We start from the raw sequence: 144,179 nt of genomic DNA on the forward strand, positions 1-144,179 counted from the left end.
TAGTGTACTGTATGCAGTGTATATAAGGCAGCCAGTTTGGGCCAGCTCAGTCTACTCTCCACAAAAGGTTTTCATCACTGACTAACTTGAGAGCTGGTGACCAGGACTGCGCAGCGATCATTCTCCAGTGTGTAAGTGTTTCTCTGTAACCAACTTATTCTCTGTTTATATTCGCCATACTCTCTCTCTCTCTCTCTGTTATTGTTATGCTGTTGTATATTGTATATGTGAAGTTATTATGTTTAGATATTGATGTTATCCTGTAGTGTATAAGATGTTAACTGTATTTTCCCTTTTTACATAACTAAATCTCGTTAGTAAAGGTTTTGGAACCTTAGCAAGGTATTGTGTGTTTATTACATTGCTGAGAGTATTCGGAGTGTCTCAATCGCTCAAGCGGCTTTTACATAATAGAGGTTAATTAGCATTACATTGTGTTCACATTACAAAACCAAGGTTTTCAGTATAGGCTCAGCCTTTCATTGTGTAGCATACAAGGTTTACTGTGTGTCATCCTGTGAGCGTCTGCGCCGCTCATGTTCCTCTTGTGGGCACGGCGTCCGCTACGCTAGTAGCGTAGCATTACGGTATTCGGACCGCCTATAGCGTGCTCGATACCCAGCGTAAGCCGTGAGCGAACGTGCCGCTCGTGCGTCTCGACCACGGCCTAGCGTCTGCTACACTAAGTGCGTACCCTTACGGTACCCCGTATGCCCATTGCGTACAGAGTCTCTTACCAGTATATAGTGAATGTTATAAGATAAATATTTAGCTTTATCACCACAGTCCTGAGGACTCCTGGCCATACCCCTTTGTCCTCCAGACTGCCTCTTCCTGTAGGGAACACAATTTTTTTTGTATCTTAATTTAACTATCGTGAAAAAGAAAAAGAAAAAAGAAACATCTCTAGAGGAGAGAAAGAAGAAGAAAATGAAAAAGAAAATGTCAGGTTTGCCATTCACCAACAGGCATATCAGTGTCTATACAAAATTTCCCTTCACCAGTATTCCCATTCTCCACCCTTTGTGCATGACAAGGCACACTGCAGTAATACTGGTGTCATCGTGCTGTTGAGATATACTGGGTTTGGGCAGAACTCTGGAGGACCTAGGCATGTGTAGTTTGAACTGTACTTGGGTCCATGTATTGTACCACCCTGTGTGAACGCAAAAGATGAAGAGGAAACTGTAGAGAAACAGAATAGAGGTTGGTGACAGAGGAGTTTGTAGAGGTAAAGAAGATTTTATAAAAATTTGACAACTGGATTGGGCACTAAGGGGAAGTGATTCTCTACTTGGTCTACTCCCCTAAAAAAAAAAAATCTGTGTGTCTTATCTCTACTGGGACTATCCCAGCCATCAATCCAGTGTCCTGTCCATCCTAAGTTCAGAGGGAACCCGGTATCTGTGAGATAATTTCCTCTACCTGTGATGGACATGCATCTAGAACAGTAGAATGTGACATTAGTAAGTTGCATTTATTCTGTTCTTCCCATTAACCGAATCTCATCTGTGTTTTCTATATGGCTTATGATTCCTTACTATATGTCCCTTGGTCCCGTCTATGTGTTTAATAATGTGGCTTGTGTTTTCTGTCTAGGGGATCTATATTTACTATGTGTCCTACTACTACAATCTCTGGCAAAATGCCCTTCCTTCCTACAAGTGTAACATATTATTGACCATTAGGGATCTGGGGTTTGGACTGTTTGTGCCAGTATACTTACCGTCCTCAACCTCTCCACCTGTTGTTCTCTGCGCCTAGCACTATTCTTGTGATGTTCAATAGCACACTATCTAAGATACTGTGACTCCTTTCCAATTTTACAAAGAAGTCTGCACCCTGACACTCAATGCCTTATTGAGCCCGTCCATTTGCACAGAGACAGCCACCTCCCATTTGCCGAATTAGTGTTTACCAGTGGTCTTATCCAGATGGAGAGTTTTCTATTACTGCAAAAGAAAATTTTTTTTTAACAAGCTTCTAGGTCATTCGAAGTATTTCATTCAATCCTTCTCATCCCGTATTAAGGGTCTGTACATGGTCCAACAAACATTTCCGAGATCATCTTGACTAGGGGCATTACTAGGAATGAATATTTCTTATATGGTAACTGAAAGAAATACCCTGGGGTTACCTTGTCTCTGTCCGCTTTCCTACTGGCAAATACTAATGTGCGGACAGGTTTTTCTCCATTTCTGACGTTACTTTCTTGATTTTTGTTTGTTTTATTTTTGGGCTTTACACTATATATGTACACGAATGATACCATACTTACCTGTTCCACTGGTCTCAGCCACTTCCCCCACAGGCTACTGCTCTTCTTTTACCGGTTGGATACTTCTCTGGGTACATGAGAAATGGCTGAAAACAATCAGGTCACCTTCTCCTCCTAAATAAAACTTCAACATTCATTAGTACATATATAGGTTACAGTCATATTTTTCATATTTTTATTATTTTCTATAGTTTGTATGCTGGCCGTAACTGCTTCCACATCTACATATGGCGGTGTACTTGCATTCTCTTTTTTTTCTTCCTACTTGTTTATTGTTGCTACAAGTTCAAACAGTTCTTATATTTCCATTCTTGTCTTATATGACTTTGGTTAAACATACCACCTGCAATACCTTAGGATCAAACTCACCAACCCCTCTTGCTGTCACAGGTTTAAACAATTTGTATGCGCTGGATGTCAGGAATATAGATATACTGATATATTCCTGACATCCAGCGCAGCCGTTTGTCTTTTTCCTTCTGTTACTATCTCAATACTACACATAGTATTCCGGCAAGCGCAGCATCTCAGGAATTGTCATTTTCAGACGTGTTATAACATTAGTCTACTCTATATAACTTGATAATCAGGCGCTTGTTTTGCAGTCTTTTGTTTTGTTTTTCTTAAACAATTTGTATGTCTGACCCTTTGTTTTTGGGATTTTATCAGACATATCCTTATCCTTAAGTTCTGCAATACCTCTGGTTCAAAGCTGCTCACCTTAGGGAATGGTACCCTATCTTTGTCAGTCATACGTTCCCATTCAGACAAAAAGTCTTCAGCGTGTGGACCATATTTCCCACACATAATACTTTTTCCTTTAAACTTCGCTGACCCCTTGGGCCGCGGCTCTTCAACCTGAACCCTGGTTAAACGTCCCTTACTTGAGCAACTGGCTCCCATAATTGTGGACCTTTTCCCACAAACACCAAAATACTCAATATAAGGTGACAGTGAAAGTTCTCCGAGCACTCTTCACCCGCTCACCGCCCACGTTGGCCAGTACTACCATACACTGTCGATAGCGAAGGCAATGTACCCAACTTAGGGCTCCTATCAGACCTTACAACACCGTAATTTCTTTCAGTGAAAGTTCTGTTTGGAATATTTTCCTGAGAGAGGCAGCAAAAAATTCCTTTTCGGTATCTTTCAACTGGAATTGTTTGTAGGGTGAAAAACAGAGAAATTAGATAACTATCCTTCACCCTTTCCAGTGAAGCCCACCAGGGAGATTTCCCGATGTTGTCAAAGAAAAACACCTTTTGTCTATGCAATCACATCTGCGTATGCTCTCCCACAGCGCATATGACACAATGGTATCACGTTGTGCTGTGCAGTACACACGGACATGCAATGCAATAGCACAGCCTATAGATACTAGTTATCTATATGCCCTACGATTGCCGTAGACCACCTAGCCTAGACCACTCCAGACCACTTCAGTGAATGGGATCACTAAGACCACTGCAGACCACATCAGTTCTAATCACGCAAGGTTGCGAACCCTACGCCGCCGGGCCTCTACTAATCCGGTGTTACCACTTTATACCACTTCAGACCACTTCAGACCACTTCAGTTTCTGGGTTCAGTTCCACTCTGTCCGCTTTCACTCACACAAATACACTTTGGTTTTTCTGTACAGAAAATTTCAATTCATTCAGATAGGCAGCTTTACCCCAGAGGCAATACAGTTTTTAAACTAAATTTAGAGTAACCTGCTTTTGAAATCTGATAGTTATGTGCTATTGTATGAAATGTCTACTATCCCACCTTTGAACTAAACAACACTATTGTGTAATTTGTACTTAGTGCCCGCATTCTTACGCACTTTGCGTAAACATGCGACCATGCGTGTCCCTTACGCTGCGTGCGCAGTCCTTTACTTTGTCCGAGACACGTGTACAAAACCCTGCGTCCGCAATAAAACAAACCACACAGCTTCTATAAATGTGAGCAATACTAACTACTATTGTCCACTAGACACAACTTGTTCTGTATAAACTTTTATGCAAACCTGCGTTTGTATCTTTACGCTTACTTCCTTAAAATACTGTTATTTCAGTTTTAACTATATAGCAACAAATGTATCCTATTTCACACAGATCTTTAATGACTCTAGCAATAATCAATAATTTAAATGATATGATTCAGATTGGATAGCTATCCTGCAGAACATACACTGATATAAATATACACATAATTATAATAATATTATATATATGTACCATTCACTGGTCTCCTATGAGACTCATTTACCCATTCAGTGTCTTCTAATTTGCATATCAAAGCTATGTGCTTTTGCCTGCCTGTAAAAGTGGTTTTCACTGCTAAGAAAAAGCAGTTACACAGGTTAATTAACATTTCAATGGCTATCCTAAACTAGCAAGCAGATTTAACTAAATCCTGGAGGAAAAAGAAAAAAACTTTGTTTATATCTGTGTGTAATTCTTACATCAAGTATTCATCTATTAACTCTCACTAGGCCCAGCTGAAACTATTTGTAATTGACTATGGCATGGGTTAAATAAATGCATTGGTAACTCATAAATGGTGTTTGATGTGACCAAGGAAAGCTGATTATTCTGAGCAGAGTGAAAATCAGCTATATTGAAAATGACCTCCCCAAAATGGCCGCTGCTCCTCCCCCTTCCACATCCATGAGGGTTACACAAAATGGTGGACAGGCCATGTGGTTAGTCCAAAATGGATGACAGACCATGCGGCTACCTTTGTCACAAAGAAATCACACATCATACAAGCACCAGAAGTTATTTTAGGCCTGAGTTAAAAAAAAAACTATATCAAGGCTATGCAGCAACTTTTAAATATACTTTTAAACCTACTTAAACAGATAAACAATCCAATCTGAATCAAACACAATATGACTTATTTGAACCTTGTTTTGCAACAATAAAAATACATTTTAGCATCTTAAATATTATGAGAAACGCATTGTCCCTTGAAATTTCATATCATTGGCTTACTGATAACACAACAATACATTAACGTGGATGTTATTTTCATCAGCTTCTCGATGCGTCCATCGGAGACGGTCAATTACAGCCGCGTTTGTAATGTACAGTGCATCATTAAGACCCTGATATCCCATAAGAGCCCTCATCTATGAATGTCAAATTGATTTCTCACAAATAGTTAAAATGCATGCTCTAATATATATTGTAAATGCCTGCACCTCTTATTACCATATCCCATGAATGTGCGCTATACATCGCAAAACACTGCATCCCATAAGAGAAAACAATACACCCACACATTATCTGAGTTCCAAAGCTCATTGATGTATATATTTGTTATTAAAAGGATATGGATTCAATATATATTACAAAGTACAGTATACCTATAGTTACATGGTTACACTCACACAGTAAGCAGTTAAAACATACAGCTACATACAGTTACAGGCCAGCGATACAATACCATTCCCTCAATGCTTATGTCTCTCTCTTTCTTTAAAATCATGCCGGGACTCCATTTTACGCTGAGACCAAAACAGGAACTGAGCTGGCAATAACGCCATCATCGTCTCCGACCTTTCAGCAACTCTGAGACCAAAAACAGGAACTACCTTCCTGTGTGATCAGCAATGTGTTATCTAGTTTGGGGGAGGGGACTCTCTCTCATTCATGATGAGTCACTAGTTTCTTTGTATATGCTGAACAGGTTCAGCCTTGGGGACGTCCAAAGGGCTGGCCTGAGTTTCCTGTCCACTACCTGTTTGGTCTATGTATTGTTCTAATAAAAGTGATTTTAGCTTTTATACATGTAATCATAATTATCCGCTGCAATGTCCCACAACTTCACAACAAGCATCAAATGAATCTACACATCAATCTGGTTTCTTCAATAGTAAACATGACCGGTCTATCTGGTTTCGTTCAAATAATACACATACATGACATAACTTCATTATAAATAATTTTAAATCATCATGATGTCTGGCGCTTGATATTATTATAGTTATGTACTATATGAAATAAGTGTTGAATCCATCTCTGTGGCATGTCCGTGTAAATGCGTGTGTTACCATATATTGCTGTGCTCGCTGCGCGTATTTGCAAGTATAGCGACTTATATGTGTGTAGTTTGTATGTTCTATTTATGTAATATTTTTGACTTCGACAACCCTTAAGTGCGCGGTGTCATTTTAAGGACAATAGGCGCTTGGCGCCACTGTTAAATGTACTTACGGCGCCAGGTGCGGACTGTTTAAAAATATGTTTAATGATGTGTTTTAACATGTCATATGTAGTGCTCTGTGCACAATTGTAGGATTGAATGTTTACATGTATTTATATTTAAGATGTGGTCACCTGTATTTTAAAAGGGAAAAATGCACTTACTGTATATGACTGAATTAAGGGTCACCCATCTTCTGTGACTAGGAAATGTGATGCTAATTGCCCTCTCCTAGCAGATCGGGTGAATGACAAAACTTTTTTGATATTGGACAGTGCCCAGCTGGGAGTGTGAGTTCCTTAGACAAAGGCTTTAGGGGGTCATTCCGAGTTGATCGCTAGCTTCCGCTTTTCGCTGCACAGCAATCAGTGTAAATAAATGGCTAAACTGCGCATGCGTAGGCACCGCAATGCGCACGCGCATCGTACGGACATAAAGTCCATTGTGGTTTTGCACTGGTTCTAGCGACGATTCCAATCGCACAGATGGCCGCAAGGTGATTGACAGAAAGAGGGCATTTCTGGGTGTCAACTGACCGTTTTCAGGTAGTGCTTAGAAAAATGCAGGTGTGTTGGGGAAAAGGCAGGTGTGGCTGGCCATTCGCTGGGCAGGTGTGTGACGTCAAAAGCCGTCCCTCCGTCATTAGAATCAACGTACAGGATAAGTAACCACAGGGCTGGTCTTGTTTTGCACAAAATGTGTTTGCAGGCGCTCTGCCGCACAGGCGTTCACACTCCTGCAAAGTGAAAATACACTCCTCCGTGGGCGGCGACAATGCATTTGCACGGCTGCTAAAAACTGCTAGCGAGCGATCAACTTGGAATGATCCCCTTAGTTCCTTAGTCCATATGTAAAGTGGTATGGATTGGTCTGGGTTTGGAACCTGTATTTTTTATGTAGCTGGTTTGATTGATATGTGAATCCTGAATGGTATATGCAGGAAAAGGATGAGGAACATTTGTTTGCAAAATCAAATACAAACCATATTTTGAAGCTAAGGGTGTGGTTGTAGATTCCAATTATTAGTTTCGTCTCCTGTAGGCTGTGCATTTATTCTCGAAGTGTGTATTTGTATCAAAGTGTGATAAAATTGACACATAACAGCAGCGTTCCGTCAGCGTTCAATCGTAGTGAATAAATAGGATTTTAATACCTACCGGTAAATCCTTTTCTCCTAGTCCGTAGAGGATGCTGGGGACTCCAAAAGGACCGTGGGGTATAGACGGGATCCGCAGGAGACATGGGCACACTATAAGACTTTGAATAGGTGTGAACTGGCTCCTCCCTCTATGCCCCTCCTCCAGACCTCAGTTATAGGAACTGTGTCCAGGGAGACGGACATTTCGAGGAAAGGATTTTTGTTACACTAAGGGTGAGACACATACCAGCTCACACCACACACACCGTACAACTGGATTACCAGGAATACCAGAGAACAGCATGAACGAAAAACAGCAACAAGCTGAAAATAACCGATGCACAACCTTTGTGTAACCGAAAACATCAACTAACAATACACTGCAAGCAAGTCTTGAAATACGCATGGCCCCTGCAGTAACAGATCCTCTCTGAGAGGAAGCGGTCAAGGATCTTCTATGAGCAATTCCTGAAGATCCGGATACCAGGCCCTCCGTGGCCAATCTGGAATGACAAGTACCGCCTGAACCCTTGTTCGTCTTACGATCCTCAACACTTTTGGAATGAGAGGAAGTGGAGGAAACACATACGGAGTTACAAGGGCGTCCACTGCACTGGCTTGGGCGTCCCTCACCCTGGAACAATACCTCGGAAGCTTCTTGCTGAGGCCAGATGCCATCATGTCTATTTGAGGAATTCCCCAACGCCTTGCCACTTCTGCAAATACCTCTTGATGAAGGGCCCACTCTCCTGGATGGAGATCGTGTCTGCTGAGGAAGTCTGCTTCCCAGTTGTCCATGCCCGGAAGGAAGACTGCTGACAGAGCGCTCACCTGTTTTTTTGCCCAGCGGAGAACTTTTGTGGCCTCCGCCATCGCCACTCTGCTCTTTGTTCCGCCCTGGCGGTTTACGGACACCACCGCTGTTACGTTGCCCGACTGAATCAGGACAGGTAGACCTCGAAGCAGGTGTTCCGCTTGCAGAAGGCCGTTGTAAATGGCTCTTAACTCCAGAACGTTTATGTGGAGACAAGTTTCCTGGCTTGACCATTTTCCCTGGAAACTTTTTCCTTGAGTGACTGCACCCCAGCCTCGGAAACTTGCATCCGTGGTGAGCAGAACCCAATCCTGGATCCCGCACCTGCGTCCCTCTAGAAGGTGAGAACTTTGCAGCCACCACAGAAGAGAAATTCTGGTCCTGGAAGATAGACTTATTTTCCGGTGCATGTGCAGGTGAGACCCGGACCATTTGTCCAGCAAGTCCCACTGAAACACCCGGGCATGAAACCTGCCAAATGGAATGGCTTCGTAGGCCGCAACCATCTTCCCTAGCACTCGAGTGTATTGATGAATCGACACTCTTGCCGGTTTCAGAATCTCCTTGACCATTGTCTGTATTTCCAGATCTTTTTCCGCCGGTAGAAACACTCTCTGTAGTTCCGTGTCTAGGATCATGCCCAAGAAGGGCAGCCGAGTTGTTGGGATCAACTGAGACTTTGGCAAATTTAGAATCCAACCGTGATGTCGCAGAACCGTCAGGGAGAGTTCCACATTTCTTAGCAGCTGCTCCTCCGATCTCGCCTTTATCAGGAGATCGTCCAAGTATGGGATAATTGTGACACCCTGCTTGCGTAGGAGTACCATCATTTCCGCCATCACTTTGGTGAAGACCCTCGGGGCTGTGGAAAGCCCAAACGGCAACGTCTGAAATCGGTAATGACAATCCTGCACCGCAAATCTCAGGAAGGCCTGATGTGGAGGATATATCGGGACGTGTAAGTAGGCATCTTTTATGTCGACTGACACCATAAAATCCCCCCCTTCTAGGCTGGAGATCACTGCTCGAAGAGAATCCATCTTGAACTTGAAAGTTTTTAAATACAGATTGAGGGATTTTATGTTCAGGATCGGTCTGACCGAGCCGTCCGGCTTTGGCACGACAAAGAGGCTCGAATAAAACCCTTCTCCCCGTTGGGACGGGGGTACCGGAACAACGACACTCTGGAGACACAGCTTTTGTATTGCAGCACTCACTACTTCCCTTTCTGGGATCGAAACTGGCAAGTCTGATTTGAAAAATCGGTGGGGGGGCACCTCCTGAAACTCCAGTTTGTACCCTTGGAACACTATGTCTAACACCCAAGGATCTAGGCCCGAGTGAAACTAGACTGAAGAGTCGGAGATGCGCCCCCACCGGCCCAGACTCCCGCAGGGGAGCCCCAGCGTCATGCGGTGGACTTTGTAGAGGCCGGGGAGGACTTTTGGTCCTGGGAGCCTGACACAGCAGGCAACCTTTTTTCCCTTCCTCTGCCTTTCGACGCAAGGAAGGACGAGCCCCTTCCTTTTTTGTCCGAAAGGACTGCATCTGATAATGGGGTGCCTTTTTCTGTTGTGATGGAACATAAGGAAGAAAAGATGACTTACCCGCTGTAGCGGTATACACCAGGTCAGCGAGGCCGTCACCAAACAAGACACTACCTTTATAAGGGAGAGCTTCCATAGCTTTCTTGGAGTCGGCATCAGCATTCCATTGATGAATCCACAGCGCTCTCCTGGCCGAGACTGCCATGGCATTGGCCCTTGATCCCAAGAGGCCAATATCCCGCGCCACATCCTTTAGGTAAGCTGCAGCGTCCCTGATATAACCGAGAGTCAAAAGAATTGTATCCCTCTCCAGGGTATCCATGTCAGATGCCAAATTATCAGCCCACTTAGCAATAGCACACCTCACCCATGCCGAGGCCACGGCCGGTCTGAGCAGTGCACCCGTAGTGACATAAATGGATTTTAAGGTTGTTTCCTGCTTACGATCCGCAGGATCCTTGAGGGCAGCAGTGTCAGGCGACGAAAGCGCCACCTTCTTGGACAGCCGGGACAGAACCTTGTCCACATTGGGAGATGACTCTTTTCCAGTCGTCAGAGGGGAAAGGATATGCCATAAAAATTCTCTTGGGAATCTGCCACCTTTTATCAGGTGATTCCCAAGCTTTTACACAAAGAACGTTCAGTCCATAAGAGGGGGAAACTTCACCTCAGGCTTTTTTCTCTTATACAAACAAACCCTCGTATCTGGAACAGCAGGTTCCTCAGATATATGTAAAACATCTTTAATAGCCACAATCATGTACTGAATACTCTTAACCGATTTTGGATACAAACTGGCCTCACTAAAGTCGACACTGGAGTCAGAGTCTGTGTCGGTATCCGTATCAGCTATTTGGGTAAATGAACACTTTTGTGACCCTGAGGGGGCCTGTACCTGGGACAAGGCGTCCTCCATGGATTTTCTCCACGTTTGTGTCTGAGAATCAGATTTATCCAGCCTCTTAGACAATAACGCCACATTTGCATTCAATGTACTCAACATATTCACCCAATCAGCAGTCGGCGGTGCCGACAGAGTCACTCCCAAATCCTTCTCTGCACCCCCAGGAACTTCCTCCGGGGAGGAGCACTCAGCCTCAGACATGTCGACACACCGTACCGACACACACACTCTCACACTGGCAATAGGGGACAGACCCACAGGGAAGACTGTTAGAGAGAACACAGAGGGAGTATTCCAGCTCACACCCCAGCACCCATATACTACTGACAAAATAATATATGATCACTGCGCTGTTAAAATTGCACCAATTTACTGTGCCCCCTCCCCGCTTTTTGCTCCCTGTACTTGATAAGGAGAGTGGAGGTCCGGGCCAGCGTCTCTGCAGCAGCTGTGAAGAGAGAAAATGGCGCTGGTAAGCTGTGAGGGCCAAGCCACACCCCCTTCCGGCGCGCTGTAGTCCCGCTCAATTTCTAAATAATTATACTGGCGGGAGTCTAATATTTAGGGCCTAGGCACTTAAAATATGTGCTTTGCCAGTGCTAAAAGACCTCAGTAACTGCTGCCCAGGGCGCCCCCCTGTGCTCTGCACCCTACGAGTGCCGTTGGTGTATGTGTAGGAGCATGGAGCGCAGCGCGACCGCCACGCTGTACCTCCGTTACCGAAGTCTTCTGCCGTCACTGAAGTCTTCTTTCTTCTGGCTTCTGTGAGGGGGGTGACGGTGCGGCTCCAGGAACAAGCAGCTAGGCGCACCAAGTGATCGAACCCTAATGGTGTCCAGTAGCCTAAGAAGTAGAGCCTTTGAACTAAGAAGAAGTAGGTCTGACTTCTCTCCCCTCAGTCCCTCGATGCAGGGAGCCTGTAGCCAGCAGGTCTCCCTGAAAATAATAAACCTAACATAAAGTCTTTCTAGAGAAACTCAGTAGAGCTCCCCTGTGTGTGACCAGTCTCCTCTGGGCACAGAATCTAACTGAGGTCTGGAGGAGGGGCATAGAGGGAGGAGCCAGTTCACACCCATTCAAAGTCTAATAGTGTGCCCATGTCTCCCGCGGATCCCGTCTATACCCCATGGTCCTTTTGGAGTCCCCAGCATCCTCTAGGACGTAAGAGAAAAAAGGAAAACAGAAGGACACCCATCTAATAAAACATAGAAAACTGAAGAACTAATAACAAATGTGAGTCACTTACTCTTCATATCACTCACCTCCTGATTGTAACATCTGAATAAATAGCACGGAACTACCTTACTTGGACATTTCAGAAACCCTCCATTTCACCAATAAATGCTTGTATCTGTATTCCTGTTATCTGTTATTTATGTACAGCCGCCCCAATGTAATGTTACCCACACACTTACAGGATTACCATTACTTTCTAACCCTCTCACAATCCTCTCATGTCTTACAGTCCAAATACATTCCTGCACCCACCTTATCTACACTTCTGATTCACTTCATACTAAATCTGCCCCCATTGCTCTTACACGGCTTATCTCACCTGTATCTCTGCAATTCTCCTGCTCTGATTCCCTTACAGCCTCCTCTCCTACTTCCAGTTTCCCTCACCCTATTTACCTACATAACACTATGGGGGTCATTCCGAGTTGTTCGCTCGTTGCCGATTTTCCCAACGGAGCGATTAAGGCAAAAATGCGCATGCGCTAAGTATTTTAGCACATAACTTAGTAGATTTACTCACGTCCGAACGAAGAATTTTCCTTGTTGAAGTGATCGGAGTGTGATTGACAGGAAGTGAGTGTTTCTGGGCGGAAACTGATCGTTTTCTGCGAGTGTGCGGAAAAACGCAGGCGTGTCAGGGAAAAACGAGGGAGTGTCTGGAGAAACGGGGGAGTGGCTGGCCGAACGCAGGGCGTGTGTGGGACGTCATACCAGGAACGAAACAGCCTGAGCTGATCGCAATCTGTGAGTAGGTCTGGAGCTAGTCAGAAACTGCTAAGAAATTTCTATTCGCAATTCTGCTAATCTTTCGTTCGCTATTCTGCTAAGCTATGGTACACTCCCAGAGGGCGGCGGCTTAGCGTGTGCAATGCTGCTAAAAGCAGCTAGCGAGCGAACAACTCGGAATCACCCCCAATGTCCAGGTTTTCTTCTACTCCCCACATCACTCAGTGTCTACCTAATCATGTATCTTTATCCCCCCCTAGTCTCCTACACCTCCTCCTCTCTCCCCTCCTCTGTCTCCCCTCCATATCTCTGTTTCCTTCCCCCCTAGTCTCCTACACCTCCTCTGTCTCCCCTCCATCCCTCTGTATCCTAACCCCCTAGTCTCCTACACCTCCTCCTCTCTCCCCTCCTCTGTCTCCCCTCCACCCCTCTGTATCCTTCCCCCCAAGTCTCCTACACCTCCTCCTCTCTCCCCTCCATCCCTATTTCCTTCCCCCCTAGTCTCCTACACCTCCTCCTCTCTCCCCTCCTCTGTCTCCCCTCCATCCCTCTGTTTCTTCCCCCCTTGTCTCCTACACCTCCTCCTCTCTTCCCTCCTCTGTCTCCCCTCCATCCCTCTGTCTCCTTCCCCCCTAGTCTCCTACTCCTCCTCCTCCCTCCCCTCCTGTCTCCCCTCCATCCCTCTGTTTCCTTCCCCCCTAGTCTCCTACACCTCCTCCTCTCTCCCCTCCTCTGTCTCCCCTCCATCCCTCTGTCTCCTTCCCCCCTAGTCTCCTACTCCTCCTCCTCCCTCCCCTCCTGTCTCCCCTCCATCCCTCTGTTTCCTTCCCCCCTAGTCTCCTACACCTCCTCCTCTCTTCCCTCCTCTGTCTCCCCTCCATATCTCTGTTTCCTTCCCCCCTAGTCTCCTACACCTCCTCCTCTCTTCCCTCCTCTGTCTCCCCTCCATCCCTCTGTTTCCTTCCACCCTAGTCTCCTACACCTCCTCCTCTCTCCCCTCCTCTGTCTCCCCTCCATCCCTCTGTATCCTAATCCCCTAGTCTCCTACACCTCCTCCTCTCTCCCCTCCTGTTTCCCCTCCATCCCTGTTTCCTTCCCCCCTAGTCTCCTACACCTCCTCCTCTCTCCCCTCCATCCCTCTTTATCCTTCCCCCAAGTCTCCTACACCTCCTCCTCTCTCCCCTCCTCTGTCTCCCCTCCATCTCTCTGTTTCCTTCCCCCCTAGCCTCCTACACCTCCTCTCTCCCCTCCTGTCTCCCCTCCATCCCTCTGTTTCCTTCCCCCCTAGTCTCCTACACCTCCTCCTCTCTCCCCTCCTCTGTCTCCCCTCCATCCCTCTGTTTCTTTCCCCCCTACTCTCCTACACATCCTCCTCTCTCCCCTCCTCTGTCTCCCCTCAATCCCTCTGTTTCCTCCCCCCCTAGTCTCCTACACCTCCTCCTCTCTCCCCTCCTATGTCTCCCCTCCATCCCTCTTTATCCTTCCCCCTAGTCTCCTACACCTCCTCCTCTCTCCCCTCCTCTGTCTCCCCTCTATCCCTCTGTTTCCTTCCCCCCTAGTCTCCCACACCTCCTCCTCTCTCCCCTCCTCTGTCTCCCCTCCATCCCTCTGTATCCTAACCCCCTAGTCTCCTACACCTCCTCCTCTCTCCCCTCCTCTGTCTCCCTTCCATCCCTCTGTTTCCTTCCCCCCTAGTCTCCTTCACCTCCTCCTCTCTCCCCTCCTATGTCTCCCCTCCATCTCTCTGTTTCCTTCCCCCCTAGTCTCCTACACCTCCTCCTCTCTCCCCTTCCCTGTCTCCCCTCCATCACTGTTTCCTTTCCCCTAATCTCCTACACCTCCTCCTCTCTCCCCTCCTCTGTCTCCCCTCCATCCCTCTGTATCCTAACCCCCTAGTCTCCAACACCTCCTCCTCTCTCCCCTCCTCTGTCTCCCCTCCATCCCTCTGTTTCCTTCCCCCTAGTCTCCTACACCTCCTCCTCTCTCCCCTCCTCTGTCTCCCCTCCATCCCATCTGTTTTCTTTCTCCCTAGTCTCCTACAACTTCACCTCTCTCCCCTCCTCTGTCTCCCCTCCATCCCTCTGTATCCTTATCCCCTAGTCTCCTACACCTCTTCCTCTCTCCCCTCCTCTGTCTCCCCTCCATCCCTCTGTTTCCTTCCCCTAGTCTCCTACACCTCTTCCTCTCAACCCTCCTCGGCCTCCCCTCCATCTCTGTTTCCTTCCCCCAATTCTCATACACCTCTTCCTCTCTCCCCTCCTCTGTCTCCCCTCCATCCCTGTTTCCTTCCCCCAATTCTCCTACACCTACTCCTCTCTCCCCTCCTCTATCTCCGCTCCATCCCTCTGTTTCCTTCCCTCCTAGTCTCCTACACCTCCTCATCTCTCCCCTCCTCTGTCTCCCCTCCATCTCTCTGCTTCCTTCCCCTTAGTCTCCTACACCTCCTCCTCTCTCCCCTCCTCTGTCTCCCCTCCATCTCTATTTCCTTCCCCCCTAGTCTCCTACACCTCCTCCTCTCTCCCCTCCTCTGTCTCCCCTCCATCTCTCTGTATCCTTCCCCCCTAGTCTCCTACACCTCCTCCTCTCTCCCCTCCATCCCTCTGTTTCCTTCCCCCTAGTCTCCTACACCTTCTCCACTCTCCCCTCCTCTATCTCCCCTCCATCCCTCTGTTTCCTTCCCCCTAGTCTCCTACACCTCCTCCTCTCTCCCCTCCATCCCTCTGTTTCCTTCCCCCTAGTCTCCTACACCTCCTCCTCTCTCCCCTCCTCTATCTCCCCTCTATTCCTCTGTTTCCTTCCCCCTAGTCTCCTACACCTCCTCCTCTCTCCCCTCCTCTGTCTCCCCTACATCCCTCTGTATCCTTCCCCCCTAGTCTCCTACACATCTTCCTCTCTCCCCTCCTCTGTCTCCCCTCCATCCCTCTGTTTCCTTCCCCCTAGTCTCCTACACTTCCTACTCTCTCCCCTCCATCTCTCTGTTTCCTTCCCCCATGTCTCCTACACCTCCTCCTCTCTCCCCTCCTCTATCTCCCCTCCATCCCTCTGTTTCCTTCCCCCTAGTCTCCTACACCTCCTCCTCTCTCCCCTTCTCTATCTCCCCAACATACCTCTGTTTCCTTCCCCCCTAGTCTCCTACACCTCTTCCTCTCAACCCTCCTCTGCCTCCCCTCCATCTCTGTTTCCTTCCCCCAATTCTCCTACACCTCTTCCTCTCTCCCCTCCTCTGTCTCCCCTCCATCTCTGTTTCCTTTCCCCCCTAGTCTCCTACACCTCCTCCTCTCTCCCCTCCTCAATCTCCGCTCCATCCCTCTGTTTCCTTCCCTCCTAGTCTCCTACACCTCCTCATCTCTCCCCTCCTCTGTCTCCCCTCCATCTCTCTGTTTTCTTTCTCCCTAGTCTCCTACACCTTCACCTCTCTCCCCTCCTCTGTCTCCCCTCCATCCCTCTGTATCCTAATCCCCTAGTCTCCTACACCTCTTCCTCTCTCCCCTCTTCTGTCTCCCCTCCATCGCTCTGTTTCCTTCCCCCTAGTCTCCTACACCTCTTCCTCTCAACCCTCCTCTGCCTCCCCTCCATCTCTGTTTCCTTCCCCCAATTCTCCTACACCTCTTCCTCTCTCCCCTCCTCTGTCTCCCCTCCATCCCTCTGTTTCCTTCCCCCTAGTCTCCTACACCTCTTCCTCTCAACCCTCCTCTGCCTCCCCTCCATCTCTGTTTCCTTCCCCCAATTCTCCTACACCTCTTCCTCTCTCCCCTCCTTTGTCTCCCCTCCATCCCTGTTTCCTTCCCCCAATTCTCCTACACCTCCTCCTCTCTCCCCTCCTCTGTCTCCCCTCCATCTCTGTTTCCTTTCCCCCCTAGTCTCCTACACCTCCTCCTCTCTCCCCTACTCTATCTCCGCTCCATCCCTCTGTTTCCTTCCCTCCTAGTCTCCTACACCTCCTCCTCTCTCTCCTCCTCTGTCTCCCCTCCATCTCTCTGTATCCTTCCCCCCTAGTCTCCTACACCTCCTCCTCTCTCCCCTTCATCTCTCTGTTTCCTTCCCCCTAGTCTCCTACACCTCCTCCTCTCTCCCCTCCTCTATCTCCCCTCCATCCCTCTGTTTCCTTCCCCCCTAGTCTCCTACACCTCCTCCTCTCTCCCCTCCTATGTATCCCCTCCATCCCTCTGTATCCTTCCCCCTAGTCTCCTACACCTCCTCCTCTCTCCCCTCCTCTGTCTCCCCTCCATCTCTCTGTTTCCTTCCCCCCTAGTCTCCTACACCTCTTCCTCTCTCCCCTCTGTCTCCCCTCCATCCCTCTGTTTCCTTCCCCCCTAGTCTCCTACACCTCCTCCTCTCTCCCCTCCTATGTCTCCCCTCCATCTCTCTGTTTCCTTCCCCCCTAGTCTCCTACACCTCCTCCTCTCTCCCCTTCTGTCTCCCGTACATCCCTATTTCCTTTCCCCTAATCTCCTACACCTCCTCCTCTCTCCCCTCCTCTGTCTCCCCTCCATCTCTCTGTATTCTTCCCCCCTAGTCTCCTACACCTCTTCCTCTCTCCCCTCCTCTGTCTCCCCTCCATCCCTGTTTCCTTCCCCCTAGTCTCCTACACCTCCTCCTCTCTCCCCTCCTCTATCTCCCCTCCATCCCTCTGTTTCCTTCCCCCTAGTCTCCTACACCTCTTCCTCTCTCCCCTCCTCTGTCTCCCCTCCGTCCCTCTGTTTCCTTCCCCCCTAGTCTCCTACACCTCCTCCTCTCTCCCCTCCTCTGTCTCCCCTCCATCCCTCTGTTTCCTTCCCCCCTAGTCTCCTACACCTCCTCCTCTCCCCTCCTCTGTCTCCACTCCATCCCTGTTTCCTTCCCCCCTAGTCTCCTACAACTCCTCCTCTCTCCCCTCCTCTGTCTCCCCTCCATCCCTCTGTTTCCTTCCCCCCTAGTCTCCTACACCTCCTCTTCTCTCCCCTCCTCTGTCTCCCCTCCATCCCTCTTTATCCTTCCCCCTAGTCTCTTACACCTCCTCCTCTCTCCCCTCCTCTGTCTCCCCTCCATCCCTCGGTTTCCTTCCCCCTAGTCTCCTACACCTCTTCCTCTCTCCCCTCCTCTGTCTCCCCTCCGTCCCTCTGTTTCCTTCCCCCTAGTCTCCTACACCTCCTCGTCTCTCCCCTCCTCTGTCTCCCCTCCATCCCTCGGTTTCCTTCCCCCTAGTCTCCTACACCTCCTCCTTTCTCCCCTCCTCTGTCTCCCCTCCATCCCTCTGTTTCCTAACCCCCTAGTCTCCTACACCTCCTCCTCTCACCCCTCCTCTGTCTCCCCTCCATCCCTCTGTATCCTAACCTCCTAGTCTACTACACCTCCTCCTCTCTCCCCTCCTCTCTCCCCTCCATCCCTCTGTTCCCTCTCCCCCCCAGTCTCCTACACCTCCTCCTCTCTCCCCTCCTCTGTCTCCCCTCCATCCCTGTTTCCTCCCCACCTCCCTAGTCTCCTACACCTCCTCCTCTCTCCCCTCCTCTGTCTCCCCTCCATCCCTCTGTATCCTTCCCCCTAGTCTCCTCCACCTCCTCCTCTCTCCCCTCCTCTGTCTCTCCTCCATCCCTCTGTTTCCTTCCCCCTAGTCTCCTACACCTCCTCCTCTCTCCCCTCCTCTATCTCTCCTCCATCCCTCTGTTTCCTTCCCCCTAGTCTCCTACACCTCCTCCTCTCTCCCCTCCTCTATCTCCCCTCCATCCCTCTGTTTCCTTCCCCCCTAGTCTCCTACACCTCCTCCTCTCTCCCCTCCATCTCTCTGTTTCCTTCCCCCCTAGTCTCCTACACCTCCTCCTCTCTCCCCTTCTGTCTCCCGTCCATCCCTGTTTCCTTTCCCCTAATCTCCTACACCTCCTCCTCTCTCCCCTCCTCTGTCTCCCCTCCATCTCTCTGTATCCTTCCCCCCTAGTCTCCTACACCTCTTCCTCTCTCCCCTCCTCTGTCTCCCCTCCATCCCTCTGTTTCCTTCCCCCTAGTCTCCTACACCTCCTCCTCTCTCCCCTCCTCTATCTCCGCTCCATCCCTGTTTCCTTCCCCCTAGTCTCCTACACCTCTTCCTCTCTCCCCTCCATCCCTCTGTTTCCTTCCCCCCTAGTCTCCTACACCTCCTCCTCTCTCCCCTCCATCCCTCTGTTTCCTTCCCCCTAGTTTCCTACACCTCCTCCTCTCCCCTCCTCTGTCTCCCCTCCATCCCTGTTTCCTTCCTCCCTAGTCTCCTACACCTCCTCCTCTCTCCCCTCCTCTGTCTCCCCTCCATCCCTCTTTATCCTTCCCCCTAGTCTCTTACACCTCCTCCTCTCTCCTCTCCTCTGTCTCCCCTCCATCCCTCGGTTTCCTTCCCCCTAGTCTCCTACACCTCTTCCTCTCTCCCCTCCTCTGTCTCCCCTCCATCCCTCTATTTCCTTCCCCCTAGTCTCCTACACCTCCTCCTCTCTCCCCTCCTCTATCTCCCCTCCATCCCTCTGTTTCCTTCCCCCTAGTCTCCTACACCTCTTCCTCTCTCCCCTCCTCTGTCTCCCCTCCATCCCTCTGTTTCCTTCCCCCTAGTCTCCTACACCTCCTCCTCTCTCCCCTCCTCTGTCTCCCCTCCATCTCTCTGTTTTCTTTCTCCCTAGTCTCCTACACCTCCTCCTCTCTCCCCTCTTGTCTCCACTCCATCTGTTTCCTTCCCCCCTAGTCTCCTACACCTCCTCCTCTCTCCCCTCCTCTGTCTCCCCTCCATCCCTCTGTTTCCTTCCCCCTAGTCTCCTACACCTCCTCCTCTCTCCCCTCCTGTGTTTCCCCTCCTTCCCTCTGTTTCCTTCTCCCTAGTCTCCTACACCTCCTCCTCTCCCCTCCTCTGTCTCCCCTCCATCCCTCTGTTTCCTTTCCCCTCCTTTCCTGTTACCCCACTTTCATTCACCTCTTCCCCATGATCCTGCTACCCCACAACTCAGCCTTGCTCCCTCCCCTGTCACCTCCCCACACCTCCATCCACATCACACTGACCCCCCCCCCCCCCCACCAGCCCACCTCCTGTAGTCTCCCCTCCTAGCTCAGGCACCTGCACAATCACTACTCTCTCATCATCCTTGCCCTCAAAGCTAATCTCATCTCATCGCTACAGCAACCCTGTTAATCTCATTCACATCTCTCCCACAAACTCATATCCCCTATCCTGTGCCCTCTGTAATGCCAGATCTGTTTGTACCCAACTTGTCCCCACTCATGACCTTTTCATTTCCAACTCCAACTTACTGACACCTGGATTAAACCCTCTGACACCGCTTCTCCAGCTGCTCTTTCTGCTAGGGGCCTCACATTCACACACACACACACACACACACACACACACACATACCCTGACCTGGGGGTCAACATGGGGGTGGTGTTGGGGTCCTTTTAACTTCTAGTTACTCCTACCAACTCATACCACCAGAACCGTCCCTTACATTCTCTACATTTGAGGTCCATGCTATACAACTCTTCAAACCAGTCCATCTTAGAGTAGCTGTCATTTACCACCCCCCTGGCATTGCCTCTAAATTCCTCTGCTTCCTGGCTTCCTCACTTCCTCTCTTCTGACATTTCCTCCTTTATCCTAGGTAATTTCAACATCCCAATCGATATCCCCACACAAACCCCTGCCTCTAAACTCCTTAACCTTACCTCTTCACCCTCCCATGTGAATGGGAACTCACTGGATCTGGTCTTCACTCACCGTTGTGATACTTCTGATTTTTCCAACTCCTCATTTCCCCTTTCTGGCCACCACCTACTCTCTCTGCTTCCCCATCTCTATCTCCTTAGGCTACCATCACTAAGCGTAACATTGAGGCTATTGACACATTCCTTTCCTCCCTGTTTGACTCACTTCTCTCTCCTATTCTCTCTCTCATGCCCTGAATTACAATGCATCCCTTACTTCTGCTCTTGACTCTCTTGATCCACCAACCACTATTCATTCTCGCAAATTAACACCTGGCACACCAAATATCTGCAAAAATGCTCACGTACTTCTGCGCGACGCTGGAGGAAATCACGCTCTAAGGCAGACTTCCTCCATTTCAAACTTATGCTCTCATCCTTCAGTGCTGCCCTTTCCCTTGCTAAACAGTAATTCTTCAAGAACCTCATCTCCTCCCAGTATTCCAACCCCCGGCGCCTCTTTGCCACTCTCAACTCACTCCTCTGCCCACCTCCACCTCGTCTCCCTTCCTCACTCTCTGCTCTTGACTTTGCCACTTACTTCACATCCAAAATTTACTCCATACATCAGGAAATCGCATCACACCAGACCATCAGTAACCAGCCTTCTCATATACTGTACCTTACCCCTCCCCTTCCCTCACCAACTCTGACATATTTCTCCCATGCATCTGGTGAGGATGTCATGGCCCTGATTCGTTCCTGTCCCCTCACCACCTCCCCACTTGACCCTATCGTCTCCCGCCTCCTCCGCTACATCTCCTGCCTGTTCCCATCTTTCCCACCTTCTCAAACTCTCCCTCTCATCATGCACTGTCCCTTCTGCCTTCAAGCATGCACTCATCTTTCCTATTCTTAAAAAACCTGCCCTTGATCCAAACACTCTCTCCAACTACCGACCCATCTCTCTCCTCCCTTTTGCCTCCAAACTCCTTGAGCATATTGTCTACAACCGCCTTACTTTCTTTCTTTCCTCACACTCACTGCTTGACCCATTCCAGCCTGGCTTCCGTCCTCTCCACTGAAACTGCCCTTACAAAAGTCTGCAATGACCTCCATGCTGCTAAATCTAAGGGCCACTACTCTCTACTTATTCTTCTTGATATCTCTGCTGCTTTTGACACTGTGGACCACCCTCTCCTCCTGCAAATCCTTCTCTCCATTGGTCCGCGTGATACTGCCCTCTCTTGGCTGTCGTCCTACCTCTCTGACCGTTCATTCTGTCTCCTCTCATGACTCCACCTCCCCCTCACTTCCACTAACTGTAGGTGTCCCCCAAGTTTCTATCCTTGGTTCTCTTCTTTTCTCTCTATACATCCTCACTAGGTAAGCTTATTAGTTCTTTTGGCTTCCAATATAATCTCTATGCTGATGACACTCAAATCTATCTTTCCTCTCCAGACCTCTCCCTTGCTCTCCTCACTCGTAACTCCAACTGTCTCTCTGCTATCTGTTTGGATGTCCCAGCACTTTCTTAAACTTAACATGTCTAAGACCGTGCTGATCATCTTCCCTCCCTCCTGCAAAACCTCACCTCCTACAATCTCATTATCTTTTGATGGCACTGCTATCTCCTCTAGCCCCCAAGCATGCTCTCTTGGAGTAATCCTTGACTCCTTCCTCTCCTTCAAACCACACATTCAGCACCTCTCGCAAACCTGCCATTTTCATCTAAAAAATATTTCCAGGATCAGACCCTTTCTGACCCAGGATGCTACTAAGACTCTTATCCACTCACTGGTTATCTCCAGACTGGACTACTGTAATCTCCTCCTGACTGGCATTCCTGACAGATACCTCTCTCCACTCCAATCTATCCTCAATGAAGCTGCCCGGCTCATATTCTCACCAAATGCACTATGTCCACCTCTACTCTTTTACTAGACCTTCACTGGCCTCCCTTCCCTTTCAGAATCCATTTCAAGCTTCTCACACTCACTTACAAAGCCCTCACCCACTCCTCTCCCATCTACATCTCTGACCTTATCTCCCATTACACTCCCACCCGTCCTCTTCGCTCTGCTAATGCACGCCGACTCTCCTGTCTCCTGATTACTTCCTCCCACTCCTACCTCAAGATTTCTCTGGAATTCCCTACCTCTCCCCCTCAGACTCTCCACATCTCCACAAAACTTCAAATGGCTCTCAAGACCCACTTCTTAACCAAACCCAGCCAAATCTCATCTTAACCCTCTGTTCCACGCTCTGTATGTACCCCGTCTGTGTCACCCCATCTGTCTACCCCTCCTCTTTTGAATGTAAGCTCTCATGAGTAGAGTCCTCTTCCCTCATGTGCTTATCCTTTTCTTACTTTAATAATCCTCAACTGCACCAAATCCAGCAGTCTTCTGCCACATGACACTTATTTCAGTGTCATCTGCTGATGTAGCCATGTCTATATACCCTGTACTTGTCCTATATTGTCATCAACTGTAAGTTGCTGTTTTCCTATTTTTGATTATTCGTTTATTTACTCTGTAATTGGGCGCTGCGGAACCCTTGTTGCGCCATATAAATAAAGGATAATGATAACAATAATAATAATAATAATAATAATAATAATAATAATAATGTGATAAATGTATCAAAAGCGAAGTGTAAACTACCAGGTGCTAAAGCAGTTTAAATGACACAAACTTTGTGTGTGACAGAAAGGAGGAGATTGCTTCATGAACTTATATCCTTTTAAAATGTAATTTATTTATATTTTGTAAGATATCCTGATTGGATGGAAAGGACTCAGGGGGGACTACCCCCTGAGATGCATTGTGGTTTTACTGTATAAAAGAGGAGGCCTGTGAGCCTACAGGTGTATTATACCTACTACTTTCTGCTGTAAACATCTGCTGTATTGCTGAGTTCTTTTCAGAACTATATTTTGGGCAAATAAACATCTGCCTCAAGACGACCGCTTCATCTTGTGACCTGCAGGGCTATGCGAAACCTAGCTCCATTTCCGGCTTTCCCTGCTGTCTCCAAACTCTCCTTCCAGCCAGCTACCGGTTAAAGGCCTAGTCAAACGACTAGTGGTGATTCGTCAACACCACACAGGTGTGGTAAGACAGTGGGTCGACACATACAGAGCAGAACTGTGGTTCCAGACACCATGGCGGGGTAAGAGTCTGGTGGTGGCAGTGTAGTACCCGCCCACGGTGCAGTGGGTGGAGTCAGTAACAGGCGGTTACTGACGGTAAGCGGGAATCCCCTAATTGACCAGGTCCTGTGTGACCTAAAACTCCATTCTGTGATTGGGGAGAGGACGCGAAGCGGTGAAGGCTCTCGTATTTGACCGTCTGGTCACAACAGGTATAAGTGGGTTGGAAGCTGATGATTACATAACACACAGAACTGAACACAGGTATAACTGGGTACAGAAACAGAAAACTAGACAAAGATTTCCACGACTGGAACCAGGACCTAGAGACAAAGGCTTCCACAGCAACCAGGATCTATGACCAGTAGGGAGTAATGGGCAGACTGGGAATATAAAGGGAGCACCAACAAATGACAAAGGTAAGTGCAGCCAAGCATGTAGAAGAACTGTGATAGACCTGGCTCATGGTTACATAACTGCAGGTCACTTAGGGGTAGAAAAAAACACTGAGAGAATTCTACAAAGGTTTTTCTGGCCCAGGGTCTATGAGAGGTATCTGAATATTGTGCATCCTGCCCTGAATGTAGCTTCAAGGACACATTTTAAAGGTCTGCCTGTCCCTTTACCAATTATTGAGGCTCTGCTTGAGAGAATAGCTATGGATTTGGTTTGGCCTCTAATAAAATCCCCCCGGGGCTATCATGGTGATAATGGATTATGCTGCCAGATACCTGGAAGCAATACCATTGCATAATACGGCAACTTATTTATGTCAGAAATCATGAAAGAATTATGCTGCCTCTTTAAAATGACTCGGTAAAGGACCTCCATGTATCACCCCCAGACTGATGGGTTTGTGGAGAGGTTTAACTAAACTTAAAAAAAACATGCTAAAACAAGTGCTGGATAATGATGGAAGAGATTGGGATTATTTACCATTTTATGTATTGCTGGCCATAACAGAGGTTCCCCAATCTTCCACTGGGTTTTCACCTTTTGATTTGATGCACATTGCCAGAGACATGGGAGGGGCATCCCAGTGCATATAACCCTGTTATTGAGCATGATTCTCAGATGCAGGAAAGGTTTGCTGCAGTGGTGCTGATAGTGAGAAAGCATTTGGGAACAGGCACAACAGCGGGTGTACAACCACCATGTCCTGTATCCGTGTCATTGCTCCTGGTGACAGAGTGCTTGTTCTGGTTCCCACAGTAGAAAATAAACGTTTGCCTAAGTGGCAAGTACTCTATGAGATCCTAGAAAAATGGGTGAGGTTAATTATAAAGTGTACCAGCCTGGGAAAAGCCAGAACATATCTACCAAGTAAATCTTAAAAACCCTTGGAAGGAAAGAGAGGCTGTCAGCCACCCCAGTCCCTCCAGTAACCCAGTGCCTTTGGTTCCCAAAGTCACTATAGCTAAAATCCTTTCAACTGTTCAACTTCAGGAGGCTAAATAATTTCTCATAAGAAACAGTTTTGTTTTCAGACATACCGGATAAAACAGTTATTAAACATAACATAATCACTGACCCAGAAGTTAAGGTTAACTTTAAGCCCTATACCAGAAGTCCAGAAGGAATCAGTGTCTAAAGAAATTAAAGAAATGTTGGAGTTGGATGTAATTGAAGTGTCATTTAATGAGTGGTTAATTCCCATTGTGCTTATTCCAAAGCCAGACGATACTTTGCGCTTCTACAATGATTTCTGTAAATGGAATAATGTGTTGAAGTTAGATGCCTCCCCAATGCCTTGGGTGCATGAATTTACTGAAAGATTAGGTAAAGCAAGGTACTTCACCACTCTAGACTTGAGTAAAGGGTATTGGCCCCTTATTCCGAGTTGATTGCTCGCTAGCTGCTTTTAGCAGCAGTGCAAACACTAGGCCGCCGCCCTCTGGGAGTGTATCTTAGCTTAGTGCGAACGAAAGGTTAGCAGAACTGCTCGTAAAAATATTCATGCAGTTTCTGAGCAGCTCCAAACCTACTCCTAGCTTGCGATCACCTCAGTCAGTTTAGTTCCTGCTTTGACGTCACAAACACGCCCTGCGTTCGGCCAGCCACTCCCCCGTTTCCCCAGACACACCTGCGTTTTTATCTGACACGCCTTGCGTTTTTTAGCACACTCCCGGAAAACGGCCAGTTACCACCCAGAAACACCCACTTCCTGTCAATCACTCACCGACCAGCAGTGCGACTGAAAAGCGTTGCTCGACCTTGTGAAAGTACTACGCTCGTGCGTACTGCGGCCCATATGCATGCGCAGAAACTGCGCTGTGGGCATGTTCTCGCTGCCACCACCAAACTCCTAACCTGCCATGGCGTTTGGAACCACGATTCTGCTCTGTATGTGCCGACGCACTGCCTTACCACACCTGTGTGGTGTTGACGAATCCCCACTAGCCACTTGCTAGGCCTCTACCGGTAGCTGGCGGAAGGCGGAACTTGGAGACGTTAGGTGCTTCCCTGGACAGCCGGAGAACGGAGCTAGGTTTGACCTAACCCTGTTGGTCACAAGATGAAGCAGTCTTCTTGAGGCAATGATGTTTATTGCTCAATAACCTTTAAAAAGGCTCCTCCCTATTGCTAGGGGCAACAGCATACAATCAGATGTTTTCAGCAGAATAAGATGTTACAATAACTACAACTCTGGAGGCACGCAGGTCTCCTTTTTATGTCAGTTTTCCACACAGTACCACAGGGGGGTAAGCCCTCCCTGTCTTCTCCAACCAATCAGGTTATTTTACAAAATACCAATAAATTACATTGTACAAGGATATAAGTGCAATAAAACAATATCCTCCTTCCTGTCACACAGACAACGTTTGGTATCAGATTAACATTCACTATTGATAAATTTATCACATGTCTTCAAAATTCAGATGTTTCTGGTCATTCACATCTCCAGGCAATCCCAGTCTTTGAGATTACAACAGGAATGGCTACAATACAAACAAACAGTCTTCCTTCCTGTATCTGCCATTCAGGGATCGTATATTAAATCACCTACATGAAACAAGTTCCAAGCCCATAGACCCAGTGATTAGCATCTCTCTCTAAGGAACTTACACATCAAAAGGTATTGTCCTTCACACCTCTCTGCTGCGACAGGTCCCTTAGCATGCCACTTCCTATTTCCAGAGGATAAGAGATGCTTATTCAGACAGCTATAGTAACTGCATTTTTCCTTTAAATACATTTCCTTTAAACACGTGTTTCCCTTTAAATATACACTGAGCCTGTCTTGAATATAAAATAGATACATTTAAACATGTCTTCCTGCAATGGTGCACAGAGCACTACATACGACATGTTAAAACACATCATTCAACAAACTTTTAAACAGTCCGCAACATGGCGCCGGGCACGAGGGTTAACCCCTTCAGTGCCGCAGACGCCATTACACGTGTGGCTGGCTAGTCTCTCCGGCCACAGATATCTTCAGTGATACTTTGTACCACCTAGTTACCAGTACACTTGCTGGTTGTTCCACATAAGATCTAGATCAGAGGTCCTCAAACTCGGTCCTCGGGGGCCCACACAGTGCATGTTTTGCAGGTAACCCAGCAGGTGCACAGGTGTATTAATTACTCACTGACACATTTTAAAAGGTCCACAGGTGGAGCTAATTATTTCACTTGCGATTCTGTGAGGAGACCTGCAAAACATGCACTGTGTGCCCCCGAGGACCGAGTTTGAGGACCTCTGATCTAGATCATGCACTTCAAAAGATGTAAACAATTTGCACTCAGCTCTGTTAATTTCTGTAGCACAGGGGCATTCAGTACATCTGATAATTGCTCCACAGAACGTGGTGTTAGTAGAAAATCATGCACTTTCACACGCTGTTAAATGTCTATTATCTTATGTAGCTTTGTGCCTTTAGCACCGCACCTGGTATAAAGCAAACTGATCATGCATAACTATGCAGCCTTAGGGTAAAAAGTCCATATCTGCCACATGCAGTTTAATTACCAAGGTGTAGTTTTGGACCATTCAACATGCCTGTCAAATCACGGATATGGTAATGTCCCTCCCGGCTGGAGCTCTCCCCGGCAGCCTTATCTGGAGTCCATGTAAGGTCACTTCTCACCACTTGCACTTCTCTCAGACCGCAAAGTGAACTGTGGGATACCGGCAAATATGTGATCTGTAACTGCGTCCCGTGAGCTGGGAGATCGTACAGATGCGTTTCCCCGCCTTCAAAAGATCAGCGGCTTCCTCAGTGTAACATTCTCTCCCACGCCGCTCCTCAAGTGACTGGTCACTGTGATTATTATTACCATAGTACTGTGTATGGTGCGGGTGACTGGGCCCTGCCATGCTATTGCCATAGTACTGTGTAGGATGCAGGTGACTTGGCACTGCCATGTTACTACCATAGTACTGCATAGGGTGCTGGTGACTGGGCACTGCTGTGTTACTACCATAGTACCGTGTAGAATGCAGGTGACTGGCACTGCCATGTTACTACCATAGTACTATGTAGGATGCAGGCGACTGGGCACTGCCATGCTAATGCCATAGTACTGTGTAGGATGCAGGTGACTGGGCACAGCCATGTTACAACCATAGCACTGTGTAGGGTACTGCTGACTGGGCACTGCCATATTACTATCATAGTACTGTGTAGGATGCTGGTGACTGGCTGTGCCATGTTACTACCATTGTAATGTGTAGAATGCAGGTGACTGGCACTGCCATGTTACTATCATATTACTGTGTAGGATGCAGGTGACTGGCACTGCCATGTTACTACAATAGTACTGTCTAAGATGCAGGTGACTGGGCACTGCCATGCTACCACAGTACTGTGTAGGATGCAGGTGAGTGGGCACTGCCATGTTAGTACCAAAGTACTGTGTAGGATGCAGGTAACTGGGCACTGCCATGTTACTACCATACAGTAGTACTGTGTATGATGCAGGTAATTGGGCACTGCCTTGTTACTACCATATTACTGTGTAGAATGCAGGTAACTGTGCACTGCCATGTTACTACCATAGTACTGTGTAGGGTGCTGGTGACTGGACACTGCCATGTTACTACCATAGTACTATTAGGATGCAGGTGACTGGCACTGCTGTGTTACTACCATAGTAATGTGTAGGATGCAGGTGACTGGGCACTGCCATGCTACCATAGTACTGTGTAGGATGGAGGTGACTGGGCACTGTCAAGCTGCTACCATAGTACTAAGTAGGGTGCAGGTACCTGGGCATTGCCAAGTTACTACCATAGTAATGTGTAGGGGGCAGGTGACTGGCACTGTCATGTTACTACTATAGTAATGTGTAGGGAAAGGGGTGACTGGGCACTGCCATGTTACTACCATAGAACTGTGTACAATGCAGGTGACTGGGCACTGCAATGTTACTACCATAGTACTATGTAAGATGCAGGTGACTGGGCACTGCCATGTTGCTACCATAGTACTACTAGGATGCAGGTGACTGGCAATGCCATGTTACTACCATAGTACTCTGTAGGGTGCGGGTGACTGGGCACTGCCATGTTACTACCATAGTACTGTGTAGGGTAAGGGGTGACTGGGCACTGCCATGTTTCTACCATAGTACTGTGTAGGGTGCAGGAGACTTGTCACTGACATGCTAGTAGCATAGTACTGTGTAGGGTGCAGGTGACTGGGCACTGCCATATTACTACCACAGTACTGTGTAGGATGCAGGAGACTGGCACTGCGATGTTACTACCAGAGTACTCTGTAGGATGCAGGTGACTGGGTGCTGCCATGCTACTACCATAGTAATGTGCATGATGCAGATTACTAGCAATGCCATGTCACTACCATACAGTAGTACTGTGTAGGATGCAAATGACTGGGCACAGCCACATTACTACCATAGTACTAAGTAGGGTGCAGGTGACTGGCCACTGCCATGTTACTACCATAGTACTATATAGGGTGCGGGTGACTGGGTACTGCCATGTTACTACTATACTACTGTGTAGGGTGCGGGTTACTGGTCAGTGCTGTGTTACTACCATAGTACTGTGTATGGTGCTAGTGACTGGGCACTGCCATATTACTACCATAGTACTGTGTAGGATGCAGGTGGCTGGCACTGGGATGTTACTACCATAGTACTGTGTAGGCTGCTGATGACTGGGCATTGCCATGTTACTACCAAAGTACTGTGTAGGGTATGGGGTGACTGAGCACTGCCATGTTACTACCATAGTACTGTGTAGAGTGCGGGAGACTGGGACATGCCATGCTACTACCAAAGTACTATTTAGGGTTCAGGTGACTGGGCACTGCCATGTTACTACCATAGTACTGTGTAGGATACAGGTGACTGGCACTGCCATGGTACTGAGAAGGGTGCAGGTACTGGGCACTGCCATGCTACCATAGTACTGTGTGGGATGCTGGTAACTGGGCACTGCCATGTTACTACCATAGTACTGTGTAGGGTGCTGGTGACTGGGCACTGCCATGTTCCTACCATAATACTGTGTAAGGTGTAGGTGACTGGCACTGCCATAGTACTGAGTTGGGTGCATGCGACTGGGCACTGCCATGTTGCTACCATAGTATAATGTAGGATGCAGGTGACTGTGCATTGCCATGTTGCTACCATAGTACTATGTAGGATGCAGGTGAATGGCAATGCCATGTTGCTACCATAGTACAGTGTAGGGTGCTGGTGACTGGGCACTGCCATGTTGCTACCACAGTACTGTGTAGGGTAAGGGATGACTGTGCACTGCCATGTTACTACCATAGTACTGTGTAGGGTGCAGGAGACTTGTCACTGACATGCTAGTAGCATAGTACTGTGTAGGGTGCAGGTGACTGGGCACTGCCATATTACTACCATAGTACTGTGTAGGATGCAGGTTACTGGCACTGCAATGTTACTACCAGAGTACTCTGTAGAATGCAGGTGACTGGGTGCTGCCATGCTACTACCATAGTAATGTGCATGATGCAGATTACTAGCAATGCTATGACCATAGTAATGTGCATGATGCAGATTACTAGCAATGCCATGTCACTACCATACAGTAGTACTGTGTAGGATGCAAGAGACTGGGCACAGACATATTACTACCATAGTAATAAGTAGGGTGCAGGTGACTGGGCACTGCCATGTTACTACCATAGTACTATATAGGGTGCGGGTGACTGGGCACTGCTATTTTACTACCATACTACTGTGTAGGGTGCGGGTTACTGGGCAGTGCTTTGTTACTACCATAGTACTGTGTAGGGTGATGGTGACTGGGCACTGCCATGTTGCTACCATAATACTGTGTAAGGTGCAGGTGAGTGGCATTGCCATAGTACTGAGTGGGGTGCAGGTGACTGGGCACTGCCATGTTGCTACCATAGTATAATGTAGGATGCAGGTGACTGTGCACTGCCATGTTGCTACCATAGTACAATGTAGGATGCAGGTCAATGGCACTGCCATGTTACTACCATAGTACTGTGTAGGGTGCAGGTGACTGGGCACTGCCATGCTACCATAGTACTGTATAGGGTAAGGGGTGACTGAGCACTTCCATGTTACAACCATACTACTGTGTAGGGTGCAGGTGACTGGGCACTGCCATGTTACTGCCATAGTACTGTGTAGAATGCAGGTGACTGGCACTGGCATGTTACTGCCATAGTAGTGAGTGGGGTGCATGTTACTGGGCACTGCCATGTTACTACCATAGTACTGTGTAGGGTGCAGGTGACTGTGCATTGCCATGTTACTAACATAGCACTTTGTAGGGTCCAGATGACTGGCACTGCCATGTTACTACCATAGTACTGTGTAAGGTATAGGTGACTGGCAATGTCATCTGTACCATAGTACTGTGTAGGGTTCAGGTGACTGGGCAATGCCATGTTACTACCATAGTACTGTGTAGGGTACAGGAGACTGTCACTGCCATGTTACTACCATAGTACTGTGTAGAGTACAGGAGACTGTCACTGCCATGTTACTACCATAGTACTGTGTAAGGTGCTGTTGACTAGGCACTGCCATGTTACTACCATAGAACTGTGTTGGATGCAGGTGACTGGGCACTGCCATGTTACTACTATAGCACTGTGTAGGGTCCAGGTGACTGGCACTGCCATGTTACCACCATAGTATTGTGTAAAGTGCAGTTGACTGGGTACTGCCTTGTTACTATCATAATACTGTGTAGGATGCAGGTAACTTGACACTGCCATGTTACTACCATAGTACTACGTAGGGTCCAGGTGACTGGCACTGCCATGGTACTATCGTAGTACCATGTAGGATGCAGGAGACTGGAACTGCCATGTTACTACCATAGTACTGAGTAGGATACCGGTGACTGGGCACTGCCTTGTTACTACCATAGTACTGTGTTGGGTGCAGGTGAATGGACACTGCCATGCTACAATTGTACTGTGTAGGGTGTGGGTGACTGGGCACTGCCATGTTACTAAAATAGTACTGTGTGGGTTACAGGGGACTGGCACTGCCATGGTAGTACAATAGTACTCTGTAGGATGCATGTGACTGGGCACTGCCATGGCACTGCCATAGTACTGTATGGCGTACAGGTGATTGGAACTGCCATGTTACTACCATAGTACTGTGTAGGATGCTGGTGACTGGGCACTGCCATGTTACCATAGTTCTGTGTGGGGTGCAGGTGACTGGGCACTGCCATTGCACTGCCATAGTACTTTGTAGGGAGCAGGTGACTGGGCAATGCCATGTTACTACCATGGAACTGTGTAGGATGCAGGTGACTGGGCACTGCCATGTTACTACCATAGTATTTTGTAGGATGCTGGTGACTGGGAACTGCAATGTTACTACCATAGTACTGTGTAGGATTCAGATAACTGACACTGCCATGTTACTACCACAGTACTGTGTAGGATGCAGGTGACTGGCACTGCCATGTTACTAACATAGTATTGTGTGGTGTGCAGCTTACTGGGCACTGCCATGTTTCCACCATAGTACCATGTAGGGTGTGGGTGACTGGGCACTGCCGTGTTACTACCATAGTACTGTGTAGGGTGCATGTGACTGTGCACTGCCATGTTACTACCATAGTACTGTGTATGATGCTGGTGACTGGGCACTGCCATGTTACTAAAATAGTAATGTGTGGGATGCAGGTGACTGGCACTGCCATGTTACTACCATAGTACTGAGTGGGGTGCAGGTTACTGGGCACTGCCATGTTACTACCATAGTACTATGTAGGGTGCGGGTAACTGAGCACTGCCATGTTACTACCATAGTACTGTGTAGGGTGCGGGTGACTGGGCACTGACATGTTACTAGCATCGTACTGTGTGGGATGCAGGTGACTGGGCACTGCCATGTTACTACCATAGTACTGTGTGGGTGGAGATAACATAGTTTTTGAGGTTGAAAAAAGACAAATTGTCCATCTAGTTCAACCTGTTACTCGTAAAAATATTACAGTAGCTAATTTAAACTTTGGTGAATGTTTAACCATTATGTCGATTTCTCTTATTTATTTTTTATTATTATTTTATTTATTACTATAGTGCGTGATTTACCCACCATAACCCTGTATATCCTAATCCATTAGGAATTTATCTAGCCCATTTTTACATGTAATGACCGAGTCCGCCATTACTACTGTCTCAGGCAGGGAATTAAAAATACATATTGTCCTTGCTGTGAAGAAACCTTTCCGTCTCTGTGTGCGAAATCTCTTCTCCGCTAACCTAATCGGGTGTCCACTTATCCTTTGTGGTGATCTTATCAAAAACAAATCCCCCGCTAGCTCTGTGTATTGTACCCTTACATATTTGTTAATGTTAATCATGTCCCCTCTTTATCTCCTTTTCTCCAGTGTAAACATGCCTAGTCTATCAATTTTTTCCTCATATTCTAGCATCTCAATCCCCTCAATCAATTTTGTCGCCCGTATTTGAACCTTTTCTAGTTTCAGGATATCCTTTTTCTAGTAAGGTTCCCATAGTTGTGCACAGTATTTGAGATGTGGCCTCAGCAGTGATTTATATAATGGGAGTATAACACTCTCATCCCTTACATCAATTCTCCGCTTTATTCATGCTAATACCAGTGTAGCCGGAGACCCCCCAGCCACACGGATAATGGCAGCCGCAGAGGATAATGGCAGCCGCAGAGCTGAAGGGGTTAACCCTCAGTTGCCAGGTGCCATTTTAAATGGACAATGGGCACTAGGTGCCATTTTAAAGAGGAACACTTGGCTCTAGGCACAATGCACTATACATGACTAAATGTATGTTTAATAATGTCTTAATATGTTATATCGCTGCGCTGTGCGTAGTTGGAGAATTATGGACTGCGCGGTTATAGAACTGCATGGACAGAGCACTTATGAGAAAAGTACAATATGAGTTATTTTGATTCTAAAGTGCTTTGACGACTGTTCTTCAGCCCCTTGTACATAGCCAGTCATATGGTAATTGTCCTAGCTCCGGACTTGCTATGTACAGTAAGGGGGAAATTTACTAAGCTCCCGATTTTGACCGAGATGCCGTTTTTTCATCAAAGTGTCATCTCGGTAATTTACTAAACACTAATCACGGCAGAGATGAGGGCATTCGTAATTTTTTGCAAGTCAAAGTAAAAAATTACGAATGAATACACCATCGGTCAAAACGCGGCTGTTTAAGTATGAATCTCGGTCATTTACTAAGAAGTGCAAAGCAAAAAAAAAAAAAACACTGCCGTGAAAAATTACAACTCGTAAAAAAGTGCTAAAAAAAAACAGACCTTTTTTTTTTCCCCGTGATTAGATAGGCATGCACGGATCCATGAGATCCGTGCATGTATATCAGTGGGAAGGGGTGGGAAAGTGCTTATTTTTTCCCAAAAAATTGCGTGGGGTCCCCCCTCCTAAGCATAACCAGCCTCGGGCTCTTTGAGCCGATCCTGGTTGCAAAAATATGGGGGGAAAAATGACAGGGGTTCCCCCATATTTAAGCAACCAGCATCGGGCTCTGCGCCTGGTCCTGGTCCCAAAAATACGGGGGACAAAAAGAGTAGGGGTCCCCCGTATTTTTAAAACCAGCACCGGGCTCCACTAGCTGGACAGATAATGCCACAGCCGGGGGTCACTTTTATATAGTGCCCTGCGGCCGTGGCATCAAAAATCCAACTAGTCACCCCTGGCCGGGGTACCCTGGGGGAGTGGGGACCCCTTCAATCAAGGGGTCCCCCCCCCAGCCACCCAAGGGCCAGGGGTGAAGCCCAAGGCTGTCCCCCCCCCATCCAATGGGCTGCGGATGGGGGGGCTGATAGCCTTTGTTGTAAAAGAAAAGATATTGTTTTTTGTAGCAGTACTACAAGTCCCAGCAAGCCTCCCCCGCATGCTGGTACTTGGAGAACCACAAGTACCAGCATGCGGCGGAAAAACTGGCCCGCTGGTACCTGTAGTACTACTACTAAAAAAATACCCAAAAAAAGACAAGACACACACACCGTGAAAGTATAATTTTATTACATACATACACACATACATACATACTTACCTTAAGTTCCCACGCAGGTCGGTCCTCTTCTCCAGTAGAATCCAAGGGGTACCTGTTGAAGAAATTATACTCACGAGATCCAGGGGTCCAGGCTCCTCGGGAAATCCAGGGGTAATCCACGTACTTGAAAAAAATAACAAAACGGTGTCCCGACCACGAACTGAAAGGGGACCCATGTTTGCACATGGGTCACCTTTCCACGAATGCCAGAAACCCACTCTGACTGATGTCTAAGTGGGTTTCTTCAGCCAATCAGGGAGCGCCACGTTGTAGCACTCTCCTGATCAGCTGTGTGCTCCTGTCCTCACTGACAGGCAGCACACGGCAGTGTTACAATGTTGCGCCTATGCGCTACATTGTAACCAATGATGGGAACTTTCTGCTCAGCGGTGACGTCACTTTAGGTCAACCGCAGGGCAGAAAGTTCCCAGCATTGGTTACAATGTAGCGCATAGGCGCTACATTGTAACACTGCCGTGTGCTGCCTGTCAGTGAGGACAGCAGCACACAGCTGATCAGGAGAGTGCTACAACGTGGCACTCCCTGATTGGCTGAAGAAACCCACTTAGACAGAAGTCAGAGTGGGTTTCTGGCATTCGTGGAAAGGTGACCCATGTGAAAACATGGGTCCCCTTTCAGTTCGTGGTCGGGACACCGTTTTGTTATTTTTTTCAAGTACGTGGATTACACCTGGATTCCCCGAGGACCCTGGACCCCTGGATCTCGTGAGTATAATTTCTTCAACAGGTACCCCTTGGATTCTACTGGAGAAGAGGACAGACCTGCGTGGGAACTTAAGGTAAGTATGTATGTATGTGTGTATGTATGTAATAAAATTATACTTTCACGGTGTGTGTGTCTTGTCTTTTTTTGGGTATTTTTTTAGTAGTAGTACTACAGGTACCAGCGGGCCAGTTTTTCCGCCGCATGCTGGTACTTGTGGTTCTCCAAGTACCAGCATGCGGGGGAGGCTTGCTGGGACTTGTAGTACTGCTACTAAAAACAATATCTTTTCTTTTACAACAAAGGCTATCAGCCCCCCCATCCGCAGCCCATTGGATGGGGGGAGACAGCCTCGGGCTTCACCCCTGGCCCTTGGGTGGCTGGGGGGGGGGGGACCCCTTGATTGAAGGGGTCCCCACTCCCCCAGGGTACCCCGGCCAGGGGTGACTAGTTGGATTTTTGATGCCACGGCCGCAGGGCACTATATAAAAGTGACCCCCGGCTGTGGCATTATCTGTCCAGCTAGTGGAGCCTGGTGCTGGTTTTAAAAATACGGGGGACCCCTACTCTTTTTGTCCCCCGTATTTTTGGGACCAGGACCAGGCGCAGAGCCCGATGCTGGTTGCTTAAATATGGGGGAACCCCTGTCATTTTTTCCCCCATATTTTTGCAACCAGGATCGGCTCAAAGAGCCCGAGGCTGGTTATGCTTAGGAGGGGGGACCCCACGCAATTTTTTTTATTATTTTACAGTGTTTAATTAAACAAAAACAAAAAATAAACCCCAGCACGGATCACACAGATCCGGCCGAGATTGATTGTAAAAAAAGTCGGCAGTGTTTTGCTAATCACTGCCGTAAAAATAGAAAAAAACCCACGAATGACATCGACATCGGAACAAAAGAAAAACCCGAATACGACAGCTTAGTAAATTAGTCGTAATCAATTCAAAAAGTTGCAGTTTTACACTTTCGATGTCATTCGTGATTGAACTTTGACCTGAATCTGGAAAATACGAATCTTAGTAAATTTACCCCTAAGTGTCAATTAGCCAGCCTTTTGTTGCCCCCGCGCCGCACAGGTACAAAAGCATTGCACGGCCGTGATGCTTTTGTACCTGTAAAGTAGCTCCCTACCAGTGCAGCTCCTGCGCCGCATTGGCTGCATGTGATGTCGCACAGCCGCCGCCCCCCACACGGTCCGGGAATGCCTGCTTTGCCTGGACCGTGCCCTCAAAACACTGGCCCACCGCCGCCAGACCGCCCAGTGAACAACTATGCCTGTCAATCAGGCAAAGGCGATCGCTGGGCTGGGATACTCATAGCATCTTTGGCATGCGCCGTCGCACTGTGGTGCCGGAGCATGCGCAGTTCAGACCTGATCGCCCGCTGTGCAAAAACACACAGCAGCGATCCGTTCTGAATTAGCCCCGTGGTTTGCCCATTAGCTAACAAATTTGCTGCTGCAATCAGGTCTTAATTAAGTTCTTAGTTGGGGCTACTGTGTATATAGGGCTACTTTTGAAAACTGATATTGAATGTGACCATATTGTGGTCGCTGTTTCCCATTGGTTCCCATACTATAATATTTGATATCAAATCCCCATTGTTAGTTAATACCAGGTCTAAGATTGCATTGTACCTAGTTGGTTCCTCGATTAGTTGGAGTAAGTAGTGATCATTTAGTGTGACTGGGCACTGCCATGTTACTACCATAGTAGTGTAGGGTGCGGGTGACTGGGCACTGCCATGTTACTACCATAGTAGGGTAGGGTGCGGGTGACTGGGCACTGCCATGTTACTACCATAGTAGTGTAGGGTGCGGGTGACTGGGCACTGCCATGTTACTACCATAGTACTGTGTAGGGTGTGGATGACTGGGCACTGCCATATTACTACCATAGTAGGGTGCGGGTGACTGGGCACTGCCATGTTACTACCATAGTAGTGTAGGGTGCGGGTGACTGGACACTGCCATGTTACTACCATTGTACTGTGTAGGGTGTGGATGACTGGGCACTGCCATATTACTACCATAGTAGTGTAGGGTACGAGTGACTGGGCACTGCCATGTTACTACCATAGTAGTGTAGGGTGCGGGTGACTGGGCACTGCCATGTTACTACTATAGTACTGTGTAGGATGTGGATGACTGGGCACTTCCATGTTACTACCATAGTACTGTGTAGGGTGTGGATGACTGGGCACTGCCATGTTGCTACCATAATACTGTGTACGGTGTGGATGACTGGGCACTGCCATGTTACTACCATAGTACTGTGTAGGGTGCGGGTGACGGCACTGCCATGTTACTACCATAGTACTATGTAAGATGCGGGTGAGTGGGCACTGCCATGTTACCACTATAGTACTGTGTGGGGTGCAGGTGACGGCACTGCCATGTTACTACCATAGTACTATGTAAGATGCGGGTGAGTGGGCACTGCCATGTTACTACCATAGTACTGTGTAGGGTGCGGGTGACTGGGCACTGCCATGTTACTTGAATTCCCCCCATAGTGGTGAGGCGCAGCGTTAACCTTTTATAATATACAGTAGGGTGCTGACTAAGGGATCTGTGTTTGTCCAACGTCACAGTAAGATGTGAGGCTAGAATGGGGGGGGTTTCCTGTGTAGTTACTATGACAGAGGGGCGTTTATCCTGGTATTGTCATTGTCCTATTTACTGGAAATATATCGGCCATAAAAGGCTCTGACACAATGATAGTGATTCGGGGATGGATGAAAGTACCACAACGTCGGGGAAAGATTGGCTGTAAGTGTGCACTCCACTTCAGCTGCTGTACTCACAACAGTACTCAGGACTAAGTTGCAAAACTTTATTAACAAGACACTACAGACAATGCAAGTAAGTGTAAACATCGGCGTTCCTCAGACACTGCTTCATCACAGCGTTCCGTCATAATCTCTCTCTGCCGCCTGGCGCTGGTTAGAGGGGGCACAGTGCCACGCGTGGCAGTACCTCATTTCCATGGATTGCCCCTGTGCTTCTCCAGCAGCTCAGGAAGATTTGCTCTATATGTCCACAGATTCCAGACACGAGACGGACTCATGGAAAGTGATGATCACAATAGAGAATGGCAGTCATTGGTCAGAGATTGGGATTACAGGTAGTAGTATGTGGGGGAATGTTATCTAGATACTGTACTTGCGCCTGTCACTGTGGAACCTGTTATTTGGAACATATAATAAAATGCAGCAGTGCGGACAAGCTTGTGTCAGGGATAGAATAATATATGGGAAATAGACCAGTTTCTGGAATAAGATTAAAACAGGATTTGGAAACATAATGTCATCCAGAATGTCCTGTGACTGCATTATCCATAACATCTACAGAGGAGGGCCTGGGTCTTACAGTGACTGGGACACCATAGAGTAGGAGCAGTAGAGAAACCATCAGTGGAAGGATGAGGACATAGTGTGACCATGGGGACTGTTCTGTGACCATATTACCTATAACATCTATGGGGGAAGAGCCTGGATCTTACAGTGATTGGGACACCAGAGAGTAGGAGCAGTAGAGGAAACCATCAGTGGAACGATGAGGACATAGTGTGACCATGGGGACTGTTCTGTGACCATATTACCTATAACATCTACAGGGGAGAGCCTGGGTCTTACAGTGACTGGGACACCATAGAGTAGAGACAGTAGAGAAACCATCAGTGGAAGGATGAGGATATAGTGTGACCATGGGGACTGTTCTGTGACCATATTACCTATAACATCTACAGGGGAGAGCCTGGGTCTTACAGTGACTGGGACACCATAGAGTAGAGACAGTAGAGAAACCATCAGTGGAAGGATGAGGACATAGTGTGACCCTGGGGACTGTTCTGTGACCATATTACCTATAACATCTATGGGAGAAGAACCTGGATTTTACAGTGACTGGGACACCAGAGAGTAGAGACAGTAGAGAAACCATCAGTGGAAGGATGAGGACATAGTGTGACCCTGGGGACTGTTCTGTGACCATATTACCTATAACATCTATGGGAGAAGAGCCTGGATCTTACAGTGACTGGGACACCAGAGAGTAGAGACAGTAGCGAAACCATCAGTGGAAGGATGAGGACATAGTGTGACCATGGGGACTGTTCTGTGACCATATTACCTATAACATCTACAGGGGAGAGCCTGGATCTTACAGTGACTGGGACACCAGAGAGTAGAGACAGTAGAGGAAACCATCAGTGGAAGGATGAGGACATAGTGTGACCATGGGGACTGTTCTGTGACCATATTATCTATAACATCTATGGGAGAAGAACCTGGATCTTACAGTGACTGGGACACCATAGAGTAGAGACAGTAGAGAAACCATCAGTGGAAGGATGAGGCTATAGTGTGACCATGGGGACTATTCTGTGACCATATTACCTATAACATCTATGGGAGAAGAACCTGGATCATACAGTGACTGGGACACCAGAGAGTAGAGACAGTAGAGGAAACCATCAGTGGAAGGATGAGGACATAGTGTGACCATGGGGACTGTTCTGTGACTATATTACCTAAAAATATCTATGGGAGAAGAACCTGGATCTTACAGTGACTGGGACACCAGAGAGTAGAGACAGTAGAGAAACCATCAGTGGAAGGATGAGGCTATAGTGTGACCATGGGGACTATTCTGTGACCATATTACCTATAACATCTATGGGGGAAGAGCCTGGATCTTACAGTGACTGGGACACCAGAGAGTAGAGACAGTAGAGGAAACCATCAGTGGAAGGATGAGGACATAGTGTGACCATGGGGACTGTTCTGTGACTATATTACCTATAACATCTATGGGGGAAGAGCCTGGATCTTACAGTGACTGGGACACCAGAGAGTAGAGACAGTAGAGAAACCATCAGTGGAAGGATGAGGCTATAGTGTGACCATGGGGACTATTCTGTGACCATATTACCTATAACATCTATGGGGGAAGAGCCTGGATCTTACAGTGACTGGGACACCAGAGAGTAGAGACAGTAGAGGAAACCATCAGTGGAAGGATGAGGATATAGTGTGACCATGGGGACTGTTCTGTGACCATATTACCTATAACATCTATGGGGGAAGAGCCTGGATCTTACAGTGACTGGGACACCAGAGAGTAGGAGCAGTAGATTAAACCATCAGTGGAAGGATGAGGACATAGTGTGACCATGGGGACTGTTCTGTGACCATATTACCTATAACATCTATGGGGGAAATGCCTAGCTCCTGACGTGATTGTGAAAATAAAAGAGTACGAGCAGTAGATGAAAATATGAGTGGATGGATGAGGATATAGTGTGACCATGGGGACTGTTCTGTGACCATATTACCTATAACATCTATGGGGGAAGAGCCTGGATCTTACAGTGACTGGGACACCAGAGAGTAGGAGCAGTAGAGGAAACCATCAGTGGAAGGATGAGGATATAGTGTGACCATGGGGACTGTTCTGTGACCATATTACCTATAACATCTATGGGAGAAGAGCCTGGGTCTTACAGTGATTGGGACACCGGGAGAGTAGGAGTAGTAGATGAAACAATCAGTGGAAGGATGAGTATATAGTGTGACCATGGGGACTGTTCTGTGACCATATTACCTATAACATCTATGGGAGAAGAGCCTGGATCTTACAGTGACTGGGACACCAGAGAGAAGGAGCAGTAGATGAAATCATTAGGGGGGAAATTAGGGTTTAGTGTGAACAGTACAGACACTGAGAGGTCATCCATGTATCTTCTGGCTTCTCAGATGAATTTTGAGGACATGTGATGGCGTGAAATAAAATAAGCCCCACGGGAACAAAGTGTTGGTGGACGTGATGGGTGTGAGGCTCACGGAGAATGTCTGTTACATGTTGTTCAACTCTAGCAAGGTCTGGTCCAACGTCTGCTGAATAGTGATGTTTTCCTCCTTAGCCACCGTAAGGGTCTCTAGAGGCACAAAGTAGCACAAAATGAGGCACAAGGTAGCATAAACTAAGGCATACAGCTTTAATATCATAAGACTGAGTAAAATATCTTTGAATACTAATATCTCAGTGGACTAGTCAACCACGAGCAGCATCTTTATGCACATATTCTGACACCATTCTAATGACCCATGTCTTACAGGGGTGCAGTCATCATGTCCCACATTCAGGTAGCCAACATCTTCACAATTGGATGTTAGGATTAGGGTTAGACTTCCACCAACATATGAGTGAATATAACACACATCTTCTTACACCACGGCAATGGACCGTGTCTAATATTGTGTAACCTTATAACAAATACAAATTGACCATATCTTACAGTGCATGGGTCTCCTAGCAGACATGAATGAGCCATGTCTCACATATTCTCCTGGCATATATGAATGAGCCATGCCTCACAGAATCTCCTAGCAGACATGAATGAGCCATGTCTCACATATTCTCCTGGCACATATGAATGAGCCATGCCTCACAGAATCTCCTAGCAGACATGAATGAGCCATGTCTCACATATTCTCCTGGCACATGTGAATGGGCCATGCCTCACAGAATCTCCTAGCAGACATGAATGAGCCATGTCTCACATATTCTCCTGGCACATATGAATGATCCATGTCTCACAGAATCTCCTAGCGCATATGAATGAGCCATGCCTCCCAGAAATCTAGCAGACATGAATGAGCCATGCCTCACAGATTCTCCTAGCACATATGAATGGGCGATGCCTCATAGATTCTCCTAGCGCATATGAATGGGCCATGCCTCACAGAATCTCCTAGCACATATGAATGGGCCATGCCTCACAGAATCTCCCAGCACATATGAATGGGCCATGCCTCACATGCATCTCCTAGCACATATGAATGGGCCATGACTCACAGATTTTCCTGGCACATATGAATGAGCCATGACTCACAGATTCTCCTGGCACCTATGAATGGGCCATGCCTCACAGAATCTCCTAGTGCATATGAATGGACCATGCCTCATAGATTCTCCTAGCGTATATTAATGGGCCATGCCTCACAGAATCAACTAACACGTATGAATAGGCCATGCCTCACAGAAGTCTCCTAGCAGACATGAATGGGCCATGCTTCACACATTCTCCTGGCACATATGGCTGAGCCATGCCTCACCATTCTCCTGGCACATATGACTGAGCCATGCCTCACAGATTCTCCTGGCACATCTCCTAGAACACCTGAATGGACCAAGCTTAAAATACATCTTCTAGCATATATGAATGGATCATATCTCACAAAAATTTCCTAGCACATATAATTGGATCATGTCTTACAGAACTTTATCACATATGAATGGGCCATGCCTCACATGCATCTCCTAGCACAAATGAATGGGCCATGCCTCACATGCATCTCCTAGCACATATGAATGGGAGATGCCTCACATGCATCTCCTAGCACATATGAATGGGCCATGCCTCACATGCATCTCATAGCACATATGAATGGGCCATGCCTCACATACATCTCCTAGCACATATGAATGGGAAATGCCTCACATGCATCTCCTAGCACATATGAATGGGCAATGCCTCACATGCATCTCCTAGCACATATGAATGGGCAATGCATCACATGCATCTCATAGCACATATGAATGGGCCATGCCTCTCCTAGCACATACGAATGGGCCATGCCTCACATGCATCTCCTAGCACAAATGAATGGGCCATGCCTCACATGCATCTCCTAGCACATATGAATGGGAGATGCCTCACATGCATCTCCTAGCACATATGAATGGACCATGCCTCATATGCATCTCCTAGCACATATGAATGGGCCATGCCTTACATGCATCTCCTAGCACATATGAATGGGCCATGTCTCACATGCATGCCCCAGCACATATGAATGAGCCATGCCTCACATGCATCTCCTAGCACAAATGAATGGGCCATGCCTCACAGAAATTATATCCTAGCACATATGAATGGGCCATGCCTCACATGCATCTCCTAGCACATATGAATGGGCCATGCCTCACATGCATCTCCTAGCACAAATGAATGGGCCATGCCTCACATGCATCTCCTAGCACATATGAATGGGAGATGCCTCACATGCATCTCCTAGCACATATGAATGGACCATGCCTCACATGCATCTCCTTATAAGTGCATCTTCCCTCTGAGTTCCTCCTAACCTCATCAGACCTGAGCTCAATATCTGTCCTACTGTACTCCTCCAATCTATTGAATGTCTCTAATATATCCTACAGTATCTCCACAATTAACCAAACTTCCAATCCATCCTACCTCCAGTACTTGTCCTACTGTTCTACATGACCAATGCCAGCTCTCCAATCCATCCCCCCTTTCTATCTATCCTACTTCTCCATCTATCCCACATTTATAATCTATCCTACCTGCCCCACTACCCCACATCTCCAATTCCAGCTTTCAATCCATCATATCTCTCCAAACTGTCCTACTACCCTACCTCTCCCATCCTACCTCTCCAATCTATCCTCCTGCCCTACCTCTCCAATCTATCCTACTTGTCCTACTGCCCTACCTTACCAATGCCAGCTCTCCAATCAATCCTACCTCTCCAATCTATTCTACTGCCCTACCTCTCCAATCCCATCTCTCCAATCTATCCAACCATTTCTATCTATCCTACCTCTCCAATCTATCCTTCTACCATACCTCTCCCATCCTACCTCTCCAATCTATCCTACCTGTCCCACTACCCCACATCTCCAATGCTAGCTTTCAATCCATCATATCTTTCCAAACTAATCTACTACCCTACCTCTCCCATCCTACCTCTCCAATCTATCCTTCCACCCTACCTCTCCCATCCTACCTCTCCAATCTATCATACTGCCCTACCTCTTTAATCCCGTCTATCCCACCATTTCTATTTATCCTACCTCTCCAATCTATCCTACTACCCTACCTCTCCAGTCCCAACTCTCCAAACCATCCTACCTCTTCAATCTATCCTACCTCTCCAGTCCCATCTCTCTAATCTATCCCACCTTTTCTATCTATCCTACCTCTCCAATCTATCCTACCTGTCCTGCTGCCAAACCTCACCAATCTCATCTCTCCAATCCATCCTACCTCTCCAATCTATCTGATCTGTCCTACTACTCTACCATACCAATGCCAGGTCTCCAATTCATCCTACCTCTTCAATCTATCCTACTACCCTACCTCTCCCATCGCATCTCTTCAATCTATCCCACCTTTTTTATATATCCTACCTCTCCAATCTATCCCACCTCTATAATCTATCTGACCTGTCCCACTACCCCGCATTTCCAATGCCAGCTCTTAATCCATCCTACCTCTCCAATCTATCCTACGACCCTACCTCTCCCATCCTACCTCTCCAATCTAATCTACCTGTCTACTACTCTACCTTACCAATGCCAGCTCTCCAATCCATCCTACCCCTCCAATCTATTCTACCTGTCCTACTACTCTACTTTACCAATGCAAGCTCTCCAATCTATCCTACCTCTCCAATCTATCCTACCTGTCCTACTACTCTACCATACCAATGCCAGCTCTCCAATCCATCCTACCTCTTCGGTCTATCCTAGTACCCTACCTCTCTAATCTATTTTACTACCCTACCTCTTCCATCGCATCTCTTCAATCTATCCCACCTTTTCTATCTATCCTACCTCTACAATCTATCCTACCTGTCCCACTACCTCACATCTCCAATGCTAGCTCTCAATCCATCCTACCTCTCCAAACTATCCTACTACCCTACCTCTACCATCCTACCGCTCCAATCTGTTCTACCTGTCTGCTACTCTACCTTACCAATGCCAGCTCTCCAATCCATCCTACCTCTCCAATCTATCCTACCTGTCCTACTACTCTACCATACCAATGCCAGCTCTCCAATCCATCCTACCTCTTCAGTCTATCCTAGTACCCTACCTCTCTAATCTATCCTATTACCCTACCTCTTCCATCGAAACTCTTCAATCTATCCCACCTTTTCTATCTATCCTACCTCTCCAATCCATCCCATCTCTACAATCTAGCCTACCTGTCCCACTTCCTCGCATCTTCAATGCCAGCTCTCAATCCATCCTACCTCTCCAAACTATCCTACTACCCTACCTCTCCCATCCTACCGCTCCAATCTATCCTACTACCCTACCTCTCCCATCCTACCTCTCCAATCTATTCTACCTGTCTACTACTCTACCTTACCAATGCCAGCTCTCCAATCCATCCTACCTCTCCAATCTATCCTACTATCCTACCTCTCCAGTTCCATCTCTCCAATATATCCTACCTTTTCTATCTATCCTACCTTTCCAATGCATTCTCCTCTCCAATCTATCCTACTACCCTACCTCTCCAGTCCCATCTCTCCAATCTATCCCACCTTTTCTATCTATCCTGCCTCTCCAATCTATCCTACCTGTCCCACTACCCCACATCTCCAATGCCAGCTCTCAATCCATCCTATCTCTCCAATCTATTCTACCTTTTCTACCTATCATACCTCTCCAATCTATCCTACTATCCTACCTCTCCAGTCCCATCTCTCCAATCTATCCTACCTTTTCTATTATACCTCTCCAATCCCATCTATCTATCTATCTATCTATCTATCTATCTATCTATCTATCTATCTATCTATCTATCTATCTATCTATCTATCTATCTATCTGTAGTGGATCCTATCTCTCCAAACTATCAGTTTTATCCAATCAATCCCACTTGTCCAATCTATCCTATTTCTCCAGTCTATCTTACCTATCCAATTCAGTCGCTCCAATCCCTGCTCTCCAAACTATCCTACCTATCCCACTACCTTAATTCTCCAATCTATCTCACCTCTCCAGTCTAGCCCCTCTCCAGTCTATAGGTGTGTACATACTATATGATATCGTGCAATCTTGTCACTTTCAACCAATCTGCACAAATATACCCAATCTATCATTTATATGCATTGTTCATTGCATCATCCCATCTGAGGTGCTACATGTCAGATGGGGCAAATCCATGAATGACGCAGTGTTGTTAAGTACTGTACAGTATGTCATGATATTTTGTGTTGCCATACAATGGATCTTGCAGTGTGTACTGTACATAAAAGAGATATATTGTTACATTGCATCAATGCAATGCTGGGCTATCCTATCCAATCTATTCTAAATATCCCACCACCCTACCTCTCCAATCTATCATGTCTCTCCAGTCTATCCCTCTTGTACAATCTACCCTACCTCTCCAATATACCCTAAATATCTAATAACTTTACCTCTCTAATCTATCACACCTCTCCAGTCTATCCTATCTCTTCAGCCTATCCCTCCGCTGTAATCTACTCTACATCTAAAATCTATTTTGTCTTCAATCTACCCCAAATATCCCACTACCTTACCTCTCCAATCTATCTTGTCTCTACTGTCTATCATATTTCTCCAATCTATGCTACCTCTACCCTCCCCTCGCTCCAATATCTTCCACCCCTATAATCTATAAACCCTCTCTAATTTACCCTACCTCTCCCATCTATCCTGTCTTTCCAGTCTACGCCACCTAATTTACCCTACCTCTCCCATCTATCCTGTCTTTCCAGTCTACGCCACCTAATTTACCCTACCTCTCCCATCTATCCTGTCTTTCCAGTCTATGCCACCTAATTTACCCTACCTCTCCCATCTATCCTGTCTTTCCAGACTATGCCACCTAATTTACCCTACCTCTCCAATCTATCCTGTCTTTCCAGTCTATGCCACCTAATTTACCCTACCTTTCCCATCTATCCTGTCTTTCCAGTCTGTCACCTAATTTACCCTACTGTACACTCCCCCATCTATCCTGTCTTTCCAGTCTATGCCACCTAATTTACCCTACCTCTCCCATCTATCCTGTCTTTCCAGTCTACGCCACCTAATTTACCCTACCTCTCCCATCTATCCTGTCTTTCCAGTCTACGCCACCTAATTTACCCTACTGTACCTCTCCCATCTATCCTGTCTTTCCAGTCTATGCCACCTAATTTACCCTACCTCTCCCATCTATCCTGTCTTTCCTGTTTATGTCACCTAATTTACCCTACTGTACCTCTCCCATCTATCCTGTCTTTCCAGTCTACGCCACCTAATTTACCCTACCTCTCCAATCTATCTTGTCTCTACTGTCTATCATATTTCTCCAATCTATGCTACCTCTACCCTCCCCTCGCTCCAATATCTTCCACCCCTATAATCTATCAACCCTCTCTAATTTACCCTACCTCTCCCATCTATCCTGTCTTTCCAGTCTACGCCACCTAATTTACCCTACCTCTCCCATCTATCCTGTCTTTCCAGTCTATGCCACCTAATTTACCCTACCTCTCCCATCTATCCTGTCTTTCCAGTCTATGTCACCTAATTTACCCTACTGTACCTCTCCCATCTATCCTGTCTTTCCAGTCTATGCCACCTAATTTACACTACCTCTCCCATCTATCCTGTCTTTCCAGTCTACGCCACCTAATTTACCCTCCCTCTCCCATCTATCCTGTCTTTCCTGTCTATGCCACCTAATTTACCCTACCTCTCCCATCTATCCTGTCTTTCCCGTCTATGCCACCTAATTTACCCTACCTCTCCCATCTATCCTGTCTTTCCATTCTATGCCACCTAATTTACCCTACCTCTCCCATCTATCCTGTCTTTCTAGTCTATGCCACCTAATTTACCCTACCTCTCCCATCTATCCTGTCTTTCCAGTCTATGCCACCTAATTTACCCTCCCTCTCCCATCTATCCTGTATTTCCAGTCTATGCCACCTAATTTACCCTACCTCTCCCATCTAACCTGTATTTCCATTCTATGCCACCTAATTTACCCTACCTCTCCCATCTATCCTGTCTTTCCAGTCTATGCCACCTAATTTACCCTACCTCTCCCATCTATCCTGTCTTTCCAGTCTATGCCACCTAATTTACCCTACCTCTCCCATCTATCCTGTCATTCCAGTCTACGCCACCTAATTTACCCTCCCTCTCCCATCTATCCTGTATTTCCAGTCTATGCCACCTAATTTACCCTACCTCTCCCATCTAACCTGTATTTCCATTCTATGCCACCTAATTTACCCTACCTCTCCCATCTATCCTGTCTTTCCAGTCTATGCCACCTAATTTACCCTACCTCTCCCATCTATCCTGTCTTTCCAGACTATGCCACCTAATTTACCCTACCTCTCCCATCTATCCTGTCTTTCCAGTCTATGCCACCTAATTTACCCTACCTCTCCCATCTATCCTGTCTTTCCAGTCTATGCCACCTAATTTACCCTACCTCTCCCATCTATCCTGTCTTTCCAGTCTATGCCACCTAATTTACCCTACCTCTCCCATCGATCCTGTCTTTCCAGTCTATGCCACCTAATTTACCCTCCCTCTCCCACAGAGCCGCAACTAGTTGTGTGCTGAGTGTGCCTTGCACACAGCGCACACGTGGAGGGAGCGCATCGCTGATGATGGATAGTGGTCAGCATCAGCAGGGAGCCAGGATACTGAATGCAGAAAGCAGGAGTCAGGACAGCTCCGGAGCTGTTCCCTAGCCTGCCCGTGCAGCCCAGCCTCCCACTCGACACTATCAGGCCAAATGTACCTCTCTGGTACAGTGATGTCTCCCCCCACACCTTCCCCAAATGCCGGAGCAGGTGCTAGGTCATAGCGTTCAGCGGACTCGGTGGTGGGAGCGACGGGGCGTGGTGTTGTACACGCGGCCACCCGCCTACACGACCACCCGCCTGTAAGCACCAGCCAGGCCCAGGTCTGAAGTCCGCCTGAGCCCCCCGCCACTGAGGAGTCCTGCTGGCTGCCACCCACGCAGTCCGGGGTCCCGGCAGCAGCACAGCACTCGGCCAGACTCAGCACTGGAGAGAGAGTGCTGACCCCGCCCTCCGCCTGGTGAGTTCGGATTTTTTTTCTCTCTCTGGGCGGGATGCATAAGTTTTCGCCGCGGTAATGTTTATTTCAATGCCTGTATTCGCTGCGCTCCTTTTTACCTCTTCGCCGGTATGCAGCAAAACCCACCCATCCTAGAGTGCACTGTGATAACACGCTTCCTCCGCGATGTCCTAGTGTCCCCTGTAGCCGTGCCTCCCCGAGTTTAGGATTAGCCAACACCCGGGTGGCAGGGTTTACGGCAGCGGAGGGTGAGGAGGGAGAGAGAGGGGGAGGGGGGCAGGTTGGGGATAAGGACCATCAATGAAGGAAGTAAGGTGATACCGCCTACGAACACCCCTGTCTGAATACACCCACCCACATATTCCACTACAATAGGCAAGTAAATCGGGGAATACAAAAAGAAATTAAACCAATTGTGCACAAAGAGAAAAAAAAAAGTGTACAGCTAAAACTATCTTACTTCGGACACTTAAAAGCAATAACAGCATTCGAGATCAGCATCTCCGTCTAATATATCCACAAAGTCCCTTGAACTGCAAGCATTAGATGGAAGACGAGACCAGTCATAGTAGTCTATGAGGACAAGCCGCGATGCCGCCGGGATGCGAGCCAGACTGGTATGCGGACACCACAAACAGCGCGAGTGCCCTAAAAGGCTTTCCTCCATATGCGAAGGAGTATTGTAGACAGAAAAGCACACAAATCGCAGCGCTAATACATTGGTGCATCCCACCCTCTCTCTCTCTCAGATCCTTCCCCTTGTCTCTTTCATGTTCTTCCCCTCTCTCTTTCTCTCTTCCTCGCTCCCACTCTCTCTTTTTGTAAAAATGGGTCTCTGTCTGCTGTACTGTGTAAAAAGGGGACGCTGTCTGCCGTAATGTGTAAACAAGGGGACGCTGTCTGCCGTTATGTGTAAAAAGGGGGATGCTCTCTGCCGTAATGTGTAAAAAAGGGGACGCTGTCTGCCGTAATGTGTAAAAAAGGGGATGCTGTCTGCCGTAATTTGTAAAAAAGGGGACGCTGTCTGCCGTTATGTGTAAAAAAGGGGACGCTGTCTGCCGTAATTTGTAAAAAAAGGGGATGCTGTCTGCCGTAATTTGTAAAAAAAAGGGGACGCTGTCTGCCGTTATGTGTAAAAAGGGGACGCTGTCTGCCGTTATGTGTAAAAAAGGGGTCTCTGTCTGCCATTATGTGTAAAAAGGGGACTTTGTCTGCCGTAATGTGTAAAAAAAGGGGACGCTGTCTGCCGTTATGTGTAAAAAGGGGACTTTGTCTGCCATAATGTGTAAAAAAAGGGGACGATGTCTGCCGTTATGTGTAAAAAGGGGGACACCGTCTGCCTTAATGTGTAAAAATGGGACGCTGTCTGCCGTAATGTGTAAAAAGGTGACGCTCTCTACCGTAATGTGTAAAAGGGGGACGCTTTCTGCCGTAATGTGTAAAAAGGGGGACTGTCTGCCGTAATGTGTAAAAGGGGCTCTACCTGGTGTAGTGGCGCTACTGTGCAGCGTAATTAAAAAAATGGAGACTACTGTGCACTGTAGTATGAATTGGTATTATTTTGTGGCCACGCCCCTTCCCCATGAAGCCACGCCCCTATATTCTTTTTTGCGCGCCTACGGCGCGCACTGCCCCTATCTTGCTTGGTGTGTGTTTGTGGGGGGCGCCAATGCCATTTCTTGCACACAGCGCTAAAATGCCTAGTTACGGCACTGCTCTCCCATCTATCCTGTATTTCCAATCTATGCCACCTAATTTACCCTACCTCTCCCATCTATCTTGTATTTCCAGTCTATGCCACCTAATTTACCCTACCTCTCCCATCTATCCTGTCTTTCCAGTCTATGCCACCTAAATTACCCTACCTCTCCCATCTATCTTGTATTTCCAGTCTACGCCACCTAATTTACCCTACCACTCCCATCTATCCTGTCTTTCCAGTCTACGCCACCTAATTTACCCTACCTCTCCCATCTATCCTGTCTTTCCAGTCTACGCCACCTAATTTACCCTACCTCTCCCATCTATCCTGTCTTTCCAGTCTATGCCACCTAATTTACCCTACCTCTCCCATCTATCCTGTCTTTCCAGTCTATGCCACCTAATTTATACCTCTCCCATCTATCCTGTCTTTCCAGTCTACGCCACCTAATTTACCCTACCTTTCCAATCTATTCCACCTCTGCAATCTATCCCAGTGTATTCTATTTCTCCTATCTATTTTACATCTCCAATCCGTCCCACCTCTTCAACATATCCCATCTGTCCAATCTCTGCTACTTTTCCAATGTATCCTATCTCTCCAATCTATCATACCTGTCCAATCAACCCTACCTTTCCATTCTATAGTGCATGTCCAATCTATCCCACCTGCCCACTCTCTTCTACCTCTCCAATCTATCCTACCTGTCCAATCAAGGATACCTTTCCAATCTATTCAACCTCTCCAAACTATCCTTTCTCCCCAATTTGTCTATCATGTTTCCACACATTGTACTCACTGAGGGCTTTGCTCTAAGCATTTTAAAATATACGTAGCTTAAGTCTCTGACATTGCCCAATGACTTTTCACTCCATAAGTGATATGTTATATTCCCTTAATGTTTGCAATTCTCCCACTTTCTGGTGAATTTTCCAATCTTGTTCAGAGAATTGCTTATCTGAGATAAAAGTATTTTGCCATCAATTCACAGAATGATCTGATACATTGGTCTACACCACAGAATGATCTGATAAATTGGTCTACACCACAGGAATGATCTGATACATTGATCTACACCACAGAATGATCTGATACATTGGTCTACACCATGGGAATGATCTGATAAATTGGTCTACACCACAGGAATGATCTGATATATTGGTGTACACCACAGGAATGATCTGATATATTGGTGTACACCACAGGAATGATCTGATATATTGGTCTATACCACAGAATGATCTGATACATTGGTCTACACTACGGGAATGATCTGATATATTGGTATACACCACAGGAATGATCTGATATATTGGTCTACACAACAGAATGATCTGATACATTGGTCTACACTACGGGAATGATCTGATATATTGGTCTACACCACAGAATGATCTGATACATTGGTCTACACTACGGGAATGATCTGATATATTGGTCTACACCACGTGAATGATCAGATACATTGGTCTACACCACAGAATGATCTGATACATTGTCTACATCATGGGAATGATCTGATACATTGATCTACACCACAGAATGATCTGATACATTGGTCTACATCACGGGAATGATCTGATACATTGGTCTACACCACAGAATGATCTGATAAATTGGTATACACCACAGGAATTATCTGATATATTGGTGTACACCACATGAATGATCTGATTTATTGGTCTACACCACAGAATGATCTGATACATTGGTCTACACTACGGGAATGATCTGATATATTGGTCTACACCACAGGAATGATCTGATACATTGGTCTACACCACAGTATGATCTGATACATTGGTCTACACTACGGGAATGATCTGATATATTGGTCTACACCACAGAATGATCTGATACATTGGTCTACACTACGGGAATGATCTGATATATTGGTCTACACCACAGGAATGATCTGATATATTGGCCTACACCACAGGAATTATCTGATACATTGGTCTACACCACAGAATGATCTGATACAATGGTGTACACCATATAAATGATCTGATACATTGGTCTACATGACAGAATGATCTGATACATTGCTCTACACCACAGGATCTGCTTATCTATAACACAAGATACCCATAAAGCGTGTTCGGTAAAACAATAGCATATATAAAAACATATAACAATAGTTATATATATATATAAAGAAGATTTCTTGATTTTTTTCATGGATTAAGGTCCTTTAGTTTGTATTTTTTATGGGACTAAGCATCTGAATGTGAAGAAGAAATGGAGACAGTGAGACAATAAGAAGAAGCAGGTAGGTAGAGAAGATAGACTTTATTTAGTTGTCAGCAAAGAGCGATGCAACCTCATATTGTAGTGGGGACGTATCCCCAGAGGACGTCCATATGGCATGTAAATCTGTACCCATCACTAGCACTCTCCTGCACCCACTCACATCCTGAGACAGAGACTGACACATTCTACACAGTCAATGAGGCAGATCCAGGTTTATGTACAATGCACGAGGAGCTGGTAACACACTGGCATTTCCTGCAGTCATTACCAGAAGGAAAAGGCAGTGGCTGGACACTAAGTACCCCATGGCTGGGTAAGGCTGGGAGACATGCATGAAATAAAGATAACACACAAGTGATGTAGCAGTAATCCAGGGACAGGCAGCGAAAGAGAGTCTTGTGTAGAGGGTGGAAGGTGCCATGAGCACAGCAGGAGAAGGTGGTAAAAGGACAGATCATGGCAGGTGAGACAACGTCTGGAAACCGAGCTCAGAGGGAGGTGATGTCATTAAGGGCATTGTCCAGCTCCTCACTGATGGCCTTATACTTCATCTTCTGAGAATACACCTCATCTGGAGAACATCAACAGCAGACACACAGAATAGGAGAGGACACCATGACGGGTGGAGAGGACGTATGGGTAGACCAAAGATCAATTAGAAGGAACATTTAGATTGGAGAGGATGACACAGGAGGAAGAATACGTGTGGGTGGGAGGAGACGTTGTTACATGAAAACAAGGAGGAACAAGAAGTGACGTCCGGGAAAATGACATGAAAAGTGAAAAGATTAAAATGACATAAGAAAATCAAAGTGTAAAAAATCTGCTACAGATATAACCTCAAACTAAAACAGACTACTGCAGAGGGGAGGCATTCAATTTGATGGTTGTCGGGGTTCCGGCTGTCAGGAGCCAACGCCGGAATTCCAACAACTGGTGAAATACCGGCGTCAGAATCCCGACCGCCGGCTGAAATCCCAACTCGTGGACCACCACCCGAGGGGAAATATAACCACGACCCTAAGTGTGGCGAGCACAGTGAGCCCACGAGGGGGCGCAATGCGCTCGCCGCTGGTATTCCTGGCCGTCGGGATTCTGGCATCGGTCTCCCAACCGCTGGGATCACCACAGCCAGGATACCATATTAATCCCCTGCAGAGATGAGTCGTCATACACTACTGTCGCAATAGCGCCAAACAGCCCTTCTCATATCCCCTGCGACTCAGATTGTGCCAAGCGTCTCCTCGAATGTGCATCATAGTCTCAATGCAACGCAACAAAGCTGCTTCAAAGGACCGCACTGATTTACTTATTATGTGACACTTGTATACCTGTGTGTCTGAATGTGTATACAAAGTGCTACCATACAGCAACTGCGGCCTTTTCACGCCCAGTTACAATGAGCTTCATCCGTCACTTTGTACATACAGTATTTAGAACTAGTTCCTGTGAGGTTAAAGTCGCACCCCGGCTTCTCTGGAACAACCTGAGTGATGTTTCGTTGCCTCTGTGGTGCGAATAAGACTCAAAGTTAAAGGAGAAGTTGCGACACTACATCAGTGGGCGCGGTTCGCTCACACCAGGCGCCTCGCGCTGTATGGGAGCTGGGGGTGCGCGGCGTGCCTAGGCGAGTCTGCACCTCGGCCCGCCGCAGAGCGTACAGAGACGCTCCCGTTCAAAGTGAATAAGGCGCTTGCATGTCTACGGCACACACGCTTCCCATTCATTCCCAGTGGTGTGCCTCACCGGGTGCAACAAGTCGCAGACGCAGTCACGATTAGCGTGGTTCCATCTGTATTGAGGCTAGGTATATAAGGACACATTTGTACATAAGGGTGCAAGGGCAACAGACTGCTGAGAAATGTCAGCAACCTGTGAAAATAATGTTACCTTCCAGATCATCAATGGTCTTCTCCAGCTTGGCCACTGATTTCTCTGCAAACTCTACTCTGCTTTCCGTCTGAGGAAACAATGAAACAACAACTTAAACAATGTAAAATGTAAGCGGTGCAAAAACCTTCTGTGGCCCAAAATGTGGAGATGTCAATCATCTCTGCTGCTTACACCAGCGCGGTCTTACCTCCTTCAGCCGCTCCGTAAGATGCCTGATCTCTTCCTCATATTTGTCTTCCTTTGATGAATACTATGACAGGACACATGGATAATATTAGGAAAATGACAATCCTTCCATAAATCAGAGACAAAGAACAAGAAGATCTGTGAATCACACCGCGTTTCATACTAGGATTAGCAGTGTTAGAAGCTGGAGCCATCATGTGTCGGGACAGACGGGACTGGCGTTCACTACATACTGGAGGGACGGAACCTCCACAACATACAACAGCAAGATACTACTGGGGTCCCTGCAGTATTAGGAGTGTCTCTACGTGTTAGAACAGGTAATACTATCCTGAACGCAAACACTGGATACCTTATCAGCTTGAGCCTCAATGGACTTAAGATTATTGGTGACATTCTTCAGTTCCTCCTCCAAGTCACCACATTTACTGTTCCAAGATATTAACACAGGGGACGGAAATGGGAAGTGGGGATTTGGGGGTACACAAAATGGTGGAACAGAGAAGACAAGGGAGGTAGAAAATAAAACGGTAGAATAGTAACAATGAGTTTGTGTGGGAAAGAAAACAGAGAATGAAGTGACAGCAAAATACAGTAATATAGATAGACTGAGATATATATAAAGCATGAGGAGAATAAAACCGCTAACACCAGTATATGCCATATATCTACTCTTGTGTCTGCAAAACCTTCCACTTGGCCAATACCAGGATTATAGTGCCACCATACACCCACATATGGACTACGTAGATACACACCAGGCAATACCATAGCGATGACTACAAAGTAATAGTGCATGGAACAAGCCAATATTGATGAAATTTGGTGGTTTGTCTCTGCTTCTAGAGCCGCCATGCTGTGGCTGTCTCAGGTCTATCAGCGTCATTGTAGGAAGAGCAGAGAGTGACAGTGAAGCCAGGAGTGAGAGCCACCATGTTGCGGCTGTCTCAGGTCTATCAGCGTCATTGTAGGAAGAGCAGAGAGTGACAGTGCAGTCAGGAATGAGAGCCGCCATGTTGTGGCTGTCTCAGGTATATCAGCGTCATTGTGGGAAGAGCAGAGAGCGACAGTAGAGTCGGGAGAGAGAGCCGCCATGTTGTGGCTGTCTCAGGTCTAGCAGCGTCATTGTGAGAAGAGCAGAGAGTGACAGTAGAGCCAGGAGTGAGAGCCGCCATGTTGTGGCTGTCTCAGGTCTATCAGCGTCATTGTAGGAAGAGCAGAGAGTGACAGTGGAGCCAGGAGTCGGAGCCACCATGTTGTGTCTGTCTCCAGTCTATCAGTGTCATTGTGAGAAGAGTAGAGAGCGACAGTGGAGTCAGGAGTGAGAGCCGCCATGTTGTGGCTGTCTCAGGTCTATCAGCGTCATTGTAGGAAGAGCAGAGAGTGACAGTGCAGTCAGGAGTGAGAGCCGCCATGTTGTGTCTGTCTCCGGTCTATCAGTGTCATTGTGAGAAGAGTAGAGAGCGACAGTGGAGTCAGGAGTGAGAGCCGCCATGTTGTGGATGGCTCAGGTCTATCAGCGTCATTGTAGGAAGAGCAGAGAGTTACAGTGGAGCCAGGAGTGGGAGCCACCATGTTGTGGCTGTCTCAGGTCTATCAATGTCATTGTGAGAAGAGCAGAGAGTGACAGTGGAGCCAGGAGTGAGAGCCGCCATGTTGTGGCTGTATCAGGTCTATCAGCGTCATTGTGAGAAGAGCAGAGAGCGACAGTGGAGCCAGGAATGAGAGCCGTCATGCTGTGGCTGTCTCAGGTCTATCGGCGTCATTGTAGGAAGAGCAGAGAGTGACAGTGGAGTCAGGAGTGAGAGCCGCCATGTTGTGGCTGTCTCAGGTCTATCGGCGTCATTGTAGGAAGAGCAGAGAGTGACAGTAGAGTCAGGAGTGAAAGCCGCCATGTTGTGGCAGTCTCCGTTCTATCAGCGTCATTGTAGGAAGAGCAGAGAGTGACAGTAGAGCCAGGAGTGAGAGCCGCCATGTTGTGGCTGTCTCCGGTATATCAGCGTCATTGTAGGAAAAGCAGAGAGTGACAGTGGAGTCAGGAGTGAGAGCCGCCATGTTGTGGCTGTCTCAGGTCTATCGGCGTCATTGTAGGAAGAGCAGAGAGTAACAGTAGAGCCAGGAATGAGAGCTGCCATGTTGTGGCTGTATCAGATCTATCAGCGTCATTGTGGGAAGAGCAGAGAGTGACAGTAGAGCCAGGAGTGAGAGCCGCCATGTTGTGTCTGTCTCAGGTTTATCAGCGTCATTGTAGGAAAAGCAGAGAGTGACAGTGGAGTCAGGAGTGAGAGCCGCCATGTTGTGGCTGTCTCCGGTCTATCAGTGTCATTGTGAGAAGAACAGAGAGCGACAGTGGAGTCAGGAGTGAGAGCCGCCATGTTGTGGATGGCTCATGTCTATCAGCGTCATTGTAGGAAGAGCAGAGAGTTACAGTAGAGCCAGGAGTGGGAGCCGCCATGTTGTGTCTGTCTCAGGTCTATCAGCGTCATTGTAGGAAAAGCAGAGAGTGACAGTGGAGTCAGGAGTGAGAGCCGCCATGTTGTGGCTGTCTCTGGTCTATCAGTGTCATTGTGAGAAGAGCAGAGAGCGACAGTGGAGTCAGGAGTGAGAGCCACCATGTTGTGGATGGCTCAGGTCTATCAGCGTCATTGTAGGAAGAGCAGAGAGTGACAGTGGAGTCAGGAGTGAGAGCCGCCATGTTGTGGATGGCTCAGGTCTATCAGCGTCATTGTGGGAAGAGCAGAGAGTGACAGTAGAGCCAGGAGTGGGAGCCGCCATGTTGTGTCTGTCTCAGGTCTATCAGCGTCAATGTAGGAAAAGCAGAGAGTGACAGTGGAGTCAGGAGTGAGAGCCGCCATGTTGTGGCTGTCTCCGGTCTATCAGCGTCATTGTAGGAAGAGCAGAGTGTGACAGTAGAGTCGGGAGAGAGAGCCGCCATGTTGTGGCTGTCTCAGGTCTAGCAGCGTCATTGTAGGAAGAGCAGAGAGTGATAGAAGAGCCAGGACTGAGAGCCGCCATGTTGTGGATGTCTCAGGTCTATCAGCGTCATTGTAGGAAGAGCAGAGAGTGACAGTGGATTCAGGAGTGAGAGCCGCCATGTTGTGGCTGTCTCCGGTCTATCAGCGTCATTGTAGGAAGAGCAGAGTGTGACAGTAGAGTCGGGAGAGAGAGCCGCCATGTTGTGGCTGTCTCAGGTCTAGCAGCGTCATTGTAGGAAGAGCAGAAAGTGATAGAAGAGCCAGGACTGAGAGCCGCCATGTTGTGGCTGTCTCAGGTCTATCAGCGTCATTGTAGGAAGAGCAGAGAGTGACAGTGAAGCCAGGAGTGAGAGCCACCATGTTGCGGCTGTCTCAGGTCTATCAGCGTCATTGTAGGAAGAGCAGAGAGTGACAGTGCAGTCAGGAGTGAGAGCCGCCATGTTGTGGCTGTCTCAGGTATATCAGCGTCATTGTGGGAAGAGCAGAGAGCGACAGTAGAGTCGGGAGAGAGAGCCGCCATGTTGTGGCTGTCTCAGGTCTAGCAGCGTCATTGTGAGAAGAGCAGAGAGTGACAGTAGAGCCCGGAGTGAGAGCCGCCATGTTGTGGCTGTCTCAGGTCTATCAGCGTCATTGTAGGAAGAGCAGAGAGTGACAGTGGAGCCAGGAGTCGGAGCCACCATGTTGTGTCTGTCTCCAGTCTATCAGTGTCATTGTGAGAAGAGTAGAGAGCGACAGTGGAGTCAAGAGTGAGAGCCGCCATGTTGTGGATGGCTCAGGTCTATCAGCGTCATTGTAGGAAGAGCAGAGAGTTACAGTAGAGACAGGAGTGGGAGCCGCCATGTTGTGGCTGTCTCTGGTCTATCAGCGTCATTGTAGGAAGAGCAGAGAGTGACAGTGCAGTCAGGAGTGAGAGCCGCCATGTTGTGTCTGTCTCCGGTCTATCAGTGTCATTGTGAGAAGAGTAGAGAGCGACAGTGGAGTCAGGAGTGAGAGCCGCCATGTTGTGGATGGCTCAGGTCTATCAGCGTCATTGTAGGAAGAGCAGAGAGTTACAGTGGAGCCAGGAGTGGGAGCCACCATGTTGTGGCTGTCTCAGGTCTATCAATGTCATTGTGAGAAGAGCAGAGAGTGACAGTGGAGCCAGGAGTGAGAGCCGCCATGTTGTGGCTGTATCAGGTCTATCAGCGTCATTGTGAGAAGAGCAGAGAGCGACAGTGGAGCCAGGAATGAGAGCCGTCATGCTGTGGCTGTCTCAGGTCTATCGGCGTCATTGTAGGAAGAGCAGAGAGTGACAGTGGAGTCAGGAGTGAGAGCCGCCATGTTGTGGCTGTCTCAGGTCTATCGGCGTCATTGTAGGAAGAGCAGAGAGTGACAGTAGAGCCAGGAGTGAGAGCCGCCATGTTGTGGCTGTCTCCGGTATATCAGCGTCATTGTAGGAAGAGCAGAGAGTGACAGTAGAGCCAGGAGTGAGAGCCGCCATGTTGTGGCTGTCTCCGGTATATCAGCGTCATTGTAGGAAAAGCAGAGAGTGACAGTGGAGTCAGGAGTGAGAGCCGCCATGTTGTGGCTGTCTCAGGTCTATCGGCGTCATTGTAGGAAGAGCAGAGAGTAACAGTAGAGCCAGGAATGAGAGCCGCCATGTTGTGGCTGTATCAGATCTATCAGCGTCATTGTGGGAAGAGCAGAGAGTGACAGTAGAGCCAGGAGTGAGAGCCGCCATGTAGTGTCTGTCTCAGGTTTATCAGCGTCATTGTAGGAAAAGCAGAGAGTGACAGTGGAGTCAGGAGTGAGAGCCGCCATGTTGTGGCTGTCTCCGGTCTATCAGTGTCATTGTGAGAAGAACAGAGAGCGACAGTGGAGTCAGGAGTGAGAGCCGCCATGTTGTGGATGGCTCATGTCTATCAGCGTCATTGTAGGAAGAGCAGAGAGTTACAGTAGAGCCAGGAGTGGGAGCCGCCATGTTGTGTCTGTCTCAGGTCTATCAGCGTCATTATAGGAAAAGCAGAGAGTGACAGTGGAGTCAGGAGTGAGAGCCGCCATGTTGTGGCTGTCTCTGGTCTATCAGTGTCATTGTGAGAAGAGCAGAGAGCGACAGTGGAGTCAGGAGTGAGAGCCGCCATGTTGTGGATGGCTCCGGTCTATCAGCGTCATTGTAGGAAGAGCAGAGAGTGACAGTGGAGTCAGGAGTGAGAGCCGCCATGTTGTGGATGGCTCAGGTCTATCAGCGTCATTGTGGGAAGAGCAGAGAGTGACAGTAGAGCCAGGAGTGGGAGCCGCCATGTTGTGTCTGTCTCAGGTCTATCAGCGTCAATGTAGGAAAAGCAGAGAGTGACAGTGGAGTCAGGAGTGAGAGCCGCCATGTTGTGGCTGTCTCCGGTCTATCAGCGTCATTGTAGGAAGAGCAGAGTGTGACAGTAGAGTCGGGAGAGAGAGCCGCCATGTTGTGGCTGTCTCAGGTCTAGCAGCGTCATTGTAGGAAGAGCAGAGAGTGATAGAAGAGCCAGGACTGAGAGCCGCCATGTTGTGGATGTCTCAGGTCTATCAGCGTCATTGTAGGAAGAGAAGAGAGCAACAGTAGAATCAAGAGTGAGAGCCGCCATGTTGTGGATGGCTCAGGTCTCTCAGCGTCATTGTGGGAAGAGGAGAGAGTAACAGTGGAGCCAGGAGTCGGAGCCACCATGTTGTAGCTGGCTCAGGTCTAGCAGAGTCATTGTAGGAAGAGCAGAGAGTGATAGAAGAGCCAGGACTGAGAGCCGCCATGTTGTGGATGTCTCAGGTCTATCAGCGTCATTGTAGGAAGAGAAGAGAGCAACAGTAGAGTCAAGAGTGAGAGCCGCCATGTTGTGGATGGCTCAGGTCTCTCAGCGTCATTGTGGGAAGAGAAGAGAGTAACAGTGGAGCCAGGAGTCGGAGCCACCATGTTGTAGCTGGCTCAGGTCTATCAGCGTCATTGTGGGAAGAGCAGAGAGTGACAGTGCAGCCAGGAGTGAGAGCCGCCATGTTGTTGCTGTCTCCGGTATATCAGCGTCATTGTAGGAAAAGCAGAGAGTGACAGTGGAGTCAGGAGTGAGAGCCGCCATGTTTTGACTGTCTCAGGTTCATCAGCGTCATTGTAGGAAGAGCAGAGAGTGACAGTAGAGCCAGGAGTGAGAGCTGCCATGTTGTGGCTGGCTCAGGTCGAATCAGCGTCATTGTGGGAAGAGCAGAGAGTGACAGTAGAGCCAGGAGTAAGAGCCGCCATGTTGTGGATGGCTCAGGTATATCAGCGTCATTGTGGGAAGAGGAGAGAGTAACAGTGGAGCCAGGAGTTGGAGCCACCATGTTGTAGCTGGCTCAGGTCTATCAGCGTCATTGTAGGAAGAGCAGAGAGTGACAGTGGAGTCAGGAGTGAGAGCCGCCATGTTGTGGCTGTCTCCGGTATATCAGCGTCATTGTGGGAAGAGCAGAGAGTGACAGTAGAGCCAGGAGTGAGAGCCGCCATGTTTTGACTGTCTCAGGTCTATCAGCGTCATTCTAGGAAGAGCAGATAGTAACAGTAGAGCCAGGAATGAGAGCCGCCATGTTGTGGCTGTCCCAGATCTATCAGTGTCATTGTGAGAAGAGCAGAGAGTGACAGTAGAGCCAGGAGTGAGAGCCGCCATGCTGTGGCTGTCTCAGGTCTATCAGCGTCATTGTAGGAAGAGCAGAGAGTGACAGAGGAGTCAGGAGTGAGAGCCGCCATGCTGTGGCTGTCTCAGGTCTATCAGCGTCATTGTAGGAAGAGCAGAGAGTGACAGTAGAGCTAGGAGTGAGAGCCGCCATGTTTTGACTGTCTCAGGTCTATCAGCGTCATTGTAGGAAGAGCAGAGAGTAACAGTAGAGCCAGGAGTGAGAGCCGCCATGTTGTGGCTGTCTCAGATCTATCAGCGTCATTGTAGGAAGAGCAGAGAGTGACAGTAAAGCCAGGAGTGAGAGCCGCCATGTTGTGGCTGTCTCAGATCTATCAGCGTCATTGTAGGAAGAGCAGAGAGTGACAGTAGAGCCAGGAGTGAGAGCCGCCATGTTGTGGCTGTCTCAGGTCTATCGGCGTCATTGTAGGAAGAGCAGAGAGTAACAGTAGAGCCAGGAATGAGAGCCGCCATGTTGTGGCTGTATCAGATCTATCAGCGTCATTGTGGGAAGAGCAGAGAGTGATAGTAGAGCCAGGAGTGAGAGCCGCCATGTTGTGTCTGTCTCAGGTTTATCAGCGTCATTGTAGGAAAAGCAGAGAGTGACAGTGGAGTCAGGAGTGAGAGCCGCCATGTTGTGGCTGTCTCCGGTCTATCAGTGTCATTGTGAGAAGAACAGAGAGCGACAGTGGAGTCAGGAGTGAGAGCCGCCATGTTGTGGATGGCTCAGGTCTATCAGCGTCATTGTAGGAAGAGCAGAGAGTTACAGTAGAGACAGGAGTGGGAGCCGCCATGTTGTGTCTGTCTCAGGTCTATCAGCGTCATTGTAGGAAAAGCAGAGAGTGACAGTGGAGTCAGGAGTGAGAGCCGCCATGTTGTGGCTGTCTCTGCTCTATCAGTGTCATTGTGAGAAGAGCAGAGAGCGACAGTGGAGTCAGGAGTGAGAGCCGCCATGTTGTGGATGGCTCAGGTCTATCAGCGTCATTGTAGGAAGAGCAGAGAGTGACAGTGGAGTCAGGAGTGAGAGCCGCCATGTTGTGGATGGCTCAGGTCTATCAGCGTCATTGTGGGAAGAGCAGAGAGTGACAGTAGAGCCAGGAGTGGGAGCCGCCATGTTGTGTCTGTCTCAGGTCTATCAGCGTCAATGTAGGAAAAGCAGAGAGTGACAGTGGAGTCAGGAGTGAGAGCCGCCATGTTGTGGCTGTCTCCGGTCTATCAGCGTCATTGTAGGAAGAGCAGAGTGTGACAGTAGAGCTAGGAGTGAGAGCCGCCATGTTTTGACTGTCTCAGGTCTATCAGCGTCATTGTAGGAAGAGCAGAGAGTAACAGTAGAGCCAGGAGTGAGAGCCGCCATGTTGTGGCTGTCTCAGATCTATCAGCGTCATTGTAGGAAGAGCAGAGAGTGACAGTAAAGCCAGGAGTGAGAGCCGCCATGTTGTGGCTGTCTCAGATCTATCAGCGTCATTGTAGGAAGAGCAGAGAGTGACAGTAGAGCCAGGAGTGAGAGCCGCCATGTTGTGGCTGTCTCAGGTCTATCGGCGTCATTGTAGGAAGAGCAGAGAGTAACAGTAGAGCCAGGAATGAGAGCCGCCATGTTGTGGCTGTATCAGATCTATCAGCGTCATTGTGGGAAGAGCAGAGAGTGATAGTAGAGCCAGGAGTGAGAGCCGCCATGTTGTGTCTGTCTCAGGTTTATCAGCGTCATTGTAGGAAAAGCAGAGAGTGACAGTGGAGTCAGGAGTGAGAGCCGCCATGTTGTGGCTGTCTCCGGTCTATCAGTGTCATTGTGAGAAGAACAGAGAGCGACAGTGGAGTCAGGAGTGAGAGCCGCCATGTTGTGGATGGCTCAGGTCTATCAGCGTCATTGTAGGAAGAGCAGAGAGTTACAGTAGAGACAGGAGTGGGAGCCGCCATGTTGTGTCTGTCTCAGGTCTATCAGCGTCATTGTAGGAAAAGCAGAGAGTGACAGTGGAGTCAGGAGTGAGAGCCGCCATGTTGTGGCTGTCTCTGCTCTATCAGTGTCATTGTGAGAAGAGCAGAGAGCGACAGTGGAGTCAGGAGTGAGAGCCGCCATGTTGTGGATGGCTCAGGTCTATCAGCGTCATTGTAGGAAGAGCAGAGAGTGACAGTGGAGTCAGGAGTGAGAGCCGCCATGTTGTGGATGGCTCAGGTCTATCAGCGTCATTGTGGGAAGAGCAGAGAGTGACAGTAGAGCCAGGAGTGGGAGCCGCCATGTTGTGTCTGTCTCAGGTCTATCAGCGTCAATGTAGGAAAAGCAGAGAGTGACAGTGGAGTCAGGAGTGAGAGCCGCCATGTTGTGGCTGTCTCCGGTCTATCAGCGTCATTGTAGGAAGAGCAGAGTATGACAGTAGAGTCGGGAGAGAGAGCCGCCATGTTGTGGCTGTCTCAGGTCTAGCAGCGTCATTGTAGGAAGAGCAGAGAGTGATAGAAGAGCCAGGACTGAGAGCCGCCATGTTGTGTATGTCTCAGGTCTATCAGCGTCATTGTAGGAAGAGAAGAGAGCAACAGTAGAGTCAAGAGTGAGAGCCGCCATGTTGTGGATGGCTCAGGTCTCTCAGCGTCATTGTGGGAAGAGGAGAGAGTAACAGTGGAGCCAGGAGTCGGAGCCACCATGTTGTAGCTGGCTCAGGTCTAGCAGAGTCATTGTAGGAAGAGCAGAGAGTGATAGAAGAGCCAGGACTGAGAGCCGCCATGTTGTGGATGTCTCAGGTCTATCAGCGTCATTGTAGGAAGAGAAGAGAGCAACAGTAGAGTCAAGAGTGAGAGCCGCCATGTTGTGGATGGCTCCGGTCTCTCAGCGTCATTGTGGGAAGAGCAGAGAGTAACAGTGGAGCCAGGAGTGAGAGCCGCCATGTTGTGTCTGTCTCCGGTCTATCAGCGTCATTGTAGGAAGAGCAGAGAGTGACAGTGGAGCCAGGAGTGAGAGCCGCCATGTTGTTGCTGTCTACGGTATATCAGCGTCATTGTAGGAAAAGCAGAGAGTGACAGTGGAGACAGGAGTGAGAGCCGCCATGTTTTGACTGTCTCAGGTCCATCAGCGTCATTGTAGGAAGAGCAGAGAGTGACAGTAGAGCCAGGAGTGAGAGCTGCCATGTTGTGGCTGGCTCAGGTCGAATCAGCGTCATTGTGGGAAGAGCAGAGAGTGACAGTAGAGCCAGGAGTGAGAGCCGCCATGTTGTGGATGGCTCAGGTATATCAGCGTCATTGTGGGAAGAGGAGAGAGTAACAGTGGAGCCAGGAGTCGGAGCCACCATGTTGTAGCTGGCTCAGGTCTATCAGCGTCATTGTAGGAAGAGCAGAGAGTGACAGTGGAGTCAGGAGTGAGAGCCGCCATGTTGTGGCTGTCTCCGGTATATCAGCGTCATTGTGGGAAGAGCAGAGAGTGACAGTAGAGCCAGGAGTGAGAGCCGCCATGTTTTGACTGTCTCAGGTCTATCAGCGTCATTCTAGGAAGAGCTGAGAGTAACAGTAGAGCCAGGAGTGAGAGCCGCCATGTTGTGGCTGTATCAGATCTATCAGTGTCATTGTAGGAAAAGCAGAGAGTGACAGTGGAGTCAGGAGTGAGAGCCGCCATGTTGTGGCTGTCTCCGGTCTATCAGCGTCATTGTAGGAAGAGCAGAGAGTGACAGTAGAGCCAGGAGTGAGAGCCGCCATGCTGTGGCTGTCTCAGGTCTATCAGCGTCATTGTAGGAAGAGCAGAGAGTGACAGTAGAGCCAGGAGTGAGAGCCGCCATGTTGTGGATGGCTCAGGTATATCAGCGTCATTGTGGGAAGAGGAGAGAGTAACAGTGGAGCCAGGAGTCGGAGCCACCATGTTGTAGCTGGCTCAGGTCTATCAGCGTCATTGTAGGAAGAGCAGAGAGTGACAGTGGAGTCAGGAGTGAGAGCCGCCATGTTGTGGCTGTCTCCGGTATATCAGCGTCATTGTGGGAAGAGCAGAGAGTGACAGTAGAGCCAGGAGTGAGAGCCGCCATGTTTTGACTGTCTCAGGTCTATCAGCGTCATTCTAGGAAGAGCAGAGAGTAACAGTAGAGCCAGGAGTGAGAGCCGCCATGTTGTGGCTGTATCAGATCTATCAGTGTCATTGTAGGAAAAGCAGAGAGTGACAGTGGAGTCAGGAGTGAGAGCCGCCATGTTGTGGCTGTCTCCGGTCTATCAGCGTCATTGTAGGAAGAGCAGAGAGTGACAGTAGAGCCAGGAGTGAGAGCCGCCATGCTGTGGCTGTCTCAGGTCTATCAGCGTCATTGTAGGAAGAGCAGAGAGTGACAGTAGAGCCAGGAGTGAGAGCCGCCATGCTGTGGCTGTCTCAGGTCTATCAGCGTCATTGTAGGAAGAGCAGAGAGTGACAGTGGAGTCAGGAGTGAGAGCCGCCATGTTGTGGCTGTCTCAGGTCTATCAGCGTCATTGTAGGAAGAGCAGAGAGTGACAGTGGAGTCAGGAGTGAGAGCCGCCATGCTGTGGCTGTCTCAGGTCTATCAGCGTCATTGTAGGAAGAGCAGAGAGTGACAGTAGAGCTAGGAGTGAGAGCCGCCATGTTTTGACTGTCTCAGGTCTATCAGCGTCATTCTAGGAAGAGCAGAGAGTAACAGTAGAGCCAGGAGTGAGAGCCGCCATGTTGTGGCTGGCTCAGGTCTATCAGCGTCATTGTAGGAAGAGCAGAGAGTGACAGTAGAGCCAGGAGTGAGAGCCGCCATGTTGTGGCTGTCTCAGGTCTATCAGCGTCATTGTAGGAAGAGCAGAGAGTGACAGTAAAGCCAGGAGTGAGAGCCGCCATGTTGTGGCTGTCTCAGGTCTATCAGCGTCATTGTAGGAAGAGCAGAGAGTGACAGTAGAGCCAGGAGTGAGAGCCGCCATGTTGTGGCTGTCTCAGGTCTATCAGCGTCATTGTAGGAAGAGCAGAGAGTGACAGTAGAGCCAGGAGTGAGAGCCGCCATGTTGTGGCTGTCTCAGGTCTATCAGCGTCATTGTAGGAAGAGCAGAGAGTGACAGTAAAGCCAGGAGTGAGAGCCGCCATGTTGTGGCTGTCTCAGGTCTATCAGCGTCATTGTAGGAAGAGCAGAGAGTGACAGTAGAGCCAGGAGTGAGAGCCGCCATGTTGTGGATGGCTCAGATCTATCAGCGTCATTGTAGGAAGAGCAGAGAGTGACAGTGGAGCCAGGAGTGAGAGCTCGAAGATTGGCTATGTAGGGGAACGTGGTCAGAAGACAGACAGGAAGAGGTGGGAGATGTGTCCTCCTGTCGAGTACCTCCTCCTCTGCTGCTATGACAGATTTCAAGCTCTGGTCCATGGTGCGCAGTTCTGCTTCTAGCTCCCTGTACCGACTTGGAAAGGAAAACAGGTGAGAATGTTGCAGTTGGAGTCTGTCCTTCTGATAATGAGATGTTATACTGCTACACATTGAGGGAATGTTACATTCTGCCTGCAATCTTCGTTTCCTTACAATAACCCCAGCTTCAGGTAAATTATCCATCTTCGCTCATGGCTGTTACCAGGGGAATGGAAGACTGATGACTAGGTCATATAGACATGGCTAATTATGAGGTCAACTGAGAAATGCATGTATGATCCCAGATGACATGTATCAGTCTTTTCTGTGTACACCTACTGATAAACACCATTAGGGTAAGTATAGATCTCCAGTCCAGCTGCCAAGTATCACTTATTCTGCCACAAAGCCAGTGTTCCAAGACAATCATCAGGCTAGATGACTGAGAAGCCAGGGCATCGAATTTTACTTTTGGTTATTGTGTTTCCACCGCTACATCTTCCGGGTTATCTCCACCGAACCCTCCTTTAAGATCGCCACTATCTATCATTCTCCTGGCTTGGTTCCCCACCACCAAACTAAGGTTCTTTCCAATGTCAGTCCCACCAACCCTGCTACATACAGACTTCTCTCCTACTCCTCGTTTGGCCTTTCTCAATGGACTTCTTCTCCTCCCCACCACAGCAGTCACTCCTTTGCACTGTCCCTGATTTCAGTAACTCCTCCCTTTCTCCCGCCATAACCTCTGCTCCTCTCCATCTACCAGGCTAAATTCCAACACTAAGTAGGCACATTGCTGTCTCTAGGGGGTGTAGAAATCACCAGGTGTCACCCTCTGAGGGGGTGTCACCCAGCTCCTATTCAGTGACAGGGCGCCGAGTGCTGCACTGTGACATTAGCGTGCACTGCACTGAGGAGGCGCGGGCAGTACAGGGAAAACCCCCGGGGGCAGCCACGCATCTCTCTGATTGCCAGGCACGCCTCCAGCGTACTTTAAATGGGGGCTTGCCACAAGGCCACACCCCTACCAGTAAAACCACATCCTTTTTGGTTGTGTGTGCCGAAGGCAGGGTTAGTTGGTGCAATGGGTGTCACCAACCCCAGTGATGCCACTGAATAGGCGTAATCTTGACGCCTTGACCCAACAACTCCTACTTCACACTGGACTCTTCTCCATCACCTCCCTCTCCTGAGCTAACCGTGGAGCTGCCCATTATCACCTTGCCCTCGCCTCCGCCACGACTTTCACCATCAGTCTACATCAATCCGCATGTCAGCCTTGGCATTCCACTTTAACCGCTATCTCCAACTCTCAATCTGATGAGAATGACAATTTACTGACTTCCGTCCTCCTCTGCCACTATACCTCCACCATGTAATCTCTTTTGCCATTAATACCTCCCCCAAACCTTGTCTTTCTCCCTTCCTGTTCTAGTGACTGGCATCCATGCCTCTCTCCACGTGCCCTCTTGTCCCATTTTCTGCTCCCACCTTGCTCCTCTTGTTAAGCTATATACAAATGGATGAGGAGTTTGTATGTGCTCCCGTTGTGTCTGCATTGGTTTTCTCTGGGTTTTCTTGTATCCTCCCACACTCCAAATATATACTAGTAGGATAACTGGCTCCCTAGTGTGTATGTGGTAGGGAATATAGAGTGTAAGCTCCACTGGCAGGGGCTGATGCCAATGGCCAAATATCCTCTGTACAGCGCTGCAGAATATGTGGGCGCTATATAATAACTGGTCATTAGCAAATAAATAATAAGCAGAGAGTAATAAAAGCCTTTTTCCTGTTCTTGAGATGGAGCTGACAAAGGAAGACCTCTGGTGTTCCTGTCCTTGGTGAGTATTCGGTAACTAGCAAGCAACAGGGAGGTTATCACCGGTGAGCCTTGGCTACAGCCACCGATACCCGGCAATGGTCACCACCGAATGCCTGGCTCTGCCCTTATTACATCTGTCGTAAATCAATTTCAAACTATTCTCCCAATGATAAATAGGCCCGTCATCTCTGAAAGCCAGCTATGTGTTATCGCTCTTAGTTACAGTTCCTCTGTGCAGGTAGGTTACATTGGGTGCACATGGTAAAACCATACTCACCTCTCAGCAACCTCTGCTCTCTCCTCAGATCGCTCTAGTTCCCCCTCAAGAACGACCAGTTTGCGGGCCACCTGTTGCATACGAGAGAACACACGTGCATGTTGGAACCATCTCAGAAAATACCAGACCTAGGGGTCAATCCTACTGTCCGAAAATATGGCGGGTGTGAGTCAGCGGGAGTCAGCACGACAAGAGCCGCGCTTTACGGCAGCCGGAACCTGCACAAAACCACAGCTCCATAGGGCTGAAATCGGGACACGGGGGGGTTCGAGATGCGTTGCCGATCTGGCATCTAAACGCCACGGCAATGTGTACCCTTCGCCCAGGATTGGACTGACCCCATAAATTTTAGGATCGTGAAACAACCAAATCCACAGATGTGTTATGGAAGTATACAGGGCAGTACAGAGATATCTGAGGGGTATGATGGTACATGTAGTATCAGGTAACGATATAAAAGACACTTGTTAAGAGACAAGTACAGAGGTGTGAGAGGAACATGCTGGACAGGTAAGAGACAGGTATAGAGGTGCGTGAGGAACATGCTAGACAGGTAATAGACAGGGTGAGAAACATGCTGGACAGGTAAGAGACAGGTATAGAGGTGTGTGAGGAACATGCTGGACAGGTAAGAGACAGGTATACAGGTGTGTGAGGAACATGCTGGACAGGTAAGAGACAGGTATACAGGTGTGAGGAACATGCTAGACAGGAAAGAGACAGGTATACAGGTGTGAGGAACATGCTAGACAGGAAAGAGACAGGTATACAGGTGTGAGGAACATGCTGGACAGGAAAGAGACAGGTATACAGGTGTGGGGAACATGCTGGACAGGAATTAGACAGGTATACAGGTGTGTGTGAGGAACATGCTGGACAGGTAATAGACAGGTATACAGGTGTGTGAGGAACATGCTGGACAGGTAATAGAAAGGTATACAGGTGTGTGAGGAACATGCTGGACAGGTAATAGACAGGTATACAGGTGTGAGGAACATGCTAGACAGGTAAGAGACAGGTATACAGGTGTGAGAGGAACATGCTGGACAGGTAATGGACAGGTATACAGGTGTGTGAGGAACATGCTGGACAGGTAAGAGACAGGTATATAGGTGTGAGGGACATGCTGGACAGGTAATAGAAAGGTATACAGGTGTGAGGAACATGCTGGACAGGTAAGAGACAGGTATACAGGTGTGAGGAACATGCTGGACAAGTAAGAGACAGGTATACAGGTGTGAGGAACATGCTGGACAGGTAAGAGACAGGTATACAGGTGTGAGGAACATGCTGGACAGGTAATAGACAGGTATACAGGTGTGAGGAACATGCTGGATAGGTAAGAGACAGGTATACAGGTGTGTGAGGAACATGCTGGACAGGTAAGAGACAGGTATACAGGTGTGAGGAACATGCTGGACAGGTAAGAGACAGGTATACAGGTGTTAGGAACATGTTGGACAGGTAATAGACAGGTATACAGGTGTGAGGAACATGCTGGACAGGAAATAGACAGGTATACAGGTGTGAGGAACATGCTGGACAGGTAAGAGACAGGTATAGAGGTGTGAGGAACATGCTGGACAGGTAAGAGACAGGTATACAGGTGTGAGGAACATGCTGGACAGGTAATAGACAGGTATACAGGTGTGTGAGGAACATGCTGGACAGGTAAGAGACAGGTATACAGGTGTGAGGAACATGCTGGACAGGTAAGAGACAGTATACAGGTGTGAGGAACATGCTGGACAGGTAAGAGACAGGTATAGAGGTGTGAGGAACATACTGGACAGGTAAGAGACAGGTATACAGGTGTGTGAGGAACATGCTGGACAGGTAAGAGACAGGTATAGAGGTGTGTGAGGAACATGCTGGACAGGTAAGAGACAGGTATACAGGTGTGTGAGGAACATGCTGGACAGGTAAGAGACAGGTATAGAGGTGTGTGAGGAACATGCTGGACAGGTAAGAGACAGGTATAGAGGTGTGTGAGGAACATGCTGGACAGGTAAGAGACAGGTATACAGGTGTGTGAGGAACATGCTGGACAGGTAAGAGACAGGTATAGAGGTGTGTGAGGAACATGCTGGATAGGTAAGAGACAGGTATAGAGGTGTGTGAGGAACATGCTGGACAGGTAAGAGACAGGTATAGAGGTGTGCGAGGAACATGCTGGACAGGTAAGAGACAGGTATACAGGTGTGAGGAACATGCTGGACAGGTAAGAGACAGGTATAGAGGTGTGAGAGGAACATGCTGGACAGGTAAGAGACAGGTATACAGGTGTGAGAGGAACATGCTGGACAGGTAAGGGACAGGTATAGAGGTGTGAGAGGAACATGCTGGACAGGTAAGAGACAGGTATAGAGGTGTGAGAGGAACATGCTGGACAGGTAAGAAACAGGTATAGAGGTGTGAGAGGAACATGCTGGACAGGTAAGAGACAGGTATACAGGTGTGAGGAACATGCTGGACAGGTAAGAGACAGGTATAGAGGTGTGAGAGGAACATGCTGGACAGGTAAGAGACAGGTATACAGGTGTGAGGAACATGCTGGACAGGTAAGAGACAGGTATAGAGGTGTGAGAGGAACATGCTGGACAGGTAAGAGACAGGTATACAGGTGTGAGGAACATGCTGGACAGGTAAGAGACAGGTATAGAGGTGTGAGGAACATGCTGGACAGGTAAGAGACAGGTATAGAGGTGTGAGAGGAACATGCTGGACAGGTAAGAGACAGGTATAGAGGTGTGAGGAACATGCTGGACAGGTAAGAGACAGGTATACAGGTGTGAGGAACATGCTGGACAGGTAAGAGACAGGTATAGAGGTGTGAGAGGAACATGCTGGACAGGTAAGAGACAGGTATAGAGGTGTGAGGAACATGCTGGACAGGTAAGAGACAGGTATAGAGGTGTGAGGAACATGCTGGACAGGTAAGAGACAGGTATACAGGTGTGAGGAACATGCTGGACAGGTAAGAGACAGGTATACAGGTGTGAGGAACATGCTGGATAGGTAAGAGACAGGTATACAGGTGTGAGGAACATGCTGGACAGGTAAGAGACAGGTATAGAGGTGTGTGAGGAACATGCTGGACAGGTAAGAGACAGGTATACAGGTGTGTGAGGAACATGCTGGACAGATCGGCTTCACCTAACATATGATAACTGTACGGGATACGGTCATTAGGTCGACATGGAAAAAGGTCGACGTGAGTTAAAAAAAGAAAAGAAAACATTTTTTAAAAACTTTTTCATACTTTACGATCCACGTGGACTACGATTGGGAACAGTAACCTGTGATGAGCACAGTGGTAGCGCAGCGAGGCACCTTGCCCGAAGTATGGCGAGCGTAGCGAGGGGACACGGTGCACTAATTGGGGTTCCCGGTCACTTTACAAATAGAATGACACCAAAAAAAGTAAAAAAAACCTAATGTCGACCTTTTTTCACGTCGACCTTGTTCATGTGGACCTAGTGACCATGTTGACCTAATGACTGTGGACCTAATGAGCCATACCCTAAGTGTAGGACTATAAGAACTGACCTCCTCGTATTTCCTGTCGGAGTCCTCGGCCACGTGCTTGGCCTCCTTGAGCTGTAGGTCCTGGTCATGCATCTTCTCCTCGTCCTTGTTGGCTCTGTTCTCAATGACCTTCATTCCTCTGCACAACACAAGTTACTGGTCATGTCCCATCTGATGTCTACACACACAACTGATGACGTAATGCTGGACCTCCAGACAGCGGCCATCTTCCTCACCCTGCACCGTGGGTCACGTATGGTATACACTGACATACTTTCACAGCCCAGATACTTTCCCATTTATTTCAGTGGGGTTCCCAGCATGTGAAATCAATGGGTAATTGTTATTGAGTGCACACTGCGGGTAATTCCAAGTTGATCGCAGCAGGAATATTTATAGCAGTTGGGCAAAACCATGTGCACTGCAGGGGAGGCAGATATAACATGTGCAGAGAGAGATAGATTTGGGTGTGGTGAGTTCAATCTGCAATCTAATTTGCAGTGTAAAAATAAAGCAGCCAGTATTTACCCTGCACAGAAACAAAATAACCCACCCAAATCTAACTCTTTCTGCACATGTTATATCTGCCTCCCCTGCAGTGCACATGGTTTTGCCCAACTGCTAAAAATATTCCTGCTGCGATCAACTTGGAATTACCCCCACTATACCCTATGTCCTGAGTGTTGCCCTGCGACTGAGTAGTCACTACACCCTATGTACTGAGTGATGCCCTGTGACTGAGTGGGCACTACACCCTATGTCCTGAGTGATGCCCTGTGACTGAGTGCGCACTACACCCTATGTCCTGAGTGTTGCCCTGCGACTGAGTAGTCACTACACCCTATGTCCTGAGTGATGCCCTGTGACTGAGTGGGCACTACACCCTATGTCCTGAGTGATGCCCTGTGACTGAGTGGGCACTACACCCTATGTCCTGAGTGATGCCCTGTGACTGAGTGTGCACTACACCCTATGTCCTGAGTGATGCCCTGTGACTGAGTGGGCACTACACCCAATGTCCTGAGTGATGCCCTGTGACTGAGTGGGCACTACACCCTATGTACTGAGTGATGCATTGTGACTGAGTGGGCACTACACCCCATGTCCTGAGTGATGCCCTATGACTGAGTGGGCACAACACCCTATGTCCTGAGTGATGCCCTGTGACTGAGTGGGCACTACGCCCTATGTCCTGAGTGATGCCCTGTGACTGAGTGGGCACTATACCCTATGTACTGAGTGATGCCCTGTGACTGAGTGGGCACTACACCCTATGTCCTGAGTGATGCCCTGTGACTGAGTGGGCACTACACCCAATGTCCTTAGTGATGCCCTGTGACTGAGTGGGCACTACACCCTATGTCCTGAGTGATGCCCTGTGACTGAGTGGGCACTACACCCTATGTCCTGAGTTATGCCCTGTGACTGAGTGGGCACTACACCCGATGTACTGAGTGATGCCCTGTAACTGAGTGGGCACTACACCCTATGTACTGAGTGATGCCCTGTGACTGAGTGGACACAACACCCGATGTACTGAGTGATGCCCTGTGACTCTCGCTCTCATCCACGGCCTGGCATTGGGGCAATGTGTAGACACTCACCTCTCACTCTCATCCACGGCCTGGCATTGGGGCAATGTGTACACACTCACCTCTCTCTCTCATCCACGCCCTGGCATTGGGGCAATGTGTACACACTCACCTCTCGCTCTCATCCACGGCCTGGCATTGGGGCAATGTGTACACACTCACCTCTCGCTCTCATCCACGGCCTGGCATTGGGGCAATGTGTACACACTCACCTCTCACTCTCATCCACGGCCTGGCATTGGGGCAATGTGTACACACTCACCCCTCACTCTCATCCACGGCCTGGCATTGGGGCAATGTGTACACACTCACCTCTCACTCTCATCCACGGCCTGGCATTGGGGCAATGTGTACACACTCACCTCTTTCTCTCATCCACGGCCTGGCATTGGGGCAATGTGTACACACTCACCTCTCACTCTCATCCACGGCCTGGCATTGGGGCAATGTGTACACACTCACCTCTCACTCTCATCCACGCCCTGGCATTGGGGCAATGTGTACACACTCACCTCTCTCTCTCATCCACGGCCTGGCATTGGGGCAATGTGTACACACTCACCTCTCACTCTCATCCACGGCCTGGCATTGGGGCAATGTGTACACACTCACCTCTCTCTCTCGTCCACGGCCTGGCATTGGGGCAATGTGTACACACTCACCTCTCGCTCTCATCCACGGCCTGGCATTGGGGCAATGTGTACACACTCACCTCTCACTCTCATCCACGGCCTGGCATTGGGGCAATGTGTACACACTCACCTCTCACTCTCATCCACGGCCTGGCATTGGGGCAATGTGTACACACTCACCTCTCGCTCTCATCCACGTCCTGGCATTGGGGCAATGTGTACACACTCACCTCTCACTCTCATCCACGGCCTGGCATTGGGACAATGTGTACACACTCACCTCTCGCTCCTATCCACGCTCTGGCATTGGGGCAATGTGTACACACTCACTTCTCTCTCTCATCCACGGTCTGGCATTGGGGCAATGTGTACACACTCACCTCTCGCTCTCATCCACGGACTGGCATTGGGGCAATGTGTACACACTCACCCCTCTCTCTCATCCACACCCTGGCATTGGGGCAATGTGTACACACTCACCTCTCTCTCTCATCCACGGCCTGGCATTGGGGCAATGTGTACACACTCACCTCTCTCTCTCATCCACGGCCTGGTTTTGGGGCAATGTGTACACACTCACCTCTCACTCTCATCCACGCCCTGGCATTGGGGCAATGTGTACACACTCACCCCTCGCTCTCATCCACAGAGTGGCATTGGGGCAATGTGTACACACTCACCTCTCTCTGTCATCCACGGCCTGGCATTGGGGCAATGTGTACACACTCACCTCTCGCTCTCATCCACGGCCTGGCATTGGGGCAATGTGTACACACTCACCTCTCTCTCTCATCCACGGCCTGGCATTGGGGCAATATGTACACACTCACCTCTCACTCTCATCCACGGCCTGGCATTGGGGCAATGTGTACACACTCACCTCTCACTCTCATCCACGGCCTGGCATTGGGGCAATGTGTACACACTCACCCCTCGCTCTCATCCACGGCCTGGCATTGGGGCAATGTGTACACACTCACCTCTCACTCTCATCCACGGCCTGGCATTGGGGCAATGTGTACACACTCACCCCTCGCTCTCATCCACGGCCTGGCATTGGGGCAATGTGTACACACTCACCTCTCACTCTCATCCACGGCCTGGCATTGGGGCAATGTGTACACACTCACCTCTCACTCTCATCCACGGCCTGGCATTGGGGCAATGTGTACACACTCACCTCTCACTCTCATCCACGCCCTGGTATTGGGGCAATGTGTAGTGTTCATTCTAGCACCCTGCAACTTTCAAAATCCGTGCAGTTCCTCTTTCTCACCTGGGGTGTCGCTCCCTGCACTGGTGCTTATCAGCACACTCTGGTCTGTTACTCAGTGCTGTGATACAGACCTGTGTGTGCTGAGAATCACCAGAGCAGAGAGAGACACCCCAGACAGGAAAGAGGAACTGCACAGGATTTGAAAGGTGCAGGGTGCTAGAATGAGCACTAAATGTGTACACACTCACCCCTCGCTCTCATCCACGGCCTGGCATTGGGGCAATGTGTACACACTCACCTCTCACTCTCATCCACGGCCTTCTCAGTCTCCTCCAGCTTCTGCAGAGCAGTTGCCAGACGCTCCTGAGCCCGATCCAACTCCTCTTCCACCAGTTGGATGCGCCTGTTCAGTGATGCCACATCGGATTCAGCCTGAAACACACAGCGAGCACGGAGCAGTCAGACATTCATGTAATAACAGCACTAGCCACTAGGCGGAACTGGACTGGGTTCTCTAAAAATACATGACATGTATAAAATCAGTGCAGTATATAGAGGATATTGTGTATATGACATCACAGTGCAGTATATAGAGGAATAGGATATAAGTGTATATGACATCACAGTGCAGTATATAGAGGAATAGGATATAAGTGTATATGACATCACAGTGCAGTATAGAGAGGAACAGGATATAAGTGAATATGACATCACAGTGCAGTATAGAGAGGAACAGGATATAAGTGCATATGACATCACAGTGCAGTATATAGAGGAATAGGATATAAGTGTATATGACATCACAGTGCAGTATAGAGAGGAACAGGATATAAGTGAATATGACATCACAGTGCAGTATAGAGAGTAACAGGATATAAGTGCATATGACATCACAGTGCAGTATAGAGAGGAACAGGATATAAGTGTATATGACATCACAGTGCAGTATAGAGAGGAACAGGATATAAGTGCATATGACATCACAGTGCAGTATATAGAGGAATAGGATATAAGTGTATATGACATCACAGTGCAGTATAGAGAGGAACAGGATATAAGTGTATATGACATCACAGTGCAGTATAGAGAGGAACAGGATATAAGTGTATATGACATCACAGTGCAGTATATAGAGGAATAGGATATAAGTGTATATAACATCACAGTGCAGTATAGAGAGGAACAGGATATAAGTGAATATGACATCACAGTGCAGTATAGAGAGGAACAGGATATAAGTGCATATGACATCACAGTGCAGTATAGAGAGGAACAGGATATAAGTGTATATGACATCACAGTGCAGTATAGAGAGGAACAGGATATAAGTGCATATGACATCACAGTGCAGTATATAGAGGAATAGGATATAAGTGTATATGACATCACAGTGCAGTATAGAGAGGAACAGGATATAAGTGTATATGACATCACAGTGCAGTATATAGAGAAACAGGATAAAAGTGTATATGACATCACAGTGCAGTATATAGAGGAATAGGATATAAGTACATATGACATCACAGTGCAGTATATAGAGGAACATGATATACAGTAAGTGTATATGACATCACAGTGCAGTATATAGAGGAACAGGATATAAGTGCATATGACATCACAGTGCAGTATATAGAGGAACAGGATATAAGTGTATATGACATCACAGTGCAGTATAGAGAGGAATAGGATATACCGTAAGTGCATATGACATCACAGTGCAGTATAGAGAGGAACAGGATATAAGTGTATATGACATCACAGTGCAGTATAGAGAGGAACAGGATATAAGTGCATATGATATCACAGTGTAGTATAAAGAGGAACAGGATATAAGTGCATATGACATCACAGTGCAGTATATAGAGGAATAGGATATAAGTGTATATGACATCACAGTGCAGTATAAAGAGGAACAGGATATAAGTGTATATGACATCACAGTGCAGTATAGAGAGGAACAGGATATAAGTGAATATGACATCACAGTGCAGTATATAGAGGAATAGGATATAAGTGTATATGACATCACAGTGCAGTATAAAGAGGAACAGGATATAAGTGCATATGACATCACAGTGCAGTATATAGAGGAATAGGATATAAGTGAATATGACATCACAGTGCAGTATAGAGAGTAACAGGATATAAGTGCATATGACATCACAGTGCAGTATATAGAGGAACATGATATAAGTGTATATGACATCACAATGCAGTATATAGAGGTACAGGATATAAGTGTATATGACATCACAGTGCAGTATATAGAGGAATATGATATAAGTGTATATGACATCACAGTGCAGTATAGAGAGGAACAGGATATAAGTGTATATGACATCACAGTGCAGTATAGAGAGGAACAGGATATAAGTGCATATGACATCACAGTGCAGTATATAGAGGAATAGAATATAAGTGTATATGACATCACAGTGCAGTATATAGAGGAACATGTTATACAGTAAGTATATATGACATCAGAGTGCAGTATAGAGAGGAACAGGATATAAGTGTATATGACATCACAGTGCAGTATATAGAGAAACAGGATAAAAGTGTATATGACATCATAGTGCAGTATATAGAGGAATAGGATATTAGTACATATGACATCACAGTGCAGTATATAGAGGAACATGATATACAGTAAGTGTATATGACATCACAGTGCAGTATATAGAGGAACAGGATATAAGTGCATATGACATCACAGTGCAGTATATAGAGGAACAGGATATAAGTGTATATGACATCACAGTGCAGTTTAGAGAGGAATAGGATATACCGTAAGTGTATATGACATCACAGTGCAGTATAGAGAGGAACAGGATATAAGTGTATATGACATCACAGTGCAGTATAGAGAGGAACAGGATATAAGTGCATATGACATCACAGTGCAGTATATAGAGGAATAGGATATAAGTGCATATGACATCACAGTGCAGTATATAGAGGAATAGGATATAAGTGTATATGACATCACAGTGCAGTATAAAGAGGAACAGGATATAAGTGCATATGACATCACAGTGCAGTATATAGAGGAATAGGATATAAGTGTATATGACATCACAGTGCAGTATAGAGAGAAAAAGGATATAAGTGTATATGATATCACAGTGCAGTATATAGAGAAACAGGATATAAGTGCATATGACATCACAGTGCAGTATATAGAGGAACATGATATAAGTGCATATGACATCACAGTGCAATATATAGAGGAACAGGATATAAGTGTATATGACATCACAGTGCAGTATATAGAGGAATAGGATATACTGTAAGTGTATATGACATCACAGTGCAGTATATAGAGGAATAGGATATAAGTGTATATGACATCACAGTGCAGTATATAGAGGATCAGGATATAAGTGTATATGACATCACAGTGCAATATATAGAGGAACAGGATATAAGTGTATATGACATCACAATGCAGTATATAGAGGAACAGGATATAAGTGTATATGACATCACAGTGCAGTATATAGAGGAATATGATATAAGTGTATATGACATCATAGTGCAGTATATAGAGAAACAGGATATAAGTGTATATGACATCACAGTGCAGTATATAGAGGAATATGATATAAGTGTATATGACATCATAGTGCAGTATATAGAGAAACAGGATATAAGTGCATATGAAAGAAATAAGGATCAAATAAGGATTGAGATAAAAAATATGGTAAACAAAGGGGCAGACTAGATGGGCCAAGTGGTTCTTATCTGCCGTCACATTCTATGTTTCTATGACATCACAGTGCAGTATATAGAGGAACAGGATATAAGTGTATATGACACCACAGTGCAGTATATAGAGTAACAGGATATAAGTGTATATGACATCACAGTGAATATATAAAGTGGGAAATATGTTGAGTGCCCTACGTGGATTATTTGCTGAGTGGAAGCTACTGTATACTCTATGTCCTGAGAGGGTAATTTATAATGAGTGAATATTATACCCTATGTCTTGAGTGGGTGACTTACAATGAACCCTTATCTCCTCCCAGTCTTCCAAACCCCGGCGCCTCTTTGCCACTGTCAACTCCCTCCTCTGCCCACCTCCACCTCGTCTCCCCCCCTCACTCCTCTGCCCACCTCCACCTTGTCTCCCCTCCTCTGCCCACCTCCACCTTGTCTCCCCTCCTCCCTCCTCTGCCCACCTCCACCTCGTCTCCCCTCCTCACTCCTCTGCCCACCTCCACCTTGTCTCCCCTCCTCCCTCCTCTGCCCACCTCCACCTCGTCTCCCCTCCTCACTCCTCTGCCCACCTCCACCTCGTCTCCCCCCTCACTCCTCTGCCCACCTCCACCTCGTCTCCCCTCCTCACTCCTCTGCCCACCTCCAACTTGTCTCCCCTCCTCACTCCTCTGCCCACCTCCACCTTGTCTTCCCTCCTCCCTCCTCTGCCCACCTCCACCTCATCTCCCATCCTCAGTCCTCTGCCCACCTCCACATCGTCTCCCCTCCTCACTCCTCTGCCCACCTCCACCTTGTCTCCCCTCCTCTGCCCACCTCCACCTCGTCTCCACTCCTCGCTCCTCTGCCCACCTCCACCTCCTCTCCCCTCCTCACTCCTCTGCCCACCTCCACCTCGTCTCACTCCTCTGCCCACCTCCACCTCGTCTCCCCCCTCACTCCTCTGCCCACCTCCACCTCGTCTCCCCTCCTCACTCCTATGCCCACCTCCACCTCGTCTCCCCACCTCCACCTCGTCTCCCCTCCTCACTCCTCTGCCCACCTCCACCTCGTCTCCCCTCCTCACTCCTCTGCCCACCTCCACCTCGTCTCCCCTCCTCACTCCTCTGCCCACCTCCACCTCATCTCCCCCTCACTCCTCTGCCCACCTCCACCTCGTCTCCCCTCCTCACTCCTCTGCCCACCTCCACCTCGTCTCCCCTCCTCACTCCTCTGCCCACCTCCACCTCGTCTCCCCCCTCGCTCCTCTGCCCACCTCCACCTCGTCTTCCCTCCTCACTCCTCTGCCCACCTCCACCTCGTCTACCCTCCTCACTCCTCTGCCCACCTCCACCTCGTCTCCCCCCTCACTCCTCTGCCCACCTCCACCTCGTCTCCCCTCCTCACTCCTCTGCCCACCTCCACCTCGTCTCCCCTCCTCACTCCTCTGACCACCTCCACCTTGTCTCCCCTCCTCTGCCCACCTCCACCTCGTCTCCCCCCTCACTCCTCTGCCCACCTCCACCTCGTCTCCCCTCCTCACTCCTATGCCCACCTCCACCTCGTCTCCCCACCTCCACCTCGTCTCCCCTCCTCACTCCTCTGCCCACCTCCACCTCGTCTCCCCTCCTCACTCCTCTGCCCACCTCCACCTCGTCTCCCCTCCTCACTCCTCTGCCCACCTCCACCTCATCTCCCCCTCACTCCTCTGCCCACCTCCACCTCGTCTCCCCTCCTCACTCCTCTGCCCACCTCCACCTCGTCTCCCCTCCTCACTCCTCTGCCCACCTCCACCTCGTCTCCCCCCTCGCTCCTCTGCCCACCTCCACCTCGTCTTCCCTCCTCACTCCTCTGCCCACCTCCACCTCGTCTACCCTCCTCACTCCTCTGCCCACCTCCACCTCGTCTCCCCCCTCACTCCTCTGCCCACCTCCACCTCGTCTCCCCTCCTCACTCCTCTGCCCACCTCCACCTCGTCTCCCCTCCTCACTCCTCTGACCACCTCCACCTTGTCTCCCCTCCTCTGCCCACCTCCACCTCGTCTCCCCTCCTCACTCCTCTGCCCACCTCCACCTCGTCTCCCCTCCTCACTCCTCTGCCCACCTCCACCTCGTCTCCCCTCCTCACTCCTCTGCCCACCTCCACCTCGTCTCCCCCCTCACTCCTCTGCCCACCTCCACCTCGTCTCCCCTCCTCACTCCTCTGCCCACCTCCACCTCGTCTCCCCTCCTCACTCCTCTGACCACCTCCACCTTGTCTCCCCTCCTCTGCCCACCTCCACCTCGTCTCCCCTCCTCACTCCTCTGCCCACCTCCACCTCCTCTCCCCTCCTCACTCCTCTGCCCACCTCCACCTCGTCTCCCCCCTCACTCCTCTGCCCACCTCCACCTCGTCTCCCATCCTCAGTCCTCTGCCCACCTCCACCTCGTCTCCCCTCCTCACTCCTCTGCCCACCTCCACCTTGTCTCCCCTCCTCTGCCCACCTCCACCTCGTCTCCCCTCCTCACTCCTCTGCCCACCTCCACCTCCTCTCCCCTCCTCACTCCTCTGCACACCTCCACCTCGTCTCCCCCCTCACTCCTCTGCCCACCTCCACCTCGTCTCCCCCCTCCCTCCTCTGCCCACCTCCACCTCGTCTCCCCTCCTCACTCCTATGCCCACCTCCACCTCGTCTCCCCACCTCCACCTCGTCTCCCCTCCTCACTCCTCTGCCCACCTCCACCTCGTCTCCCCCCTCACTCCTCTGCCCACCTCCACCTCGTCTCCCCCCCTCACTCCTCTGCCCACCTCCACCTCGTCTCCCCTCCTCACTCCTCTGCCCACCTCCACCTCGTCTCCCCCGTCACTCCTTTGCCCACCTCCACCTTGTCTCCCCCCCTCACTCATCTGCCCACCTCCACCTTGTCTCCCCTCCTCCCTCCTCTGCCCACCTCCACCTCGTCTCCCCTCCTTCCTCCTCTGCCCACCTCCACCTCGTCTCCCCCCTCACTCCTCTGCCCACCTCCACCTCGTCTCCCCCTCACTCCTCTGCCCACTTCCACCTCATCTCCCCACCTCCCCACTTGACCCTATACCCTCCCGCCTCCTCCTCTACCTCTCTCCTTCTGCCTGTTCCCATCTTTCCCACCTTCTCAATCTCTCCCTCTCATCAGGCACTGTCCCCACTGCCTTCAAGCATGTCCTTGTCTCCTCTATTCTTACAAAATCCAATCCAAACACCCTCTCCAGCTACTGACCCATCTCTCTTCTCCCTTCTGCCTCAAACTCCTTGAGAATATTGTCTACAACCGCCTTACTTGCTTTCTTTCCTCACACTCACTGCTTGACCCATTCCAGTCTGGCTTCCGTCCTCTCCACTCCACTGAAACTGCCCTCACAAAAGTCTGCAATGACCTCCTATCTGCTAAATCCAAGGGTCACTACTCATTCTTCTTGATCTCTCTGCTGATTTTGACACTGTGGACCACCCGCATAACCTGACCTCCCACAATTTCATTATCTATTGATGGCACTACTATCTCCTCTACCACCCAAGTTCGCTGTTTTGGAGTAATCCTATGGGTATGGTAATCGTGACCTAGTTATGGGTACAGTCTCACACAGGAATAGGTACGGTAATCCTGACCTAGCTATGGATACAGTCTCACACAGGAAAAGGTACGGTAATCCTGATCTAGCTATAGATACAGTCTCACACAGGAATGGGTATGGTAATCCTGACCTAGCTATAGATACAGTCTCGCACAGGAATGGGTACGGTAATCCTGATCTAGCTATAGGTACAGTATCACACAGGGATGGGAACGGTAATCCTGACCTAGATATGGGTACAGTCTAACACAGGAATGGGAACGGTAATCCTGACCTAGCTATAGATACAGTCTCACACAGGAATAGGTACGGTAATCCAGATCTAGCCATAGATACAGTCTCACACAGGAATGGGTACGGTAATCCTGACCTAGCTATAGATACAGTCTCACACAGGAAAAGGTATGGTAATCCTGATCTAGCTATAGATACAGTCTCACACAGGAATGGGTATGGTAATCCTGACCTAGCTATAGATACAGTCTCGCACAGGAATGGGTACGGTAATCCTGATCTAGCTATAGGTACAGTCTCACACAGGAATGGGAATGGTAATCTTGACCTAGCTATGGATACAGTCTCACACAGGAATAGGAACGGTAATCCTGATCTAGCCATAGATACAATCTCACACAGGGATGGGAACGGTAATCCTGACCTAGCTATAGATACAGTCTCACACAGGAATAGGTAAAGTAATCCTGACCTAGCTATAGATACAGTCTCACACAGGGATGGGAACGGTAATCCTGACCTAGCTATAGATACAGTCTCACACAGGGATGGGTATGGTAATCCTGATCTAGCTATAGATACAGTCTCACACAGGAATGGGTATATAATCCTGACCTAGTTATGTATACAGTCTCACACAGGAATGGGTACGGTAATCCTGACCTAGCTATAGATACAGTCTCACACAGGAATGGGTACGGTAATCCTGACCTGGCTATAGATACAATCTCACACAGGGATGGGAACGGTAATCCTGACCTAGCTATAGATACAGTCTCACACAGGAATAGGTAAAGTAATCCTGACCTAGCTATAGATACAGTCTCACACAGGAATGGGTACGGTAATCCTGACCTAGCTATAGATACAGTCTCACACAGGAATGGGTACGGTAATCCTGACCTAGCTATAGATACAGTCTCACACAGGGATGGGAACGGTAATCCTGACCTAGCTATAGATACAGTCTCACACAGGAATGGGTACGGTAATCCTGACCTGGCTATAGATACAATCTCACACAGGGATGGGAATGGTAATCCTGACCTAGCTATAGATACAGTCTCACACAGGAATAGGTAAAGTAATCCTGACCTAGCTATAGATACAGTCTCACACAGGGATGGGAACGGTAATCCTGACCTAGCGATAGATACAGTCTCACACAGGAATGGGTACGGTAATCCTGACCTAGCTATAGATACAGTCTCACACAGGGATGGGAACGGTAATCCTGATCTAGCTATAGATACAGTCTCACACAGGAATGGGTACGGTAATCCTGACCTGGCTATAGATACAATCTCACACAGGGATGGGAACGGTAATCCTGACCTAGCGATAGATACAGTCTCACACAGGAATGGGTACGGTAATCCTGACCTAGCTATAGATACAGTCTCACACAGGAATGGGTACGGTAATCCTGACCTAGCGATAGATACAGTCTCACACAGGAATGGGTACGGTAATCCTGACCTAGCTATAGATACAGTCTCACACAGGGATGGGAACGGTAATCCTGACCTAGCTATAGATACAGTCTCACACAGGAATGGGTACGGTAATCCTGACCCGGCTATAGATACAATCTCACACAGGGATGGGAACGGTAATCCTGACCTAGCTATAGATACAGTCTCACACAGGAATAGGTAAAGTAATCCTGACCTAGCTATAGATACAGTCTCACACAGGAATGGGTACGGTAATCCTGACCTAGCTATAGATACAGTCTCACACAGGAATGGGTACGGTAATCCTGACCTAGTTATAGATACAGTCTCACACAGGGATGGGAACGGTAATCCTGACCTAGCTATAGATACAGTCTCACACAGGAATGGGTACGGTAATCCTGACCTGGCTATAGATACAATCTCACACAGGGATGGGAACGGTAATCCTGACCTAGCTATAGATACAGTCTCACACAGGAATGGGTACGGTAATCCTGATCTAGCTATAGATACAATCTCACACAGGGATGGGAACGGTAATCCTGACCTAGCTATAGATACAGTCTCACACAGGAATGGGTAAAGTAATCCTGACCTAGCTATAGATACAGTCTCACACAGGGATGGGAACGGTAATCCTGACCTAGCGATAGATACAGTCTCACACAGGAATGGGTACGGTAATCCTGACCTAGCTATAGATACAGTCTCACACAGGGATGGGAACGGTAATCCTGACCTAGCTATAGATACAGTCTCACACAGGGATGGGTACGGTAATCCTGACCTAGCTATAGATACAGTCTCACACAGGGATGGGTACGGTAATCCTGACCTGGCTATAGATACAATCTCACACAGGGATGGGTACGGTAATCCTGACCTAGCTATAGATACAGTCTCACACAGGGATGGGTACGGTAATCCTGACCTAGCTATGGATACTGCGGAGTCAGTAACAGGCGGTTACGGATGGTGAGAGAGAATCTCCTATTGGCCCAGGGTCCTCTCAGACCAAACAAGTCTGTGATTGCTTGGCGCAGGCAGCGAGGTGCATCCGGTCACAGATATTCGTGACATGTCTTGTGTGGGTGACTAATAATGAGAGAATATTATTCCCTATGTCCTGAGTGAGTGACTCCTGTCACGTATCCCGTGACATATGCTATATGCAGATGGGTCCACATTTTTCTTGACTTCTTTGCTGTGCCTAGGCACACCATGGTCTATTGGCCTAAGCCTTTCATCTATTGTTCTCAACTGCACTACAATACAGGTAACAATACAGCAGGGGATGAAGTCATTATAGCAGGGGATGAAGTAATTACAGCAGGGGATTAAGCCTGACTGCCCTGGCTAAATTACTCCTATTAAAGGCCAAGATAAACATGGACCCATCTGTATCTGACACGTAACCCGTAACACATGCTGTATATACGGACACGTAACCACTGACACATGCTGTATATACGGACACGTAACCCGTGACACATGCTGTATATACGGACACGTAACCACTGACACATGCTGTATATACGGACACGTAACTCGTGACACATGCTGTATATACGGACACGTAACCCGTGACACGTGCTGTATATACGGACACATAACTACTGACACATGCTGTATATACGGACACGTAACCACTGACACATGCTGTATATACGGACACGTAACCCGTGACACATGCTGTATATACGGACACGTAACCACTGACACATGCTGTATATACAGACAGGTAACCCGTGACACATGCTGTATATACGGACACGTAACCACTGACACATGCTGTATATACGGACACGTAACCCGTGACACATGCTGTATATACGGACACGTAACCACTGACACATGCTGTATATACGGACACGTAACCCGTGGCACATGCTGTATAAACGGACACGTAACCCGTAACACATGCTGTATATACGGACACGTAACCACTGACACATGCTGTATATACAGACACGTAACCCGTGACACATGCTGTATATACGGACACGTAACCACTGACACATGCTGTATATACGGACACGTAACCCGTGACACATGCTGTATATACGGACACGTAACCACTGACACATGCTGTATATACAGACAGGTAACCCGTGACACATGCTGTATATACGGACACGTAACCACTGACACATGCTGTATATACGGACACGTAACCACTGACACATGCTGTATATACGGACAGGTAACCCGTGACACATGCTGTATATACGGACACGTAACCACTGACACATGCTGTATATACGGACACGTAACCCGTGACACATGCTGTATATACGGACACGTAACCACTGACACATGCTGTATATACGGACACGTAACCCGTGACACATGCTGTATATACGGACACGTAACCACTGACACATGCTGTATATACGGACACGTAACCACTGACACATGCTGTATATACGGACACGTAACCACTGACACATGCTGTATATACGGACACGTAACCACTGACACATGCTGTATATACGGACACGTAACCACTGACACATGCTGTATATACGGACACGTAACCACTGACACATGCTGTATATACAGACAGGTAACCACTGACACATGCTGTATATACGGACACGTAACCACTGACACATGCTGTATATACGGACACGTAACCACTGACACATGCTGTATATACAGACAGGTAACCACTGACACATGTGTAATATACGAACACATTACTTGTCATACATGTGCTCTGTCCCCTTGCATTGAGGCGTGTGACGTGCAGGGTGTCGGTAGGGATTGTGCTCAGAGAAATATACACATTCAGGTCAGGACCCAGGAATCCAGACAGGAAAACCCTCCCATAGAGGATTCCAGACTTCATACAACTCGCTGATCAACATACATGTGTCATACAATTCCTATCATAGGCTGGCACATACTATCGTACGTGGGTGACTTAACATCACATGTCACATTAGTATGTGTATAGCGTGACAGCGGGGGCCGGGACTGGTGACCCCCTTTCCCAGTGTCTTACCCTCTCCCGCGCCTGCCTCTCCATAGCCACCTCCCTCTGCAGCAGGTCCGCGCGATCCTCAGCACTATCCACCATCACCTGAAGGTTCTGGATCTTCTTCCTCACGGCTGCTATGGAATTGGCACCGGGCATGGTGGACCTACCGGGAAGCCTACGCTATATCTCATCTGTCACCGCATATACACAGGATATAACATCGCAGTTATACAATATCTCACATACAACATACAGGAAGCGGGACATACAGTCAGCGGGACACACAGGAAGCGGGACACACAGGAAGCGGAACACACAGGAAGCGGGACATACAGGAAGCGGGACACACAGGAAGCGGGATACACAGGAAGCAGGACACACAGGAAGCGGGACACACAGGAAGCGGGATACACAGGAAGCGGGACACACAGGAAGCGGAACACACAGGAAGCGGGACATACAGGAAGCGGGACACACAGGAAGCGGGACACACAGGAAGCGGGACATACAGGAAGCGGAACACACAGGAAGCGGGACATACAGGAAGCGGGACACACAGGAAGCGGGACATACAGGAAGCGGAACACACAGGAAGCGGGACACACAGGAAGCGGGACATACAGTCAGCGGGACACACAGGAAGCGGAACACACAGGAAGCGGGACATACAGTACAGGAAGCGGGACATACAGTACAGGAAGCGGGACATACAGTCAGCGGGACATACAGGAAGTGGAACACACAGGAAGTGGGACATACAGGAAGCGGGACATACAGGAAGCGGTACACACAGGAAGCGGAACACACAGGAAGCGGGACATACAGGAAGCGGAACACACAGGAAGCGGGACACACAGGAATCGGGACACACAGTCAGCGGGACACACAGGAAGCGGAACACACAGGAAGCGGGACATACAGTACAGGAAGCGGGACATACAGTACAGGAAGCGGGACATACAGTCAGCGGGACATACAGGAAGTGGAACACACAGGAAGTGGGACATACAGGAAGCAGGACATACAGGAAGCGGTACACACAGGAAGCGGAACACACAGTCAGCGGGACATACAGGAAGCGGGACATACAGGAAGCGGGACACACAGGAAGCGGGACATACAGTACAGGAAGCGGGACATACAGTCAGCGGGACATACAGGAAGAGGAAGCGGGACATAGTACAGGAAGCGGGACATACAGGAAGCGAGACATACAGTACAGGAAGCGGGACATACAGTACAGGAAGTGGGACATACAGGAAGCGGGACATACAGTAAGCAGGACATACAGTCAGCAGGACATACAGTACAGGAAGCGGGACATACAGTCAGCGGGACATACAGGAAGCGGAACATACAGTAAGCGGAATAAGCCCACTCCTCTCCCATTTACATCTCTGACCTTATCTCCCTTTACTCTCCCACCCGTCCTCTTCGCTCTGCTAATGCACGCCGACTCTCCTGTCTTCTGATTACTTCCTCCCACTCCTATCTCCAAGATTTTTCACGTGCTGCTCCCTTTCTCTGGAATTCTTTACCTCTCCCCCTCAGACTCTCCACCTCTCTACAAAACTTCAATCAGGCTCTCAAGACCCACTTCTTCACCAAACCCAGCCAAATCTCATCCTAACCCTCTGTTCCACGCTCTCTATGTACCCCATCTGTGTCACCCCTGTCTGTCTACCCCTCCCCTTAGAATGTAAGCTCTCACGAGTAGGGCCCTCTTCCCTCATGTGCTTATCCTTTTCTTACTTTAATAATCCTCAACTGCCCAAATCCCGCAGTTTTGTGGCCACCTTGGAACTTATCTCTGTTATTTACTGGTGTAGTTATGTTTAGTTACCCTGTACTTGTCCTAAATTGTCATCGACTGTAAGTCACTGTTTTCCTGTTTTGATTATGTGCATATGTGCTCTGTAATTGGGCGCTGCGGAACCCTTGTGGCGCCATATAAATAAAGGATAATAATAAATAATAATAAGCAGGACATACAGTAAGAGGAACATACAGTAAGCGGAATCTACAGTAAGCAGATTATACAGTAGCAGGACATACAGTAAGCAGAATATACAGTAAGCAGGACATACAGTAAGCAGAATATACAGTAAGAGGAACATACAGTGAGCGGAACATACAGTAAGCGGAATCTACAGTAAGCAGGACATACAGTAAGCAGAATATACAGTAAGCAGGAAATACAGTAAGCAGGACATACAGTAAGCGGAATATATAGTAAGCGGAATATACAGTAAGCAGAATATATAGTAAGCGGAATATACAGTAAGCGGAACATACAGTAAGCAGAATATACAGTAAGAGGAACATACAGTAAGCGGAATATACAGTAAGCGGAATATACAGTAAGTGGGACATACAGTAAGCGGAATCTACAGTAAGCAGAATATACAGTAAGCAGGACATACAGTGAGCGGAATATACAGTAAGAGGAATATATAGTAAGCGGAATATACAGTAAGCGGAATATACAGTAAGCAGGACATACAGTAAGCAGAATATACAGTAAGAGGAACATACAGTAAGCGGAATCTACAGTAAGCAGAATATACAGTAAGCAGGACATACAGTAACCGGAATATACAGTAAGAGGAATATATAGTAAGCGGAATATACAGTAAGCGGAACATACAGTAAGCAGGGCATACAGTAAGCAGGAAATACAGTAAGCGGAATATACAGTAAGCAGGACATACAGTAAGCGGAATATACAGTAAGCAGGACATACAGTAAGCGGGACATACAGTAAGCGGAATATACATTAAGCAGGACATACAGTAAGCGGAATATACAGTAAGCGGGACATACAGTAAGCGGAATATACAGTAAGCGGGACATACAGTAAGCGGGACATACAGTAAGCGGAACATACAGTAAGCAGGACATACAGTAAGTGGTACATACAGTAAGCGGGACATACAGTAAGTGGTACATACAGTAAGCGGGACATACAGTAAGCAGAATATACAGTAAGCAGGACATACAGTAAGCGGAACATACAGTAAGCAGTACATACAGTAAGCGGAACATACAGTAAGCGGGACATACAGTAAGTGGTACATACAGTAAGCGGGACATACAGTAAGCAGAATATACAGTAAGCAGGACATACAGTAAGCGGTACATACAGTGAGCGGGACATACAGTAAGCAGAATATACAGTAAGCAGGACATACAGTAAGCAGGACATACAGTAAGTGGTACATACAGTAAGCGGGACATACAGATAGTGGTACATACAGTAAGCGGGACATACAGTAAGTGGTACATACAGTAAGCGGGACATACAGTAAGCAGAATATACAGTAAGCAGGACATACAGTAAGCGGTACATACAGTGAGCGGGACATACAGTAAGCAGGACATACAGTAAGCAGGACATACAGTAAGCGGGACATGCAGTAAGCGGAACATACAGTAAGCGGAATATACAGTAAGCGGAACATACAGTAAGCAGGACATACAGTAACCAGAATATACAGTAAGCGGGACATACAGTAAGCAGGACATACAGTAAGCGGAATATACAGTAAGCGGGACATACAGTAAGCAGGACATACATTAAGCGGAATATACAGTAAGCGGAATATACAGTAAGCGGGACATACAGTAAGCGGAATATACAGTAAGCGGAATATACAGTAAGCGGGACATACAGTAAGCTGAATATACAGTAAGCGGGACATACAGTAAGCGGAATATACAGTAAGCGGGACATACAGTAAGCGGGACATACAGTAAGCGGAATATACAGTAAGCGGGACATACAGTAAGCAGGACATACAGTAAGCGGAATATACATTAAGCAGGACATACAGTAAGCAGGACATACAGTAAGCGGAATATACAGTAAGCGGGACATACAGTAAGCGGGACATACAGTAAGCGGAATATACAGTAAGCGGAACATACAGTAAGCGGAACATACAGTAAGCGGAATATACAGTAAGCGGAACATACAGTAAACGGGACATACAGTAAGCGGAATATACAGTAAGCGGAACATAAAGTAAGCGGGACATACAGTAAGCGGAATATACAGTAAGCGGAATATACAGTAAGCGGAACATAAAGTAAGCGGGACATACAGTAAGCGGAATATACAGTAAGCGGAACATACAGTAAACGGGACATACAGTAAGCGGGACATACAGTAAGCGGAATATACAGTAAGCGGAACATACAGTAAGCGGGACATACAGTAAGCGGAATATACAGTAAGCGGAACATACAGTAAGCGGGACATACAGTAAGCGGAATATACAGTAAGCGGAACATACAGTAAGTGGAACATACAGTAAGCGGAATATACAGTAAGCGGAACATATAGTAAACGGGACATACAGTAAGCGGAATATACAGTAAGCGGAACATAAAGTAAGCGGGACATACAGTAAGCGGAATATACAGTAAGCGGAACATAAAGTAAGCGGGACATACAGTAAGCAGAACATACAGTAAGCGGAACATACAGTAAACGGAATATACAGTAAGCGGGACATACAGTAAGCGGAATATACAGTAAGCGGAACATACAGTAAACGGAATATACAGTAAGCGGGACATACAGTAAGCGGAACATACAGTAAGCGGGACATACAGTAAGCGGAATATACAGTAAGCGGAACATACAGTAAACGGGACATACAGTAAGCGGGACATACAGTAAGCGGAATATACAGTAAGCGGAACATACAGTAAGCGGAACATACAGTAAGCGGAATATACAGTAAGCGGAACATACAGTAAGCAGGACATACAGTAAGCGGGACATACAGTAAGAGGAACATACAGTAAACGGAATATACAGTAAGCGGAATATACAGTAAGCGGGACATACAGTAAGCGGGACATACAGTAAGCGGAATATACAGTAAGCGGAACATACAGTAAGCAGGACATACAGTAAGCGGGACATACAGTAAGAGGAATATACAGTAAGCGGAACATACAGTAAGCGGGACATACAGTAAGCGGGACATACAGTAAGCGGGACATACAGTAAGCTGAATATACAGTAAGCGGAACATACAGTAAGCGGAATATACAGTAAGCGGGACATACAGTAAGCGGGACATACAGTAAGAGGAATATACAGTAAGCGGGACATACAGTAAGCGGGACATACAGTAAGCGGGACATACAGTAAGCGGAATATACAGTAAGCGGGATATATAGTCAGCGGGACATACAGTAAGCGGAATATACAGTAAGCGGGACATACAGTAAGCGGGACATACAGTAAGCGGGACATACAGTAAGCTGAATATACAGTAAGCGGAACATACAGTAAGCGGAATATACAGTAAGCGGGACATACAGTAAGCGGGACATACAGTAAGCTGAATATACAGTAAGCGGAACATACAGTAAGCGGAACATACAGTAAGCGGGACATACAGTAAGCGGGACATACAGTAAGCTGAATATACAGTAAGCGGAACATACAGTAAGCGGAACATACAGTAAGCGGGACATACAGTAAGCGGGACATACAGTAAGCTGAATATACAGTAAGCGGAACATACAGTAAGCGGAATATACAGTAAGCGGGACATACAGTAAGCGGGACATACAGTAAGCTGAATATACAGTAAGCGGAACATACAGTAAGCTGAATATACAGTAAGCGGGACATACAGTAAGCGGGACATACAGTAAGCGGGACATACAGTAAGCTGAATATACAGTAAGCGGAACATACAGTAAGCGGAATATACAGTAAGCGGAACATACAGTAAACGGGACATACAGTAAGCGGAATATACAGTAAGCGGAACATACAGTAAGCGGGACATACAGTAAGCGGAATATACAGTAAGCGGAACATAAAGTAAGCGGGACATACAGTAAGCGGAATATACAGTAAGCGGAACATACAGTAAACGGGACATACAGTAAGCGGGACATACAGTAAGCGGAATATACAGTAAGCGGAACATACAGTAAGCGGGACATACAGTAAGCGGAATATACAGTAAGCGGAACATACAGTAAGCGGGACATACAGTAAGCGGAATATACAGTAAGCGGAACATACAGTAAGCGGAACATACAGTAAGCGGAATATACAGTAAGCGGAACATATAGTAAACGGGACATACAGTAAGCGGAATATACAGTAAGCGGAACATAAAGTAAGCGGGACATACAGTAAGCGGAATATACAGTAAGCGGAATATACAGAAAGCGGAACATAAAGTAAGCGGGACATACAGTAAGCGGAATATACAGTAAGCGGAACATACAGTAAACGGAATATACAGTAAGCGGGACATACAGTAAGCGGAATATACAGTAAGCGGAACATACAGTAAGCGGGACATACAGTAAGCGGAATATACAGTAAGCGGAACATACAGTAAACGGGACATACAGTAAGCGGGACATACAGTAAGCGGAATATACAGTAAGCGGAACATACAGTAAGCGGAACATACAGTAAGCGGAATATACAGTAAGCGGAACATACAGTAAGCAGGACATACAGTAAGCGGGACATACAGTAAGAGGAACATACAGTAAACGGAATATACAGTAAGCGGAATATACAGTAAGCGGGACATACAGTAAGCGGGACATACAGTAAGCGGAATATACAGTAAGCGGAACATACAGTAAGCAGGACATACAGTAAGCGGGACATACAGTAAGAGGAATATACAGTAAGCGGAACATACAGTAAGCGGGACATACAGTAAGCGGAATATACAGTAAGCGGGATATATAGTCAGCGGGATATACAGTAAGCAGGACATACAGTAAGCGGAATATACAGTAAGCGGAACATACAGTAAGCGGGACATACAGTAAGCGGGACATACAGTAAGCGGGACATACAGTAAGCTGAATATACAGTAAGCGGAACATACAGTAAGCGGAATATACAGTAAGCGGGACATACAGTAAGCGGGACATACAGTAAGCTGAATATACAGTAAGCGGAACATACAGTAAGCTGAATATACAGTAAGCGGGACATACAGTAAGCGGGACATACAGTAAGCGGGACATACAGTGAGCGGGACATACAGTAAGCTGAATATACAGTAAGCGGAACATACAGTAAGCGGAACATACAGTAAGCAGGACATACAGTAAGCGGGACATACAGTAAGCTGAATATACAGTAAGCGGAACATACAGTAAGCGGAATATACAGTAAGCGGGACATACAGTAAGCGGGACATACAGTAAGCTGAATATACAGTAAGCGGAACATACAGTAAGCTGAATATACAGTAAGCTGAATATACAGTAAGCGGGACATACAGTAAGCGGGACATACAGTAAGCGGGACATACAGTAAGCGGGACATACAGTAAGCTGAATATACAGTAAGCGGAACATACAGTAAGCTGAATATACAGTAAGCGGAACATACAGTAAGCGGGACATACAGTAAGCGGGACATACAGTAAGCGGGACATACAGTAAGCTGAATATACAGTAAGCGGAACATACAGTAAGCGGAATATACAGTAAGCGGGACATACAGTAAGCAGAATTTACTGCAACAAAGAGAAGATTCCCAAAACCCTGAAATGACAAATTTATCAAACACGCTGTAAAGAGACCTCTGTCCTCCCACATCCTGCAGCACAAGGTATCCTTACATGGTACAGTCTTCATGCACTCCATATACAGCAGTGTGAGGAGAGAGTGCTGGGAGATCAGAGACAGCGGACTGTGACAGCAGTGTGAGGAGAGAGTGCTGGGAGACCAGAGACAGAGGACTGTGACAGCAGTGTGAGGAGAGAGTGCTGGGAGACCAGAGACAGAGGACTGTGACAGCAGTGTGAGGAGAGAGTGCTGGGAGACCAGAGACAGCGGACTGAGACAGCAGTGTGAGGAGAGAGTGCTGGGAGACCAGAGACAGCGGACTGTGACAGCAGTGTGAGGAGAGAGTGCTGGGAGACCAGAGACAGAGGACTGTGACAGCAGTGTGAGGAGAGAGTGCTGGGAGACCAGAGACAGAGGACTGTGACAGCAGTGTGAGGAGAGAGTGCTGGGAGACCAGAGACAGCGGACTGAGACAGCAGTGTGAGGAGAGAGTGCTGGGAGACCAGAGACAGAGGACTGTGACAGCAGTGTGAGGAGAGAGTGCTGGGAGACCAGAGACAGAGGACTGTGACAGCAGTGTGAGGAGAGAGTGCTGGGAGACCAGAGACAGAGGACTGTGACAGCAGTGTGAGGAGAGAGTGCTGGGAGACCAGAGACAGCGGACTGAGACAGCAGTGTGAGGAGAGAGTGCTGGGAGACCAGAGACAGAGGACTGTGACAGCAGTGTGAGGAGAGAGTGCTGGGAGACCAGAGACAGCGGACTGTGACAGCAGTGTGAGGAGACAGTGCTGGGAGACCAGAGACAGAGGACTGTGACAGCAGTGTGAGGAGAGAGTGCTGGGAGACCAGAGACAGAGGACTGTGACAGCAGTGTGATGAGAGAGTGCTGGGAGACCAGAGACAGCGGACTGTGACAGCAGTGTGAGGAGAGAGTGCTGGGAGACCAGAGACAGCGGACTGTGACAGCAGTGTGAGGAGAGAGTGCTGGGAGACCAGAGACAGCGGACTGTGACAGCAGTGTGAGGAGAGAGTGCTGGGAGACCAGAGACAGAGGACTGTGACAGCAGTGTGAGGAGAGAGTGCTGGGAGACCAGAGACAGAGGACTGTGACAGCAGTGTGAGGAGAGAGTGCTGGGAGACCAGAGACAGCGGACTGTGACAGCAGTGTGAGGAGAGAGTGCTGGGAGACCAGAGACAGAGGACTGTGACAGCAGTGTGAGGAGAGAGTGCTGGGAGACCAGAGACAGAGGACTGTGACAGCAGTGTGAGGAGAGAGTGCTGGGAGACCAGAGACAGAGGACTGTGACAGCAGTGTGAGGAGAGAGTGCTGGGAGACCAGAGACAGCGGACTGTGACAGCAGTGTGAGGAGAGAGTGCTGGGAGACCAGAGAGCGGACTGTGACAGCAGTGTGAGGAGAGAGTGCTGGGAGACCAGAGACAGCGGACTGTGACAGCAGTGTGAGGAGAGAGTGCTGGGAGACCAGAGACAGCGGACTGTGACAGCAGTGTGAGGAGAGAGTGCTGGGAGACCAGAGACAGCGGATTGTGACAGCAGTGTGAGGAGAGAGTGCTAGGAGACCAGAGACAGAGGACTGTGACAGCAGTGTGAGGAGAGAGTGCTGGGAGACCAGAGACAGCGGACTGTGACAGCAGTGTGAGGAGAGAGTGCTGGGAGACCAGAGACAGAGGACTGTGACAGCAGTGTGAGGAGAGAGTGCTGGGAGACCAGAGACAGAGGACTGTGACAGCAGTGTGAGGAGAGAGTGCTGGGAGACCAGAGACAGAGGACTGTGACAGCAGTGTGAGGAGAGAGTGCTGGGAGACCAGAGACAGAGGACTGTGAAAGCAGTGTGAGGAGAGAGTGCTGGGAGACCAGAGACAGCGGACTGTGACAGCAGTGTGAGGAGAGAGTGCTGGGAGATCAGAGACAGAGGACTGTCACAGCAGTGTGAGGAGACAGTGCTGGAATATAAGTGACAGTTGTGTGACAGCAGTGTGAGGAGAGAGTGACAGTTGTGTGACAGCAGTGTGAGGAGAGAGTGACAGTTGTGTGACAGCAGTGTGAGGAGAGAGTGACAGTTGTGTGACAGCAGTGTGAGGAGAGAGTGACAGTTGTGTGACAGCAGTGTGAGGAGTGACAGTTGTGTGACAGCAGTGTGAGGAGAGAGTGACAGTTGTGTGACAGCAGTGTGAGGAGAGAGTGACAGTTGTGTGACAGCAGTGTGAGGAGTGACAGTTGTGTGACAGCAGTGTGAGGAGAGAGTGACAGTTGTGTGACAGCAGTGTAAGGAGAGAGTGACAGTTGTGTGACAGCAGTGTGAGGAGAGAGTGACAGTTGTGTGACAGCAGTGTGAGGAGAGAGTGACAGTTGTGAGGCGCTGAACACCGCTCCTCCTGGGAGTATCAGCAGCATCACCGGCAGACCCGTAGATTACACCCTACATGTAACAAGTATAAGATAAAGGAGAATAATACTACTAATAATAATGTATAATAAGTGCCCTCCCAGGCATAGCGTGCCTCATACCTCATCCTGTATCTCTCAGCACTCTCACCCTGCTCCCTGTGTCAGGACTTCCAGATGCTGAAATGTCTCCTCTAGTTACTCTCTCCTCCTGGGATCCTTCCCCCCATCAGCCCCCATCATATCCACTCCCTGTAATCGCCCGCCTCTTCGCCCTTCCTCCCCCTCATTCCCTGCCGCTGGAAACACACAGTGCTCTGCAACTGGCAGCGATACAACATATACAATGCAATAATACATTCTGTTACAGTACACACACCTGACAAACTACACACCACCTACGGCTTATCGTTATCCCTGGCGGAGGGATCATCGCCTCTCTGGTAAAGGTATTACCGCCAAAGTGATTACCGCCTTCTCTGGTAATGCCAGGATCAATGCCCACTCCGGTAAGGGTATTACCACCCTCCCCGGTCACGGGATTATTCTCTCTGGTAACAGGGTTATTATCATCTCTGGTTATGAGTATTATTCTCTCTGGTAACAGGATTATTATCATCTCTGGTAATGAGTATTATTCTCTCTGGTAACAGGGTTATTATCATCTCTGGTAATGAGTATTATTCTCTCTGGTAACAGGGTTATTATCATCTCTGGTAATTAGTATTATTCTCTCTGGTAACAGGATTATAATCTCTGGTAATGATTATTATTCTCTCTGGTAACAGGATTATTATCATCTCTGGTAATTAGTATTATTCTCTCTGGTAACAGGATTATAATCTCTGGTAATGAGTATTATTCTCTCTGGTAACAGGATTATTATCATCTCTGGTAATGAGTATTATTCTCTCTGGTAACAGGGTTATTATCATCTCTGGTTATGAGTATTATTCTCTCTGGTAACAGGATTATTATCATCTCTGGTAATGAGTATTATTCTCTCTGGTAACAGGGTTATTATCATCTCTGGTAATGAGTATTATTCTCTCTGGTAACAGGGTTATTATCATCTCTGGTAATTAGTATTATTCTCTCTGGTAACAGGATTATAATCTCTGGTAATGATTATTATTCTCTCTGGTAACAGGATTATTATCATCTCTGGTAATTAGTATTATTCTCTCTGGTAACAGGATTATAATCTCTGGTAATGATTATTATTCTCTCTGGTAACAGGATTATTATCATCTCTGGTAATGAGCATTATTCTCTCTGGTAACAGGGTTATTATCATCTCTGGTAATGATTATTATTCTCTCTGGTAACAGGATTATTATCATCTCTGGTAATTAGTATTATTCTCTCTGGTAACAGGATTATAATCTCTGGTAATGATTATTATTCTCTCTGGTAACAGGATTATTATCATCTCTGGTAATGAGTATTATTCTCTCTGGTAACAGGGTTATTATCATCTCTGGTAATGAGTATTATTCTCTCTGGTAACAGGGTTATTATCATCTCTGGTAATGAGTATTATTCTCTCTGGTAACAGGGTTATTATCATCTCTGGTAATGAGTATTATTGTCCCTGGTAACAGGATTATTATCATCTCTGGTAATGAGTATTATTCTCTCTAGAACAGGGTTATTATCATCTCTGGTAATGAGTATTATTCTCTCTGGTAACAGGGTTATTATCATCTCTGGTAATGAGTATTATTCTCTCTAGAACAGGGTTATTATCATCTCTGGTAATGAGTATTATTCTCTCTGGTAACAGGGTTATTATCATCTCTGGTAATGAGTATTATTCTCTCTGGTAACAGGGTTATTATCATCTCTGGTAATGAGAATTATTCTTTCTGGTAACAGGATTATAATCTCTGGTAATGATTATTATTCTCTCTGGTAACAGGATTATTATCATCTCTGGTAATGAGTATTATTCTCTCTGGTAACAGGATTATTATCATCTCTGGTAATGAGTATTATTCTCTCTGGTAACAGGGTTATTATCATCTCTGGTAATGAGTATTATTCTCTCTGGTAACAGGGTTATTATCATCTCTGGTAATGAGTATTATTCTCTCTGGTAACAGGGTTATTAATATTATCATCTCTGGTAATGAGAATTATTCTTTCTGGTAACAGGATTATAATCTCTGGTAATGATTATTATTCTCTCTGGTAACAGGATTATTATCATCTCTGGTAATGAGTATTATTCTCTCTGGTAACAGGGTTATTATCATCTCTGGTAATGAGTATTATTCTCTCTGGTAACAGGGTTATTATCATCTCTGGTAATGAGTATTATTGTCCCTGGTAACAGGGTTATTATCATCTCTGGTAATGAGTATTATTCTCTCTGGTAACAGGGTTATTATCATCTCTGGTAATGAGTATTATTCTCTCTGCTAACAGGGTTATTATCATCTCTGGTAATGAGTATTATTGTCCCTGGTAACAGGATTATTATCATCTCTGGTAATGAGTATTATTCTCTCTAGAACAGGGTTATTATCATCTCTGGTAATGAGTATTATTCTCTCTGGTAACAGGGTTATTATCATCTCTGGTAATGAGTATTATTCTCTCTAGAACAGGGTTATTATCATCTCTGGTAATGAGTATTATTGTCCCTGGTAACAGGATTATTATCATCTCTGGTAATGAGTATTATTCTCTCTAGAACAGGGTAATTATCATCTCTGGTAATGAGTATTATTCTCTCTGGTAACAGGGTTATTATCATCTCTGGTAATGAGTATTATTCTCTCTAGAACAGGGTTATTATCATCTCTGGTAATGAGTATTATTCTCTCTGGTAACAGGGTTATTATCATCTCTGGTAATAAGTATTATTCTCTCTGGTAACAGGGTTATTATCATCTCTGGTAATGAGTATTATTCTCTCTGGTAACAGGGTTATTATCATCTCTGGTAATGAGTATTATTCTCTCTGGTAACAGGATTATTATCATCTCTGGTAATGAGTATTATTCTCTCTGGTAACAGGGTTATTATCATCTCTGGTAATGAGTATTATTCTCTCTAGAACAGGGTTATTATCATCTCTGGTAATGAGTATTATTCTCTCTGGTAACAGGGTTATTATCATCTCTGGTAATGAGTATTATTCTCTCTGGTAACAGGGTTATTATCATCTCTGGTAATGAGTATTATTCTCTCTGGTAACAGGGTTATTATCATCTCTGGTAATGAGTATTATTCTCTCTGGTAACAGGGTTATTATCATCTCTGGTAATGAGTATTATTCTCTCTGGTAACAGGGTTATTATCATCTCTGGTAATGAGTATTATTCTCTCTGGTAACAGGGTTATTATCATCTCTGGTAATGAGTATTATTCTCTCTAGAACAGGGTTATTATCATCTCTGGTAATGAGTATTATTCTCTCTGGTAACAGGGTTATTATCATCTCTGGTAATAAGTATTATTCTCTCTGGTAACAGGGTTATTATCATCTCTGGTAATGAGTATTATTCTCTCTGGTAACAGGATTATTATCATCTCTGGTAATGAGTATTATTCTCTCTGGTAACAGGATTATTATCATCTCTGGTAATGAGTATTATTCTCTCTGGTAACAGGGTTATTATCATCTCTGGTAATGAGTATTATTCTCTCTGGTAACAGGGTTATTATCATCCCTGGTAATGAGTATTATTCTCTCTGGTAACAGGGTTATTATCATCTCTGGTAATGAGTATTATTCTCTCTGGTAACAGGGTTATTATCATCTCTGGTAATGAGTATTATTCTCTCTGGTAACAGGGTTATTATCATCTCTGGTAATAAGTATTATTCTCTCTGGTAACAGGGTTATTATCATCTCTGGTAATGAGTATTATTCTCTCTGGTAATAGGGTTATTATCATCTCTGGTAATGAGTATTATTCTCTCTGGTAACTGTGTTATTATCATCCCTGGTAATGAGTATTATTCTCTCTGGTAACAGGGTTATTATCATCTCTGGTAATGAGTATTATTCTCTCTGGTAACAGGGTTATTATCATCTCTGGTAATGAGTATTATTCTCTCTGGTAACAGGACTGGGGTGAGCAGGGAGCATGTACGGGATGAGCAGGGAGTACGTACGGGGTGAGCAGGGAGCATGTACGGGGTGAGCAGGGAGCATGTACGGGGTGAGCAGGGAGCATGTACGGGGTGAGCAGGGTGAGGTATCATCTAATATCCTCCTGCAGAACATTTCAATCAAATGACTGCTGGTGAATATATACTTGTCTAGGTCTATTAAAAATGAGAGCTGCAGATTATCACCACTGATTGCAGTGAAATACTAGTTAGTAAATTGGGTGATAAGAATGACAGCATTGCTATCTGCTTTTGTATTAGAAGCTTATGCACATGACGGGTTACTGTTGATAAATTGGAGTGTTAGCTCCTGAGGGCGTGGCTCTGATAGATCTAGGTGTTATTACTAGTTATTGCTGGAGGCGGGGTCACTGGCGTTGGGGTAATCAGAGTAGTCACATGCTTGATCCATTACAGCATTAGGAAGGCTTGTGGCCATTAATACCAAGGACATTATTCAAACCAAAGGAAAACAGAAGGACAAACGTGAGTTCACTTACTGTACACATCAACCTACCCCAGTCTGAGTAACGCGGACACTTATAACCTACATCTGTGCTAGGAACGATTGTCGCATCTTATTACATAGCACGGATCTACCTGACTCAGACATTTCACCAATAATGCTTGTATCTGTATTCCTGTAATCTGTTATTTATGTACAGCCGCCCCAATGTAATGTTACCCACACATTTACAGGATTACCATTACTTTCTAACCCTCTCACAATCCTCTCATGTCTTACAGTCCAAATACATTCCTGCACCCACCTTATCTACACTTCTGATTCACTTCATACTAAATCTGCCCCCATTGCTCTTACACGGCTTATCTCACCTGTATCTCTGCAATTCTCCTGCTCTGATTCCCTTACAGCCTCCTCTCCTACTTCCAGTTTCCCTCACCCTATTTACCTACATAACACTATGTCCAGGTTTTCTTATACTCCCCACATCACTCAGTGTCTACCTAATAATGTATCTTTATCCTTCCCCCCTAGTCTCCTACACCTCCTCCTCTCTCCCCTCCTCTGTATCCTTCCCCCCTAGTCTCCTACACCTCCTCCTCTCTCCCCTCCATCCCTCTGTATCCTTCCCCCCTAGTCTCCTACACCTCCTCCTCTCTCCCCTCCATCCCTCTGTATCCTTCCCCCCTAGTCTACTACACCTCCTCCTCTCTCCCCTCCATCTCTCTGTATCCTTCCCCCCTAGTCTCCTACACCTCCTCCTCTCTCCCCTCCATCTCTCTGTATCCTTCCCCCCTAGTCTCCTACACCTCCTCCTCTCTCCCCTCCATCTCTCTGTATCCTTCCCCCCTATTCTCCTACACCTTCTCCTCTCTCCCCTCCTCTGTCTCCCCTCCATCCCTCTGTATCCTTCCCCCCTAGTCTCCTACACCTCCTCCTCTCTCCCCTCCATCCCTCTGTATCCTTCCCCCCTAGTCTCCTACACCTCCTCCTCTCTCCCCTCCATCCCTCTGTATCCTTCCCCCCTAGTCTCCTACACCTCCTCCTCTCTCCCCTCCATCCCTCTGTATCCTTTCCCCTAGTCTCCTACACCTCCTCCTCTCTCCCCTCCTCTGTCTCCCCTCCATCCCTCTGTATCCTTCCCTCCTAGTCTCCTACACCTCCTCCTCTCTCCCCTCCATCCCTCTGTATCCTTTCCCCTAGTCTCCTACACCTCCTCCTCTCTCCCCTCCATCCCTCTGTATCCTTTCCCCCTAGTCTCCTACACCTCCTCCTCTCTCCCCCTCCTCTGTCTCCCCTCCATCCCTCTGTATCCTTCCCTCCTAGTCTCCTACACCTCCTCCTCTCTCCCCTCCATCCCTCTGTATCCTTTCCCCTAGTCTCCTACACCTCCTCCTCCTCTCCCCTCCATCCCTCTGTATCCTTTCCCCTAGTCTCCTACACCTCCTCCTCTCTCCCCTCCATCCCTCTGTATCCTTCCCCCTAGTCTCCTACACCTCCTCCTCTCTCCCCTCCTCTGTCTCCCCTCCATCCCTCTGTATCCTTTCCCCTAGTCTCCTACACCTCCTCCTCCTCTCCCCTCCATCCCTCTGTATCCTTTCCCCTAGTCTCCTACACCTCCTCCTCTCTCCCCTCCATCCCTCTGTATCCTTCCCCCTAGTCTCCTACACCTCCTCCTCTCTCCCCTCCATCCCTCTGTATCCTTCCCCCTAGTCTCCTACACTTCCTCCTTTCCCTACATCTCTCTGTATCCTTCCCCTAGTCTCCTACACCTCCTCCTCTCTCCCCTCCATCCCTCTGTATCCTTCCTCCCTAGTCTCCTACACCTCCTCCTCTCTCCCCTCCATCCCTCTGTATCCTTCCCCCCTAGTCTCCTACACCTCCTCCTCTCTCCCCCTCCATCCCTCTGTATCCTTTCCCCTAGTCTCCTACACCTCCTCCTCTCTCCCCTCCATCCCTCTGTATCCTTCCCCCCTAGTCTCCTACACCTCCTTCTCTCCCCCCTCCATCCCTTTGTATCCTTTCCCCTAGTCTTCTACACCTCCTCCTCTCTCCCCTCCATCTCTCTGTATCCTTCCTCCCTAGTATCCTACACCTTCTCCTCTCTCCCCTCCATCCCTCTGTATCCTTCCCCCTAGTCTCCTACACCTCCTCCTCTCTCCCCTCCATCCCTCTGTATCCTTTCCGCTAGTCTCCTACACCTCCTCCTCCTCTCCCCTCCATCCCTCTGTATCCTTTCCCCTAGTCTCCTACACCTCCTACTCTCTCCCCTCCATCCCTCTGTATCCTTCCCCTAGTCTCCTACACCTCCTCCTCTCTCCCCTCCATCCCTCTCCTACACCTCCTCCTCTCTCCCCTCAATCCCCCTGTATCCTTCTCCCTAGTCTCCTACACTTCCTCCTCTCCCCTCCATCCCTCTGTATCCTTTCCCCTAGTCTCCTACACCTCCTCCTCTCTCCCCTCCATCCCTCTGTATCCTTCCTCCCTAGTCTCCTACACCTCCTCCTCTCTCCCCTCCATCCCTCTGTATCCTTCCTCCTAGTCTCCTACACCTCCTCCTCTCTCCCCTCCATCCCTCTGTATCCTTCCCCCCTAGTCTCCTACACCTCCTCCTCTCTTCCCCTCCATCCCTCTGTATCCTTCCCCCCCTAGTCTCCTACACCTCCTCCTCTCTCCCCTCCATCCCTCTGTATCCTTCCCCCCTTGTCTCCTACACCTCCTCCTCTCTCCCCTCCATCCCTCTGTATCCTTCCCCCTAGTCTCCTACACCTCCTCCTCTGTCTCCCCTCCATCCCTCTGTATCCTAACCCCCTAGTCTCCTACACCTCCTCCTCTCTCCCCTCCTCTGTCTCCCCTCCATCCCCCTGTATCCTTCCCCCCTAGTCTCCTACACCTCCTCCTCTCTCCCCTCCATCCCTCTGTACCCTCCCCCCTTAGTCTCCTACACCTCCTCCTCTCTCCCTTCCTCTGTCTCCCCTCCATCCCCCTGTATCCTTCCCCCCTAGTCTCCTACACCTCCTCCTCTCTCCCCTCCATCCCTCTGTATCCTTCCCCCTAGTCTCCTACACCTCCTCCTCTCTCCCCTCCTCTGTCTCCCCTCCTTCCCCCTGTATCCTTCCCCCCTAGTCTCCAACACCTCCTCCTCTCTCTCCCCTCCATCCCTCTGTATCCTTCCCCCCTAGTCTCCTACACCTCCTTCTCTCTCCCCTCCATCCCTCTGTATCCTTCCCCCCTAGTCTCCTACACCTCCTCCTCTCTCCCCTCCATCCCTCTGTATCCTTCCCCCCTAGTCTCCTACACCTCCTCCTCTCTCCCCACCATCCCTCTGTATCCTTCCCCCCCAGTCTCCTACACCTCCCTCCTACACCACCTCCTCTATCTCCCCCTCCATCTCTCTGTTTCCTCCCCCCCCCCAGTCTCCTACACCTCCTCCTCTCTCCCCTCCTCTGTCTCCCCTCCATCTCTCTGTTTCTCCCCCCCCCCAGTCTCCTACACCTCCTCCTCTCTCCCCTCCTCTGTCTCCCCCTCCAACCCCCTGTATCCTTCCCCCTTGTCTCCCTACATCTCCTCCTCTCTCCCCTCCATCCCTCTGTTCCCTCCCCCCCCCAGTCTCCTACACCTCCTCCTCTCTCCCCTCCTCTGTCTCCCCTCCATCCCTCTGTATCCTTCCCCCCTAGTCTCCTACATCTCCTCCTCTCTCCCCTCCATCTCTCTGTTTTCTTCCCCCCTAGTCTCCTACACCTCCTCTGTCTCCCCTCCATCCCCGTTTCCATCCCCCCTAGTCTCCTACACCTCCTCCTCTCTCCCCTCCTCTGTCTCCCCTCCATCCCTCTGTTCCCTCCCCCCCAGTCTCCCACACCTCCTCCTCTCTCCCCTCCTCTGTCTCCCCTCCATCTCTCTGTTTCCTTCCCCCCTTGTCTCCTATACCCTCTCCTCTCTCCCCTCTCTGTCTCCCCTCCATCCCTCTGTATCCTTCCCCCCTAGTCTCCTACACCTTCTCCTCTCTCCCCTCCATCTCTCTGTATCCTTCCCCCCTAGTCTCCTACACCTCCTCCTCTCTCCCCTCCTCTGTCTCCCCTCCATCCCTCTGTTTCCTTCCCTCCTAGTCTCCTACACCACATCCTCTCTCCCCTCCTCTGTCCTCCCCTCCATCCCTCTGTTTCCTTCCCTCCTAGTCTCCTACACCTCCTCCTCTGCTCCCCTCCATCTCTCTGTTTCCTTCCCCCGTCTCCTACACCTCCTCCTCTGTCTCCCCTTCATCTCTCTGTTTCCTTCCCCCTAGTCTCCTACACCTCCTCCTCTCTCCCCTCCTCTGTCTCCCCTCCATCCCTCTGTTTCCTTTCTCCCTAGTCTCCCACACTTCCTCCTCTCTCCTCTACTCTATCTTCCCTCCATCTCTCTGTATTCTTTCCCCTCCTTTCCTGTTACCCACTTTCACTCACTTCTCCCCCATGGTCCTGCTACCCTACAACTAAACCCTGCTCCCAAGTGAGGGTTGGTTATTATAATACTGAGGTAGGAATATACCAGTGAGGGTTGGTTACTAAATACTGAGGTAGGATTATACCAGTGAGGGTTAGATAATATAATACTAAGGTAGGATTATACAAGTGAGGGTTGGTTACTAAAATACTGAGGTAGGACTATAGCAGTAAGGGTTAGTTAATATAATACTGGGGTAGGATTATACCAGTAAGGGTTTGTTGCTATAATACTGGGGTAGGACTATAGCAGTAAGGGTTAGTTAATATAACACTGGGGGTAGGATTATACCAGTGGAGGGTTGGTTACTATAACACTGAGGTAGGAATTATACCAGTGAGGGTTAGATAATATAATACTAAGGTAGGATTATACAAGTGAGGGTTGGTTACTAAAATACTGAGGTAGGACTATAGCAGTGAGGGTTAGTTAATAAAACACTGGGGTAGGATTATACAAGTGAGGGTTTGTTGCTATAATACTGAGGTAGGATTATACCAGTAAGGGTTAGTTAATATAATACTGGGGTAGGATTATACCAGTAAGGGTTTGTTGCTATAATACTGGGGTAGGACTATAGCAGTAAGGGTTAGTTAATGTAACACTGGGGTAGGATTATACAAGTGAAGGTTAGATAATATAATACTGAGGTAGGATTATACAAGTGAGGATTAGTTACTAAAATACTGAGGTAGGACTATAGCAGTAAGGGTTAGTTAATATAACACTGGGGTAGGATTATACAAGTGAAGGTTAGATAATATAATACTGGGGGTAGGATTATACCAGTGAGGGTTGGTTACTATAATACTGAGGTAGGATTATACCAGTGAGGGTTGGTTACTATAATACTGAGGTAGGATTATACCAGTAAGGGTTAGTTAATATAATACTGGGGTAGGATTATACCAGTAAGGTTTGTTGCTATAATACTGGGGTAGGACTATAGCAGTAAGGGTTAGTTAATGTAACACTGGGGTAGGATTATACAAGTGAAGGTTAGATAATATAATACTGAGTTTGCATTTCCGGTTTATTTTTTAAGGAGTTATGTTGGATTCAACAATTGTTTTTGTTAAGTTTATAATTATACAAAGTTTCCATTTAAATATTATGGAATGATGGATGGATCAATACTTATTTTCTATATTTGGTTAGTATACTTTATAATCTCAAACTTACGATGAATATAACACTTTAAAGATTAATGAAAACTAGATTCTCATCAATATATTTATATATGCTCTTTATAATATTAACACACTGTATAAGGGTTTGTTGCTATAATACTGGGGTAGGACTATAGCAGTAAGGGTTAGTTAATGTAACACTGGGGTAGGATTATACAAGTGAAGGTTAGATAATATAATACTGAGGTAGGATTATACAAGTGAGGATTAGTTACTAAAATACTGAGGTAGGACTATAGCAGTAAGGGTTAGTTAATATAACACTGGGGTAGGATTATACAAGTGAAGGTTAGATAATATAATACTGGGGTAGGATTATACCAGTGAGGGTTGGTTACTATAATACTGAGGTAGGATTATACCAGTGAGGGTTGGTTACTAAAATACTGAGGTAGGATTATACCAGTGAGGTTTGGTTACTGTTATACTGAGGTAGGATTATACCAGTGAGGGTTGGTTACTATAATACTGAGGTAGGATTATACCAGTAAGGGTTTGATTCTATAATACTGAGGTAGGAAAATACCAGTGAGGGTTTGTTAATATAATACTGGGATAGGATTATACAAGTGAAGGTTAGATAATATAATACTGAGGTAGGATTATACAAGTGAGGATTAGTTACTAAAATACTGAGGTAGGACTATAGCAGTAAGGGTTAGTTAATATAACACTGGGGTAGGATTATACAAGTGAGGGTTAGTTAATATAATACTGAGGTAGGATTATACCAGTGAGGGTTAGTTAATATAATACTGGGGTAGGATTATACAAGTGAGGGTTGGTTATTATAATGCTGAGGTAGGATTATACCAGTGAGGTTTGGTTACTGTTATACTGAAGTAGGATTATACCAGTGAGGGTTGGTTACTAAAATACTGAGGTAGGATTATACCAGTGAGGATTAGTTAATATAGTACTGGGGTAGGATTAAAAAAGTGAGGTTTGGTTACTAAAATACTGAGGTAGGATTATACCAGTGAGGGTTTGTTGCTATAATACTGAGTTAGGAATATACCAGTGAGGGTTAGTTAATATAATACTGGGGAAGGATTATACAAGTGAGGATTAGTTACTAAAATACTGGGGTAGGATTATACCAGTGAGGGTTGGTTACTAAAATACTGAGGTAGGATTATACCAGTGAGGGTTGGTTACTATAATACTGAGGTAGGATTATACAAGTGAGGATTGGTTACTATAATACTGAGGTAGGATTATACCAGTAAGGGTTAGTTGATATAATACTGAGGTAGGATTATACCAGTGAGGTTTGGTTACTGTTATACTGAGGTAGGATTATACCAGTGAGGTTTAGTTAATATAATACTGAGGTAGGATTATACCAGTGAGGTTTGGTTACTGTTATACTGAGGTATAACAACTGAGGTCTACAACCGCCCTTGTCACTAATTTAGGATATTTAAATATTGTTTCTTTTCAAATGTAACATGCCACCAAATGTTGGCTAGGCCCCCAATTCAGTATTCAGTATAGGTGGGGGGCACCAAAACCTACCCTTGCTCCGGGCACCATGGCACCTAGCTACACCTCTCTACTGAGGTAGTATTATAGCAGTAAGGGTTATCTAATATAATACTGAGGTAGGATTATACAAGTTAGGGTTGGTTACTATAATACTGGGGTAGGATTATACCAGTAAGTATTAGTTAATATAATACTGGGGTAGGATTATACAAGTGAGGGTTATTTAATATAATACTGGGGTAGGATTATACCAGTGAGGGTTGGTTACTATAATACTGGGGTAGGATTATACAAGTGAGGGTTGGTTATTATCAAACTGAGGTAGGATTATACCAGTGAGGGATGGTTACTATAATACTGAGGTAGGATTATACCAGTGAGGGATGGTTACTATAATACTGAGGTAGGATTATACCAGTGAGGGTTGGTTACTATAATACTGAGGTAGGATTATACCAGTGAGGGATGGTTACTATAATACTGAGGTAGGATTATACCAGTGAGGGTTGGTTACTAAAATACTGAGGTAGGATTATACCAGTGAGGGTTGGAAACTATAATACTGAGGTAGGATTATACAAGTGAGGGTTGGTTACTATAATACTGAGGTAGGATTATACCAGTGTGGGTTAGTTAATATAATACTGAAGTAGAATTATACCAGTGAGGTTTGGTTACTATAATACTGAGATAGGATTATACAAGTGAGGTTTGGTTACTATAATACTGAGGTAGGATTATACCAGTAAGCGTTAGTTAATATAATACTGAGGTAGGATTATACCAGTGAGGGATGGTTACTATAATACTGAGGTAGGATTATACCAGTGAGGGTTGGTTACTATAATACTGAGGTAGGATTATACCAGTGAGGGATGGTTACTATAATACTGAGGTAGGATTATACCAGTGAGGGTTGGTTACTAAAATACTGAGGTAGGATTATACCAGTGAGGGTTGGAAACTATAATACTGAGGTAGGATTATACAAGTGAGGGTTGGTTACTATAATACTGAGGTAGGATTATACCAGTGTGGGTTAGTTAATATAATACTGAGGTAGGATTATACCAGTGAGGTTTGGTTACTATAATACTGAGGTAGGATTATACCAGTAAGCGTTAGTTAATATAAAACTGAGGTAGGATTATACCAGTAAGGGTTGGTTACTATAATACTGAGGTAGGATTATACAAGTGAGGGATGGTTAATATAATACTGAGGTAGGATTATACCAGTGAGGTTTGGTTACTGTTATACTGAGGTAGGATTATACCAGTGAGGTTTGGTTATTGTTATACTGAGGTAGGATTATACCAGTGAGGGTTAGTTAATATAATACTGAGGTAGGATTATACCAGTGAGGTTTGGTTATTGTTATACTGAGGTAGGATTATACCAGTGAGGTTTGGTTATTGTTATACTGAGGTAGGATTATACCAGTGAGGGTTAGTTAATATAATACTGAGGTAGAATTATACCAGTGAGGTTTGGTTACTGTTATACTGAGGTAGGATTATACCAGTGAGGTTTGGTTATTGTTATACTGAGGTAGGATTATACCAGTGAGGGTTAGTTAATATAATACTGAGGTAGGATTATACAGTGAGGTTTGTTATTGTTATACTGAGGTAGGATTATACCAGTGAGGTTTGGTTATTGTTATACTGAGGTAGGATTATACCAGTGAGGGTTAGTTAATATAATACTGAGGTAGGATTATACCAGTGAGGGTTAGTTAATATAATACTGAGGTAGGATTATACCAGTGAGGTTTGGTTACTGTTATACTGAGGTAGGATTATACCAGTGGGGGTTGGGTTACTTTTGGTCCTGCCCAGGCTGCTATGGCATCTCTACCCCGGCTGCTGCAGCACTTCACTCTACATTGATGTTGCAGCACCTCTCTCTGCCCCACAGGCTGCTGCAGCACCTCTCTCTGCCCCTCAGGCTGCTGCAGCACCTCTCTCTGCCCCTCAGGCTGCTGCAGCACCTCTCTCTACATTGATGCTGCAGCACCTCTCTCTGCCCCTCAGGCTGCTGCAGCACCTCTCTCTACATTGATGTTGCAGCACCTCTCTCTGCCCTCAGGCTGCTGCAGCACCTCTCTCTGCCCCTCAGGCTGCTGCAGCACCTTCTCTCTGCCCCTCAGGGCTGCTGCAGCACCTCTCTCTCCCCCTCATGCTGCTGCAGCACCTCTCTCTACATTTATGTTGCAGCACCTCTCTCTGCACCTCAGGCTGCTGCAGCACCTCTCTCTGCACCTCAGGCTGCTCCAGCACCTCTCTCTGCCCCTCAGGCTGCTCCAGGACCTCTCTCTGACCCTCAGGCTGCTGCAGCACCTCTCTCTGCCTCTCAGGAAATTCTGGGACATTATTTTCATTGAAGCATGGTGGGTTTATCAGGTCTGGGATATGAGTTCTAGGGTTAAGGCATTGGGGACTATGAAATAGTGTGTGTGTGTGTGTGTGTGTGTGTGGTGTGTGTGTGTGTGTGTGTGTGTGTGTGTGTGTGTGTGTGTGTGTGTGTGTGTGTGTGTGTGTGTGGGGGGGGGTTGTCAATTATGAAGCAGCATTTTCAGTGAGAGTCTAGGGGGTTTGGGTCTGTGGGGTGGTCACATTTGTGGCATTATTTTAATTAAGGCAGTGGGAGATTATCAGATTGCCATGAGCTCCACAAGGTCTACAACCGCCCTTGTCACCAATTTAGGATATTTAAATATTGTTTCTTTTCAAATGTAACATGCCACCAAATGTTTGGCTAGGCCCCCAATTCAGTATTCAGTATAGGTGGGGGGGCACCAAAACCTACCCTTGCTCCGGGCACCATGGCACCTAGCTACACCTCTCTACTGAGGTAGTATTATAGCAGTGAGGGTTATTTAATATAATACTGAGGTAGGATTATACAAGTGAGGGTTGGTTACTATAATACTGGGGTAGGATTATACAGTAAGGATTAGTTAATATAATACTGGGGTAGGATATACCAGTGAGGGTTATTTACTATAATACTGGGGTAGGATTATACCAGTGAGGGTTGGTTATTATAATACTGAGGTAGGATTATACCAGGTGAGGGATGGTTATTATAATACTGAGGTAGGATTATACCAGTAAGGGATGGTTACTATAATACTGAGGTAGGATTATACCAGTGAGGGTTGGTTACTATAATACTGAGGTAGGATTATACCAGTGAGGGTTGGTTACTATAATACTGAGGTAGGATTATACCAGTGAGGGTTTGATGCAATAATATTCAGGTAGGATTATACCAGTGAGGGGTTGATGCTATAATACTGAGGTAGGATTATAGCAGTGAGGGTTAGTTAATATAATACTGGGGTAGGATTATACCAGTGAGGATTAGTTAATATAATACTGGGGTAGGATTATACAAGTGAGGGTTAGTTAATATAATACTGAGGTAGGACTATAGCATTAAGGGTTAGTTAATATAACACTGGGGTAGGATTATACAATTGAGGGTTGGTTACTAAAATACTGAGGTAGGATTATACCACTGAGGGTTGGTTACTATAATACTGAGGTAGGATTATACCAGTGAGGGTTGGTTACTAAAATACTGAGGTAGGATTATACCACTGAGGGTTGGTTACTATAATACTGAGGTAGGATTATACCAGTGAGAGTTGGTTACTAAAATACTGAGGTAGGATTATACAAGTGAGGGTTGGTTATTATAATACTGAGGTAGGATTATACCAGTGAGGGTTGGTTACTAAAATACTGAGGTAGGAATATACCAGTGAGGGTTAGTTAATATAATACTGGGGTAGGATTATAATAGTGAGGGTTGGTTACTATAATACTGAAGTAGGATTATACCAGTGAGGGATGGTTACTATAATACTGAGGTAGGATTATACCAGTGAGGGTTGGTTACTATAATACTGAGGTAGGATTATACCAGTGAGGGTTGGTTACTATAATACTGAGGTAGGATTATACCAGTGAGGGTTGGTTACTAAATACTGAGGTAGGATTATACCAGTGAGGGTTGGTTACTAAAATACTGAGGTAGGATTATACAAGTGAGGGTTAGTTAATGTAATACTAGGGTAGGATTATACCAGTGATGGTTGGTTACTATAATACTGAGGTAGGATTATACCAGTGAGGGTTGGTTACTATAATACTGAGGTAGGATTATACCAGTGAGGGTTGGTTATTATAATACTGGGGAAAGATTATACCAGTGAGGGTTAATTACTAAAATACTGGGGTAGAATTATACCAGTGAAGATAAGTTACTGTAATACTGAGATAGGATTATAGCAGTGAGGATGGTATTATTGGGTATTATTATGTCGGCGATGCTTGGTGACTGTAATACTGGGCTGTGATTATGGGATCAGTGATGTGGGTATTATTATGTCGGCAGTGCTTGGTGACTGTAATACTCGGCTGTGATTATGGGATCAGTGATGTGGGTATTATTATGTCGGCGATGCTTGGTGACTGTAATACTCGGCTGTGATTATGGGATCAGTGATGTGGGTATTATTATGTCGGCGGTGCTTGGTGACTGTAATATTCGGTTGTGATTATGGGATCAGTGATGTGGGTATTATTATGTCGGCGATGCTTGGTGACTGTAATACTCGGCTGTGATTATGGGATCAGTGATCAGGGTATTATTATGTCGGCGATGCTTGGTGACTGTAATATTCGGTTGTGATTATGGGATCAGTGATGTGGGTATTATTATGTCGGCGATGCTTGGTGACTGTAATACTCGGTTGTGATTATAGGATCAGTGATCAGGGTATTATTATGTCGGCGATGCTTGGTGACTGTAATACTCGGTTGTGATTATGGGATCAGTGATGTGGGTGGCTATAACACCCTAGTATTACTTCATTTGCTGATGTATCGCGTGTTGGTGATGACTATAATAAGGGTTGAGATACACTATATACTGAGTTATATAAAGGTGAGTACTGGTAAATGAAATGCGGCCTCTGCGGATTTCTCGCCGCCTGTAACTGAGATCCACAACTTATTCACACCTTATAAATAACATCTAATTCATGCCAGAGATCCTAAACATGGCAGTGCTGGGGTGAGAGGGAAATATGGCGGTGTGAGAACATGGCAGTGCTGGGGTGAGAGGAAATATGGCGGTGTCTCGTCACAGCAAATGACTGTATGGAATACATGGAATGGAGGATGGTATACGGGAACTCACATCAGCCGCTTTCTTCTCTGCTAGTTCCAGTCTCTCCTGAGCTTCCTTCACAGACTCAGAGTATTTCTCCACTTCATCCTCTGTACCCTTCGTCTTCTTCTGCAGCCCCATCACCTCCTCCTCCAGCTGCGGAGACAGATATTATATACATTATATGCACCGTATACATAACACATCACACTGAATACAGCATCATTTCCTCAGGTGCCTCTGATTTGTGGGGCTGGTACTGCTGCAGCTGTAAAAGCAGAATATCACTGGCAATGACATCACCGGGGATATATAAACTCTGGCAATGACATCACCGGGGATATATAAACTCTGGCTATGACATCACTGGGGATATATAAACTCTGGCTATGACATCACTGGGGATAAATAACTCTGGCTATTACACACTGGGGATATATAAACTCTGGCTATGGCATCAATGGGGATAAATAACTCTGGCTATGACATCATTGGGGATAAATAACTCTGGCTTATGACATCACTGGGGATAAATAACTCTGGCTATGACATCACTGGAGATAAATAACTCTGGCTATGACATCACTGCGGATAAATAACTCTGGCTATGACATCACTGGGGATATATAAACTCTGGCTATGACATCATTGGGGATAAATAACTCTGGCTATGACATCACTGGGGATAAATAACTCTGGCTATGACATCACTGGGGATAAATAACTCTGGCTATGACATCACTGGGGATAAATAACTCTGGCTATGACATCACTGGAGGTAAGGAAACTATGGCAATTCCGTCACTATAGAAAAACTCCATTTATTACATCATGGGGATACATTTATTTTATGACATCACTGTGGCTTTAGCTATCCCAACTCAAGGGATAAGACCATTCCTGTTATGACATCACTGGGGATAAATAAAGAAGCAACGTTTGTGTCACTGCTGGGAGGGGGTGATGTAGGAGCACCTCCATCTGTATTCCCTGTAATGCTGCACATACAGTATAAATGTAGTCAGAAAAAGAGTGTACATTGCAGAACCTTCCACAAGATGTCGCTATAGTGCAAGGACACACAGCACACTGGGCTGACCGCATCCCCTTTTACCAAGTGCCCCTACATATATCCCAAAGCCTCCTATCATTTACCTGAGGGTCACCCCCAGACCTCCTGCCATTAACCTGAGGGTCACCCCCAGACCTCCTGCCATTAACCTGAGGGTCACCCCAGACCTTCTGCTATCTACCTGACGGTCACCCCTAGACTCCTATTATCTGCCTGAGGGTCACCCCTAGACTCCTGTTATCTACCTGATGGATATCCCCAAGCCTTCTATAATCTGAAAATCATCACCAGACCTCCTGCCATTAACTTGAGGGTCTCCCCAGACCTCCTGCCATCTACCTGATGGTCACCCCTAGACTCCTATTATCTGCCTGAGGGTCACCCCTGGATTCCTATTATCTGCCTGAGGGTCACCCCTAGACTCCTATTATCTGCCTGACGGTCACCCCTGGACTCCTATTATCTACCTGAGGCATATCCCCCAAGCCTTCTATAATCTGAAAATCACCCCCAGACCTCCTGCCATTAACCTGAGGGTCACCCCAGACCTCCTGCCATCTACCTGAGGGTCAAGCCCAGACCTCCTATTATCTGCCTGAGGGTCACCCCTTTGCTCTTATCTTCTACATGAGTGTCACCTCCAAGCCTCTTACCCTCTACCTGAGGGTCACTCCCAGAGCTCCTATAATCTACCAGAGGGTCAGCCCTAGACCTCCTGCCATCTACCTGAGGGTCACCCCATTCATAATAACTTAGACTCAGCTACTAACCAGGTCACTTCCCAAAGCTTCATGACGAGACCTTATATTCTCACTGTAATGTAACTAGATTGCAAGCCTCTGTGACACCACAATCTGAATAAAGATGAGATAGTAACATCCTTGGCTTATAACGTCACTGGCTGTAACTTCTTGACCGAGGTTACGTTAATATTATATCTGCCATAATAAATATCCATATGATGTCATTAATTATTCCTCGCTGTGCCTGTCCTCCACTGCAGTGTGCCAATAGATTGTTAGCTCCTCAGTCCAGCTTCACTTGCATGCCAATTTCCTCAATGAGCAGAGTGTACTGGGGTTTGCAATGGGCGATGATGAGTGTAATCCATCGGAGGTAGTAGTGGTGGTAACACCGGGCTTTACTGCGGAACACCAGGTACTGTAGGCGGACACTGGGGGCAACAGTAGCAGTGAGACCCCGGCTGGGGCAGTAGTGAAAGTTTGGGGGCAGTAATAGTAGTCAGACAACAGCAGGGAGTATTAGTGACAGGCTAGGGGCAGTAGCAGCAGTATCAGCCCCGACTGGGGGCAATAGCAGCAGTATGAGCCCCCTGGCTGGGGGTACCAGTGACAGGCTGGGCCGAGGGCAGTAGCAGTAGACCCCGGCTAGGGGCAGTAGTAATACCCCCCTGGCTGGGGACAGCAGTATGAGCCCCCCCAGGTGTGGGGTGGTAGTAAGAGGCCGAGGGTAGTACAGTACTAAGCCCCTGGTTGGGGGCAGTAGTGATACCCCCCTGGCTGGGGGCAGTAGTGATACCCCCCTGGCTGGGGGCAGTAGTGATACCCTCCTGGCTGAGGGCAGTAGTGATATCCCCTGGCTGGGGGCAGTAGTGATACCCCCCTGGCTGGGGGCAGTAGTGATACCCCCCTGGCTGGGGGCAGTAGTGATGCCCCCCTGGCTGGGGGCAGTAGTAATACCCCCCTGGCTGGGGGCAGTAGTAATACCTCCCTGGCTAGGGGCAGTAGTGATACCCCCCTGGCTGGGGTCAGTAGTAATACCCCCCTGGCTGGGGGCAGTAGTAATACCCCCCTGGCTGGGGGCAGTAGTAATACCCCCCTGGCTGGGGGCAGTAGTAATACCCCCTGGCTGGGGGCAGTAGTGATACCCCCCCGGGGGGCAGGGGCAGTACCTGCTTGCAGCGGTCCTCCGCCTGCTTCTTGTCGCCCTCCGCCTGCTCCGCCCGGTCTATGGCGTTCTCCTTGTCCAGCTTCAGCATCTGCATCTTCTTCTTGATGGCGTCCATGGCGGCGGCTGCTGAGGTCCGGGGATGAGTGCGGAGATCCGGGGGCTGCGGCGGTGCTGAGGTCCGGGGATGAGTGCGGAGATCCGGGGGCTGCGGCTGCTGAGGTCCGGGGGCTGGAGGAGAGCTGCCCGGACCCCCCGCTTTATATCCCGGCAGCCAGACACCGCCCAGACCCGACTATCAGCGCCTTGTATGGAAGAGACGTGGCCGGGGAGGAGGAGGACGGAGGAGGGGGCAACAGCGAGGGGTGAGGGGCAGATAGAGGGGAGGGGGGCAACAGTGAGGGGCAGATAGAGGGGTGGGGGCAACAGCGAGGGGTAAGGAGCAGATAGAGGGGAGGGGGGCAACAGTGTGGGGCAGATAGAGGGGTGGGGGCAACAGCGAGGGGTGAGGGGCAGATAGAGGGGAGGGGGGGCAACAGTGTGGGGCAGATAGAGGGGTGGGGGCAACAGCGAGGGGTGAGGAGCAGATAGAGGTGAGGGGGAGGGGCAGTCTCGTATAAGGGGCAGATAGAGGTGAGGGGGAGGCAGTCTCGTATAAGGGGCAGATAGAGGTGAGGGGGTGGGGGTGGGGGCAGTCTCGTATAAGGGGCAGATAGAGGTGAGGGGGGACAGTCTCATATAAGGGGCAGATAGAGGTGAGGGGTGGGGGCAGTCTCGTATAAGGGACAGACAGAGGTGAGGGGGGGGGGGGGCAGTCTCATATAAGGGACAGATAGAGATGAGGGGGGACCAGTGTCGTATAAGGGGCAGATAGAGGTGAAGGGGAGGCAGTCTCATATAAGGGGCAGATAGAGGTGAGGGGGGACAGTCTCATATAAGGGACAGATAGAGGTGAGGGGGCGGGGGGGCAGTCTCATATAAGGGACAGATAGAAGTGAGGGGGGGGGCAGTCTCATATAAGGGGTAGATAGAGGTGAGGAGGGACCAGTCTCATATAAGGGGCAGATAGAGGTGAGGGGGGGACAGTCTCGTATAAGGGGCAGAAAAAGGTGAGGGGGGACCAGTCTCGTATAAGGGGCATATAGAGGTGAGGAGGGACCAGTCTCATATAAGGGACAGATAGAGGTGAGGGGGGACAGTCTCATATAAGGGACAGGGGACCAGTCTCGTATAAGGGACAGATAGAGGTGAGGGGGGGACCAGTCTCATATAAGGGACAGATAGAGGTGAGGGGGGACAGTCTCATATAAGGGACAGATAGAGGTGAGGGGGGACAGTCTCATATAAGGGACAGATAGAGGTGAGGGGGCGGGGGGGCAGTCTCATATAAGGGACAGATAGAAGTGAGGGGGGGGGCAGTCTCATATAAGGGGCAGATAGAGGTGAGGAGGGACCAGTCTCATATAAGGGGCAGATAGAGGTGAGGGGGGGACAGTCTCGTATAGGGGGCAGAAAAAGGTGAGGGGGGACCAGTCTCGTATAAGGGACAGATAGAGGTGAGGGAGGGACCAGTCTCATATAAGGGACAGATAGAGGTGGGGGGGGGGCAGTCTCATATAAGGGACAGATAGAGGTGAGGGGGGACAAGTCTTGTATAAGGGGCAGATAGAGGTGGGGGGACAGTCTTCTATAAGGGGCAGATAGAGGTGAGGGGGGACCAGTCTCATATAAGGGGCAGATAGAGGTGGGGGGGCAGTCTCATATAAGGGGCAGATAGAGGTGAGGAGGGACCAGTCTCATATAAGGGACAGATAGAGGTGAGGGGGGGGGGACAGTCTCATATAACGGGCAGAAAGAGGTGAGGGGGGACCAGTCTCGTATAAGGGGCAGATAGAGGTGAGGAGGGACCAGTCTCATATAAGGGGCAGATAGAGGTGAGGGGGGGACAGTCTCATATAAGGGGCAGAAAGAGGTGAGGGGGGACCAGTCTCGTATAAGGGGCAGATAGAGGTGAGGAGGGGACCAGTCTCATATAAGGGGCAGATAGGGGTAAGGGGGGGAACAATCTCATATAAGGGGCAGATAGAGGTGAGGAGGCACAAGTCTCATATAAGGGGCAGATAGAGGTGATGGGGGGACAGTCTCATATAAGGGGCAGATAGGAGTAAGGGGGCACCAGCCTCATATAAGGGGCAGATAGAGGTGAGGGGGAACAAGTCTCATATAAGGGGCAGATAGAGGTGATGGGGGACAGTCTCATATAAGGGGCAGTTATAAGTGAGGGGGCACCAGTCTCATATAAGTGGCAAATAGAGAATCTCAAATAAGGGGCAGATAGAGGTGAGGGGGGACCAGTCTCATATAAGGGGCAGATAGAGGTGAGGGGGACAGTCTTCTATACGGGGCAGATAGAGGTGAGGGGGGACCAGTCTCATATAAGGGGCATATAGAGGTGAGGGGGACAGTCTCGTAAAAGGGGCAGATAGAGGTGAGGGGGCGGGGGGGCAGTCTCATATAAGGGACAGATAGAGGTGAGGGGTGGCAGTCTCATATAAGGGGCAGATAGAGGTGAGGGGGGACCAGTCTCGTATAAGGGGCAGATAAAGGTGAGGAGGGGACCAGTCTCATATAAGGGGCAGATAGGGGTAAGGGGGGGATTAATCTCATATAAGGGGTAGATAGAGGTGAGGAGGCACAAGTCTCATATAAGGGGCAGATAGAGGTGATAGGGGGGACAGTCTCATATAACAGGCAGATAGGGGTAAGGGGGCACCAGCCTCATATAAGGGGCAGATAGAGGTGAGGGGGCACAAGTCTCATATAAGGGGCAGATAGAGGTGATGGGGGGACAGTCTCATATAAGGGGCAGTTATAAGTAAGGGGGCACCAGTCTCATATAAGGGGCAAATAGAGAATCTCATATAAGGGGCAGATAGAGGTGAGGGGGCACAAGTCTCATATAAGGGGCAGATAGAGGTGATGGGGGGGACAGTCTCATATAAGGGGCAGATAGGGGTAAGGGGGGACCAGTCTCATATAAGGGGCAGATAGAGGTGAGGGGGACAGTCTTCTATAAGGGGCAGATAGAGGTGAGGGGGACAGTCTCATATAAGGGGCAGATAGAGGTGAGGAGGGACCAGTCTCATATAAGGGACAGATAGAGGTGAGGGGGGGGGGGACAGTCTCATATAAGGGGCAGAAAGAGGTGAGGGGGGGACCAGTCTCGTATAAGGGGCAGTTAGAGGTGAGGGGGGGGGGGGGCAGTCTCATATAAGGGACAGATAGAGGTGAGGGGGGACCAGTGTCGTATAAGGGGCAGATAGAGGTGAAGGGGAGGCAGTCTCGTATAAGGGACAGATAGAGGTGAGGGGGTGGGGGGGCAGTCTCATATAAGGGACAGATAGAGGTGAGGGGGGACCAGTGTCGTATAAGGGGCAGATAGAGGTGAAGGGGAGGCAGTCTCGTATAAGGGGCATATAGAGGTGAGGAGGGACCAGTCTCATATAAGGGGCAGATAGAGGTGAGGGGGGACAGTCTCATATAAGGGACAGATAGAGGTGAGGGGGCGGAGGGGCAGTCTCATATAAGGGACAGATAGAGGTGAGGGGGGGCAGTCTCATATAAGGGGCAGATAGAGGTGAGGAGGGACCATTCTCATATAAGGGGCAGATAGAGGTGAGGGGGGGACAGTCTCGTATAAGGGGCAGAAAGAGGTGAGGGGGGACAAGTCTCGTATAAGGGGCAGATAGAGGTGAGGGGGGACAAGTCTTGTATAAGGGGCAGATAGAGGTGGGGGGGCAGTCTCATATAAGGGGCAGATAGGGGTAAGGGGGGACCAGTCTCATATAAGGGGCAGATAGAGGTGAGAGGGACAGTCTTCTATAAGGGGCAGATAGAGGTGAGGGGGACAGTCTCATATAAGGGGCATATAGAGGTGAGGGGGACAGTCTCGTATAAGGGGCAGATAGAGGTGAGGGGGCGGGGGGGCAGTCTCATATAAGGGACAGATAGAGGCGAGGGGGGGGCAGTCTCTTATAAGGGACAGATAGAGGTGAGGGGGGACCAGTCTCGTATAAGGGGCAGCTAGAGGTGAGGGGGGGAGGGGCAGTCTCATATAAGGAGCAGATAGAGGTGAGGAGGGACCAGTCTCATATAAGGGGCAGATAGAGGTGAGGGGGGACCAGTCTCGTATAAGGGGCAGATAGAGGTAAGGGGGGGACCAGTCTCATATAAGGGACAGATAGAGGTGGGGGGGGGGGGGCAGTCTCATATAAGGGACAGATAGAGGTGAGGGGGAACCAGTCTTGTATAAGGGGCAGATAGAGGTGGGGGGCAGTCTCATATAAGGGGCAGATAGAGGTGAGGAGGGACCAGTCTCATATAAGGGGCAGATAGAGGTGAGGAGGGACCAGTCTCATATAAGGGACAGATAGAGGTGAGGGGGGGGGGGGCAGTCTCATATAAGGGGCAGAAAGAGGTGAGGGGGGACCAGTCTCGTATAAGGGGCAGTTAGAGGTGAGGGGGGGGGGGGGGGGCAGTCTCATATAAGGGACAGATAGAGGTGAGGGGGGACCAGTGTCGTATAAGGGGCAGATAGAGGTGAAGGGGAGGCAGTCTCGTATAAGGGACAGATAGAGGTGAGGGGGTGGGGGGGGGCAGTCTCATATAAGGGACAGATAAAGGTGAGGGGGGACCAGTGTCGTATAAGGGGCAGATAGAGGTGAAGGGGAGGCAGTCTCGTATAAGGGGCATATAGAGGTGAGGAGGGACCAGTCTCATATAAGGGGCAGATAGAGGTGAGGGGGGACAGTCTCATATAAGGGACAGATAGAGGTGAGGGGGCGGAGGGGCAGTCTCATATAAGGGACAGATAGAGGTGAGGGGGGGCAGTCTCATATAAGGGGCAGATAGAGGTGAGGAGGGACCATTCTCATATAAGGGGCAGATAGAGGTGAGGGGGGGACAGTCTCGTATAAGGGGCAGAAAGAGGTGAGGGGGGACAAGTCTCGTATAAGGGGCAGATAGAGGTGAGGGGGGACAAGTCTTGTATAAGGGGCAGATAGAGGTGGGGGGGCAGTCTCATATAAGGGGCAGATAGAGGTGAGGAGGGACCAGTCTCATATAAGGGGCAGATAGAGGTGATGGGGGACAGTCTCATATAAGGGGCATAAAGAGGTGAGGGGGTACCAGTCTCGTATAAGGGGCAGATAGAGGTGAGCAGGGGACCAGTCTCATATAAGGGGCAGATAGGGGTAAGGGGGGGACCAATCTCATATAAGGGGCAGATAGAGGTGAGGAGGCATAAGTCTCATATAAGGGGCAGATAGAGGTGATGGGGGGGACAGTCTCATATAAGGGGCAGATAGGGGTAAGGAGGCACCAGCCTCATATAAGGGGCAGATAGAGGTGAGGGGGCACAAGTCTCATATAAGGGGCAGATAGAGGTGATGGGGGGACAGCCTCATATAAGGGGCAGTTATAAGTGAGGGGCACCAGTCTCATATAAGGGGCAAATAGAGAATCTCAAATAAGGGGCAGATAGAGGTGAGGGGGGACCAGTCTCATAAAAGGGGCAGATAGAGGTGAGGGGGACAGTCTTCTATAAGGGGCAGATAGAGGTGAGGGGGGACCAGTCTCATAAAAGGGGCAGATAGAGGTGAGGGGGGGACAGTCTCGTATAAGGGGCAGATAGAGGTGAGGGGGGACCAGTCTCATAAAAGGGGCAGATAGAGGTGAGGGGGGACCAGTCTCATAAAAGGGGCAGATAGAGGTGAGGGGGGGACAGTCTCATATAAGGGGCAGATAGAGGTGAGGGGGGACCAGTCTCATAAAAGGGGCAGATAGAGGTGAGGGGGGACCAGTCTCATAAAAGGGGCAGATAGAGGTGAGGGGGGACCAGTCTCATATAAGCGGCATATAGAGGTGAGGGGACAGTCTCATATAAGGGGCAGATAGAGGTGAGGGGGCGGGGGGGGGGAGTCTCAAGGCGGCACAAGGAGCAGGGTGGCGATGGCGGAAGCCACCAGAATTCTTCGCTGGGCGGAGAATCATGTAAGCGCACTGTCAGCAGTGTTCATTCCGGGAGTGGACAACTGGGAAGCAAACTTCCTCAGCAGACACGACCTACACCCGGGAGAGTGGGGACTTCATCAGGAAGTCTTCGCACAGATTGTGAGTCGGTGGGAACTGCCACAGGTGGACATGATGGCGTCCCGCCTCAACAAAAAGCTACAGAGGTATTGCGCCAGGTCCGGAGACCCTCAGGCAGTAGCGGTAGACGCCCTCGTGACACCGTGAGGGTTCCGGTCCGTCTATGTATTTCCTCCTCTTCCTCTCATACCCAAGGTGTTGAGAATAGTAAGAAGAAAAGGAGTGAGAACAATCCTCGTTGTTCCATATTGGCCACAACGGACCTGGTATCCAGATCTGCAGGAAATGCTCACGGAAGATCCGTGGCCTCTTCCTCTAAGGCAGGACCTGTTGCAACAGGGACCCTGTCTGTTCCAAGACTTACCGCGGCTGCGTTTGACGGCATGGCGGTTGAAACCCGGATCCTAGCGGAAAAAGGTATTCCGGATGAGGTTATTCCTACACTGATAAAGGCTAGGAAGGAAGTAACGTCAAAACATTATCACAGTATATGGCGAAAATATGTTTCTTGGTGGGAAGCCAGGAATGCTCCTACGGAAGAATTCCATCTGGGCCGTTTCCTTCACTTCCTACAAACTGGAGTGGATTTGGGCCTTAAATTAGGCTCCATTAAGGTCCAGATTTCGGCCCTATCCATTTTTTTTCAAAAAGAATTGGCTTGTCTCCCAGAATTTCAGACTTTTGTTAAGGGAGTACTGCATATTCAGCCTCCGTTTGTGCCTCTGGTGGCGCCTTGGGACCTTAATGTGGTCTTGGACTTCTTAAAGTCACACTGGTTTGAACCACTGAAAACGGTGGAGTTGAAATATCTCACTTGGAAGGTGGTCATGTTATTAGCCCTGGCTTCGGCTAGGCGAGTGTCGGAATTAGCGGCTTTATCACATAAAAGCCCCTATCTGGTTTTCCATATGGACAGAGCGGAATTGCGGACACGTCCTCAGTTCCTGCCAAAAGTGGTTTCATCCTTTCATGTAAACCAACCTATTGTGGTGCCTGTGGCTACACGGGACTTAGAGGATTCCGAGTCCCTTGATGTGGTCAGGGCTTTGAAAATGTATGTAGCCAGGACGGCTAGAGTCCGAAAAACAGAAGCACTGTTTGTTCTGTATGCAGCCAACAAGCTTGGCGGCCCTGCTTCAAAGCAGACTCTTGCTCGCCGGATCTGTAACACGATTCAGCAAGCGCATTCTACGGCTGGTTTGCCGTTACCAAAATCGGTGAAGGCCCATTCCACTAGGAAAGTGGGCTCTTCTTGGGCGGCTGCCCGAGGGGTCTCGGCACTACAGCTGTGTCGAGCTGCTACTTGGTTGGGTACAAACACCTTTGCAAAATTCTATAAGTTTGATACCCTGGCTGAGGAGGACCTCATGTTTGCTCAATCAGTGCTGCAGAGTCATCCGCACTCTCCCGCACGTTTGGGAGCTTTGGTATAATCCCCATGGTCCTTACGGAGTCCCCAGCATCCTCTAGGACGTTAGAGAAAATAAGATTTTACTTACCGGTAAATCTATTTCTCGTAGTCCGTAGAGGATGCTGGGCGCCCGTCCCAAGTGCGGACTTCTTCTGCAATACTTGTATATAGTTATTGCTTCAATAAGGGTTACGTTATTGTTGCATCGGGCGTGAACTGATGCTATGTTATTGTCATACTGTTTACTGGATTGTTATCAAAAGTTAAACGGTGTGATTGGTGTGGCTGGTATGAATCTTGCCCTTGGTTTAACAAAAATCCTTTCCTCGTACTATCCATCTCCTCTGGGCACAGTTCTCTAACTGAGGTCTGGAGGAGGGGCATAATGGGAGGAGCCAGTGCACACCCATACCTAAAGTTCTTTCTTAAAGTGCCCATGTCTCCTGCGGAGCCCGTCTCTCCCCATGGTCCTTATCTTATTTTTTTTGCAGTAAATAGGGGATATCCTTGCACCCCTGGCTCATGACTCCTTATAGCACACCAACACCAGGACCACTTACATCCACCAGACAGGTGGTGGAGCACACTTTTGGCCTTTTAAAAGGTCGGTTTAGGGGGCTCCATCGCACTGGTGGTGACCTCATGTATTCTCAGGAAATGGTTAGCAAGATAGTGGTCCTGTGTGCAATCATGCACAATATTGCTATAAAGAGTCATGTGGTATTGGCCCAACATGAAATCTTGGCACAAGAGGATGAGAAGCCAGGGGTTAGCTGTTTCTAGGGCTGCGAAAATAGATGCGGACATGCTACCCGCAACATAATTGTTGAGCAATATTTCAGGTATGTTTGAGTTATGAACATGTCTAAATTTTATGTCAAATAGCAGGTAATTACACTTATAAGGCTAGATGTAATAGGGTGTGATTTTTTAGGTGCTAAAAAAAAAATCGCACCAAATCGCACGTTGTAAAAAAAATGTTCTAAAAATAGAAGTTAATTGAGGTTACCCACAAGAGGACAGCCTTGGGCTTCACCCCTGGCCCTTGGGTACCTGGAGGGGGGACCCCTTGATTTAAGGGGTCCCCACTCCCACAGGGAACCCCGGCCAGGGGTTACTAGTTGAGGGGAGTAATGCTTTGGCTGCAGGGACCTATATAAAAGTATCCCCCTGCTATGGCATCACCTCCCTGGCTGGTGGAGCCCAGTGCTGGTTTAAAAAATACGGGGGACCCCTACTTCTTTTGTCCCCCATATTTTTGGAACCAGGTCTGGTCCAAGAGTCCGGTGCTGATTGTTCAAATACGGAGAACCCCAATCAATTTTTTCCCTGTATTTTTGCGACCAGGACCGGCTCAAAGAGCCCGAGGTTGGTTATACTTTTGGGGGGGACCTGCACATCATTTTTTTTTTTTTTTTAACACTTTCTTTACTTTTATGGACAGAAGCATGCATGGATCTCACGGATCTCACTGATCTGTGCATGCTTCTTCAAAAATCACCAGTCTAAACCTGGTCTATTATTCTGGCAATTTTTGGTAAGGTTTTGTGTGCAAGTGAAAAAATTGCATCCTATTACATTTGCGATTTTCATTGTTTTCAATAGGAAAACATCTGGATGCGATTTTTCACTTTCGATTGTTTGTATATGTTCAAAACTTGTGATTTTTAACAAAATTGCAAGCTATTACATTTGCGATTTTCTGAAAACGTGCGAATTGGCGGTAAAAATTGTACGTTTTTCTAAATTGCACCCTAATACATTTAGCCTATAACGTTTATTATGCTTTTAAAGGTATAAACTAGAAAAAAACTTTTTGTAAGTACAATAAAAAACAAAAAAAAGAGATTTGCAGACACATTAGTGCACGCGCCTTAAAATGATGGCTTATGTCAATGACTGTGGTTGGACAACAAAACAAAATAAACCATTCATTGTACTTTGTAAATTTGCATGGCATATGTTATGGAACCATAGCATTACTGTTGGATTAGTGAATTGTAGTCGCCATAGATGTATTTGCATAGATCAGTGAAGCAATGTGAATGTAATACATTTTGCTTTACTATTAGTTGTATAATTATGATGCTGCATGTGTGTAGTTTTCTTAGCCATCATTTTATGTGTCCTAAGGGGGGAAAAATTGGTGTAACCTTGGCACTAATTTTTTTTATTCGTTTTATCATATAATAATTCAATATTTTTCACCTGCAATGTTTCGTTGAGAAGAATTAAGGATAACTGGTAAGTATTTTGCACTTTTACAGGTCATTGGAATTATGTTTGTAACTGCAATCCCGGACACATAATGTTAATGTCCATTAATAGCAATAAGCTTATGTGCATCACAGCTGCCGACCAATCAACAGCAGGCAGACATCTAAATATTAGCAATTATGATTAATACGTCACTAGCACCATGCAGACAGGTGCATTCACATATGGAGCTGCAGTGATGGACCGCCACGCAGGCTGCACGGGGACATTTGTGTCCAATGCACAGAAGTGTGTGGCCGATGCGGAGGCTGAACTCACAGCGGAGCGTAGTACAGCTGGTGCGCTGTTGGTCAGACTTCCGCCGCCGCCAGCCTGACATACTCGCGAGCCTACGCTCACAATTTAGAGCTCTTAAGTATTGCATACATCAGCAGTTCACATTGAGAGTGTTCATATGGCATATAGAATGGAGAATACAGGTTGCAGTTATTAGCGTGCGTATGTTTGGTTGAGTAATAAAGTAGGTGCCCCCTGAATAGTATTGTAGTAATGGGTTTTTAGCAGTATAGTTTTCTTTAGAGTATGTATGTATGAATGTATGTAATAAGTGTTTGTTACAGCAAGAAGTAAAGTTTCATCCTTTCTCCTTAGGCCGAAAACATTGGAATCCCAGGTGCCCCAGAAGACCCATCCAGCAACCCCACTCCCCCTCAGAATCTCCCTCCCCCAGAAGATGCCGGGCCCTTTGAAGCTCCCTCCCCCCGGAAAATGCCGGGCCCTTGGAAGCTTCCTCACCCCAGAAAATGCTGGGCCCTCGGAAGCTTCCCCCCCCGGGAAGATGCTGGGCCCTCAGAAGCTCCCTCCCCCCTGGAAGATGCTGGGCCCTTGGAAGCTCCTCTCCCCTGGACGATGCTGGGCCCTCGGAAGCTCCTCTCCCCTGGAAGATGCTGGGCCCTTGGAAGCTCCCTCCCCCTGGAAGATGCTGGGCCCTCGGAAGCTCCCTCCCCCACCCCCCCGGAAGATGCTGGGCCCTCAGAAGCTCCCTCCCCCCTGGAAGATGCTGGGCCCTTGGAAGCTCCTCTCCCCTGGAAGATGCTGGGCCCTTGGAAGCTCCCTCCCCCTGGAAGATGCTGGGCCCTCAGAAGCTCCTCCACCCTGGAAGATGCCGGGCCTTTGGAAGCTCCCACGGAAGATGCTGAGCCCTTGGAAGCTCCCCCCGGAAGATGCTGAGCCCTCAGAAGCTCCCTCCCCCCTGGAAGATGCTGGGGCCTCGGAAGCTCCCTCCCCCCTGGAAGATGCTGGGCCCTCAGAAGCTCCCTCCTCCTGGAAGATGCTGGGCCCTTGGAAGCTCCTCTCCCCTGGAAGATGCTGGGCCCTTGGAAGCTCCCTCCCCCTGGAAGATGCTGGGCCCTCAGAAGCTCCCTCCCCCCTGGAAGATGCTGGGCCCTTGGAAGCTCCTCTCCCCTGGAAGATGCTGGGCCCTTGGAAGCTCCCTCCCCCCTGGAAGATGCTGGGCCCTTGGAAGCTCCTCTCCCCTGGAAGATGCTGGGCCCTTGGAAGCTCCCTCCCCCCTGGAAGATGCTGGGCCCTCGGAAGCTCCCTCCCCCCTGGAAGATGCTGAGCCCTTGGAAGCTTCCTCCCCCCGAAGATGCTGGGCCCTCGGAAGCTCCCTCCCCCCTGGAAGATGCTGAGCCCTCAGAAGCTCCCTCCCCCCTGGAAGATGCTGGGCCCTTGGAAGCTCCCTCCCCCCTGGAAGATGCTGGGCCCTCGAAAGCTCCCTCCCCCCTGAAAGATGCTGGGCCCTTGGAATCTCCTCTCCCCTGGAAGATGCTGAGCCCTTGGAAGCTCCCTCCCCCCTGGAAGATGCTGGGCCCTTGGAAGCTCCCTCTCCCCTGGAAGATGCTGGGCCCTTGGAAGCTCCCTCCCCCTGGAAGATGCTGGGCCCTCGGAAGCTCCCTCCCCCCTGGAAGATGCTGAGCCCTTGGAAGCTCCCTCCCCCCGAAGATGCTGGGCCCTTGGAAGCTTCCTCCCCCCCGGAAGATGCTGGGCCCTCAGAAGCTCCCTCCCCCCTGGAAGATGCTGGGCCCTTGGAAGCTCCCTCCCCCCTGGAAGATGCTGGGCCCTCGGAAGCTCCTCTCCCCTGGAAGATGCTGAGCCCTTGGAAGCTCCCTCCCCCCGAAGATGCTGGGCCCTTGGAAGCTTCCTCCCCCCCGGAAGATGCTGGGCCCTTGGAAGCTCCCTCCCCCTGGAAGATGCTGGGCCCTTGGAAGCTCCCTCCCCCCGATGATGCTGGGCCCTTGGAAGCTTCCTCCCCCCCGGAAGATGCTGGGCCCTTGGAAGCTCCCTCCCCCCCCCGGAAGATGCTGGGCCCTTGGAAGCTCCCTCCCCCCTGGAAGATGCTGGGCCCTTGGAAGCTCCCTCCCCCCGAAGATGCTGGGCCCTTGGAAGCTCCCTCCCCCCTGGAAGATGCTGGGCCCTTGGAAGCTCCCTCCCCCTGGAAGATGCTGAGCCCTTGGAAGCTCCCTCCCCCCGAAGATGCTGGGCCCTTGGAAGCTTCCTCCCCCGGAAGATGCTGGGCCCTTGGAAGCTCCCTCCCCCCTGGAAGATGCTGGGCCCTTGGAAGCTCCCTCCCCCCTGGAAGATGCTGGGCCCTTGGAAGCTCCCTCCCCCCGAAGATGCTGGGCCCTTGGTAGCTCCCTCCCCCCTTGAAGATGCTGGGCCCTTGGAAGTTCCCTCCCCCTGGAAGATGTTGAGCCCTTGGAAGCTCCCTCCCCCCAAAGATGCTGGGCCCTTGGAAGCTCCCTCCCCCCTGGAAGATGCTGGGCCCTTGGAAGCTCCCTCCCCCCTGGAAGATGCTGGGCCCTTGGAAGCTCCCTCCCCCCTGGAAGATGCTGGGCCCTTGGAAGCTCCCTCCCCCCTGGAAGATGCTGAGCCCTTGGAAGCTTCCTCCCCCTGAAGATGCTGGGCCCTCGGAAGCTCCATCCCCCCTGGAAGATGCTGGGCCCTTGGAAGCTCCTCTCCCCTGGACGATGCTGGGCCCTCGGAAGCTCCTCTCCCCTGGAAGATGCTGGGCCCTTGGAAGCTCCCTCCCCCTGGAAGATGCTGGGCCCTCGGAAGCTCCCTCCCCCACCCCCCCGGAAGATGCTGGGCCCTCAGAAGCTCCCTCCCCCCTGGAAGATGCTGGGCCCTCAGAAGCTCCCTCCCCCCTGGAAGATGCTGGGCCCTTGGAAGCTCCTCTCCCCTGGAAGATGCTGGGCCCTTGGAAGCTCACTCCCCCTGGAAGATGCTGGGCCCTCGGAAGCTCCCTCCCCCCTGGAAGATGCTGGGCCCTCAGAAGCTCCCTCCCCCCTGGAAGATGCTGAGCCCTTGGAAGCTCCTCTCCCCTGGAAGATGCTGGGCCCTTGGAAGCTCCCTCCCCCTGGAAGATGCTGGGCCCTCGGAAGCTCCCTCCCCCCTGGAAGATGCTGGGCCCTTTGAAGCTCCTCTCCCCTGGAAGATGCTGGGCCCTTGGAAGCTCCCTCCCCCTGTAAGATGCTGGGCCCTCAGAAGCTCCCTCCCCCCCGGAAGATGCCGGTCCCTCTGGTGCTCCATCTTCCCCTGAGGAATCCACACTTTGCAATGGAAACACCCCTTCAGGCTGCAGTCACCGGGAGACTGGCAGAGGAGGCGGATGCAGCTGATGGGCAAACACTTTTATTAACCTTTTTCTGTCTGTGATATAGGGCAATATGTAAACATTGATCAGGAAGGTGTGTGTTGGGGATATGTGTAAGAAAACATTTAGATATAAGTTACTATTTTATATATGTGTTTGTAATAATATTTAAAAAGTGATTTTTCTTTTTTTAAACCAAAACCGGTCGCATATGAAAAACAATGGAGGGTGTGACATTGTGGACAGACTCACAATGTAGTTTTGTGTGTAGTATTTGTTTCGCTGTATATAATGGATTGCAGGGGTGAAAGTGTTATTTTCGGCAGGGTAGTAAGGAGACAAATGTAATAATCAATGCAGCACATAGTGAGCGGACGGGATGTAGTTAGAGATGTGCGCGGACACTTTTCGGGTTTTCTGTTTTGGTTCGGTATCTCGATCTCCGCTCGTGTTTTGGATCTGGATTGGTTTTGCCAAAACCACCCTTTTTGGATTTTGGTTTTGGATCTGAATGTTTTTTGAAAAATCACAGAATTTGGGGGTAATTTTTATCCTACGGTATTATTAACCTCAATAACAATCATTTCCACTCATTTCCAGTCTATTCTGAACACCTCACACCTCACAATATTGTTTTTAGGTCAAAAGGTTGCACCGAGGTCGCTGGATGACAAGTGTGCAGTACAAACACCTGGCCCATCTAGGAGTGGCACTGCAGTGGTGACACAAACACCTGGCCCGTCTAGGAGTGGCACTGCAGTGGTGACACAAACACCTGGCCCATCTAGGAGTGGCACTGCAGTGACAGACAGGATGGCAGATTTAAATAGGCCCCAAACAGCACATGATGCAAAGAAAAAAAGGTGCAAGATGGAATTGTCCTTGAATCCTGGCAAAGTGAATGAAGGGCTCCATCCACCAGTCCCACATACTTTGTGGAATCACTCCATCTTAGCTCCTCCTTCAATTTCTCCAGCTGCTTCTGCAAAAGCCTGATGAGGGGAATGACCTGACTCAAGCTGGCAGTGTCTGAACTGACTTCACGTGTGGCAAGTTCAAAGGGTTGCAGAACCTTGCACAACATTGAAATCATTCTCCACTGCACTTGAGTCAGGTGCATTCCCCCTCCTTTGCCTATATCGTGGGCAGATGTATAGGCTTGATTGGCCTTTTGCTGCTCCTCCATCCTCTGAAGCATATAGAGAGTTGAATTCCACCTCGTTACCACCTCTTGCTTCAGATGATGGCGGGGCAGGTTCAGGACTGTTTGCTGGTGCTCCAGTCTTCGGCGCGCAGTCTCTGAATGTCAAAAGTGGCCTGCAATTTTTCGGGCCACCGACAGCATCTCTTGCACGCCCCTGTCATTTTTTTAAAAAATTCAGCACCACCCACCAAATTAATTGTATGTGCAAACCATGGGACATGCTGGAATTTGCCCAGATGTAATGCACGCACAATGTTGGTGGCGTTGTCCGATATCACAAATCCCCAGGAGAGTCGTGGTGTAAGCCATTGTCCAATGATATTCCTCAGTTTTCATAAGAGGTTGTCAGCTGTGTGCCTCTTCTGGAAAGCGGTGATACAAAGCGTAGCCTGCCTAGGAACGAGTTGGCGTTTGCGAGATACTGGTGCAGCCGCTGTTGTTGCTGCAGGAGGCAATACATCTACCCAGTGGGCTGTCACAGTCATATAGTCCTTAGTCTGCCCTGCTCCACTTGTCCACATGTCCGTGGTTAAGTGGACACTGGGTACAACTGCATTTCTGAGGACACTGAGGACACCTTTCATAATGTATCTGTACAGTCCGGTAATCGCCTGCCTAGTGAAGTGGAATCTAGATTAGATGTGATACCGGGGACACAGTACCTCCATCAATTGTCTAAATCCCACTGCACTAATGGCGGATACCAGACGCACGTCTAACACCAACATAAGTGTCAAAGCCTCAGTTATCCGCTTTGCAGCAGGGTGACTGTTGTGATATTTCATCTTCCTCGCAAAGGACTGTTGGACAGTCAATTGCTTACTGGAAGTAGTACAAGTGGTCTTCCGACTTCCCCTCTGGGATGACGATCGACTCCCAGCAGCAACAACAGCAGTGCCAGCAGCAGTAGGCGTTACACTCAAGGATGCATCGGAGGAATCCCAGGCAGGAGAGGACTCGTCAGAATTGCCAGTGACATGGCCTGCAGGACTATTGGCTTTTTTGGGTAATGAGGAAATTGACACTGAGGGAGTTGGTGGGGTGGTTTGCGTGAGCTTGGTTACAAGAGGAAGGGATTTACTGGTCAGTGGACTGCTTCCGCTGTCACCCAAGTTTTTGAACTTGTCAATGACTTCTGATGAATGCGCTGCAGGTGACGTATAAGGGAGGATGTTCCGAGGTGGTTAACGTCCTTACCCCTACTTATTACAGCTTGACAAAGGGAACACACGGCTTGACACCTGTTGTCCGCATTTCTGGTGAAATACCTCCACACCGAAGAGGTGATTTTTTTTTTGTATTTTGACCAGGCATGTCAATGGCCATATTCCTCCCACGGACAACAGGTGTCTCCCCGGGTGCCTGACTTAAACAAACCACCTCACCATCAGAATCCTCCTTGTCAATTTCCTCCCCAGCGCCAGCAACACCCATATCCTCATCCTGGTGTACTTCAACACTGACATCTTCAATCTGACTATCAGGAACTGGACTGCGGGTGCTCCTTCCAGAACTTGCAGAGGGTGTGCAAATGGTGGAAGGCGCAAGCTCTTCCCGTCCAGTGTTGGGAAGATCAGGCATCGCAACCGACACAATTGGACTCTCCTTGGGGATTTGGGATTTAGAAGAATGCATAATTCTGTGCTGTGCTTTTGCCATCTTAACTCTTTTCATTTTTCTAGCGAGAGGCTGAGTGCTTCCATCCTCATGTGAAGCTGAACCACTAGCCATGAACATAGGCCAGGGCCTCAGCCGTTCCTTGCCAGTCCGTGTCGTAAATGGCATATTGGCAAGTTTACGCTTCTCATCAGACGCTTTTAATTTAGATTTTTGGGTCATTTTACTGAACTTTTGCTTTTTGGATTTTACATGCTCTCTACTATGACATTGGGCATCGGCCTTGGCAGACGACGTTGATGGCATTTCATCGTCTCGGCCATGACTAGTGGCAGCAGCTTCAGCACGAGGTGGAAGTGGATCTTGATCTTTCCCTATTTTACCCTCCATTTTTTAATGTGTGGAATTATATGCCAGTAATATATCTGGAATTAGATGGCAGTAATGTCTGGAATTAGATACCACTAGATAGATACCAGATACCACTGTGACTGGAATGATGATGACCTATGCACAGTGACAGGACACTACCACAGCACCCTACAGCAGCAAGATGCAGCACTGGACTATTAGTAATGTACTGTAATATACTGAGCACCACAATGCAGCACAAGACAATGAGCAGTGATACTGAGCACTGATGAGGATACTAACTGAGAACTGACACTGAGCAGGAGAGACACTGTACTTGTATTACTGAGCAGCAATAAGTAAGCACTGATACTGTGCACTGATATTGAGTTTTCCACTGAGAGAACATAGCCACGTCCTCTCTGCTCTTTCTACAATGCACGAGTGAAAATGGTGGCGATGCATGGCTCTTTATATGGAATCCGAATCTCGTTAGAATCCGACAGCGGGATGATGATGTTTTCCCTCATTCGGGTTTTCCGAGTCAGGCGGGAACAACTGAGCCTGCCTCGGACCCGTGTAAACCACGTGGAGTTCAGGAGGGTTGGTTCTCGGAGAACTGAACCCGCTCATCTCTACTATTAGGTAGATTGTAGGAGAAGTGTATAATACAGCACTTATAGCCAGGTCCTGGGGGCCATCTTTCTCTTTGCCATTTGGAAGCCTCTCCCACCCACCCTGCAATTTTTTCACTTTGATTTTTGGTTCACCAATTTTGGCTTCTATTTCATTATTGTAGTTGGCTTTGACAGCCAGATGGGCAGAAAGTCGCTACCAGCCAGTGATCAAAAGCTTGCATAAGTGGTCATTGTGCGGCACCCCCTTTTGGTAAGACGGCGAATGTGTTCTCCCCCAGCGGGTAGACTACGGACATTCCCATGCAATTTCGTCCATTGCTCTGCTAGAGTAAAGGGTGGTGAGTCCTACACAATGCGGGTTATGCTTTAGGAGGCGGTGGTAAGTCCCCTCCTAGGTTGTTTGGTATTATTATAGTTGACTGGTGCTGGTGAGTTGGTAGCGCCTTTCTTTGCCATCCCTCATTACATTGTTTAAATTAGGTAATCAAACAATAAATACCTGTTGACCTTTTAAAACTAGCAGTTGGTGTCCGTGTTGTTATTTCTTAGTGCTAAGCTAGTTTAAGTATATATATGTTCAAGTGTGTCACAATATTATCATGGGTGACTTATAGAAATTGAGGATTCATGTGTGGAAGTGGGACAGGATGAGAGGAATATGTGTGTACTATCTAACACTGAGGAGGATGTTGATGATGTTGTGTGTGTAAGTTAGCCACCAGTGGCTGCAGTTGTTGACCGTTATAAAAAGAAAGCCATTGCGATGCCTCGGCATAAAACCAAAAAAGCCACCTCTTGGGTGTGGGATTATTTTTACCCCAATCCTGACAATGTTTGTGAAGGTATCTGCTTCATTTGTGAGTCCAAATTTAGTAGCGGTAGGAACATTAGCCATCTAGGCACCTCCTCCATGTTATGTAATTTGCAGGAAGACATGAAACTTATTGTACAAGATTGTAATGTAATTAACACCTCATCATCAACATCCTCATCGTTAGAGATCGGAGCTAGTGCTTCTAAAAATTTCAAACAAAGCAAGCACTTCAGCCACAAGTGTCAGTCCCCGTCGCTGATGTGATTGGTTTATTAAACTGAGAATGTCTTTGCATTATGTACTGTTTGGAGCACTGCTGACTGTGACGACAAACATGTATAGTTTATTAAACTGCTTCCCTCATACCTCCCAACTGTCCCAAATACAGCGGGACAGTCCTGCTAATTGGACACTGTCCCGCTGTCCATTATGCAGACCGCAGTGTCCCGCGGGTGTGGGGGGCAGATTTAGCCAGTGATCACTGCTGCTCTACTGCACATGTGCACGGCATCTATCAGTGCAGGGAGGGTTAGCCGGGGGGCATGCCCCCAAAATGATGAAAATGGGGGGTCGGAGTGCTAGTCCATTCTCCACCCGAGAGCCCGCTTCCTGCTCCAAAGGCTACACCCCCTTTTTGCCCGCGGCTACACATCCAGCACAGCAGGTCTCAATTCTGCATAGTGAAAAGGTTGGAGGTATAGCCAGGGTGTGTGCCGCTGCAGCGCCATTCTGCTTCCTAGATGAGCCGTGTTGGAAGTGTAACTGCCGCATGTTTGTGCCGCCCACTTGTGTCGCTTAGCTCAGTCATCCAGCGACCGCGCTGCAACCTTTTGGCCCAAACTGGATAAAACAATATTGTGAGGTGTTCAGAACAGACTGGAAATGAGAGGAAATGGTAATAATACTGCGAGAACAAAAACACTCCCAAATTCTGTGATTCTAGATGTTTTTATTATTAAAAAACAAAAAACAAAACCCACAAGAGGGTGTTGGCAAAACCAATACAGGTCCAAAACACGAAGGAGAACCAGATCCACAACAAGAACCCCAAACCCGGGATTTGGGCCGGTGCACACCCCTACTCTCAGTGTGCACTATATATATATATATACATATACATATATATATATATACAGTGTGACTATATTATCACAGTCCTGTAGTGTAGTCAGGGGATCCCAGTGCTCACAGGGGTCTATTCATCAAGCAGTGAGAAGTGTGAAGTGAGCCAGTGGCAACCAATCAGTGTTGAGGTAACATTTATAAAGTGCATTCTATAAAATATGTAGAAGCTGATTGGTTGCCAATAGAGATGAGCGGGTTCGGGTCTCAGAGAACCAAACTCTACCAGACTTCATGCTCTGAGCCCGGATCCGAGTCAGCCTCAGATTTTTCCGCCTGACTCGGAAACCCGAACGAGGCAAAACGTCATCATCCCGCTGTCAGATTCTCGCAGGATTTAGATTCTATATAAGGAGCCGCGCATTGCGGACATTTTCACTCCAGTCTTGGAGAGTGTATAGAGAGGACGTGTCCTCAGTGTTCGGTGTCTGTGTGGGGGCGGGAAAGTGGGGTGGCGAGTCTTGTGCTGTGTTGTGCTGCTCAGTCCAGTCCAGTGTAGTCAGTGTATTGTGCTGTATCAGTCCAGTCCAGTGTAGTCAGTGTATTGTGCTGCTCAGTCCAGTCCAGTGTAGTCAGTGTATTGTGCTGTATCAGTCCAGTCCAGTGTAGTCAGTGTATTGTGCTGCTCAGTCCAGTCCAGTGTAGTCAGTGTATTGTGCTGTATCAGTCCAGTCCAGTGTAGTCAGTGTATTGTGCTGTATCAGTCCAGTCCAGTGTAGTCAGTGTATTGTGCTGCTCAGTCCAGTCCAGTGTAGTCAGTGTATTGTGCTGTATCAGTCCAGTCCAGTGTAGTCAGTGTATTGTGCTGCTCAGTCCAGTCCAGTGTAGTCAGTGTATTGTGCTGCTCAGTCCAGTCCAGTGTATTCAGTGTATTGTGCTGCTCAGTCCAGTCCAGTGTAGTCAATGTATTGTGCTGCATCAGTCCACTCCAGTGTAGTCAGTGTATTTTGCTGCTCAGTCCAGTCCAGTGTAGTCAGTGTATTGTGCTGTATCAGTCCAGTCCAGTGTAGTCAGTGTATTGTGTTGCATCAGTCCAGTCCAGTGTAGTCAGTGTATTGTGCTGTATCAGTCCAGTCTAGTGTAGTCAGTGTATTGTGCTGCTCAGTCCAGTGTAGTCAGTGTATTGTGCTGTATCAGTCCAGTCCAGTGTAGTCAGTGTAGTCAGTGTATTGTGCTGCTCAGTCCAGTCCAGTGTATTCAGTGTATTGTGCTGCTCAGTCCAGTGTAGTCAGTGTATTGTGCTGCTCAGTCCAGTGTAGTCAGTGTATTGTGCTGTATCAGTCCAGTCCAGTGTATTCAGTGTATTGTGCTGCTCAGTCCAGTGTAGTCAGTGTATTGTGCTGCATCAGTCCAGTCCAGTGTAGTCAGTGTATTGTGCTGCATCAGTGCAGTCCAGTGTAGTCAGTGTATTGTGCTGCTCAGTCCAGTCCAGTGTAGTCAGTGTATTGTGCTGCTCAGTCCAGTCCAGTGTAGTCAGTGTATTGTGCTGCTCAGTCCAGTCCAGTGTAGTCAATGTATTGTGCTGCATCAGTCCAGTCCAGTGTAGTCAGTGTATTTTGCTGCTCAGTCCAGTCCAGTGTAGTCAGTGTATTGTGCTGCTCAGTCCAGTGTAGTCAGTGTATTGTGCTGTATCAGTCCAGTCCAGTGTAGTCAGTGTATTGTGCTGCTCAGTCCAGTCCAGTGTAGTCAGTGTATTGTGCTGCTCAGTCCAGTCCAGTGTAGTCAGTGTATTGTGCTGTATCAGTCCAGTCCAGTGTAGTCAGTGTATTGTGCTGCTCAGTCCAGTCCAGTGTAGTCAGTGTATTGTGCTGCATCAGTCCAGTCCAGTGTAGTCAGTGTATTGTGCTGCATCAGTGCAGTCCAGTGTAGTCAGTGTATTGTGCTGCTCAGTCCAGTCCAGTGTATTCAGTGTATTGTGCTGCATCAGTCCAGTCCAGTGTAGTCAGTGTATTGTGTTGCATCAGTCCAGTCCAGTGTAGTCAATGTATTGTGCTGTATCAGTCCAGTCCAGTGTAGTCAGTGTATTGTGCTGCTCAGTCCAGTCCAGTGTAGTCAGTGTATTGTGCTGTATCAGTCCAGTCCAGTGTAGTCAGTGTATTGTGCTGCTCAGTCCAGTGTAGTCAGTGTATTGTGCTGTATCAGTCCAGTCCAGTGTAGTCAGTGTATTGTGCTGCTCAGTCCAGTCCAGTGTATTCAGTGTATTGTGCTGCTCAGTCCAGTCCAGTGTAGTCAGTGTATTGTGCTGCATCAGTCCAGTCCAGTGTAGTCAGTGTATTGTGCTGCATCAGTGCAGTCCAGTGTAGTCAGTGTATTGTGCTGCTCAGTCCAGTCCAGTGTAGTCAGTGTATTGTGCTGCTCAGTCCAGTCCAGTGTAGTCAGTGTATTGTGCTGCTCAGTCCAGTCCAGTGTAGTCAATGTATTGTGCTGCATCAGTCCAGTCCAGTGTAGTCAGTGTATTTTGCTGCTCAGTCCAGTCCAGTGTAGTCAGTGTATTGTGCTGCTCAGTCCAGTCCAGTGTAGTCAGTGTATTGTGCTGTATCAGTCCAGTCCAGTGTAGTCAGTGTATTGTGCTGCTCAGTCCAGTCCAGTGTAGTCAGTGTATTGTGCTGCTCAGTCCAGTCCAGTGTAGTCAGTGTATTGTGCTGTATCAGTCCAGTCCAGTGTAGTCAGTGTATTGTGCTGCTCAGTCCAGTCCAGTGTAGTCAGTGTATTGTGCTGCTCAGTCCAGTCCAGTGTAGTCAGTGTATTGTGCTGTATCAGTCCAGTCCAGTGTAGTCAGTGTATTGTGCTGCTCAGTCCAGTCCAGTGTATTCAGTGTATTGTGCTGCATCAGTCCAGTCCAGTGTAGTCAATGTATTGTTTTGCATCAGTCCAGTCCAGTGTAGTCAATGTATTGTGCTGTATCAGTCCAGTCCAGTGTAGTCAGTGTATTGTGCTGCTCAGTCCAGTCCAGTGTAGTCAGTGTATTGTGCTGTATCAGTCCAGTCCAGTGTAGTCAGTGTATTGTGCTGCTCAGTCCAGTCCAGTGTATTCAGTGTATTGTGCTGCTCAGTCCAGTCCAGTGTAGTCAGTGTATTGTGCTGCATCAGTCCAGTCCAGTGTAGTCAGTGTATTGTGCTGCATCAGTGCAGTCCAGTGTAGTCAGTGTATTGTGCTGCTCAGTCCAGTCCAGTGTAGTCAGTGTATTGTGCTGCTCAGTCCAGTCCAGTGTAGTCAGTGTATTGTGCTGCTCAGTCCAGTCCAGTGTAGTCAATGTATTGTGCTGCATCAGTCCACTCCAGTGTAGTCAGTGTATTTTGCTGCTCAGTCCAGTCCAGTGTAGTCTGTGTATTGTGCTGTATCAGTCCAGTCCAGTGTAGTCAGTGTATTGTGTTGCATCAGTCCAGTCCAGTGTAGTCAGTGTATTGTGCTGTATCAGTCCAGTCTAGTGTAGTCAGTGTATTGTGCTGCTCAGTCCAGTGTAGTCAGTGTATTGTGCTGTATCAGTCCAGTCCAGTGTAGTCAGTGTATTGTGCTGCATCAGTGCAGTCCAGTGTATTGTGCTGCTCAGTCCAGTCCAGTGTAGTCAGTGTATTGTGCTGCATCAGTCCAGTCCAGTGTAGTCAGTGTATTGTGCTGCATCAGTCCAGTCCAGTGTAGTCAGTGTATTGTGCTGCTCAGTGCAGTCCAGTGTAGTCAGTGTATTGTGCTGCTCAGTCCAGTCCAGTGTAGTCAGTGTATTGTGCTGTATCAGTCCAGTCCAGTGTAGTCAGTGTATTGTGCTGTATCAGTCCAGCCAGTCACAGTGTTGGTGTCCTCTGCTGCTATATGTCCCCAGTGCTGCTGTATTAGTCCCTTGCAGTGTTGCTGTGTTGTCCTGCATTAGACCAGGGGTAGTGTCTTGTGCAGCATCAGTCCAGTGACCAGTCACAGTGGGGGTGTCCTCTGCTGCCATATATCCAGTGTATCTATATAAGTCCCTTTCAATGGTGCTGTGTTGTCCTGCATTAGACCAGGGGAAGTGTCCTGGCCATCAGTCATTCCAGTGACCAGGCAGTCACAGTGGTATACGCTGCTGCTATGGGGTATATGCAATTGCAGTCGAATTCCAGCTGGAATTCGACCGTTTTTTAATTTGACACAATTCGACAGTCAGACACCCTCCCGCCGGGACCTGAATTTGACATATTCAATAAATAACGGATTAGACAGTCCCGCTGTCGAAAAACGGACCAATTGACGATAGTGTGCATCCCGGTTTAAAAAACCCTGAAAAAAATGCGTGGGGTCCCCCTCCTAAGCATAACCAACCTCGGGCTCTTTGAGCCGGTCCTGGTTGTAAAAATATGGGGGGGGGAGGGGAAATGACAGGGGATCCCCCATATTTTAACAACCAGCACCGGGCTCTGCGTCCAGTCCTTGTGCAAAAAATACGGGGGACAAAAGACGTAGGGGTCCCCCATATTTTTCACACCAGCACCGGGCTCCACTAGTCAGAGAGATAATGCCACAGCTGGGGGACACTTTTATATAGGTCCCTGCAGCCGTGGCATTAAATCCCCAACTAGTCACCACTGGCCGGGGTACCCTGGAGGAGTGGGGACCCCTTAAATCAAGGGGTCCCCCCCTCCAGCCACTTAAGGTCCAGGGGTGAAGCCCGAGGCTGTCCCCCCCATCCAAGGGCGGCGGATGGGAGGCTGATAGCCAAGTGTAAAAATAAAGAATATTGTTTTTTGTAGCAGAACTACAAGTCCCAGCAAGCCTCCCCCGAAAGCTGGTACTTGGAGAACCACAAGTACCAGCATGCGGGGGGAAACGGGCCCGCTGGTACCTGTAGTTCTACCACAAAAAAAATACCCAAATAAAAACAGTACACACACACCGTGACAGTAAAACTTTATTACATACATGCACGCCGACATACACACATACTTACCTGTGTTGACATGAAGTATCGGTCCTCTTCACCAGTAGAATCCGTGAGTACCTGTAAATAAAATTATACTCACAACAATCCAGTGTAGATCGGTCCTCTTCTGTTTGTAATCCACGTACTTGGCAAAATAATAAAACGCAAAACCCGATCCACGCACTGAAAGGGGCCCCACGTTTACACATGGGACCCCTTTCCCCGAATGCCGGGACACCCCGTGACTGCTGTCAAAGAGGGTCCCTTCAGCCAATCAGGGAGCGCCACGTCGTGGCACTCTCCTGATTGGCTGTGCGCGTCTGAGCTCTCAGGCGGCGCACTCGAGATACAGTGTAGCACATAGGCGCTACATTGTATCCAATGGTGGGAACTTTGCGTCAGCGGTTGAGGTTACTCACGGTCAACCGCTGACCGCAAAGTTCCCACCATTGAATATAATGGAGCGCCTATGTGCTATGCGCCGCCTGCCAGCTCAGACGCGCACAGCCAATCAGGAGAGTGCCACGACGTGGCGCTCCCTGATTGGCTGAAGGGACCCTCTTTGACAGCAGTCACGGGGTGTCCCGGCATTCGGGGAAAGGGGTCCCATGTGTAAACATGGGGCCCCTTTCAGTGCGTGGATCGGGTTTTGCATTTTATTATTTTGCCAAGTACGTAGATTACAAGCAGAAGAGGAGAGATCTACACAGGATTGTTGTGAGTATAACTTTATTTACAAGTAACTAGTGGATTCTACTGGCGAAGGGGACCGAGCGTCGTGTGAACACAGGTAAGTATGTGTGTGTGTCGGCGTGCATGTATGTAATAAAGTTTTACTATCACGGTGTGTGTGTACTGTTTTTATTTGGGTATTTTTTTTGTAGTAGAACTACAGGTATCAGCGGGCCCGTTTCCCCCCCGCATGCTGGTACTTGTGGTTCTCCAAGTACCAGCTTGCGGGGGAGGCTTGCTGGGACTTGTAGTTCTGATACAAAATACAATATTCTTTATTTTGACACTTGGCTATCAGCCCCCCATCTGCCGCCCTTGGATGGGGGGGACAACCTCAGGCTTCACCCCTGGCCCTTGGGTGGCTGGAGGGGGGGACCCCTTGATTTAAGGGGTCCCCACTTCTCCAGGGTACCCCGGCCAGGGGTGACTAGTTGGGGATTTAATGCCACGGCCGCAGGGACCTATATAAAAGTGTCCCCCAGCTGTGGCATTTTCTCTATAGCTAGTGGACCCGGTGCTGGTGTTAAAAATACGGGGGACCCCTACCTGTTTTGTCCCCCGTATTTTTTGCACCAGGACCGGACGCAGAGCCCGGTGCTGGTTGTTAAAATACGGGGGATCCCATGTCATTTCCCCCCCCCCCCCCGTATTTTTACAACCAGGACCGGCTCAAAGAGCCCGAGGCTGGTTATACTTAGGAGGGGGGACCCCACGCATATTTTTCAGGGTTTTTAACCCATTCCCA

At 48.2% G+C, this 144,179-nt stretch overlaps 1 protein-coding gene across 3 annotated transcripts; it reads right to left on the bottom strand.

Moving 5' to 3' along the window:
• Nucleotides 1-38,677: 38,677 nt before the first annotated feature.
• TPM2 (tropomyosin 2) lies at nucleotides 38,678-118,886 on the bottom strand. 3 transcript variants are annotated; one of them, XM_063957471.1, is made up of 9 exons: nucleotides 118,640-118,884; nucleotides 115,686-115,811; nucleotides 77,070-77,203; nucleotides 73,353-73,470; nucleotides 69,804-69,874; nucleotides 56,147-56,222; nucleotides 55,796-55,858; nucleotides 55,606-55,675; nucleotides 38,678-41,796 (listed from the first exon to the last, which is right to left on the bottom strand). In XM_063957471.1, exons 1-9 carry the CDS (start codon nucleotides 118,751-118,753, stop codon nucleotides 41,714-41,716), a joined length of 855 nt encoding a protein of 284 aa, XP_063813541.1. In that variant the 5' UTR covers nucleotides 118,754-118,884; the 3' UTR covers nucleotides 38,678-41,713. The 3 variants fall into 3 exon arrangements, with proteins under 3 accessions (XP_063813541.1, XP_063813540.1, XP_063813539.1); XM_063957470.1 differs by lacking the exon at nucleotides 38,678-41,796 and adding an exon at nucleotides 53,740-54,286 and having other exon boundaries at nucleotides 118,640-118,882; XM_063957469.1 differs by lacking the exons at nucleotides 38,678-41,796; nucleotides 55,606-55,675; nucleotides 55,796-55,858; nucleotides 56,147-56,222 and adding an exon at nucleotides 61,505-67,759 and having other exon boundaries at nucleotides 118,640-118,886.
• Nucleotides 118,887-144,179: the final 25,293 nt, after the last annotated feature.

The sequence above is a fragment of the Pseudophryne corroboree genome, chromosome 1 (genome assembly GCF_028390025.1).
Source record: "Pseudophryne corroboree isolate aPseCor3 chromosome 1, aPseCor3.hap2, whole genome shotgun sequence".
Lineage (NCBI taxonomy): Eukaryota > Metazoa > Chordata > Amphibia > Anura > Myobatrachidae > Pseudophryne > Pseudophryne corroboree.

Excerpts from the sequence above, each read along its gene's own strand:
- TPM2 (XM_063957469.1), bottom strand. The coding sequence starts at position 118,753 with ATGGACGCCATCAAGAAGAAGATGCAGATGCTGAAGCTGGACAAGGAG. Across the intron at positions 73,471-77,069 it reads GCCGTGGATGAGAGTGAGAG|AGGAATGAAGGTCATTGAGA; the intron begins GTGAGTGTGTAC and ends TGTGTTGTGCAG. Across the intron at positions 67,760-69,803 it reads AGAGCAGAGGTTGCTGAGAG|TCGGTACAGGGAGCTAGAAG; the intron begins GTGAGTATGGTT and ends TTCCTTTCCAAG.